Consider the following 119,469-nt stretch of genomic DNA (forward strand, 5'->3'; position numbering starts at 1 on the left):
CTTGCCAAAAGATTATATATGCTGATCATGATCCGCGTCACTGTATCAATGGTGCCGTGGATTTGCACTTTCGTGCATGGCTTCTTTTTATTCATGTGCTATATCTTAAATTATTAATTACCTTAAGAACTCATCAACTTTAAATATATATTTTCTAATTATTTTAAATCCCAATATTACTAGCTAGAGAAGCTAGAACGTACCGGTTGTTTTCTTTGGCTACTGGCGTTGCTACTTCAAAATTTAATTGGCTAAGGCTCTTCATTATATATATTTAAAACAAAAACTAAATAATTAGTAGAAAAGTATTGTACAACGGAAAAATGCCTACATTTCAGTTTCATGCAAAAAGTTTACGGCAATTCATATGATGGCTTACAACATGGCACGTGGTTGCATTGTCTCCCCGGCCTGCCCATATGCTGCTGCGATTTTCCCATGACGCCTCTAAAAGTTCACTTCAAATTCGAGAACCACCCAATTATAAAGTATATGGATTTTTTCTTTCCCCGCAGCTAGAAATAAAGCATCTGCAGAATATATATATATATATATATATGGAGAGGACATCCCGACCGGTTAGGCCCCAACATGGGTCTGAGCCCTTACTTAAGTCCAAAGCCTGCCTCATTATCGAAAAGCCCAGCTTAATACCAAGAGAACCTAGCACATAGCCAACACCGACTGGATAACTATCCAACGGTGACAAGGGATAAAAAGGACTATCATTCAAATTTATTAAGAAATGAACCCTCATCTTCAGGTTTGAATTCAAATGATAGATAACTATTATTAGATAAAGAACAAAGATAGTTCATGGAGTTCTATATAAGGGAAGAATCCAGGTATGTAAAATGATCGAACTCATTGGTATTATTAGAATTATTTTCAGTCACTGACTTAGACATCGGAAACGTTCCCTCAAACCCCCAAGCCCTCTACTCTTTAGTTGCAGGTGATCGTGAAGTGGTGGCGGTGAAACACGTCCATAACAATATATATATATATATATATATATATATATATATATATATAACATTGTGAGAACTGAGGGGCAGTACTTGGCGACAAAAACGATTATTTACGAAAAAATATACTCATTTTGATAAGAAATAATTACTTTCGTTGAAAATAACTGGTCACAAATAAACAATTTTCTTATATTGGCAACTAGGTTTCTCATAAAAATTTCCAAGCATCGATCATCTCTATTTTGTTCGAGCATATAACTCTTTCACACGATATTTATAATTTATCAACTCGAGAATTTTAGAAATACAATAATAAAGCACACCTCAGGTTTTATACTAATCAAGTGGATATACTCCATTTCGTTTTTATTTTACATGATCATACTCTGGGATCGAAGCTGCTAGCCTAGGGGTTCATGCTTCGTGTATTATTACTTAATGTTCAATGTGTGTGTGTGTGTGTGTGTATATATATATATATATATATATGCAACGATGCATCAAAGCGCGCGTGAGCCCACTAAAATAAATGTAAAGTGTGTGTATTAATGGTTGTTAAATATGACATATACCATCATCATTATAAACTATATATGCCAATATATACAAATTAAACTTTGAGAATATGTATTAATTATTTGGACTTATTTAGAAGGAGATTTGATACCCCCACAAAGATATCATATAAAAGTAAACTAAAAAATTGATATGATTGTTAATATTGTGTTTCGTACGCTTTTGAGTGAGATTCCAGTAACTCAGGCTTTCAGAATTGAGCCTGTGAAAATAGTGAATGAAGAAACTGGGAGAGGGCGGCCTTGGAGCCGGGAAGACTTCGATGTCAAAGTTAGTAAAGTATTTTGGGAAGTTTGTAAATAATGAGAGAGTCTAAGTATCAGAGAACCTTTCTTGTACCTGGAAATTACGATTTATATTGGGAATCTGGGGGATAGATTGTGCTTGCCCCATGGAGTCCATGTCCTTTTTGTTGTTCCTTTTGTAAGAGCTATTCAATGCGGTATATGCCTCTGCGACGATATCATTAATGTGGCATATAGCTCAGGTAGTGGTATCATTAATGTGGCGTGGTTTCCCGATTTGCCTTATTGATCTATTGGTATCTTTGGTGGTCAGTCGATATTCCCATGTCAGAAGATCAAAGGTCTTCTGTCTTTCCCACTCTGCCCTATAAGAGTCCTGATGAGCGGGGTGCGGTCGAGCTGCATCAGGCTTATCGGTTCCATTAGCCATTATTATTTATTTTTCCTTATAGGCGAGTTACTTCGTGGGCAAGTTTGAGTCCTAGGTCTAGGTATTAGGGCGAGACCCATTATTTTGGGCCGAGCACTCAGTGGGCTTATAAGTGAGGAAAAATTCCCTTACAATAATCACTTCATACGATATAAGAGATCAAAATTTATCAAATTTTTTTTTGTGGCTAACATCTTTTTCATCTTGAAAAAGCAAAAGTAATAAAACTGAAAGGAAAAAAAAAAAGAAAAAAAAAAAGAAGGGAAAAATGACTTCAAAGAGAAACCAGTGATTATAAACTGAGAGCAAAACCGGGATGGTTGATCTAACAAATTGTCATAACTCATAATAAAGTACTTATTGAAGATCGTATGTTGTTACAGGATAAGGTTACTTTACAAAAAAATTGTAGTATATGTATTTTTGTGATCGATGTTCGATCGTTATAATCGAACGATCATCTAATTAAAAACACGAAACGATCGAGTGCTTGGGCCTAGCTCAAAACAAGTTTATCCAAACGTACGTTAGCATTAATAATATGTGATGGCATGCGATCGAAAGTGGGATGCGGACGCTGCATGCTCAAAAGTAATGAGGTCGCTGACGTGCCCATGTCTGCATGTCAAAAACAGCAGAAAAATTTATTCGTGGTTTTAAGCGCCGATTGCTGATGTATGCGTCTAATTTTTCTTTTGGACCAAGCATGTTCTGAAGCGGAACATTTAATTTGGTTGGTTTCATCGTGCGTGCATGCACGATATGTATGCATAATATTACTTATATATATAAGCTTTGTAACATATCAACCTAATCTTATCCTAATTCGACAAACAGATTTTGTATGTGCAAAATGATTACCATATCATGATGACGTACGTCAAGTTGAAGGGAACCAACCGTACGTAAATATGTTGAAGCAAATTTTCTTTTCACCTTTGGACTTGAAGTAACATGACCTAATTGGATAATATTCTAATTAATTAAGCTACGTCGAATTAACGAGCTGGAAATTCTGGAAATAATTAAGAACGTCCAAGTCTTACGGCATATATATAAAAAGGTAATGAACAATCTTTACCACTTCTTTCAACATCAAGAATGCAAAGTGACATGTTATCCGTCGTGTAAAGAATCGTTCGGATAATTATTGCCCTTATCCATATTGTTTTTTACTCCCATCTTCTAGCTTTCTGCTTTATCTTTATTGAAGCTTTCACAGTACGTAACATGAGCAGACATGAAGATCTGGATATTACCTGATCTTTTACTTTGTTAATTAACTTTGATCAATAATTTCTATACTTCCCTACTTCCTAGTCAATGTCTGACCCATTAATGACTAGACATTGACGAGCCAGTCATCTTAAGGGTATCGATGATATCCTTCCAACGGATCGGGGGGCATGGAACATGCTGGCCGGGCTAACCTTGATGTTGATGGAGATAGAGGTCAATTGCATGTGAGTAATGCCCGGCCGATGTGAGCAATTAAAGAGGAACATATATACAGTACTAGCTAGGCGCGCAGTAGTAAATAATGATCAGTTATTCACGAAAAAAAACGAAAGAAAAGAAAATAATCATTATCATGAGTCGCTCATTATTCACAAAAAAAGAAAAAGAAAAGAATCATCATGATCATGAGTCGTCGCTCATTATCTATCATTATTAGATATTGAATGCGGCATTTTGCAGTTTATTTCTCACAGGGAGTAGCAGAAGGTGGCAGTCTACCTTCATGGCCAAGTATTCCAGAATAATATTAATTGTCTTTTACACAATTGATGACGTAAGTCTACAAGTACTAAATTTCCCAAGCGTGCATGTGGTGGTTCGAACTGGTGCCAACCAGTTGGAGAAGAAAGAAGGTAACCATTGGACTAAGTCCAACTCTTTTGTTTGAGTGACTTGTGTGCTAGTTTGACGCACAGAAGCAGCTCCTTAGTTAATTGCTCGATCGAATCATGATTTGATAGTCTTCTTAAAATAATTGAATTCTTTTACTCATCATCCATATACCATACATTTGATAAAAGTAAACAATTAAAAAAATAATAAAAAAGGTGATGTGTGGTGTACGAGGCTTATGGATAGAATTTTTCTTCAAATTATACTGTATCATATACCACATGCATGCAGCTCCTTCGTTCATACCGGATTTAGGTATTATATATTAAACGCGGGTTATTTGCTGGATATTGTTTGATTAGAGAATGGAATTGGGTTGGCTTGGGTTGGGCTCGATCGTAATGTTTTTGGGGCTTTCGGTAAGTGTACTATTCATAAAAACACGTTGTAGATGGGCGGACTTAATTGGGGCAAACTTTTCTTTGATAAGTACTTAATTGGGGCAAACTTTCAAGCCCTAAGAAGCTAATAAAATTTTGTTGTTTAAGATTGAATACAGAGATCAATGTGCATGTCGGCATACAAAAAATGTCCTTATTTCGAACTATCTAGTGAGGCTACGTGAAAGCGAAGTTTGAGTCACGTTGTCTTTTCTTCATGCCGGCAACCGGCGGGGCCGGTTTTTACTCTAGGTGAATTAGAAGGTGTCTGAGAGGGCGGTGCTACGTCCACCACTAGCTATCGCTAGGTATAATTGAGATTTTTTTTTACATGTATTTTTTAACACTTTTGAATATTTTTTTTAAAAAAATAATCACAATATTATTAAAAAAAAAATTTTAATCACTAAGTAAAAAGAAAAATAAAATAAAAAATTCTAATGGTAACACCAAACAGTAAGAACTAGTGGTGAGAGTATCATTTTCTTATTTGTAATTTAAGTTAAAATGATTATATTATTTATAATATATGTAGTTTCTTAAAAAAAAAAAAAAATCCCTCAGATAATAATTATAGTACGCACGTACTATAAGAAAAAACAGATTGAAAAAAAAAATAGTGCACTATTAATTCCATAAACATAAATGATTGTATAAAAAAAATGAATTATCTCTCTCGAACATCAACACTAATTCATAAAGGACGTTGCTATGTCCGCAGAGAATTTCTACCGAACACTCAAAACACTTTTTTTTTTTAATTTTTTTATTACTTTTTCTTTCACCATTTTCTAAACTATTTAGATATTTAAAAAAAAAATTACATATTCATTTAAAAATACTTACTATTCGGTAGAAAATTTGGGTAGAAATCTTATGTGAGAATAATATTTTCCATTCATAAAACGCAAGGAAATTATTGAGCAAACAGTGTTAATGTAGATGTTATGATATTGATTGATCATTGATCCTTGTACTTATTGACAAATGCGTGGGCCTTTTAAGATTCTATCAGATAAAGTGGTATCTTTTTAATTTATAGTCAGGCGGCCTGCATGATTCAGACCTAATAATACAGCCTCTATCTCGTTGATGACCATGACATGAATGAAAAGACCATGATCAATTGAGCATACAAGTAATATACATTTGGTTGAGTACTTCTTATAATGACATTAATATTCCTGTGCCAGCTAATTTCCCAAGCCCCAATTCATGACTTTCCTACAAAAACAAAAGCATTAAAGTTTCCGTGACGTACAAAATTTGCCATGCGCAACTAAGGAGTTGTGGCAACCGACGTCGTGCTTCATGCTACCAGTCTACCAATATTATTTCACTTTCGAGCAGTAATCCAATAAACAAGAAGTCTCCGTTTACACACTTGAGTAGTGACTGATCACGACTGATTAGCCATCAAGCAAAAATCATTCAGATTAGAAATTAGTATTTATATATATATATATATATATATATATTATAAGATGGGGGTGTGTCATGATCTACTACTATATACATGAGTTAATTATGTTGTCCGGCCACTCAAAAACTATGTTTGTGAATTGCGAGATTAATTGGATGGCATAATTAAAGATTTGAGTATGTTTTTCTTTAACACCAATTGATTTGAAGAGCTCATAATCGGATAAGTGGTATCAGAGTTACAGATTATAAGCTTGAGCTAGTACGTCAGCATTAATTGTTTGAGTGTGTTTACAATATGTAGATCATTTCCTACGACCACTCAAAAAAAAAAAAGGCCTAGCTACAAGATGCATGCGATGTAAAATGCCACAAAAGAATCGAATGCACTCTCTAAACGCTAGCTGATTTTAAGTGAAATGACAACTTATACTGTACAATGCATACATTAATATTAACCACAATGTTAAAATTTAAAGTTCTTACTCGATTTTTCTATATCTATTATATATATAAACGTAAATGTTGGATGAACAGTATTTTCGTCTAATTTTTTTTTTTAATTTTGCCCCTGCATGTATTTTTTTTCTTCTCTTGCTGACTACTTTTTTGGTCTTTATCCCTCATTTGTTTTCTTTTATTCCTGTTTTTACGTTTTTATCCCTCCGTTTTATTGGCATATTTACAAATTTGCCCTTAATTTTGTTACATTCTTTTTTATTTTTTTGATAAGTAAAAGAAAATCGATTATAGTTTTGTTACATTCTTCACATAACCAACTTATTTTTTGGTCTTCTTCTTTGCTATGCTTATCCTACTGTTTTATCTATTTACCAACCGTCTTTATATACAATTTTTGGTCTTCTTGAACCTACAGATGCACGATGGAAGAAAAAAAAAAGTTAAAAAACATAGAAAATAAAAGCGAAAAAAATTTACAAATGAATGAAAAAGTAAAAAAATAATAATAATTACACCACTCAGATTTGAACACGATGGCTTCAAATATATGAAGATCTGTTCAGATCTATAGAGGAAAAAAATCACAAATAAACTAACCTAAAAAAAATATACATGGACTCAAATATGTAAGAATAAAAAGATTTAAGATAAAAAAAAATATATGAGAAAGAAATGAACATCAACTCCGATCTGAAGATTTGTAGATCTGTAGGGAAATAAAAAAAATTCACCACTCAGATTCCAACACAATGTCTTCAAATATATGAAGATCTGTTCATATTTATAGAGAAAAAAATTTCAGAGATAGACCAACTTTCAAAAAAATCTCAGAGAAAAAAAAACTTCAGAAAAATCAAAGAAATAAAACCATTAAAAAAAATACACACCAATGACGTAAAAAAAAATGGAGACGAAAGAAATGGCTCCTATTATAGAGAGAGAGAGAGAGAGTGAGATGAAGTGAGGACTCCTTGAGAGAGGAAGTAACAATTTGTAGTCTAATGGTGAGGTAATGGTGAGGCTAGGACACATAGGAGAGAGAACGAAAAAAAAGATAGAACAGGGATGAAGACTTTGTTTTTTAAACTCATCTCAATTCATCATTATAATTTTTTTAATTTTAATATAAAATATAATAAAAAGTTTAACTTTTTCAAATTTTAAAATAATAATAATATTAAAAAATAATATTCTAATAAAATTTTATCATATCAATTCAATTCAACGTCTAAACACAACTAAAAGATTAAGTGAGAGAGAGCATTGTAAAAAAAAATGGAGGCGTCGGCATAGAGAACGAAATAAATAGAGGAGCAAAAAAAAACTTGGATTTTCTCTTTCTTCAAACGACGTCGTGCGGGGGGGGGGGGGGGGGGGGGGGGGGCTTTAAGTGTTAGGGACTCGGTTTTTCACGTAAGAATTTGGGCTTTTTTTTTTTTTTTTTTTTTTGGACTTTAGAAGAAAAAATACATAGGTGTTAAAAATAATTTTCAACCTAACTATTATCCTATAGTTTGATAAATGTTTTGCTAAATTAATATATCAACTGCCCATAAAATTGTTATAACAAAATAAAATCTTAAAAAAATAAATTTTATTTCTTTTCTGCATTTTTTCCCTTTAATTCGTACTTTAATAACTAATCCAAAATTAATAACAACATTTGAAAACTTTTAAAATTTATATGTATTATAATTTGTTTAAATTGTTTCTTGTAGTTATAACTGATGAAGATTTATATTATAATTATATGATGAAATTATTTAACACTTAGTAATATACTTTCTAAGTTTAAATTTAACACATTATATATTTATTTCCGAATTAATAAGTATACGATATATGCAATCGATTATAATTATTAATATAGATCTAATGTTTGTAATTTTTTAATTATTAATAAGCTTCTGTTCTTCATTTACCGTTCTTCAAATTGGCTATTGTCAATTTCCTCTATTTCCACTTTTCTTTTACTTATCCTCTACTTTCTGGTATATTCTTTTCTATATCATCCAAGAAAATGTTATTCAAATTTTTTATACTTACATAAATGTACTTGTAGCTAAAATAAATTGTTGACATTATATGTTTGTTATATGAATATTTCCTTTTCTCATTGTATTAATTTGTCTTAATAGATTTGTTCTATTCTAAAGTGTGCTATTTCATTTGGTTCATTTAATATAATTTATATGAAATTATTATTTGGAATTAATTGACTTCTTTTTCTGCTTTAGCTATAAATGCTTATAATATTTGTTATATATAATATCTCTTTGTATATACATATTTACTTACATCTTTGATATGTTTTCAAATCTTTTTTAGATTGCATTCCAAAATCAACACAGAATTTATAACCTTCCATAACTTTATGCCGATTGATAAGACAATATTATTAAAAATAGAAATAGATTTAAACATTATTAACACTAATTATTTTAATTTTTATCTAACTACTTCTATAAATAAATCTTGAAGAACGTGAAGAATATACACTAAGAAGTTTGTATGTTGTTCAATCAGATGAGAAAAAGGAAGACATCTGCCAAAAAAAAAAGAGAGATATGCTAAGTTCAAAAAAACTCCAAATATTAAAATTCAAACACAAACGCAGTCTCAGCATATTGTCTATTTTCATTCAAACAACGATGAAATCATTTGTATAAGATAGATTGGATCATCTTCGAATGTTAATTCTTCCTAAACTAAAGTTCACAATGATCCTTCCGCTTTAGCAAATATAACACTTTCTACTTCCAACAATATTGCCGAAACTTCAACACTTCGTCAAAAGAGATTTATGTTCTGACAACATAATTACATCTACTTCACTATTGAGCGATCAGGTTTATTCATAGCTATCGCTTACTAAAAAAATACTTTCTTCATTTTATTTCCTATTTATTTCAATATAAATTATTTATTTCTATTTAAATTTAATATACTGTTGCATTCATATTATACGTTTATTCCTGGCTTTTTAGTGTAGAAACCAACATTTTCAGTTAAAGGAAAATTTTCATTAATCGATTTGCATTAGCAATTCTACTACATGTCATATGCAAATTGTAATAAGGCCACTGGATATGATCACAATGAAAAATTTATGTGCTATAATTGCAAAAAAATGAACATCGCACAACCATGTGAAGTATTTTATCTAATCATTTAAAATGATTGTTTTTGACATGATAAATATATCATAATGATTATTAAATTAAGATAATATTAATATTCTCATTAATTTTAGTTGTTGAGTCTATCTGGAAGTAGAGGGCGATACTAGATCTATAATGGTTGTTGTCTTCTGATTGATGGCATAAGAAATATTGAATTCTACAACTGTTGATCTATTCGAATACACAAGCGACCGAGCGAGGTAAAATGCATATTCATAAATTTATTTAAAAAAAATTAATGCATTATGTTTTTATATTTTCTCATTACTACAGAAACACCTACCATATTTAAAAAATATCGTGAATACAGTTTCAGAAAAATAATGGATAATATACTTGCGTGCAAAAATGAATCAATATGAATTACTATGCCAGAATAAATTCAACGCGCTCTCCGCCCATCCTATGGGTCAAGCTATATCATAAACACCGAAAATCTCGACTTCTTAACGTTTTTACTGTTGTAATTATATACTTAAATATAAAGTTTATCTTTATTTCTTCACTTTTTTTAACGTTTTATTCAATTTTTCTTTAAATTCCATTTCTCACATTTACATTTACTATTTCTCAATATTTTTATTTACTCCTTATATTTTTCATCTGGGCATTCGTGCAGTGCATGTTTTTCTTACTAGTATATATATATTGGCATAATATATGCCAGCAGAATTAGTGTACCTGCCTGCCATATTAATAGTACGGTTTTGAAAGAATATGCTTAAAAGCATCGGTATTGATTGGTATTGGACTCATTAAACGAATGTCATCTTTAAAATTTGATAAATTTGTATTTAAAATTACTGCATTAGATTCAACATATACTAAAATCTTTAATTTTAAACTGCAGTACATTTAAGTCCATCTCCAAATTTAAAGACTAACTGTTCACACTCTATGACCATTATTTTATTTACTTAAATTATTATTTTTCAATTTTGAGCCACAATATATTTAAGTTGGAAAACAATATTAATTTAAGTATCAAATTAAATTATTAATTAACATATAGTTAGTGTAATTGTAAAATATGAAAAAAATAAATTAAAAATATTATTATTAAAAAAATAATATTATATTATTATTTTGACAAATCCAATATGGGTTAATGGCTAGGGAGGTTTTGGATATATGAAAAATAAATACTTTTCATCAAATTTTAAAGACAAATTTGATGCCATACAATGCTCTTCTAAGTCATGCGAACACATGCGCATACAAATAGGAAGTTTGACTTATATGGGAAATGATTTACATATAACACTTTATATAACAATATTTTAAATGAAAGATATTTTTGTAAAACATCTTATAAAAATAACATTATTTTACAAAAATATTCATATTTTGTAATATTATTGTGTAATGTATTATGTAATATATTGTATATATATCATTACTGGACTTATATTAAACAACACATTCTGTCAAAAAAAAAAACAACACACGATATGCTAAGATCTGCAAGGTTAGTCTCCATGGGAAGCTGATCCAATAAATTACTTCTTAGATATTCTCAATACCAAACGAAACCAAATCACGTTAAACTCGACGTTGAATGATTTGGTTTTTTCTTTTTTAGGACGTAGAGTGGACGGCCGATGCCAAGGTGAAAAATGTTTTGCTCACAAATGGCACTCTGTCGCCGGCGCGTAGAAGTTTAGAACTATATGAGGAATAAATTAATAGAAGATATATAAAATAAATCCAAATGACGAGATTAACTGGGGATGGAAGTTTTATTTGGGGTAGCACCGATCCTGCTGCCAATCTGTTATCTAGCTTGCTAATGATGCAACCGGTTGACTACTCTTTTATTATTTATATTATATTTAAATTATTTTAAATTTTTATTATATTTTAAGTATTTTTTTAATATCATTAATCATTAAAAAAATTAATTAATTTTACTAATAGTCAATTCCTTAATTAAAATAAAAAATTAAAAAGAAATTAAATATAAAAAGAATAATAAATAAGTAATAAAGATATCTTATCATTTTTCATATATTTTTGTGTGTATCCGTGTGAATGCGCTGCACGAGAAAAACACTCGGAGAAGACTATTTATCGTTGAATTTCAACTATGGTGAAGTTGGTTGGTTTTGACAACTATGATGAAAAGGTAGCCAAGTTTAATACATCATGTAATAGTTAGTACAAAAGTACGTCTCAATCCCACAACGAAGATAAAAAAAACATGGAAATCAAAATTAAGGGACATAAAATAGGGTCAACCTGGTTGAACTGGAACATATATTGGCTGCTGTTTCTGACCAACTCAATTCTTGTTTTGTTTTTATTTCTGGATAAGCTTCTCACCATCTCAAGGACTTGCTTTTACTATTAGTATTGAATTGATCATTTTATTTTTTAAATTTTAATTAATATATAACTTTTTCACTCTTAACTAATCATTCAAAACTTAAAGTTTACATTAGATTAATCATCACTCTCTTTATAATAATAAAATATTATTATTTTTTATTATTTATATTTCTAATTAATTTATATTATTTTTATAATCTTCAATAACTTCCAACAATCATATTTATTTTCATTTTTACAATCTAACAATTTATAATATAATAATCTCATATGTATATAGATGATAAAATCTCATATGAATAAAAATATCATATATATAATATAATAATCTCAAAAAATACTTTTAGATTTGTTATAGTTCTTTTCATATTTGAAAAGAATAATAGATTTACTGTACCTTATAGTTTGGATGAAAACAATTTAGCTAATTAAATATCTAACAAATATGGATGATATTTGTTAAATTTGAAGATGAAAATATATTTGACTAATTCAATACCAATGTTAAGGGTGGAAACATGATTTCTAGCTAAAGGTGCACCATTGGTCCGTTGACCATCCCATTTTCGTGGTCAAAAAATCTACACAACTTCTTACTATTTACACAATCTCCACATACCATACTTTTTTAAACTTTTATTATTTTTTGCTTTTATCAAATATTTAATATATGAATAATGAATAGAAAAATTAAATTAGTTTAAAAAGAATAAACTCAAAAAAAAACTTTTCAAAAAATATTAAAAAATTTTAAAATTTTAAAAAAATGTGGTGTGTAGAGGATGAGTGGTTTTATTTTTTAATTTCCGGATGTTTGAGTAATGATCCGGTGAAGGGAGAGATCTAGCTCGACTCATTTCTAATTTTCTACTTTATTTGCAAAGAAACACTTACACAAATATAATATGAAAACGAGGAGAGAGAGAGAGAGAGCATCACCATGCACTGTGCTTGAAAACTCCAAAAGCACCTTGAATGAAAAATACAGATAACCAACCGACAATTTCCAAACCAACATTAACAAATCATTAAAAATAATTAACCCAAAAATATTAGAAGACATATGTATATATATGCGGTGGGAGTAATATTATTTCATACCATATAATATAATTAGCTCATTCGTCACTTCAAACATCATCTTCCACGTCTCACATTCTTGGGCATTATTAATGTTATCCAATCTCTAATTTAATATATATTAAGCATGATATTTTATAGGTTCATGAATTCGTTGATGTATTTACATGTGGACACAACTAGCCTCTGCAATGCGATGTCAAACACAAAATACAAGTTGAGTGATTTTATTTTTGTCGTTTTTATTTTAAACTCATATATATTTGGCACCAAATGCGGTGGTGGTGACAAAAAAATAATCGACACTTAAAACAAATGAATCCCCCCCACCTTAATGATATATAACAGTGGATTCCAAACAATTTCTTAGCCTAACAAGATTAACGATGCACTTCTCTCGTCACCACCGCCACCAAAAATTAAAAAATAAAAGTCCCATCCCTGCACTACAGATATTTGCGTCGCTTCTTTTTCATCTTGACTCATATCCTCGTCACCAGGGCCAACCTATGGTCTCTATAAACGTCACATTGCATCACATCACATCACATAGCCCATGACGTTTCGGGAGGAGAAGGTAATGAACCGTTGCGCCCACTACGCCACCTATATTTTGGGCTAAAAGTGGCATGTGGCAAACTAACTCGGACTCTTATGGGCCTGCCTGTGGCAAAGTCAGCGAAGGAGTTAGAACTTAGAAGAGCTGCCACAGCTGCCAAATTGCCACCGTGATGCTGACCGCACCCGCAATGCCATAGGATCTCAACGCGTGGGCACGCGTGGACGGCGATGCACCGCTCTCGTCTAATGAGCCTTCGTAGATCATCGTGCCGTTGATGGACGGCAAGCCTGTAGTTGTCGTTGGTGTTGGCGTGGCCTGCCCTTGAGAAGATTTTTGGCTGCAAAAGAATAATATAATTATTAATTCTGCAACGGTAAAAAAAAAAAAAAAAATAGAAACGTTACTAATCATGTCACCACTCACAACGACATCTCGGTGAGTGTGTTGTCGAAACTTTACTGGGTTTTGGCCGTTAAGCATTAAAGAAAAAAATCAGGACCGCATCTAGGGTTTAGTTATTAGTTATAGAGATTCGTGTAACAGCCTGATTTTGGGTTTCGATTTTTTTCTTTTTTTTCTTTCTATATGGAATTGGGGGGCACACCAATAATAATAATAATAATTATTATTATTGGCATGGGGCTAAATCATGACTAATTTTGGACGCATACTCTCGAGAAATTATTTTCCCTAAATGTACCATTTCCACCGTTTTCTTATGACAAAAGAAAGTGACCCAAAACTTAACTGTGAAGTATTATTTGTTTGAGATATTGTTGTTGATTTGGATTAGAAAATTATTTTCATCAGTTATTATTCACTATAAAAATTATTTTAATCAATTATTACTATTCACTACTTCACATATCACATCTTATAAAAAATCTCACTATGAAAAAAAAATTATAAGTGTGAAATTTGAAAATAAATAGTAGTTGATGTATAGAATTTCTATTTGAATTATGAGAAATTCTATTTATCATTCCACAAATCATATTTTTTTTTCTTTTAACAAATGTGTGATATATGATAATGAGTAGAAAATTTAATTAATTTAAAAAGAATAAAATAAAAAATAATATGATGTGTGGTATGTAAAGATGATGAATAGCAAAACTCTTGAATTATTATGGATGTTGAAGAAATTGTCTAGTGCTAGGTAGGCTGTATATGACTTGTGACCAACTTTAGGTTTTGACATTTGAGCAGCCTCTAGGTGCAGCATTTGCCAACATAGCAGGCGGTGTAGATCATGGCTAGAAAAGATTTTTCTGGAAAATGACGTTACCACACGAAATATGATCCCATGCCATGCCGAATTTATTGACAGCATGAGCAAAACGAAGTTGGCACAGTTAGTGCTTTGGCAGACTCTATACTAATTACACACTATGCATCTTAAATGCCTCAACCAACAACTTACGATCTAAGAGCGCATATATCTGTATAAGTAAAATAATAATTTTTTTTTTTTTTGGCTCTAAATGAAATCATTTTAAACCACTGTGATTTAAAAATATTAATAGGTGAAGCTGTTTAAAACTTGTTATGTCAAAATGATATGATTTTAGAGCCAGTAACTTTCATTTTCATATTTATTTGTGAAAAGCTGCGCCGGAACGTGCAGGACATTAACGTTCATATTGACAGGCTTTGTAGAGATGGTTGCGGACAAAATTACCCTTTACCGTTAAGGTGTGAGAGAGAAAAATGTAGCCGGTATGATAGGGAGTTTCGTGCAAATTCGTTTACCTGGTGTTGGCGGTGGGGCAGAAGGTAATCGTATAATCCGCCGATGCGCACGTGAAAGTGCTGGTCCTGTCATCGTACGCATAGCTGTAAGCGTGCGGGCACGCGCTTTTGAAGATCTGGGAGTATGTCGATGGCTTGCAGGTGTCTGGTGTAGCATACGCGCCGCTGCAACAGTATTGCGGCTGGCCAAACGCCTCACAAGCGCTCTTGCAAGCCACGTTGCCGTCGGCCTCGGCGCTCGTGACCTTAAGCTCCGATGGGCAAGAATCGTTGAGATCGGAGATGCATCCGGTAGTCGTACAGTTCTGACCGGTGCCACCCTGAGGGACGACCTGCATAGGGAGGTTGTATCCATCGACCAAGCTGACATCGAAGAAATCGAGGCCACCGGAGCCATCGAGCGTGAACTCGGCCAAGGTAGCGGGTGGAGCGGCTCCATTGCCTGAGCATTCGATTTTCCCGGAGCCGCAATCACCTGTGACGCAGGAGAACTTGTCGGTAGAGTCTTTGGAGCAGAGGGTACGGCCCCAAAAGCGACCGCCCCAGGAGGTGGGCGCCGTGATGGTCTTGGACTCGCCCGTTTGGAGACTGAAACCAGTGGTGGACAGTGAGGGAACACCAGCGTTAGAGAGAATGCCAGGCCATACCGTTTGCTCGCACTTGTTTATTAAGGTGAAGGTGGTTGAAATTACTCCTGTACAATCGAAAGAGAGTTGCAATTACATAAATAAAAAAGAAATTCATTCGTAAGAATCTTAACGAGTAATGCTTTTTAATTATATATGTATTTTGTACTGTGATTGATATTCATGGGATCTTAGATGTCAATACCTTGTAATGATAATACAAGCGTTAATAGTGGCAGTAATAATGCTGTTAATTGAGCCATTTAAACTCAATAACGAGTAAAGGGAAACGAAAGAATAAGAGGCTGGCAGAGGAGGAAGAAAGAAGAAGAAGAATAATGGGAAGGGGGAGGAGGATGAAAAGAAGCTGGTGGGTTTGCGGGGATCCCTAAACTCTTCTTCTTCAGCGGCAGGAGAAATGAGAAACAGGAGTTGAAGCCTAGAAGGTGATAGAGATCTACAGAACAAGGAGCAATGCGGTTATTTATAGTGGGAGTGGCACAGCTGCGTCCTTGCGTTGGTTTTTGGATAGAGACGTTGTGCAAGATGATGATGGACCCCGAAGAAAAATAAACGTGCCGTAGCCTACGACTGCAACGGGGCATGGTAAGGGAGGTCGGTCGGTACCGGGTATCGTACTAAATTCAATTTTGTTTTAAAAATAAGAAAAAAAGAAATTGCTTGGTGTGAAAAACAGAATTTATAATAATAAATTTTTTTTTCATTAGTCATTATTTACTATCTCACACTTCACATCTTATAAAAAATAATAATACATTCTATAGAAAAAAAATTATAAATATAAGATGTGAGAATGAACAATAATTAATACATAGTATTCATCTTACAATGTCTCGTGAAAAGAGCTTACAAAATTGGGTGGTTTCAGAAGAAGTGGAGGCTCGTCTCAAGACAAATTTATGTCATAATTTGATGTCAAAGTTGAACAAGTGCATACTGTTATTCTATAGACAATAATAATGAGCATTAGTCTTAATTTTTAATATTCCATTATTATCTTTTAAAAAAATGAATATAATCATTGCCAGCGTGCCACTCAGATTGTGGATTCCTGCTGCTACAAATGGAAATGGAAAAAACTTGTTCATTTTTCTTTTCTTTTGTAGGCAAGTTTCTTTGATGAAATAGAAGCTGTTATAGAGTCCTGATAGTACTTATACAAATAATTATACAAATAAAGGGAGTCATTTCTATTATGAAAGTTCAGGAGATATTGTGCGATTGAAATGAGAGGAATGTTTCTAAATTTGAGTTTGGATGCTACCCATTGCGCTAAGTTGTGCGCACATCGATTTTAAGATCAATTAATTTTTTTCACCTTCCAGTCTTCAAAATTGCGTAAGCTGTAGTGAATATCCCTTGTTATGGCTTGCATTGTCCAGTCTAAGGCTGTATTTGGGTTTGAAATAGCTTGCACAACCTGTTTAGAATCTCCTTATATCACAATCTCTTTTATGCCCCTAATTGCAGGCTGTTGAATTGTCATAAGAGCCGCATATGCCTCTCTTATGTTTGGGTTGGTGCTGTGGATGTAATCTGTCTGAACAAATATTGGGATTCCACTTTTTGATCTGCATATTAAGGCTATGCTACTTCCTTGATCTCTAACTACTACATCAAATGTTAGTGAATGGTAACCTTCCGGTGGAGTTTTCCATTTCAATTCTTTTTGTAATTCTTCTATGATCCAGACTTTACTATGTTCCTTGTGGAGTTTCGTGACTCTAGAAACAAACCACTCAAGAGTTGGGCATTGAGTGTTATGGATAACTTGGTTTATGAGAAACCAGAGATTATCCATTGCAAGAGTTGCAAAGATTTGGAATGAATGGATTTCCTCTTCTGGGATTTTTGTGAGATGGGATGGATTAATGATTATTTGGATCCAATTAGAGATTGGTTGACCGGCAAAGGTGGAGATGTTGATTGGCCATTGGGATTGCCTCCACAAGATTCTTGAGAGGGGACACTTAAGAAAGAGGTGGCTGAGATTTTCTTCTTCTGTCTTATAGAGGGGGCAAAGAGTCTGATCTCCTTGTATGGTGGGAATAACTCTTTTGATGACTGCTTTGGTGGGTAGAATATTATGCATTATTTTCCAGAGTAAGAGTTTTAGCCTGTCCTGCATTTTGAGTTTCCAAAACTTTTTCCAGATTTCAGAGTTTTGGTTTTCTGGTGAGGGATTTTGAGTGTTTGTTATGCTGGCATATGCTAATTTAACAGAGAAGTTGCCACTGTTATGATCAAGTCATTTTATCTTATCTTCTTTGTTGATGTAATCTTTAGTGGAGAGTGAAATTTTCAGGATGCCATTAGCAGTTTTTGTGTTGAAGAAAGCTTGAAGTAGCAATGTGTTCCATCTTTTTGGTTCTTCCAAAATGAGTTATGAAACATTCATGTTTTGGTCTATATTGGTGTTGGTTGGATTTGGTTGTGTCTTAAGAGATGGTAAAGTATGAATCCAAGGATCTAACCATGCTCTAGTTGAGGCACCATTATTGATTTGGGCACAAACACTATTTTTGATGAAGTCTTTTTGTTTCAAAATGTTTTCCCAGAACTATGAATCTGATGGTTTGTGTCATTTATGATGTGCCAAGCAAATTTGGAGATGAGTGCTTTGTTAAACTAGGATATTTTTCTGATGCTGAGACCCCCTAGTTATTTGGGTGTGCAGATTGATTGCCATGATTTTTGGGTGAATTTGTGAATGTTTTAATCATCAATACCCCACCAGAATTTTCGAAAGGATTTTTCCATCTATTTTGTTGTAGAGTTTGGAATAACACAAGTTGACATGATGTAAGAAGGGAAAGTGTTGGCTACTTTTTTTATGAGAGTTGTTCTACTAGCTTGTGAAAGTATTTTTGTTTTCCAACCTTGAAGCCTATTTTCAATTTTTTCCATGACCTCTTTATAGAGAGGCAAACCAAGGTGTCTCAGTTTAGGGATGTTAACCTTAAAGTTCAGGTGGTCTTTAATATCCCTAATTGTGTTGTTTGAAATGTTTTTGCTAAAGTGCTTGGAAATTTTTTTGAAGTTAATTTTTTGACTAGACCAGATTGTGTATGTTTTAAGGTTTTGAGCAAAAGATTGAGTATTTTTGGAGGTAGCCTTTCTAAAGAGAATGAGGTCATCAGCAAAGAGAATGTGAGTTAAGGAAGGACCTCTAGGGGTTATATTTATCCCTTCAATATTGTTTCTTCATTCCTCTCTCGTAATCAGCCTGAGTAGAACCTCACTCCCCATTATAAAAATAAATCGGGAAAAATGGTCCCTTTGTCTAATACTACGAGAAGGCTAAATAAAACTTGAAGGAGTGCCATTAATGATGATGGAGAAAGTGACAATGGTTATGCACTCCTTTATCCAATTTATCCAGGTTTGGTTGAATCTAAAGGATTGGAAAATGGTGAGAATGAAGGGCCACTCCATGTAGTCAAAAGCCTTCTCCATGTCAATTTTTATGGCTATGAGACTGGTTTTTCCTCTCTTTTTCTTAAGATGATGAAAGACTTCTTCAGCTAGAATTGTGTTATCTTGAATGAGTCTACCAGGTAAAAAGACTACCTGGTGAGGTGAGATGATTTTTTAGAGGACCTTTTTTAGCATGTTGGCAATAATCTTTGCTATAAATTTGTAACACACATTGGCTAAACTGATGGGCCTGAATTGATGTTCAGTATTTGGGTTATCATTTTTAGGAACCAAGGAAATATTGGTGTGGTTGAGCTCTTTTAACAATTTTCCTTTGGGGAAAAAATTTTTAATAGCTGCCATGAGGTCATTTTTTATTATGTTCCTGTAAAACTTATAGAAAAGCCCAATGAATCCATCAGGGTTAAGAGCCTTTGTTGCAGGAGTTTGTTTAATAATGTTCAGAATCTCTTATTCAGTAGGCGAAGCATGGAGATAAGCATTATTAGCATCTGAAATTTTTTCAGGGAATAAGTTTTCAATGTCCTCCGATATCATTGGATTTTTGGTTTTGAAAATGTTTGTGAAATGATCCATGAATTTTTTTGTTATAATTGAGGGGTTTGAGGTCCATTGATTTGTTCCAATTTTTAGGCTCTCAATGTTGTTTCTTCTGTGCCTAATTGTAGTTGAAGCATGGAAAAAACTTGTTCGATTATGTGTTTTTAATTTTTGCATAATTTTACTTTGGTACTTTTTGGATTTTCCCGAATGTCATTAATATTGTATTCACTCGGTCACCTTCCTCTGTTGTCTGCCGCCTTGCCATTACATATGGCTACCTAATATCATGTATGTATTTCAATATTGACAGACAAAGAAAAAGAAGTTTTGCTTCAAAGAAGTCACTTCATGATCTATTATAACTTTTAAAAAGATCAATAAACCAAATATTTTTTAGTATTGTTAATGTGTAAAGTTTCCACATGCAATGTGCTGTGTGTGTTAAAAAGAAGACTTCTAAATAGATTTTCTCAATAAAAAAATTCATCTTCTTGGGAGCCCCAATTGGTAATTCTAAGTATAATTATTTTATTAAATTATGGAAAACTTTGAATATAGGCCTTTTTGCGCACCCCTTGTGCATGAAATGTGAACTGGAAAAAAAAAATTAAATGTTGCATTTTGGTGTGGGATTGCAGGAAATGTAAACTTTCAGCCAATTAAAGATTAGAAATTAATTTGACAAGGCTCATACTTCTTTAATCATAGTCTGATCATATGATTGGCTTTCATATAACACATCTTTACACTTCTTTAATTCAGACATCAAATCTACAATACTCATAGTCTATGTTGCATTAGGATTTTAAAATATTAAAAGTTATGCGTTGGATCCACACGGTGTTCATTAAACATTAGCTTTTGTTTGAAATTAAGCACATTTAACCAATGACTAGGAGATTATTAACATTATCATATAATTATCAAACATATAAAGCATTATCAAACAACCATGGGTCTGATCATATAATTATCAAACATATGGACATTATTAAACAGGGTATACCTGCAACAACCAGAGGCTCTTGACATGGCTTACGTTTCGGGGCTTTGCTCTGGGGGAGGACCGGATCCAAGATGTGGGTGGTGCTTGAGAGTAAACACAAAACTAAAACCATGAAAATGGGAGGTGGTTCATTAGAGCATGGTATGGATCTACAAAATGAGGGGAAGGAGAGTGAGAGCAGAGCAACTACCTAGTTGGTGGCGGCGCCGTGGTGGAGGAGATGAGCCCGACGCTAGAAGTCGAATGGGACAAAAATTTTTGGAATGTGCGGGGTTGGGCAGCGGCAAAAGGTTTTGTGTGAATTGCAATTCTGAAAGCATGCTAAAAGCAATTTGGTCATTTGGGAGACAAGGTCATTTTGGTCATTCAATAAAGTTGATATGGACAAGAGACAAAAAGTAGTGTACACGGGGACTGACTTTAGGGACTGTAGCTAGCACTTCTCTTATTTAATAGTGTGTAAGTTATGTGCATTTTTTAAAAGAAAAAGCAAGGTTTTGTTAATAAAATTTGGGATATCTACATGCTAATATATATATATAACATCGCATGTTGATTGGAATGACATATTTGTCTCTCGCCGGCTTGGGCCGGTCTGTTTCACCAAGGCCAAAAGCCTAGATGTTAAGAGTCTAGCGGATGGCGAGAAGAAGGCCCAAACCAGTACATGAAAGATGGGGCAACATCCACATGAGTGCGCCTCCAGCCATGCAGTATTAAATGACTCGATATAGGTCGAGATTCTGTCTTTGACAAGACTGTTGCATTAAATGCGATTGCATGTCACCCCTTAGGCATAAAGACCTAGTATGAGTTGAGACCTTGTTCTTGATAGTGGTTGTCGCATATAATGTGACAACATTCTACCCACAACATGGGTTGGTATCCCGAGAACAAAGGGAACATGAAGCCATCCTAAAAATGAGGGTATAAAAGTCTTGATATATGTATGATTTAGGCTCGTGTTTTATCACAAACTCTCTCTGAGAAAAACTTCATCGGAGGTATTTTCTAGTACTCTGGACCATTAAACTTCTTCCATACAGGTTAGACGTGGAGGCCGGCAGCATGGACACGTCATTAACATTGATATTTGATGAAAACCTAACAGTTGGTCGAAGTTAAGAGGTCACTTTGCATTCACACCAAAATTTAGATATTACAGAAAACAAAAACAAACAAGAAGGCCGGAAAGAAAGCTCTCCAAGTGCACATGATATTTTTCATTGAAGTTGGCATGCACGTTGCGTGCAACAGGCGAACTCGATAAAGCTTCAGTTAGCTGGAATTTTAAGATATTGCAGGTTGTGCCAATGAGGTATAGCGTCCGTAAATCCTGTATAAAGCAATGACAATTCCGAAACGTAAGAACAAGCTGGTGGTCACGCACGTTCAGATATCTACCGTACTCATGCTGAGCAGTGATTCAATGTAACGTTTCTGGACGAAATATATATGCATGATCATGAGAAGCTGACAAAAAAAATCATAGCAGAGACAAATGGAAATGGGCATGAAATATCTGGTATCTGTCATCTCCAACCGTAGCCCTGGGTTTCTGTACGTTGCGTGTTGGGAGATCGGTTTTAAAGGGATGGCAGTATCTGGCCATGCTGCTCAGCAATTGAAAGCAATACCCAACACGTACGACTCGAGTGCATGCGGCCTTGAGCTGTTAGTACTCATGTATTATTGCCATTTAATTAGCAGTAGTACTGACCCAAGTTCACCCAACACTTGACATTAATTTCTTTAACTATATGTTTAATTCGTCCCCAAGCCACACAGAGTTGGTCACGTAAATTTTGCATCAACAAATTGAAATCACTAGTGGGATAGAAATAGAAGAATTTTATGTAAATTTGGTTGGGTTTTTACTTTTTGTTTTTTAATTGTTCACCCAAGCCGTTAGCTTTTGTTTGAGTTGGCCGGGCAACGAGGTGTCCCTTGTCCATGACTCCACGACTGTGCATGCAGATATTATTACATGAGAAATTATATTTATAATCGTAAAATATATAAGCATTGCATAATTTTTTTGAAAAAAATTAATATATATAATATTCACATAAAAAAATTAATTTTTTAATAGTAAATTTCACTCTTTTTTAAAATAATTGTACGATACTTATGCATCCTATGACTGTATGTAACATTACTCATTTTATTCTGAGAAATTCTTTAATTACAAAAGAATTTTACAAAAGTAAATTGATGTATAGCTTGATGTACAGGTACACTAAGTTATAAAATCACTTTTAATATAAAATAGATCAAATATATTATATGAAGTTATTTTATTAAATTTATTTTTATAAAATTTCTTTATAATCGTAACACTTATCTTCTACTCTCTCTCTCAAATTCCTCAGCAACTGGAAGCCTAATATTGCATTAATGGTGTGGATATAATAATATTAAGCATATATATATATATATATATATATATATATCATTTAGTTTAACCTTGAAATCATCATCGCTTAGTATTACTAAGCTCTCATTTGGATACATAAATAGTCTTTTTTCATCTCATCTCACCTCATTTCTATAACTTTTTTAAATTCTCATACAAAATATAATAAATAATTTAATTTTTTTAAATTTCAAAACAATAATAATATTAAAAAATAATATTCTAATAATATTTTATTTAACTTTTAATTTTTATCTAAAATCATCTCATCTCACTACCTAAACAGAATCTAAATCCTATAAAGTTTGAAATATTGAAAAAAGTACTCATGATTTGTCAATGAATCGAGAGAGCGGAGGCCGCCCCGAAAAAGAAAAGAAAATCAGAAGTTAACTTGAACTGAGCGAAGGTGAACGAACCCAGTATTGGATTAGAAATTTTTTCAAAAAAAATAACCATACTAATTGGATAACATGTACAAATTATGGGAATTCAAATGAGTCAAGGTCTCAGGATGAAACCTCAATTTTTTTTCTGTGTCTGTTTTGTTTTTTTTAATAAGCAAGGTAAAACCTTGATCACTATCACAGTTATGGTGTACGAGTCTACTTTGGTTAGCATTTAAATAGGATACGTCTTGTTTTAATTGGTTATATATATTCGTAAAAAGTCAACCTTAAAACGATATTACTTCAGGTCTTTTTTTATTCTTCTGTCCCAGGCACTATCAGATTTTGTTTGGAAGCTCCCGTTTCATTTTATTTTATTTTTTTTATTTATAAATATTCTTTAAAAATAAATATATTTTAATTTCAAATCTTCAATTTTTTTCATTTAATCATTATCTAATTATTATAATATTTTCAAACTTCTAAAAAAAATATAAAAAATAATTCAACTTTTTTAAATCTTAAAATAAAGTTATATTCTAACAATAATATTTTAACTTTATAATATTTTTATTAATTTTCTCTCTCTTTTTCCAAAACCCTATAAAACATTACAATTTAAATTCTTTTACTACTATTCACAAACTATTTCACTATTATTCACAGATTTCTCATCTCATGATCTCATTCCCCAATCCCCTAAGCATGCTTGAAGAATGAGATGACTTGGAGGCTTGGAGAATGAGATGAGATGAGAATTTTATGAATAATTATAAGATGATTTGTGAATAGTAGTGAGATAGTTTGAGTTGAGTATTTTTTAGATTTTGAAAAATGAGATATTGAATAAAAAATATTATAAAATTAAAATATTGTTAGAATATAATTTTTGTTTTATGATTTGAATTATTTTTTGTTTTTTATTTAAAAATTTAATGATTAGTTTGAAAAAGTTGTAATGATTAGTTTAAAAGTATTTGTATTTGATTGATATTTGAAAAAAAAAAAGTGGAATGAGATGAGATTAGATATGATGAAAATTATTTCCAAACATTTACTTAATTAATAGATCCATTAATGTTAGGTATAAATCTAAGTTTTGTTAGTTTTGTTAGTTTTGTACATGCCCTTTGTAAAAATAGTGAGATCCCACTACAAAGTAATTTTTATTATATTTTTTTTCAATGACGTCCACTAATTTACAAAGAAACTATATAATATTTGAGATTTGTACGCATCATTGTTCTAATTAATTATGAAAAAATTTACACAACTTCTTACTATTCACACAACTTCCACACACCACACTTTTTTTAATTTTTATTATTACTTTCTTTTATCAAATATTTAATATATGAATATTGAATAGAAGAATTGAATTAATTTAAAAATAATAAATTCAAAAGAAAAATTAAAAAAATATTAAAAATTAAAAAAAATTGTGGTATGCAGAGGCTGTGGAAGTTATATAGCATTGCTCATTAATTATATGGCTGCGCAGCATCGGATTCCATGAGGGACAGTTTGAGGTTCAAACCAATTAGTTTGAACTTCCGACATGTCCGACAAACCACCTAATGGTTCAACCATTCAACTGCTCTCAGAATAACGATTTCAACGAATTAGGTTGTTCCCCGAGAATACAAGTCTTAACAGAAAACAACCACTCAGGCAATGGGCATTCTGGGTTTGAAGAAATCAAGATCATGCAGCCCATATGCAAATATCAGGTCGGATTGGTGGTTGTAACCTGAACAGTTACGTTGAATTTTCTACAAACGTGACAGGAAATATTAGTTTCTTTGAATACACGTATGATCATGTGTGTATATATATATATGCAGCCAACTGGTTAGACGAGACCGCAGGAGGTTTCCAACTTTTACAAGTTAGCTACGAAGGCACGCCAAATGCAGAAATTAATGTTTATACTCGCAGGTTTTAGTGGTCAGCTAGTGTTAATTGAGTCTACTAATATTTTGTTAGGAAATTGGGTTGATCATCATGATATGATCGCGCGCTATACATATATATGTTGTCGCCTTCATTACTTAAGGCAGCGAAGACTAATAAAGATTCATGCTGCAGTACTAAGATCCAGTCTTCAAAAGGAATGGAATGTCAAATCAAGTGATTTCCATTGAACAAGTTTTCTGTGTTCATGATTCGCGTTGGTCAAAGAAAATGCCGGCCCTGGATTATATATGCATGCATGCATGTTTATCTCAAAAGAAAATGGACTTGAATGGTCGTTCTCAGCTTTTAAGATATCATGTTTTCTTGGTGGACTGATGTTAATTAATCAGTAGGCCGGGGAGGAAGTTGTGGTTCTTGATATATATTAGTTCTGGCTGCTTTGGCATAATTAATTATCGGCGAAACCACGTGGTCTAGGTAGGTTCTATCCTTTGACCTAATGGCAGTTGATCTTCAGCTTCCAGGCCACCAAAATCCCGAGCTGGCCGAGTACTTTTGAAAGTAGCTGGTCGATAAGAATATTATTCTCAATGCACGTTTGATCTCAAATGTAGCGGACTAGACCTTCATTAGCAAGGGTGATTATATATTCACGGATGATCAATGAAGACGTAATACACAGAGAGATCGATTGAGAGCAGCGCGCAACAATAAATAAATTTTATATAGCTCTTGATAACGCATTATGCGAATTCACTTTACGCAGATTTTTTTTTAAAAAAAAAAAAAGAAAAAGAAAAAAGAAAGAAAACGTAAGCAACAAGCTGCTTGTTAATGTGTGCTGACAGTAATCCTAGCTAATTCATGACTAGACAATTGGATTTCTCGATTACCATATATGCAGGCGAATGCATAATTTCTTGAGTGGATAGTCCAAGGGGCTTATCTTATCTGGCTTGTCTTCCACCTACACTAGTCTCCACCAACACTCTCGTCTCATGTGTGTCAACTTGTTTCGAAGTTAATTAAGTTAAGCGGAACATGATGAGCTGCCTCCTCGACTTTGAGTTTCTCGACGATTTCGACGAAATCTTGTGCAATATTTCCTCGGCAACTAAAGGAATATGAAGAATGTTTAGGAAAGAGTAATTCTTAATTTTTTGTACTGTGAATTGATGAGAGTGGGTAGCTAAAATTGAAATGTTGTGTAAAGATAATTTATTTAGAGTATTTATTTATATTATATTGTTTTATTATTATTTTTTTTTTTACTTTGTATTGAAATTCATCAGGTAAATGATACGTTGAAAAGTTGAAATCAAAAATATTCTGAAATTAAAATTTGCTCGGACGAACTTTAAAAAAAAAAAAAAAGAATTCTACACATCAGTTACTATTAACTTTCACACTCTACACTTATAGTTTTTTTTTTCTATAAAATGTGGATGTATTTTTCAGAGTATGAAATAGTGAATATTAGCAAAGAAATTTCTTCCAGTAATATCAATTTTGGGAATGATTGGAACGGCTCTGTGTTGGATCTCCAAGAAGGGTTATATGGGTCGGGGTTCTATAGTCTATACTCTTCTGTCCTCCTAATTGCATCCACAAGTTACAGGCATTGGCCCATTACGGACCCTCCTTTGTCCCTCCTTCTCAAGATTGCTCCTGATGCAAACCACCTCTCTCTCTCTCGGATTGGAATGAATTTTAAGCAGCTCCCATATCTTGAATTTCGTTCGTCCTATCAAAATCTATGAGCATGACAATATTATGGTAGGAAATTTGAAGGGAGGAGAAGAAAATTGAACGGAAAATTGGAGCAAAATCAATGGAGGTGAGCCTGTCCCCAATCAAATAACTTTGATAAGTCATAAGGGTTCTCCTTAATAATGCCGGGACCACCATAAGATGATATGATATATAATTCGTTTTTGTCATAAAGCACTCACCCTTTTGATCAAATCATTTCATAATCATGATGGGAATAAAAAAAGGTTTTAAACAGCTGGACTCCTCATTCACAAGAAAACGAAATCATGGAGAATGCGTTAGCAGAGTGCAGTTTTTCTTTGCGCACGAAAATTTAGTAAGACTAAGGTGATACAATGACTCTTATCATCACTTGATCAAGGCGTTTTACGCATGAAACACAAGAAATATTCTTCAAAGAAAAGCTTGCTTCATTGTCTGCCATGTAAATTAACGCCACCTGGTTTTTTAGAAACGACACATAATCTTCGAGTGGTTCGCGGAAAATATCGAAACAGTGAGATGAAATTCAATAGGGTACTTGAAAATGAGATATCGGGCTTCCCAAGGAAGGGAATTTAGCTAAGAAAGATAACGTAATAGCTAGCAGGATTCTGAGGGTGACCATTTTGTGATTTCAAAAAGGTAAAACAGAAAATATTATATATATATATAGCAGCTATTGTGATCAGTGCATTCTCAACAACCGCCCACCCTTCTCAAAGACTATATTCGCATAAAAACCAAAATGAATAATAGAAAAACAACCAAAAATGAAATCACATCGTTCAGCAGTCTATGAACCCATTCGAAAGAAATGGCATCTTTTGCTTTGTATTCTTCCCTCGGACTGCAATCGATAACAATGTCTGAGCAACCTTGATGTGTTAATTGGCTGAATATTTAAAATCACATCAGCTGATGCAAATGGCGAGACAAACTGCCATTACCTAAACCTCATTATTGCCATACTAGATTGCTTTTTTTTAACAGCAGTTCTTTTGTAGTTATCTACACTGACATGTCAATTTTTGTCCGAGAACCGTCCACCGCCCACACTGTGCATGCAGCTAGCTTCTCCAATCGTCACCACGCCTACTACAAGTTGACATTATGTTCTTAAAATTGTTAAATTTTACACTTATGATTACATGAATAAATAATAATTAATAGATTCTTTTCAGATGCTAACCTCTTCACGAGCTGAAGAGCATATAGGAAAGGGTTTGGAACTTTATGATCCTAATAAGCTTGCATCTAAGAGCTAACGTGTCTTATGGTGTACTAAGGCTTCTTACAAAACAAACATCCCAACAATTGGTTTAAGTGGTAAAGGCATTGGTCTTGGGAGTATGCTCCCTAATTCCTCCAAGGCTAAGATTCAAATTTGCTTGGATGCAAACAATTTCTAGAGACCATCAGACTTCATGATTTTTTCCTTGAATTATCCGAAGTACACTTACAAAAAACTCTCTGTCGAGAATTGTGCACCCTCAGAATTAGTCAGGATGCTGTTCTTGACACCAGATGCCAATAAAAAAAATGTACAGCCAGGACAAAGTACTGAATGTATGGCCATGGACCTTTTCATTCTCTTGGCTCACAAGGATCATCATATAATTTTACAATCCTATCTTTGGACACACCCAACACACTATTAAAATAGATCCCACAATAATAATCCATATTAATATTTTAAATTTTTTTATATATAATTATAATGGTTTCATGAGTTGTACACTAAATTTGTAACTAACAAAACTCTTTAGAAAACTTGATCATATAACCAGAGATAGGAGAACAATTTCCCCTTTTCCTTGAATTAAGATTACAATTGGGGCTTCTAGGCTGTATGACCCAAACATCAACCTATGCGACCACGAGCCTAATTTTAGATGTCATATAACGGCCCAAACCTAGATTGGGGCCTGCCTCTAACATGGCACAAGTCCAGTCTGCATACAGCCAGCCCTAAAACCCGCCGTTATTCAATTCATTACGATAACGTTAGGGCAAAATAAATATTACTACGGTTATAATAGGACAACCCAAAGCCAAGGACTAATTATTAAATTTTCCCTGAAAAGATATATCTTGGTGATCAGAATAGCAGAGGTGGAATATTTCAACATACCTTGCGGTTAAATTCAAGAGAAATGATATTTACAGTCGTGAAATGGGTAAGCGCCGCATAATATTTTTTTAAAAAATAGATATATATGAAATCTACATAAAAAATAATAATTTTTAAATAATAGACCTTATTTTTTTTCAAAAAGATTACGTGGTGCTTGTTGACTCCACGAGTGTATGTGTAGTAGCATTACTCTAAATTCAACACTCTGAACTGAATAAACTTCATCGTTGATTATAATGTCCTTACCGAACAGACCTTCAAACCATCTGGTTGTTATGTTAATGTCTTTATGATCAGATCCCTGGAAACAATACCCAAGAATTAAGTTGGAACATGACTCGAAAAAACTAATTAATATCTCACGAAGCTCAGTAAGTTCGAAAAAAATATGATACTATAGCAACTATACTGACTTTCTTCTGCTTCTTCATGATCATCCTCTCCCCTAACCATTGAAACGGACAAAGCCTGCAGCCTCATCTGGTCACCATCTTTTGTCCTGAGTCAAGCCATCCATAATTCACGCTGCACATCCTGTCGTAGTTTATCTAACAAAAATGAAGCATCTCTATTAGCATTATATATCTGTGTGTGAACCAAAGATCATACAATCATATGAAACATCAAACTTGGCAGAAACCGCCAAAACCATGGAGCAGTACGCATATATACTATCATATCAAACATGGCACGAAATTCTCCAGCAAGTACACAAAAACAAAGGCATTGGAATGTACCATGTAAAATCCAGTCCACTAGTTTAGAAGCATGCCAAGATTTACAAAGCAAACAATGATTTGAGCCTTAAAACTAGCAATCTGAGAAAGTTGAAACTACAAATTATGAATACACATTATCAGGGGCAAGTACTGAGAACCGAAAAGGTTTATGTTTCCAAATGAATCATTCTGCTGGTCTCTCTCCACCCAACAATAAATAGACACTAGACACATATAATCAATTAAGATGGTCATGTACCGTGGTCGGGAACTTGGAACTCAGACGATTAGAAGTTCCAAACTCGGGAGGCACCATTCAGAAATAACATGACTTAGCACACTATTGAAGACAATATTGTCAAGTACTCATAATATGCGAAAGTAATTACTTAACTAACCAACTATTCAACTAACCATAACACAGAAAATTGAATATTAATTGCATAATGAGATTGTACTGCTCAGAAAGAATAGTAAGCAGTATTGTATGCCGATAGCACCTCTACCTCTATCACTTACCAAGTTATTTCTCCATACTCATCTTTATCGTTCTGGCATAATTACAGAATAGAATGTTCGCCTTGTACATGAACATATACATATATATATATATATATATATATGTATATATAAGTTTGTTTTCTGTGCCAATAAACAAGGAAATCAGTACAAGAAGCAAATCAACCAAACCCTCCAAGTACATGTGAGCCGACACTATAAAGGAATGAATTTTTATCTTATCTTCGATGACAAATACACAACCGAAACTTTTCAACTACGGGAAATAATACTGATTATAAACTTACCACAGAAAACAAGTCTACAACTACGGAAGCACCTTCACTGGCATTGGAGCTTCGAACGCCTCTTCGACAAGGGAAGCTACTCGGCATTTATCAACGTCAATTTGAGCTCAATTGAATTTGTAATTCGAAAGAAAACAATGCATACAGGGCTGTTTTCGCAGCAAGGGAATATTGGCGGGGGCACCTGAGAGTACGTTTGATTCAAGGAGTAAAAAAGGATGGAAGTTCAATGCTCCGACGGACGGCGAGCCGAGCCTCTCGCTTCATCTGGTTTCGGCTCTTCCTTGCATTGGTATCCAAGTTGCTGCCACCGCCTTCGTTGAGATCAGACCGTATTGGGGCATTGGACAATTTGAGGTCGCGTGGCAGATGATGGACGTTACGGTTAGCCGAAGGCACTGATTAGCGAGAGACGAAGATCGACGGTTTTTGTGGCCAGTAGCAAGACTGAGGAGACGAAATAATGCGGTGCTGCGTAAGGGCAGAACCAGTGGAGGAGGTGCAGTGTCGACCATCGGTTTAGAAGCCCAGATTGGCCATTTTCTCTAATCCCCTTGAGACGCAGCACCGTCTGGTGAAGACCTCCTGCCTCCCGAGTCCGGACCAGTGACCAGCGTGTTTCGATGCACACGGCCCAATCTTCAGTGGGCTACAGAAAATATATATAGAAAGTGAAGTCCATTCAGGCCCAGATAAAGAAGAAGGTCCAATAGGTTAAGTTTCCTGGACTGTCGTCTCGATTAAACTGTCATGAATGGAGTAATGGGCTCTTTTTTTTTTTTTTTTTGAAGAAAAATATGTATCTTCCCATAGATCAAAGTCTCTATAATAGAGACAGTATACAGTGAGGAGGATCCTCAATATCTACAATACATTCAGACAGTTATAAGGCATTCTTGCTTAACGTGTGTGCAATTACATTTGCTTCTCTTGGAACGTGTCTGATGGAGCTGCTTTCAAAGCATTGACGCTTGGTCCTTATATTGCTACTAGCATCCCAACAGAATTCAAATCTTCCATATTTCCTTGAATAGCCTGCACAACATTCTTTGAATTTCCCTCCAAAATAACTTTCCTAATTCTCAATTCATTACCAAAGATAACTGCTTGAACGGCAGCATAAGTCTTTGCCAAAGGATCAGGGAGTAAAACTTGCCTCTTCCTCATTGTTGCCAAAAAATTTCCTTCACTATCACACACCACTATCTCAATTCCTATCTTACAATTAACCATATTCACTGTTACATCCCAGTTAATTTTGGCAAAATCATTTGGGGGAGATACCCAATCTGAATTCCTAACAATAGAGTTTGAAAGTTGATTGATTACCATTACCTGAGATACTCTAAAGTCCTGCAGAAACTTATAGGCTTGTTTCACTAGAAGATTAGGATGAGCAAAAGTGTTTTTGAAAATAAAATCATTCATTCTCCATCATAGCTTCCATAGCACTACTGACAGTTTCTCCATCTCCTCTTTATTTAGCCATATGAACATGACTTTTAGAAGATCTTGAAAGCTCTTGAATAAACCAATGCTTTTTTGAATTTTCATAGAGCACTATCCCCATACGTCCTTTGCTGATATGTAGTCCCATAAATATATGTTCTATAGATTTTGGTTCCTACAAATATAAGGGACAAAGAGGGTCTACCAATATTTTCTTTTTACATAACTTGAGTTTGGTAGGTAATATGTTAAGACAAGCTCTCCACATAAAGGTTTTTGTTGCTAGAGGGTGTGACAATTTTCAAATTTTGGTCCATTCTTCTGCTTTATGCCTTTCTTGTGAGGTTTGGTCTTCTGTTCTGCTATGTATTTCACCTTGTAGATGGTATGCACTCCTTATATTGAATATTCTATTTGCTGAACATCTCCACATTAATATGTCTGGCCTGTTTGTGTGACTGATAGGTAGTTAGCTAATGAGTTCTGCTTCATCTTTTGTAAAGATTTCTTTGAGTAAATTGAGATTCCAGTCCATTGTATATGAGTTGATTAGTTCCTCAACATTAACTTATGCATCCAGAATGTTTATTGGGCTTTGAGTAATTGGTCAAGGCAGCCATTTGTCAGACCAAATTTTGACTAATGTACCATTTACAATCCTCCAAATGGTCCATTCTTCAAGCAAAGGCCTTGTTGAAATCAAGCTTCTCCGAGAGTTTCTCGTGTGTACAGATCAATTCTCTCTATAGTTTATTCGTGAACGTAAGTGATCACTCGGGAAAACTCTGCTTTTAAAAAAGGAATCATCTTTATTACAAAACTTGAAAAATATAATAATAAAAATGAATTTTATCGGTAAAAAATTAAATGAAAATAATTAAAACATGAAGAGAAGTGTTGTTCTTCAGTTAAATTTTATCTTGCTCAATTATATTTTTTTAGATTGCTAAAATTTTTGTTGAATCTTCAATTTAGGGTTTGGGTTTAAATTCTAGAATTTGAATTGGCAGACACCAAAATCAGTCCGATCACGAGGTTAGGGCATAGCCGGAGACGGGGTGAAAGAATTAGAAAGAGCCACCCAACTCCAACGGGGCCGAAAGCCAATGACTAGTATATCATAATTAATTAGCATAAAGATGATAAAATTTAAAATAAAAAAATATCACTACTTGGATCTTAATGCCCGGATCCCTCGTTGAAGTTGAAAAACCAAAGCATACGTTGAAACAACTTCTTCAGTCATAAAAGGAAAATAATAGTATTGTCTTATAGTTTTGTCCTGCTCACTTTTTTTTTTTTTTTAAATAGGTAATAAAGTAATTATTAGTGAATTAGTGTATTTTTTAAAAATATTTATAGACATTTAAAAAATATTTGAAAGAAAAAAAAGAGTATAATTTACACTAAGATGAGCATGCTAAATCTCGTACAACCAATATATTTCTTACTATATAATTGAACAACTTGTATGGTATAGCTTTAATATTAATATTATTATTCACTAAAGAGTAAAGTCTGAGTATCATCAAGAAATCTGTAAAATGCAGAATTTCATATATTAATCAGGCTATTAAAAGGCGCCTGTTCACACTTACAAAGGATTCATGTTACATTTATACACTGTAACATCGACTTGCTAAAATTGTGTCAGGCTTGAGCTCTCAATTCTGCCACAATATCCCTTAAATACCCTCAGTGTCATTCTTCAAGTCCTAATTAAGATCATCTCCATCTCTAATTTTAACCTAATGAATCTTCCTGCTTTCTTTTGGGGCTACCAGCATTGATCGGTCTCCCATCTCCGTCGTGAATATCCAGAAAATTGGGAATCCATCGTAGCCGCACGCGTTGCCATTACCGTAGAATAACTCGCCGTCCGCCGCCGACGGCCGTAAAGCACGCGATCGTAATCGGCGCGTCTCTCCGGATCCGACAGCGTCGTATACGCTTCATGGACCTTGATGAACTCGCCCGCAGAAGTCTGACCACCTCTTTGACCGTTACTTGAAACGTCGGGGTGTACCACTCTCGCTAATCTTCTGTAAGCTGCTTTGATCTCCTGACAGGAGGCACCCATGTGAATCCCGAGGACCTCGTAAAGTGACGCCGAAGAGGTGACGTGGGACCCGGTCCTCTCGGCGGTTGCGGTGCAAGAGGCGGAGATACGAGAGGCACGGAACTTGAGGGATTTTGGGAACGAACGTTGGCAGTCTATTACGGAGACTTTTGGACCGAAGAAATGGGAGGAGGAGCTTAAGGATGAGGATGCGGATAACATCGTTAAGATTTGGAAGCAGTTTGCTGAAGTGCAGTGGGTTTATGCTTATCCGTGTAGATAGAAAGGGAGTGGAAGACGGTTGGATGAGTTGGTATTTATGGTGATAAGGAGAATGGGCTTAACCATGGTTAGTGTGGCTGGGTTAACGAATCACAGGCTTATCCATTGGATGATTCGATCATGTCTTGTGCTGACTCGGCGAAACGTCGGTGTCCCCAGTTTCTGTCCGCCTACGTTTCCAATACAATGGTCTCTCTCTCTCTCTCTCTCTCTCTCTCTCTCTGTCCAGTTACTTTTATTTTTAATTTTACAGGTAAATCCTTTATTTTGAAAGTAGCAATTCCTGCAAATATCATGCATGATATGGTTTAATTTGGGATAAATTACTAAGAGTCCCAAGACACTTTCTCTTCTTCTTCTTCTGAATCTGTATTTTCTTTTCCCCAAACAGTACATCATACTGATCTTGATGAATTATGAGAATATTCATTGTGACGTTGAAACAAAAACCATTGTATATGCCCTTTATATTGCAATTCTTTTGAGGCACCGATGGAGATCGTTTTCATACGCTAGCTAGATTTCACTGAGAGTGCCCATATAATTTGTACGTAAGCGTGATCGTCATATTCCTGATTGGTATGTATTAGCAGACTTACCCAATAGAGAATATGCTAAAAACATTTAATATGTATAAAATCGTGCATCAAATTAAGGTATTATCTTCGACTCTCCTTTACTTTTATTTGATAAACTTCTCAAAGGCTCTTTGAAGGTCCTGTTTCTTTGTTAAGGAAAATGATTTTCGCGGCGGTTTGGAAGGCATCTTCTTAATTATGCAGGTTGATTATATTAATTAATTATTGTAAGAACAGCCCATAATACGAGATATATTAAAAAACAAAACCCATTGACTTCGGAACACTTAAGGTTAGATTCAATGATTCATCACGGTGTTGAACTTTTCTCCTCTGTTCTTATTTTTTTTCAATTGTTCCGGAGAGTTCTGGAAGAGGAAGAGTATATGGACTACCTTTAATTGCATATGGGTTCATGGTATGTGTTAATTAATATATGCTAATGTATATATACACAATATTCTAAAAAATGCCTTCATCCATATATACGTAGCTTCTCAAATATGTAAAAAAATTATCTTTTCTTTATTTATTTTTAAATAAAATTGTTATCAAATAGCAAATATATATATATATATATATATATATATTCTTGGTTTTTGAGGAAAAGCTAGGGCGAATGACCAAGCTGTTTGCAAGATCCAAATCTTTTAAATATATCATAATGTTGAAAAGAGGAACCCCGGCCACTTGTTTTCCAGAAAATATATATATATATATATATAGATATATACTAGATAGTATGCCAATTATCTTGCTTAATACTCTTGTCTCTTATGTCTTAAAAAAATAAAAAAATTACTTTTGTCTCTGAAAACGCGTTAATGTTATGTCATCGTCGCGGGTACCGACACCTTAATTGGACATGCAAGCTGTTGATAACTCCATATAGCTAAAAGATAAGGAACGAAGAATAATATAAACTCGGAAAGGAAACATCTGGGCCATGCATGAGAGGCTTTTTAACGTCTACTCCGGATAGGAAATTAATTGACTCTGGCTGTGGAATTAAATATGGCTTGTTTAGAAATATATTTCATCTCAAAATTCTTATATTATATTATTTAATTTCATTTTATCTCCTTCTCAAATATAATTTAAATATAAACATTTTTTAAATTAATCATTACAATTTTTTTTAATTAATTTTTCAAATTTCTAAACAAAAATAATATTATAAAACTATATTCTAACAATATTTTATTTTTAGAATATTTTTTTATTCAACTTTTTCTCTCTTATTTTTCAAAATCTAAAAAATACTCAATTCAAACTATTTCATTATTGTTCACAAGCTATCTTACTACTATTCACAAAATAATAATATCATCTCACTCCTCAAGCCAGGCTTGTTTGGAAATATATTTCATCCCAAAATTCTTATCACATCTCATCTCCTTCCAAAACATAATTCAAATACAAACATTTTCAAAATAATCATTACAATTTTCTTAAAATTTCAAATAAAAAAAATCAATTTTTTCAAATCATAAAATAAAAATATTATTATAAAATTATTTTCTACCTAAAGCTATATAGAATACTATGCCACCGACGCGAACTGACCAATCGAGTTAGGAACCAGACCAAACCGGTGGAGAACCGGTCGGCATGCAGTGGCAATTTGAAGAAACCGACGTTCAGCAATTCAGTCACAGTTTGAAATTGAATCGGACCGCTGAACCGACAGATATAATAAAACTTTTTTTTAAGATACCTTTATCGAAATAACTTTGTTCCATTTAAGTTTAAGTGGAACGGCGTCGTTTTATAACTATAAGTATTACAACAGATAATGGAAATGACGTCGTTTGACATTAAACCAAATAACATCGTTTTGATTAAGAACGTAAGAAAAAAAATAAGTCTGAAATAACGTCGTTTCACTTAAACTTAAGTAAAACAACATCATTTCGAGATGTGTCTTCTTCTTCCCCAGCCTCTTCTTCCCGTTGTACTCTCTCTCTCTCTCTCTCTCTCTCTCTCTCTCTCTCTCTCTCTCTCTCACTCTCTCTCCTATACAACTCGCTCTCTCTCTCATTATTCTCTCAGAAGATAATCGCCGTTAAGGGAATCGACGCTGATCGAGAACCGCTAGAGAATCGCCCCGATCGATTTCCTCCTTAGTCCTCCCCATTGACCGGTTACGATTGGTAGCTCCCCCATTTTTGTTGGTGTCGGTTTTGTCCAAAAATCGCGCCAATGCCGTCGGTTTTCACCCATAATTCTAACAATCTCTTAACTTTATACTATTTTTTATTCAAGTTTTTCTCTCGCTTTTTCCAAAATTTAAAAAATACTCAACTCAAACTATCTAATTATTATTCACAAATTATCTTATTAGTATTCATAAAACTTTCTTCTCATCTCACTCAAAACGAACCCAAGAGTACTGGCTTAAGGGATACTTAAATAAATGGGTACTTTTCTCTACTTAAAAAGTAAAAAATTATACTCATCATCTTCATACCACACTATACATAATTTTTTTTCATCTTACTGAATGTGTAGTATATAAATAATAAGTAGAATAAATCAATTAGTTTACAAATAATAAAACAAAAAATTAAAAATAAGTATGTTGTGTAGTGTGTAATATTTGAGGATAATGAATAGTAAATTTCTAAAAATTATATACTAAGAAGAATTTATTTACAGGCTTCCTTATCAATATATCTGACACTACATTCACTAATATGAAAGACTTACATCATTTATCATAAAAAAAATTATTGATATTTTGACTTATTTTAAAAATTATATCATGTCCCGCAATAAGTGATGTTTTTATCCACCGATTTATATATAAAAATATTTGATATGATTATAAAGTGATAATCATAATAGATTGTAACGAAATAGGACCTGGAAATATCAGGTCTTAAAAATGATACTCATTTTTCTATTGAATAATAGAAAAGGTGCGCAAGGCTACCTATCAAAACACCAAGAAAAGTGGCATATGGCCAAGCTGAAGCTGCCCTTATTTTGGCCATGTCATTGACAAGCCATGATAGCCCCATGACATTGTCGTTGACACACCAAGACAGTCCCATAACCAACTCACATGCATGTCATGGCCCATGCCTTGACACGTACAAGGTGCCCAACAAGGCTATTGGCTGCGTGCAGCCCAGTATCTACACGCTCATGCGCATGCCCAACAAGGTCAGCGAGTTTAGTGACCACGCACGCCCAGCAAGCAGCCCATGCGCCAGCCAATGCGCAACCCATGTGCACGCCCTTGCTTGGGCCACGCCACACAGCATGCGCATGCACAACCCCAGGCCATGTCAACGCCTAGGCCCCTACCTGGGCCATGCACTGCCAACAGCAGTAGCAGCCGCACAGTCTAGACCATGCCAACGCCCAGGCCCTACCTGGGCCATGTCAAGCTGCAGCAGGCCAACGCTTAGGCCCATGCCTAGGGCGTGTCATGACCAGCCCCCACTCCAACCAAGCCAACTAGACCATGGCTCATGTCGTGTGCCAATCTAGGCCACCATGGACCAATGCATACCAAGTGCCAACGTGGGGCCTACCTAAGGCCTTTTTGCATGAAACCACTTTAGGGTTTCATTTTATGTCTTTACTATAAATAAGGCACTTAGCCATTTCATTTGGACCTTTTTGACAATTTTCTTTTGTAAACACTTGTGATTGTTCTTGAGGTCTATTTCGGTGCCATTGCACATGAGCTCTTTTGGGTGCAGTTCGTGAATCCCAAAGAGAGATTCACACCTTGCAATTCGTGAATAGGTGTGATTCCATTTATCCAATCCTTGAGTATTTTCCATTCCATTTCTTATCTTCCATTGTTATTTTTGCTTGCATGTTCATATATTTTTTTGAATTTTTCCAACAAACAAACACAAGTTAATCCTCCTCTAGGCAAGACCAACTCTCCATAATTTCACTTTCCATAATTAGCATTCTTCCATTCCCACAAACATTAGCCGAAACCACCAAGAGTTCAATAAGGTAATTCCTACATTTTAGAAATCTTTAACTCATCTCCAACCCAATCTCTTGATTGAAGAAATTTCCATTTCATCTCCAATCTCTTAAATCTATCCATTCCTAAAATATTTTAAGTCAACCAAGGCCTTCTTAACTTACAAAAACCAAAACCTTATCTTACGTTAGTAGATTCCTACAATTTATGAATCTTCCCTCCATCTTCTCATCAATCTCAAACCATATCCAAACCATCAACCACGCCAACCCTAATTCCCCATTGCCCAAACACGTAATTTCCCAAGCCATCGAAACCCTAGCCTCACTTCCATCATCCAACCATAGCCCACTTCCGATTGGCGTCACTCTCAAGGACAAACCAAGCTACTCCACATTGTGTCACATTGTACCACATTTATCAAAACACTTAGATCAATCTTACTACATCATCATCAATACTTTCGTCCCTCAAATACTAAACCTTCATCAACTTAGGGATATTTCATTGCCACACAAGTTCAAGGCCAAGCAACTTGGCAATACACACTCGGTCATCACAAAAACAAGGCGAGCTCGTAGATATTAATGTTTAGAGACTAGACTGAGATCTTTAATATATACACCCGATTTAGGATGTGACAACGATTTTTGGGATTGTATAGCAAGAGGCCACCACCAACACTGGACCTCTCAATAAGTTTTTAATCTTTTTAATAAATTATGATAAATAATTTGGAGTGGTGTAGTTTTTATTTTTTGAATTGAAGAATCTTTAGAAAACTAATCAATTTATGATTTTTTATACTCCATCCTAATAGTAGCGACTCGCATACAAAGGAACCATGTTATACATCTATACATTATTTTTTTATATTTGTAATCAATATTCAGAAAAAAAAAAAAAGATTTCAATAAAAAAATATCTAGAAAAAATTATAGAGTCGTTATGAACCAAGGAAAATGGAATTGATAATGGATAAGGCTTGTTTGAACTTTGTTTGTGGCGGACCCTTAGCGTTGGCAGGGACCGAGGGGCATCTAATCAAGCAATGCCACGTGACGATTAACTGTCGTTTAGTAAAAAAAATTGTACCTGAGGACGTGGCAATTGGATAAAGCTTGCAGTCTCTTGGTAACCCCACACGGTCCAAACCTCGCTACTGAACTGACTCGAGTTTTCGACGACAGTTAAATAATCCAATGCAGCGAAACGTCCGAAGGGGCATTCGTGTCAGCCACCTGCCTCCCACGTGTAGACACGTCGGTTGGAGACGAAAAACAGTCTTACACATTCGACACGCGTTGAGCTCTCATAGAATGGACGGTGGAATTCTGTGGGTAAAGCCGACAGCGGTTGACGTGTTACTTTAATCTGGAGTCGGCACGGAATTATAGGACGAGGACTCACGTGACAGCATTCAATGTCGACTATTTCCGTACATGGACCACGACAACCGAAGCTCAATATGGATAAAGCCCAAAAATGTCGAGCCTCCTAGGGCAGCCCTCGCCCAACTACATGAGACGAAGCTTGAGCCCACAATCGAGCCTTTGACAATCACGTGGGGCTTTCAGTATGAGCTCGGCCCTTTACGTAACCTGTACGTATGTAACAGCCCACAGTGACAACACTAACAAGCAAGGAGCAAGCAACATGGGTTCGGAAGACAGCGGGTGGGAATGGTTGCGTGAGGAAGGCTTTGCATGGGCTGGCCATATGTATAGAGCAATGTTACACAGCATTTTCAACTTTCACACATTATATTTTTTTTAATTTTTAAATTTTTTTAATATTTTTTTAGTTTATTCTTTTTAAATTAATTTAATTCTTTTATTTATTTTTCATATATTAAATATTTGATAAAATAAAAATAATAATAAAAATTAAAAAAAAAATGTGGTATGGGAGATTGTGTGAATAGTAAGTTGTGTAGATTTTTTCGTATGTATAAGCATTGTGTGCTGCCTCGAAGGAATACTTGATATATAGTTATGGATGGTATAAATTTATTTTGAAAAAAAATAGAATTTATTGTTAAAAAATTAATTTTTTTAATATAAGTTTTATATTTTTTTATTTTTTCAAATAAGTTAGAGGCACTTGAGGCAAATATCATTTCTCAATTAGATGTGCAAGTAGAGTAAGTTGCTTTTGTCTTTGCATGATTTATTGGGCATGCATGCGGCCGTTTTTATTAGTTTCATAATATATATTTTTTTAAAAGTCAAAGTTCAATCCAAACAATTTTTAACACCATTTTTTTTTTTCTCAAAGATAAAAATCACATAATCATTTACCTATTTTTTCATAAAGAAAAAACACAAAAATTAAAGTAGTTTTCGCTAAAAACAAACAAAATCTATCATTGAAACAACTTATTACTTTTACGGTTTTACCTACCCACTTTCACAAAACTCAACGCAAAATATATTGAAAGAAATTCAAATAGCTTCTCATTTTACTTTATCAACTATCACAAAACGCAATATAAAGCATATCCCTTTTTTTTCCTATAATTATCATCAATTATGGAAGACGTCACTCATCAAAGATGCCCTTCACTCCTTCGAATTGTTGTCAACATATTTTCTATATGAGTAAAGCATGAAAAGGGAAAAAAACACTGCACCTTTCCAATTGAGGCTTTCCCGAATCTCATGGTCTTTTCTTTTTCTAGCTTTCATGGGCTCCCCAATATCGCATCACATTGACATGATCCATGATTGGGCTTTTCTTTTTCTTTTTTCGCACGGACTGAGAGAGGAAGAGAGGGATTTGGTGTTTAATCCCACATCGAGACGGAAGAATGAGAGGGGTTGGAATCGGCTCTATAAGGAGACAAATAGAGGCCACAACTAAACCATGATCCTTCAGGCAGTTAACGGGATGTGATGAGTGGTTGGTTCTCGCAATATTTATGCGAGAGGGGTGTCCGCCCCAGCCTGGTTACGACAATTGGGCACTCCCATTATCACCAATCTGATCCCTAGCTTGAAGATCTCCTCCCCCAAATCAAGTTCAAAATCTTCCTACCCAATCCTATGGTTCATGCTAAAGTTTTTTATTTTGAGCATCCGAAAGTTCTGCAGTTCTTGCTTACAATTCTGATGACAAATTGTCAAGAGGCTTTGGGCATTGCTAGCACAAATCTCCCTTTTTATTTTTTTTATTCATTTTTTTTGTTTTTATATTTTTTTTAACATATTTAAATATATTTAAAAAAAAAAAACATATCAATACACTAAAAATTATTGAGTAAAAAAAATTAAATTAAATAAATACCAAAATTCGAAACTGTTCTTTTATCCAATAAAGACCTAAAATTCCTAATAAACCAGTAATAGGAGACAAAATCAGTATTTTATATATCAAACCCCACCATTTACATTACACCCCGGAAGTACTACTCTGGGCATTCAAATTTGTTGAGGCCATAAAGAAAAAATAATAATTACATTACACTATAATATCCCGTATACTTGCACATATCCACCTGTGTACATGGGTATATACGCGATGAAACGTAAATATAACCACAAAAATTATAATGAAATGGAGAGAATGAATAAACTATTCTGGGAGCGAAGAACATGTCTGGAATGGTATACGTTCAAACGTGACATCTAGCCCATCCATGATATCCAAAACGTCAGACTTGCCCTGTCGTGCACTCGATTCTCTGCTTGGGGAACAACCTGTGCTCCTGCTCAAAACCGTGGTTCCTCCATTCTTGGCCATGGCAAAGTGCTGACTTTTGCTGATTCCAGGGGCCATCAAGCTACTAATCACCTCGTCTAACAATTTCTTATCTTCCTGAGAAAGTTGTATTCCATGGGTTTTAGAAGTAGAGTTCAAGGATATGAAATGCTTCATCTTGGAGTGAAAATCGACTGTCTTCCCAGTTGGAGATCGTAAACGCAGAGGCTTTAAAGCAGGATCTCTACGTCTTTTTAAGATGATCAAATGGTGTAGCAAGGTCACCAATTTAAGGATGTATTGATCCGTCTTCCCCTTGTCTGCATAATATAGCGTCTGGAGGCGGATCGGGTTACTGGATGCGGTTGAACTGTTGTCGAACTCGATACTGTTCAATAAGAAACAAACACTCTGAAGTATCATTCTAGTGACAGAGAAAGACAGAGAGCGAGAGTGAGACAAACCTAGCCTTTGCCCATTCTCCAACCCACCCGAAACCTTGATGTGCTCTGTCACCAAAAGCAACAGAAGGAAAATTGAGTGTTTGTGTAAAATGAAAGACTACCAAAAGATATTAGCTTATATTTGTACAAGAAAATAAATAGCAGTATGTAGAGATTAGGTATATAAAAAAAAAATCCCAGTGAAATAGTATAACCTACTTAAGAGTATTTGTGGCAAATGGAAGTAGCAACTTAAGAGTCCTTTCCATTTCAGCATTGACCTGAAAAATCGAAAGCTGTACAGAAACAGAAGGTGAAGCAATTAAGTATGTTAGAAAAAAGAAAGAAACGCTTGAGCTAAATATCCATGAAGAGAAATGAATAAGTAGGGAACAGAAGAAATGCCAAGGTTTCAACCATTCTTCAGAGGACATACCTGTTCATTGAGATCAAGCATTCGGGAATGTAGAACCGTCTTAACACTATTTGGCAATGCCCGATATAATCGGTCCCTCATATTTTGGGGAAGGGTGGTTGGGCAAGATGCCTGTCAACAAATAACCATCCATTCATGGACACATACTTGGAAAATCAATTAGCTGAAAATGAAATCCCTAAAAAGGGGAGATTTATACTTACAATTATACTTGTCAGGTTGATAATATTAGCATAGTGTAATGCAAGACCGGTTTCACCAAGTCTTTGAGGACCCTTGCTTTCCTCCTCACTAACCAATGTTATACCTGCCATGAATAAACAACTCTGTAAGAATTTATGATTCAATGATTTGAATCACATACTTCAAGGCCAACAACTTCAATCATGTCCAAATGACTTGTATTCGACCATATATAAATTAAAAGAATATATGGACATCGGCAAATCTAAAAATATTTCGAAAACTGCCTTGACATGATAAAACCATGCAGTAACAAAGGATCTACGTGCAGAAATTTTTGTCACAGATAATGTACTTCGACTTTCTGATCAATCTACATAGCAAGAAACAACTGACCGGTTAATTTGCTAGCTTAACTGTTCATAAATCAGGATGCCAAGCAGAAAAAGAAAAACACGGTTCAACCAAAACCAATGCCTCTGACATGACTAAGGGATAGTTGGCAATAGGCAGAGACTTCAATAAAACCAGGGCACATGTAGTTGTAAAAGATCAAAGCCGCAAAGAATATTCTATGCCATATTTTCTCATAACCAAGATTCTACATACTTTGGGACATTTCAAAACCAGGGCATGTGTAGCGTAAAAACCAAAGTCTGCAAAGAAGATTCTACGCAATATTTTCTCGTGACTTAGATTCTACATTTATGAGGCAATTTAAACATTTCTTTTTAGGATTAAATACTTAGATGAGCTTTGTGACTAGTCTCATTACGAGATGTACAACTCATACCATTGTTTCCAAAACCTTCCCAGATAGCTTTATGTATGTGGGTGACAACATTCAAAAGCTTCTTTACAATCTGCGATAAGCAAAATAATTGGAAAATATAAGTAAAACTACAGAGAATAATATTCCACTCTATTCTGTGGAACATAAGACTAATAATGTAGGCACCTTCCTCCTTGACCTATGACAGATTCTATATCAAATAAATGTGTTTATATTTGACTGCCATTTCCGCCAGGAGAGGTAGTATAAAGACTAACCAAAACTGGCAGTTTAAATGATAAATTGAAGCGCAAAGTACATAGAAGCAAATTCTAATAAAGTTTTCCAACTAGGTATTAAAATATCACAGTTTTATCTCTTCAGAAATAATGACACGTGCTCACAGTTATATACCTCTTCAAAACTTTTAGACCAAAGAGACTTCTTTTTCAATCTCTGTACAAGCTTTCTTTGTTCTTTTAGCTCGCTTTGAAAAACGGTGAGACTCTCTCCTACAATTACAAACGAAATGACCTGTTAATGAATTTAGTGCACTGCTGCCACTGAACAGACTTCTTGAAGAAACTGGACACATTTAACAAGCAGTGGTAACTTTGAGTACTTTTTCAAAATTTAGTCCATGGACAATATATTATCTTCTAAGTTTAGAGGTTGATAGAGTAGTAGCAAATGATGAGACAGAAGGCCACAAAGCACAACGGAAGGTAGAAAATGAAGAATACTGCTTACAGGACAGGAGCTTTTCCTGGGTTTAAAGAAAGAGATTATATCTTTTTTCCAAGGTAGAATTTGTATAGCATAATACGTGATTACTGATATGTTGAGATGGGCATCTTGGTCCCATAGAATATGAAACTATTACTTTGAATGAACTAGACAGATCCAAGTTTTCACAGTATTATAGATATATCAAAAGCAGTCTGTGGTAAGTGAATAAGAATTTTATGCCCAACCTCGTTGAGGGAGATTTAAGGACTCCATTTCCTCAAGCTGTCGTCGATAATCTTGTTCAAATCTTTCGAAAGCATTCAACTCGTGGTATAATTCCTACACAAATGAACAAGTTATAGCTTCTTAGAGTAATACATGCTAATCGTAACCCAAGGGATAAAATCCAAATTCAAGTGGAGATAGACGAAATGGAAAATTTATATAAAGCATGAAAAATTAGTATTATAGTAAAAAACTGCAGAGTATACACTTAACATGATTCAATAAGACATCTTCAGTATGTTTCAGAAGTGGAAACGTATTACGTGTTTCAATGCTAGTAGAAGCGAACTATATATACATGCATATTTACTTGTATTTTTATGAACTGCCAAAGATTAAGCAATAAAATGCATAAAGCAGATAGGAGGAACTACTAGCATCATGTAGCATTTGTAAAGGATGATCAAATGCTTCCCTATGAAATTACACAACAGTACTTCACCAACTAGTAGCACATATAAATGCAAAGCTTTAAATTAACTTACAGAAGTGTGCTGAGCCAGCATAGTCAACTCCTGAACTGTTGTTTCTGCATCAACTATAATTTTTTTGCGGTTTGGACCGTCAGTATCTAATCTGAAATATTTATTACAAACTGTTCAGATCTATATTCGCATGCTCAGCAAAATATAATGACCATACCATATTTTATAAAGTCAACTTACTTGGAAAAGTATTCACCCATATTGTGCCACTGTGGATCTTTGCACATATCTCCAAATCTAATTACTTCCCGCAAGAAAACTTCAAACTCCTGCCTAAAAATACCCCAAGGTCAAAAAAAGAAAAAAGAGAAGATAGAAATTATAAAGTATGAAAGGTAAAGAAAAGAGTTACAATTAAATCCTATCAAACTAGACATAAAAGACAGCCAAACTTCATATCAAAAGCAATTATTCTCTCTAACAAGAAACAACCTTTTGTCGGCAGCAGCAAAACTCAGCAATTCCTCCACATTGGTGGAAACTAATTGTTTTACGCTCGAATGTAAAATCTCTTTTTTCAGGGCCTGGATATTTTCTTTAGAAAGAGATTGCAACAAGTATATGCCTTTGGCTATTGTATTAGCTACTTCAAATGCAAATATGGATATTGTATTCCATCTTGAAGCCAAACCAAACCCACTATAGGCATTAAACTTTGGCATGTGAGTTCCAATTGAGTCCAGAACATCTCCTGCCCTCTCACCAGCTCTTCCTAGTCCCTTCTGAAGAATCTGCAAAAGCAGAAAACAAACTAAACCATAGTATATAAAAGTGACAGTGTATCGAACGCCAATAAAGGAACGTTATTCCCTTGAACGGAATTCTAAATCCTTGCATTCAACTTATTTGATAATCTAGTACTGCAAACCCAGACGGATACAGAATGATTATTGCATCCAGATTATATATGATAGAAACATTTTGGCCTGGAAGATTCAGTTTATCTAATGTTTTAGACTTGACAACAGAAATCATCCTAGGCACATAAAATTGTCATTAAATACATATCAGGGCCCTTTATATTTCGTTCTTGGCTATATCAAACCATTGAGTACGATGCATCTTATATTACCTGTTCAAACCATAGAACAATTCAGGATCAGTTTAAAGTTAGGATGCCTCAGGTGCTGTCATAATAATATTCAAACGAGATACAAGATTCATTTCCTTTCTTTGGGTGAGAATATAAGCTTCATGCACCGAATATTAAGCAGGCAAACGAATTCCATTATATATCCCCTAAACTGAGTAAAATTATCCTTTTCCAGGAATATGTGCGAGGATGAAGTAACCAATTCCAAAATCCAGAGATGGCATAATTTGTTGAGTCCTCCAGTTCATGCTAATTGAACCAACCATCCTGTTCCAATGAATACATTCTCAACTCACTAATGATGGGAAACATAAAGTTTCCATTAAGTTAATAACAGTAACTCCAGTCATGAGGATCACAAATACCTTGGTAGGAGAAAAAACTTGAACCAAAATGATAATGGGATGTCCCACAATGAAATTGGTCTTGTAGGTTCATTATTTTGCATCTTTAATTTTCTTTGCCGGCTTACATTTTCTTGAATTGTCAAAATACAATAGCTTTTCCTCCTATGCAGTTATCTTATAAGTATTTCTTTGCACGTGCAGTTCTATTAAACTTCTCTACTCATCAACAGCGCTATATCTATCAATTACTCCTGCGGAGAGTATCATCGTTGATGCATATGCCAATCTGATCATGAATTTTCCTCTAAAATAAACTGCTTATTAACTACCACGAAACGAATACACGCGCGCGCGCACACATACATACATATATACTAAAAAATATAACATTGAAATCAACAACCATAATCAAATTAACAGTCGTCGAACGCACCTTGCTTGTCCTGCTTGGAGTCGAAGGCTTCGACCGAGTCGGCGTGGCAGGCGACGACTTTGACCAAGTCGGCGTCGATGGCTTCGAGCCACTGGTCAACGACTTTCGCACCACGGGCGAATCAGTATTTCGCATCGTTTTGATGAAAGCATCCGAATCAGAATCCGAATAACCATCCCCTTTCAGCTTACTAACGCCCTCGAGCTTCTCAGAAATATTTTCTCTAACTTTGGCATTACCCTTCGCCACCCCACCGGAGCACACCGCTCCCATTGTTGTCCCAAACGGTACAAATTGAAAGAGTTTTCAACTTCTTGCGTGTAGCATAATTGTGAAGAAATTAATTTTTTTTTTCTCGAATGAAAATACGTAAGTTCAATCGGCTGAGACTAATATAACAGTTCACCCAAGCTGTATTCGGAATTTGTTGAAAAGAGTCAACATAACCAGACAGACTCAGAGTATCGATTCCTTCGTATTCTTAGTCCCTGAAATAACTAGAGACAGAAACCAAGTGATTTTGAACAACAAACCCGATGAAGTTCATATAACTGCAAGAGTGAAGGGAAGAAGAAGAAGAATATGAGAAGACGGATGAGGAGAAAGTTTCGGACTTGCTACACCGAACGAGAAAAGGGTATATACTCCACGGCTTTGACTGCGTGATGCAGACTATGGATTTTCTTCATGATTGCCAAACACCGCGTTGCAAAGAGACAGTTCAAAGCTCTCATGGGAAAATATTTCTGTACAGAATCAAACGTGAAAAATGCGCCGAAAACAAAGACTACCAAACAAACACCGTGAAGCGCGAGAGACAGAAGGGACAGATAATGGAAGTTCCCAGTCTGAGTCCCGCCCACCGCCTCTGAGTTTTTGAGGTGACTGTCCTAGTCAGACGTTGAATTTCACTATTACTATTATACCCCTCATTGTTCTGTTCTCTACGTCAAAGCCGTTCGGTGTACCTGCCTAAAATCTCCGGTCCAAGCGGCAGGTCAAACTCAAAGCTAAGTAAGAAACGGCACAACACTAGCCACGTTCATGAAACTATTGGCCTACAATTAAAGCAGTAATTATATTTAAAAAAAATTACACTTTCACGTACATGGTTTATTAGATAAATAATATTTATAATCGTAGAAATTACAAATGTCACATAATTCTTAAAAAAAAAAAAGTAAATATGAGAATGAAAAAAATTAATTATTTAATAATAGATCTCACACCTTTTTATATGGTATTTGTATACTCTACAACTGTACATAGTATTACTCTATTTATTATTATTATTACTTATATATACTTTTTTAGACTTGCGCTTAAATAAAACTTGGTATTTTTAATATTATTGAGAAAAAAATAGTAAATCAGGTGTTAACTAGTGAAAGACATCAGAAATACTTTGCAACACTTTGACAGTTGGGAAACAAAGAAAATACATCGAGACTTGAATCGATTCACGCATTCTATTGCAGAGTGGGCATCGTCTAAGAATTTGACAAGATGCATACCCCTCGGCCCTCAATCTCATTCCAACATGCCTTTTGGATTTCCATAGTGGGAAGGACCCTCCCATAATTTTCTAATTATTGTAATAAATTACCCATGACAATGTATTTTGGTAGTTTTTAAATGAAGCGTATATTGTTCAGAAAAACAAAAAAACTAGATTATACAGCGGGTTATGTGTTCAAGCAGGGGAGACATAACTGAATATGTAAATTATAATTTAGACAGTATTTATTTAAAATTATCCAAGGATTTTGGATAACATAAACCTCACATAAATATTTGGTATTGTGTAGATTATCAAACTGCTTAGATCGATCGATCAATCCATCGATCAGTTGTAAGTGTTGTGAAAAAATATGACAGCACATGAATGATTGAGACCAAATGCATTCGATGAAATGTGTAATCTTTTCTTAATAACTTGATTTTATTATTGCATATATCTTCCTTTATGTTCTTTAGGTTTCTTTTTATTTCCAACTGTACCTATATATATGCACAATCAATCAATTTCAAAACGGACTTCCATTTTAAATGAAAGCCAAAAAAGGGAATTAAATTTGCATGTTCCCATACTTATTATTAATTCGTCAAACGATGAAGAAATTATGCAACATCATATACTATGTTATTGTTATATATGTTGAGGAATAATCTCATATTATCTGTGGATAAAGTTTCGGGTATATTTATAAGGAATGAGCAATTCTCTCTTGTTAAACCGATTTTATCAAATGAGTTAGACCCATTAATTTTTTTAATATATATATATATGTGTGTGTGTGTGTGTTTCATGTGTGTGTGCATGTGTGTTAGAGAGGAAAGAGATATAAACGAAGAGTTATAATAGCGTGAAGTGGAAAAAATAATAATTGATACATAGAGTACGTATTGGACATTTTTTTTATTGGTTGACCAAACCTTTATTGGCCACAATCTATCTTCTTGAGTACTTCAGATATATAATCAATCGAAAAGGATATGTATATACATACGATCGATCTAGAAGATATGTACAATGGAAAATTTATAGAAAAAAAGGGAAGCCTAAGGGTCAAGATTATTGAGGCATCTAAAACTGGGAATAATGTACTTAATCGGTCAATAATCCAACTAGGGATGCACATATATATACACGTACAGCACATACTAGCTAATCTTTATTGTGTTATATATGGTAGTTAAGAAAAATAAGGGCTTTCGAAATAACGGTGTAAGAGGATATTTTACACTTCACAAGCCCAATGGGCCTCAGTCTGATACCCGGCCCTAGGGTTTAAGCTTACCAATGAAGAAATGCACCTACAAGGAAAAGCAATTGGGTGACTGATGAGACGAATATGCTTGACATATCTCGACCACACTCCGATTGTAAGGACTTGTATAGGGCATAGCAAAAAAGACGGAGAATATTTGATCCTCTGACATGGGAACATTGACTGACCACTAAAGATAAAGCAAGATCAAGAAACCACGCTACATTAATAGACTACTATCCGAATTACACACCACATTAATGATACTATTGTAGAGCCACACAGTATTAAATGACTCTAACAAAAGGAACAATACAAAAGATATGGAGTCCATAAGGACAAACACGATCTGTCCCATTCCTAGACCCTCAGTATAAATAGTAATTCTCAAGTATGAGAAATTTTCTTTGATCCTTAAACTCTCTTACGTATTTACAAACTTTCAATAGACTTTACTGACTTTAGTATCGAAGACTTCCTAACTCCAAAGTCATCCTCTCCTAATTATTTTTCTCTCTATTTTTATAAGTCTAATTTTAAATAATTGGGTTGTTAGAATCTGACTAAAAGCATATCAAACATAACGTTTACAAACGGTGTAAGGTTTAAAATTTCACAACATGATGGCATCCATGCAAGTGGCACGTGAATTATTTCCCCTTTTTCCAGGTCGGTGTACTTGACAGGTCTAGCATGCAGATTTTTTAGATTTCTTAAGGTAGCTAGACTAGGTAGCAATGTAGCATCAACAAATATTTTCTAAAATTCTAATTTCTATTGGAAAAGTAAGCGTTTCAAATTGTAATGTCAATATATATTGAATAATATTAAATACAGTTTTATGTATAAATCTATACTGCAAATATTATTATTATATATATATATATATTCGTATCCCAAAGACGTGCAGAATGTTCTTTTCAAGGAAGGTGGATTTTATTAGTTAAAGACTTTTTAAGTATCCGTTTTAAGTTACATTTAGATAGTGAAAATATCTTAAATATTTTATAAATAATAATAAAAAAATAATAAATAATAAATAATAATAATAATAATAGATAAAAATAAATAATAAATAATAATATAATAATCTCAAAATACTCTACTGCCTAAGCTAATCCAAACAATTTACAACTTTGATTTGATAGACGCAGTCCAATATGGATATTTTTGCAGGTTCTAATTAAAAGAAGGTGGCTCCGAGTTGACCTTGATGTTTGAACAACTTCGATTTTGCAATTAATTAAGGAAAATGATGGGGACCGATGAGAATTCCAAATCGACCGATACTATTTTTTTTTAATAATTAAGAAAATATTTATTAATAAATTAATAATTTTTTAAATATGAAAAAAATATCATTTTTATCAGTCCAGCTTTCGGTAATTTATTGGTACCGACGGCAGGACGCATTAATTAAATGACAATGTTTTTTTTTTTTTAAAAAAACAATGCTTCTTGCAATAGCGTGGAGGAGTTGGCGTGCAATCGTGGCCCTTCTAGAAAATGAAATAGTTTCATTTCTGTCAAACCATACCGTTTTGGCAAAATACATTGCGATCCTCTTTCCCTTTATCCTCTCTTTCATCGCACCTCTTTTTTCCATTATGCTTGTTTCTCCTTTTCTTTGAAGCTTTTTTTCTTTTTTTCCACAAAGAAAACTTCCTTCTCAATCATCATGGCCTTCATCATTACAACTTCAAAAATTTTATTCCCTTCTTCTTCATTCTTCGCAACCTAAATCTTTGCTATCATTTCAAGATGCAGGACTATAAGTACGATGCTTGAGTTTTGCGTTTTTCACTTGTAGCAAGCTTTCATACTTGCAAATCACAAGCAAAAATATTTAGATAACTCCCATAGTATTCAAATGTAAAAAGAATAAGATATAAACAACAAATCTTTTCTCGCTCTAAAACTAGCTCTACACTTTGTCTCTTCTAGCCTGTCGAGACCAGAGCTCGCTTGGAAATATCATTTTTAGTTCATAAGCGAATTCACATAAATGAATCCCTATAAATGTTAAACAATCAATAAAGAAAATTGGTAAACAAGAAAAAAGAAAATTTTTTACTACGATGTGTCAGAGTATGGGTTTACGAACCGAGTTAGAGAAAGAGAACAAATCATTTTGCATAGATCCTTCACAAATTTTGCAATCAACCATTTTATATCACAATTTTTCGCCATGCAGTTCTTTACTTGTGAAGAAGAGTCATAGAAAGCCATGGAATAGAAAAAGAGTTCAAATATTTTCCTTAATTTGCTCAAAACTAGTGAAAAATGGAGGGAATAAGAGAAAAATGGCAACGATGGTAGCGTCTGAATATGTAAGAAATCTTAGGAGCGACCAATTTTCACTCCTTCGTACTACTGCAGAGTTGGCAGAAATGGCAACGATAGTGGTGTCTGAATATGTAAGAAACTTTGGGAGCGACCATGAACAAGTGGTTTTGGTAACAATGTTCATGGTTGTTCTTTATTTTTTGCCTTTCAAGTCTATTTTCTCATTTGTTTTCGCTTTTTTTTTTAATATCAGCCGATGTGGCATGAAGCCGCGTCAATCGACTGCACGGCGTCTACATGAGACGACTGTGTATAGAAGAACTGTTTTTTTTTTTTAAAAATTAAAAGACAATGTTAGGAGCCGCCGAGAATTTATTTTATGTCTAGTTTATTTTTGCAAATAATACGAGATGAGTTAAGATTAAAATCAAAAGTTAAATAAAATATTTTTATAATATATATTTATAATATTATTTTTATTTTAAAACTTGAAAAAGTTAGATTATTTATTTTATTTTACGTGAAAATTTGAAAAAAAAATTGTAATAATTAGATGAAATAATTTGAGATGAGTTTTAAAAACAAACGAGCCCATAAATAATGCTTGGAACCGATAAACTGACCTATGGAACATACAAATGTTTTTTTGTTGTTATTTAATTATTAAGAGAGTGATTATTAGTAAATATATATATTTAAATATTTAAAAATATGTAAAAAATAATAACCTATAGTGATCAGTCCAAACTATATACCAATAGTAGCTGCAAGACCCACTTTGCATTTGAATTATTTTTTTCTTTTAATATTTTTAAAATATTTTTAATTTTTTTAAAAATACAGATATTCTCTTGTAATCACTTTACTAATTATTAAAAAATAAAATAAAATACATGAAGAATCAAATTAATAGAGGCAATATCAATAACTACTTAGAATTTTTTCTTTGAAAAATGATAAACATAAAAAAAAAAAAAAAATTACAATCTTTTATACATTTAGATTTTAAATGAGAGATATTTTTATAAAATAATTTATAAAAACAATACCAATTTTTATAAATATTTTATTTTAAAATATAGTTATATAAAAAGTTATAAAAAAAAAAAATTTGAATTGGTCTTTTTCTTTTTGGCCAGAACCTGATCATTTTTCAATGACTTGTTTAAATATTGTTTGGTCGATCCACGTGCACGGACCCAGATCAACTCAGATGATAAATATTGATTTCTAAGACGTCACTATTTTCGAGTCGAATGATAAATTATGGGGAAAATAGTCAACATCTAAAATAAAAAAGATTTCTAGCTTTTTCCAAGCATGGTGCAGGACGCAGCTTGCAGCTGATGGGGGAGTTCTCAAAGACTACGCCTTAAGAAGCGTTTACTTGCAAAATGAATATATATATATAAAAAAAAACTGTATAATATTATGTATCTTAGGAGATCAGTAATATTATTCATGACAAAGATGATATTTATTTATTATTTATTAGATTTATAAGAGAAGATTGGAGTTCTTTATTATATTTAATAGCTTAGTATTATTATTGGGCAATTAGTTGCCGATGAAAGTGTACCATCAATGATTTTGGAGGCAGGAGGTTATACTAACCAGACCACGTATCTTTAATGTACCAGCAATGCTTTTAGTTGATGGTGTTAGGGCTTGAAAGGTGAACGTAGGTACAACGAATAATAAATTTATGAGAATGATCATCAAAACGATGTCGGAATTGGAGAATTACGAGGGTGGTTGCGATGTTAAAATGAGTTGAGTTGAATTGAGTTAAGATGATAAAATATTATTAGAATATTATTTTTTAATATTATTATTATTTTGAGATTTGAAAAAATTGATTTGATTATTATATTTTATGTTAGAATTTAAAAAAATTATAATGATAAATTAAGATGAGTTGAGAGGAGTTTAACTTCCAAATGAAGCCTAATCGCTCAATCGGAAACGAGAGTATGGCTGCATGCCATTATTCTGACAGAACCAAAACCCATGATCTTCTACACATCTGTACATGAGACATACACACACATACTGCTATATTTGCTTTCTCCCAGAAATTACAATGGATGCAGGTATTGGTTCAAGCCAACCACGTCCATATACGATCTTTTAGTGAGATATAAGAACAGCCGCACTTTGTAATTATATTGCAGACACAATAATATTACTGTATTTAACGACAACCTTTTAGCTAGGGAAATACATCAAACGACTTGACATGCGTGTTTCAACTGTTACGTGATAGTTTAGGCCGGGCCTAATTTTACGGGCTAGCTCAATCAAATTACGGGCATTACCAAATGAACTGGACCATCAGTCAATATGGCACATGGGTCGAATGAAAAAAAAAAAAAAAAAAAAAAATTAGTGCTTATGAAAAATATTTTAATTACACGGGATCTTATAATAAGATTAAAGTAGTAATATTTCATCAATATTAGGAAACTACTAAATAATTAGCAAAATATGATCATGAGAAATGTTGTTAATTTTAGGTATGGCCACCAACCGCAGAAAAAAAGAGTGATAGAAAATCAAGACCATTTTTCGTCCTTGTGTAACACGATCACAGTTCTGTTATTTTAATGCAATATGGTTACAGTTAGATTTGATCTGTTCTTGTGTTTGTTATAGAAACGTACAAGGCCGAGGAAAAAATAAATAAATAAAAGAAACGTCCAATAGGCCAAAAGGGCAGTGCTTCTTCGTTGTCTATTTTATTTTTGGGTAAAGATGCTCTCTTGTCATTTACCAAACGACTCTTCAAATCCGATTTTTTTTTTTATTCGTATAATATACCTTTTTTTTTAATTATTAAATTTTGATATGAATTGGTATTCAATACTGGCCGATGCAAATATCAATAGACTATAGTGAACTGGTAATATATTAAATTTGTCCACCATTTACTTGGAACATCACACAGCAAGCTAAGGCCGGCACTGCTTACACCATCTCCAATAGCCGGCTCTCTCTCTCTCTCTCTCTCTCTCTCTCTCTCTCTCTCAAAAGTGACGAAACTAGTTTCCTCGAGAAAAATGGGCCATTGATCACCTCCATAGCAGAGTACCAGTGTTACTTCTTCAACAAGTAAGTACTCTTCTCCATCTGTGAATTTTTTTCCTTGTTCGTTTGCCTTTTCTACCATGGTAACGAGTCTATTTGCTGTTGTTGATATCAATATACACTTATCCCTCTTGGTGGTAGTCACAGGATTGATAATGGGTAGTCAGTTTTATGCACTTCTTTCTGTCTTTCTATTTAGATGCTAGAATTGCATGTTGAGATTGTGCGTGTGATGGTGTCGAATTATGGACGTAAATTGTTGAGTTACTCAAAAAAGATGTGGCAAAGAGAAGGATGTGAAATAGTGAAGTTCTCATTTTTCCTTTCATATATTTCCTAATAGCAATCAGAGAAAGACCAGTTGAAAACTGTTAATCCATGCTCTAGCTGTTAAGGTTAACCTTGGAATTTGTTCCCTTAGATTGTCTCGACAAGACAGAAAAATGAATGCTAGGTATGGCTCTACGATGGACCAAAAGGATATGGTTAGGTTGTTGATTGCTACCGTCGATAACTTCAGCCGAGATCGGTTGATTAGTAAAGAACAGAGAACCCAACAAAAAGAACAGTGCGCAGAGAGGTTGGCAGCTGAAGATGGAAGCTGTGACAAAGACACAGAGGTTCGGTACTCGGATCAAGCAGTGTTGGCAAATTTGGACTGGGGTATCGAAGCCCTTGAAGAAGCAATCAACACCTCTAATATGGAAACTAAACTTGCACGATTGGACTATGCAGAGAAGATGCTGCAAGTGTGTGCCATGCTCAACTCCACCCAGGAAACTGCTGGGGTTCCCAACTTCTATCTCTCTGCTTGGGCTCACCTCAACCTTTCATACCTGTGGAAATTAAGGGGCAACGTTCACGATTCAGTTCTTCACGTTCTCGAGATGTTTATAGTAGACCCTTTCTTCTCGCGGATCGATTTTGCTCCTGAACTTTGGAAAGACCTGTTTCTTCCACAGATGAGCTCGATCGTAGGGTGGTATTCGGAGGAGAGGCACAGACTTATGATGGAAGCAATTCCTGACTGTTCTGATTTGTCCTTGACTGCTGATTTGGATCAGTTTTTCAACGAGTCTGTGATTTTCTCATTGAGGCCAGATCAGATGGAGAAACTGCAAAAGCTGGAAAAGCTTTACGGGGAAGCATTTGATGACAATACACGGCTTTTTGCTAAATATTATAAGGATCTCATGAACTCTGATTTGTCCTCGAACAAGAGGGTGATTCCGATGTTGCCAATTGCTGAGCCTCCAATGACTCCTTTGCATGAGGTCAGCCGTTCGATTCCAGATTATGTAAAATTCGGTCCTATCTTGCCCAAGAGTGCTGGATTTTCTGCAGTTCTTAAATCTAAGTATGGTGCAAGAGAAGCAAGCAGGTTAGTGCATTTTGAAACGTGTAATTAGTTCTCGTTTGGACATTTGAGATTATCTCAAAATTCTGTAAATAGTAATGAATGAGTTTAGTTAAGATATTTTATTGAGTTTTAAAAATAAAAAAAAAAATTAAATAAAAATATTATAAAATTAAAAAAATTATTTAAATATAATTTTTTATATTAATTATATTTTGAAGCTTGAAAAAATTGTATTGGTTTTTGTATTTGGTTAATGTTTAGATAATATTTAAATAAAAAAAATTCAAAATTCAAAATTGAGAAGCATTTTATATTTGAGCTGTATTTGAGAATAAAATTATAAAAAAATTTGAGAATTTTGAAAATTTCATGTCTTGTCTTAAACTTCCTTTAAATTCTTTTTACATGAAAACTCCCTATTTATGATAGATATAATGGTTCTGAATTTTATGGAGAAGAATGTGATCTTTGAACTTCTCATTTAATTGGAGGCTCTTATGTACGTATTACTTTTTCAGTAACTTGGCTTCTAGCAGAAAGAATGCAAGTTCCATTACCTCTCAGATTCGTGAGGAGTCTGCTAGATGGGAACCTCAGGTAAAGAAAAATTAGAGCAGTGCATTTATATTTCCACAACAAAAGCTTGATTATAGTTGTACATCTTTCTTTCATTTTCTTTTTCTTTTATTTTTTCTGGGTTTTACATACAGGTTTTGTAAATTTTGAATACTGTAAGCTCTATTCTTGTAAACGATTCCAGGACGGGTCACTCGATGAGAATGAAGACGAGTCTGAATATGAGCCTGATGATGGTTATGCGGATTGCGAGGATACATCAACCAGAAGATTACATCTTAGGGGCGTGAAGATGGTTGATGACAAGGAAGCTAGGCCTAAAGGACTTCCATCTGAAATAAGGAATCAAGTACATTCTTCCTCAATCTTCTCTCCTCTGGATTCCCCTGGAACTACTTCTCCAAAGAATCTATCTCCAAACGGAGATGAGTATTGTGAAAAGGAACCCATTTCTATGTTGCGCCTTTTTTCCAACCGGATCACGGATTCCACTGTAGCCACCCCGTTGCCTGAATCTCCACACACGAGGAACGATTACAGTATCAGCTCAGCAGAGTCTGATGGTGAAGTGATGGTGTGTTTCCAGATTTAAGATCTTCTTACAATTTTTTTACTACCACTCATCTACTCTAGCTCTTTTCTTGTATAATTTAGTTTGTGTTATCCAAACTCCCATTTGGATGCTGGATTCTAAATGAAAATACAGAACATTTGCAGGAAAATCTATGGCCACACACGGACAACTAGTCATGACAGTGTGAATAGGCAAGTATTAGTAAATAGGTAATCAGCACTTTGTTTCTTTTAGATTATTGTTTTTTGGGAGTTTGCAACTAATCTGATTTTGCTTGTCTTGCAAATAGATTACCAGCATGTCACCCATAATTTTTATTAGAAACATTGAAGTTCCTTTCCACTTACACTCAAACTTCTGTGGATTCTTCAGTTCCATTCATGAAGGGGAGGAGGGAAACCAGCACTTCATTTCTCTCCCAATTTCTGAGAAGTTGACTACTCGAACAAGACCGCCTAAGGATTTTGTTTGCCCCATCACAAGCCACATCTTTTGTGATCCTGTTACCCTTGAAACAGGTCAGACATATGAGAGAAAAGCAATTCAAGAATGGCTGGAAAGAGGAAATGAGACATGCCCTATTACACGGCAACCTCTTTCTGCCAATACACTGCCCAAAACAAACTATGTTTTGAAGAGGCTAATAACATCTTGGAAAGAACAGTATCCTGATCTCGCTCAGGAGTATTCATATTCCGAAACACCAATGAACTCACTTAGTTTACCCTTCACAAAAGAAATACGCTTGGTCTCCACCCTAACTAGAGCAAGTGATTTCTCCGGCCACAAGAGCATAGGTGAGCATCTTCACTATAGGAGCAAAAGATTTACGCGAGCAGCAGTATCTACATCACCAACCAGTGTGATATCTCAAGCTGCAGTGGAAACTATTATCAATGGTTTAAAACCCTACATTTCGTGTCTCTGTGATTCTGACAACTTGCAAGAGTGTGAATCAGCTGTGTTAGAAATAGGCAGATTATGGAAGGACTCAAAGGGTGATTCTGGGGTTCATTCTTATTTATCCAATCCGGCAATTGTAAATGGGTTTGCGGAAATACTTTCAGCTTCTACGACAAGAGAAGTTCTCAGAACATCAGTTTGCATTCTCTCAGAGCTAGTATTTGCTGATGAAACTGTAGGGGAAGCTCTTACCAGTGTAGACTCCGATTTTGATTGCCTGGCTGCTCTGCTAAAGCATGGCCTAGCTGAAGCTGCTGTTCTTATATACCAGCTGAGGCCAGCATTTGCTCAGCTTTCAGCTCATGACTTTATACCCTCTCTTGTCCAGATCATTATAAACAAAAAAGAAGATTTGGATGATCTTCAGTTAGTAATTATGCCCCAGGATGCTGCTTTGGCAATACTTGAGCAGATTTTGCTGGGAGGGGATGAATGCAGCAGGTCTCTCAATGCCTTGAGTGTCATTTCTGCAAATGGAATTCCTGCTTTAGTCAAGTGTTTGGATAAGTTGGAGAGAAGAAGATCTAGCGTTTCCATACTTTTATGTTGCATGCAAGCTGAAAAAAGTTGTCGGAACTTGATAGCAAATATAATTGAATTGTCCCCTTTGCTCGAATTATTTCATGCTGGAAATGATAGCGTGAAAGGAATATGTGTAGATTTTATCTCGGATCTAGTTCGGTTGAACAGGTATTCTTTACCTGAAATCTTCACTTCTCATTTGTGATAAATTCTAAAGCACGTTACTTCTATTATAAATTTAGCAAATAAATTGCACTGGCACACCAATGAAACTATAGTTGTGACAATACCTCATCTAGTCATCCCCTCTGAGAATGAGGGTGAAGGGAGAGTTGTGGGTTTAAGATCACTGGTTTGCATAACTTACCAACCTTGGTATGATATGTTCACCGGGAGTGCTTTGGAGTAGGATCTCAAATGCTTTGATCGTTCTCCTAATAATTTTTATTCGTATCAGACAACACTCACAACTTTACATGTGTGCTTCTTTGTATGGAATACAAGCACCTAATGATTTATTTTCACCTTTTCTCAATCACCCTTCCAACACCCATGTTGAAGATTCTAGTTGTTAGATGACCACTTTGTTCCAAAATTAAGCTGGTGGGATAAAGGGTGGAGTTAGGTTAAAACTCAGGATCATTTTTGCTACGATACCATGTTAAATCTCCAATTTTTCTAAAAGTTTAAGTTGGTGGGAAAAGAGAATTCAATCATTTAATTTAAATTTCAATACTTTTCTTTCCTATGTTGTCACAGGAGGACATTCTGCAACCACATCTTGCAGATAATTAAAGATGAAGGAGCATTTAGCACCATGCATGCATTTCTTGTGTATCTTCAAATGGCTCCTGTGAAGCAGCAACCTGCAGTTGCTGCTCTTCTTCTACAGCTTGATCTCCTGGTTTGCCTTGATTCTCTGAAATCAACCATTAAAATCTAAAGTTTTTAATAATACCTTTAGACTCTGCGCCACTAAAGGATCTTACGGTTTACCACAGATTCCTAAGATTATCAATTTTCCAGGTTGAGCCACGCAGGATGAGCATATACAAGGAAGAAGCAATAGATGCATTAATCGAAGCACTCAGGAGAAAGGACTTCTCTAATTCTCAGATGGTGGCTATAGATACTTTATTATCTCTTTCTGGGCGTCTGACCATCTCAGGGGAATCCTATATTGAAGCCTGGTTACTCAAGATTGCAGGATTTGATCAGCCTTACAATGCTTTGATGAAGGCAGAGCAGCTGAGAAAACAGGACAATGATTTGGTGGAAACAACGGTTTGCATTCGTCTGGTATTAGTTTGTTATGGAGCTAGTTACTCATTATATTCAATCATGCATCAATCCTGAATCTTATATACTTACATATAGGAAGAGGAAGAGAAAGCTACAAGCTCTTGGGAGAGAAGGGTAGCTTTTGAACTTTGCAACCACGAAAAGGGCTCTATTTTCAAGGCCTTGAAGGAATGCCTTAAGAGCAATTCGTTAGAGTTGGCAAAGTCATGCCTTGTCCTTGCCGCATGGCTCACGTACATGCTTTCTACCCTTCCTCATACTGGTGTTAGAGGTGCTGCTCGCAAGTTCTTGCTTGATGAATTCATCAATGTCCTCCAATCCTCTAAGAACATGGAGGAGAAGATTCTAGCGACCCTTGCTATTAAAACATTTATTAGTGATCCAAGTAAGTGCAGTCTAAAGCTAAAATTTGCACACAAAAAATTTCAATGTCTCTTCAAATAAAATTAACTCAAACCCTCAATTTAGCTGCACTTGAAACACTGGGAGAATATGCTAAACACATCTACAGAACCTTGAGAGAGCTTAAGAGGACTTCAGTGGTGGTCACAGATATAATGAAAGCGTTGATGAATTTGTCATCTGTAGATGCAGTAAGTTGGGTGCAATATAGATAGATTCGATATAAAAATAGGTATTGTAGATAGATGACTAGATACTACTAACATTCTGTTTTTTAGACAGAGTTGTGGAGTTGTACTGAAATGGCTGAGTTAGATTCATCATCAAATGGTGAGGTTCTTTCTTTGCTTCACCTAAATGGTCGGCTTATAAGCAGCCACTCCGATGGAACCATAAAGGTTTGCTCCTAAACAGAACATATTCAATTGTTTATGCCTGCTGAAGGTCGCAGACTACTGCATGAACACAAATCATTCCATTCATATAAATATACATACACCTACACCTACACTTGCAAACACACACTAGGCAAATATTGGGCTGTCTATTTCTTATCCAACAGCTAAGGCTATAGCATCTTTGCTTCTAGGTGTGGGAAATCGGGAAGAGGGTGATAAGGTTAATTCAAGAAGTTCATGAACACACGAAGGCTGTCACATGTCTCTGTGTCCCATCTTCAGGTGACAAACTATATAGCGGTTCCCATGACAAAACAATTCGGGTAAGCCACCTCATGTTTGCTATTTAAAGAAAAATCAGAGTCTTTGCTTCACTTGCTCTTTTTGTTGTTTGGCTTGACATGTGAATGCAGTGGAGAAATATTCTCTTCTCTGATAGAACAAGCTATAGAAGAGCTTATTCTTTTTTTTGTTCTCTCTCTCTCTCTCTCTCTCTCTCTACCGCAATTCTTCCATGATAAACGACATGTCCCACGTTTAACGTTTGAGATAAAGCTAAAACACAAATTCCTGGAAAAAAGTAACTACTTGTTCCCAAATATTTTGTTTTACTAAATCTCACTAAGGAGTTGCTGTATGCATTTCTTGACTAAAGGTATGGGCAATCAAACATGAAGAAATTCACTGTATTCAAGTCCATGACATGAAAGAGGCAGTAAACGACTTGATAGCCAATGCTAATGTGGCATGCTATATTTCTCAAACAACTGGAGTTAAGGTAAGTGCTCAAGAGTTTTATTTGAACAGCTAGGATAAATATACAGCCCACAGCAGAAAGAGCTTTTGCTGAAATTTGGATTATCAACAGGTGTATGACTGGTCTGGGCCTCCAAAGCATGTAAATTTCAACAAGAACGTGAAATGCCTTGCCCTATCGGGGGATAAACTTTACTGCGGTTGTAATGGTTACAGTATCCAGGTAAACATTCTTTGCAATAAATCTGGTGATTTGGACCTTCCTTTTCAGGTAGCAGTTATATATAAAAGCTTATTGATCGTTTGAATTACAAAAAAAAAAATGACAGGAAGTTAATTTGTGCAATTACACATCAAACACAATCTACTCTGGAACGAGAAAATTGTTAGGAAAACAAACCATATATTCCCTGCATGTTCATGATGACCTCCTGTTTGCTGGTGGTTCTTCAGTGGATGCTACAGCTGGAAAGGTACGCAACTCTCAATGTTGGTCTTTGTTTGCAAACCCAAAATTAAAATCCCTTTCAATTTGGTAGCTGATCGATTTTGGCCCCTTTTTGCATATATGGAAGGTAATTTCCCTTTCCACCAAGACAGTAATTGGATCATTCTCAACTGGACTTGATATCCAACGCATAGCCGTCAACAATGACTACGTTTTCACTGCCACAAAATGTGGAATCATTGAAGTTTGGTTAAAAGGAGGAGTTGCAAAAGTTGGTTCCATCAAAATGGCTGGTGGGGGACATTCAAAGATTACCTCATTGACATCTGATATGGATGACTTCAAGCTTTTTGCCGGTTCCTCTGACGGCAAGATTTATGTTAGTGACAAATTAAGAAAATAAATCACTCTTCATCTAACCTAAACTATCATTAACAGGAATCCTATCTATCCAAAATTCACAAATTAATGTCTTTTCTTTGAATTGTTTTGCAGGTTTGGGCACTAGACTAAACGTGGCCAACCATGGATATGGATTTAAACCGTGTACATCAAAGTGTTCAAAGCTTCTCTTTTTTTTTTTTTGTCAGACCCAGCCGGATTGAAGATTCATTACCCTCAATTGAAGAGCAAAGTTAAATGGATTTTAATCAGCTACAAGCATGTAGAGACAGCTTTGTGCATGTTGCATATATAATACTCGGGACATGAATCGCCCATATTTGGATAATATGGTACTCCTATTCGATTTTAGCTTATATGACATCCCATATAATAGGATACGAGTACGATATATCCTTAAAGATTAGCAAATAGTTACCCACTCAACATACTTCCTTTCTTCTCTTTTGGTATTTTTTCTATTTACCATCAGAATTTTTAGGTCGAACAACAGTTAGGCCTGTTTATGTAAATAGCGTTTAGATTAAAGTTAAAAAATTGAATAAAATATTATTAAAATATATATTTTTAATATTATTTTTATTTTAAAATTTAAAAAATTGAATTATTTACATTATTTTATAAAAAAAATATAATAATTAGATAAGATGAAATAAATTGAGATAACTGCGAAAACAAGTTGCTTGGTTACGTTTGAGTACCAAAAGTACCTCAAATACTCTCACTACTATTCTTTACTTTATTATTACTTTTCACCTATTTTTTTACTATTCATTACTTTTTATCTATTATTCATTATTCTATTATTACTTTTTTATTACTATTCACAAATATTCTCACTACCTAAACGTATCTTAGCATAAGATTGCTATTATCATTTTGGCCCCACATTTATAATTTTCCTAATATCAACCCTAGAATTTTAGATTCATTGTCAATTTGATCACTTTTTAAGTTTTTCTTCCCCTTAATATTACCTTGCATGATTAATTCTCACTGAGCGTGAAGTCAGTTCTCGTTGAGCCCGCTGCTCTCTCCATAAAGATCCAAAGTTCTACGAGCCGAACTAATAAGGGAGGCCCTCGAAATGAAATGAACTTCATGATTTTCAAGAGTTTTATACCTCTTTCTGGATCTCGTACATAATTTTCTAAATTGGAAAACGAGATAGGCAACAAAAATAAAAAGTTCAATTTTTTCTTTTCAAATCATAAACAAAATCTTGCAAGAAAAAATAGTTGATGAAGCAAAAATCAATGGTGAGTAAGTAAGCGTTCAGAATGAGTAGGAGGTATTATCTTCCTGTCTTGAACTTAATCGGACTGATGTCAAATTCATCATCACTAGGCCTGCCCAACCACGGTCTCCATAATCCCAATAAACCCTAATATGTATCATGCGCAATAACAAAGAAAAGCTTTTGTGAATAAAAAAACTCATAAAACCACAGTTGAAACCATCAGAAGCATTGGATCATTGCATCAGCAACGACACTAAACGTGTCTCAGACGACCGTCGTGAGAAATTTTAATCCAAATTCATCATCTGATTTCACTGTATTTCACATAAAACAAAGAGAGAGAGAGAGAGAGAGAGAGAGAGAGAGAGAGGAGGGGGGGCGGGCGCTGCCGCGCTAGGGTTATTAGCGTGGAGGATTTCGCAGCCTCATTCCTCGACTGGCTATGGATTTTTTCCCAGCAACAGCATTGCTTTGGAAACAGAAAGGGCGATTGATGATTTTAAAGGGCATGGGCTTCGTCATTAGGGTTTCCACCAGATCATATATGACGATTGTGCCCCTATATGGGCTTCATATTCAGCCCAATTCAATTAAAAGCCCGGCTCATAGTCCTCTTGAAAGATTTCCTTGGAAAGAGCGTATATGTTATGGAGAACGGTGCCGTTTGAGTTTTACCCCGTGTTCACCAGTCCATATCCGATTTTAATGAACGCCGCCGTGTCAAACGGGGGCTAGCATATCACTTCTATTAGTAGATAGCCAAACTCTACGGCGGTGATCACCCATGGCTTCCGGTGGTCTTCCTCCTTTGATCGCTGCTCAGCTCAATTACCTTCTCAATCACCATTCCCTCGACGTTAAGGTAACTCTTGGAAAATCGTACTCCTCATTTTTCCAAGAAATTATAATAATCTCGAAAAGTTGAACCTAGAGTCTCGTTTTGTATACCTTTCCCTTCCATTTCTCCGAACCGAAACAAACAAAGAAAAACAAAACCTAGATTCAAATATTTGCTTTGCAGGTTGAGCAGATGTGGTCCGGGAACAAATACGACCCTGGAGTCCTTGACCGGTTCACGATAGCCATCCCCTTCTGCCTTGACGTTGTAAAATGTCTGTGAGATCTATTGCACCCTGCATTTAGTTCTTCTTGGATTCTATCTGTGGCTAAACTTTTTGGTCTGTTTGATTTGTTGTAGGGGATGTCATGTACAACGCGGATTCGCCAATGTCCGCGCCGGATATTATATTTGGACCCGAAGATGAAAGCTTTCATCCATTTAGCGCAAAGTCACCCAAGAATTGTAGTTTACTTGATGATTGGAATAGCAGAGACCCTACGCGTCTAATGGCTCTAATTCAAGAACTCAGGTCGAAGCTTTCTAAATCTTACTCGGAGTCGTTTTACTTAAAAAGAGCTAGTATGAAATGCAATTTTTTTGTTTTATAGGGATCGATACGTGGACTACCAGAGAAAGCGTGTTGGGGATGTCGATGATGCTAGGTTGAACTTCGAAATTAGCACTATTGTGTTTAGGGAGGTAATAGTTCGGCTTGATTATAAACCTATCGATATGATTGTAGACTTTTGTTATTGAGGTATCTGTATTGTACTTAAAGGACAGATATTAGCAGCATTTCACTACTAATCTTTCTTAGCCTGTAATATTTGAAGTTTATATTAGAGATTGAACATTTAGTTCTCTTCTTGTGTTTCTGATGAAAACATTGAAGATATTCACGCTATGTTTTTATAGGCAATTTAAGGGGGGAAACAAGATGGAAAATGTGCAGCTAAAACTAGCCATCTCAGTTGACTAGCTTAGTGAAAGATGGTTTTTTTTAGGTCATTCGAATAGGAAATGGAATAGTACATGAGATGGTGTGGAAAATATTGAGTTATGTTTTCCATTTGCAAAGTTTTGTATGGCAGTGATGGGAGAGGTCAAGAACAGCAGCAAGGGCTAACTCTTTTCTGTAGTCCTGATGCTGGAAGTACGCAAGGAGTCGGCTTTTGAGTACTTGAAGTAAATAGTTGGATTATATTATAATATATTCTTTTCTTTCTCTAAGACTCTCTCCATGTATGCTTATCCCTTTCCGTGTTTCAGAATATGAAGAGGGAAGAAAAGTGTGTTTGTGAGGAAACATGAGATCATCATGTGTGTTTGGCATGCAACGCATGTAGCGCTTATAAGCAAGGAGTATCTTTTTCAGTTTCATTTTTGGAAATAAATGAAACAAATAGAAAGAGCGGGGGGATTTTTGGGTATGACTTGATTTGTGCATGTGTGAAGCAGAATGAGTGAACTGTGCCCTGATGACATTACTTTTCTGTTCGCAGAACGGGGTCAGCTTATGAACATTTTAGTGAACTTGTGGTTTGGATCTTATTCTTCATATTCTGATAACTAACGATGTTTTTTTGTTTATTTCTTTTATACTTCTGGGATGATTCTTGAGTAATCTCTGTATTAATTATGTTAAAGTGCTTTGTATGGTCTACATTCATTATTATTAATTTTCAGTGTCGTTTTCTCACCATAAAATTTGATTTTCTTTTGGTTAATTTTTTGTTCTCTTAATTCGCATCCTAGGTATGTGTCTTTAATTCCATTTCATTGTCTTTAATCACCCAAAATTTAGAAGCTTAACTGGCTGGGTTAAGTAGTCATAGTTTATGCACTCCCTTCATACAGTTACCAATTTTTACTGTTTATACCCTGAAGTTCTATATTATATGGCAAGTGGCCAATTCAGCAATTGGATTTTTTGTCTTAATTTCCTTCTTTGTCCTGCAGGGAATTGAAATGGCTTTGAGTTCAGGTGCTGAGAAGGTATCACTTTAAAATAACATGTCGACATTTCTCTAATTGATCCTATGAGCTGAGCAATAATGATTGAAACTTCTTTATGTAGCTTTTTATTGTATTTGTGGTTTTTGTGCCTATGAATTCTAGCGCAGCCAGAGGAGGTCAAATTTGCAGTACCTATAACAGACATGAAGATTGATAGGATGGTGCCTGGTTGCCCTTGGAGAGGTCCACCAAAGATATACTTGCAGGTTCTATTGCCCTTCTTTTATTTTTCTTCTCTCTTTCTTTCTTTTTTCAATATTCCTCTGCTTTTTCCCCTTCAGCAGCATGAGTTTGAAATTCCTGGTTGATGAAGGTTATATACCCTGTTGGGAAAAAACACGTCACTGCTCCTTCTGCGCCTCGTCTAAAATTGGTATCTAGCTCTGAATTGAAGTCTTTCTTTTCCATTGAAGATGTCAAGCTTCCACCATGGTCAGATGGAATGTATGTCATTGTATCACTCTGACTTCATAGGATGACATCTTTCGCCATATCATGTTCATAGTTCTTTTTCTCCTTCATAGGTGCATGGCTGAATATCTTCCCCATCTGGAAGAATCTCTTGAGAAACAGGTCAGCTGTATTTCCTTCATCTAGTGATGCGTTTAGTCTATAGTTTGCATGTTAAGTATGAGTGCTTTCCAACATCATATAGTTCTTTTTTATTGAAGATCTTGGAGGCAGTTTCACTAATTGATGTTAGAAGGCGCTTTATTGAGGCATTAGTCCCTCAGTTTGGATGGCCATTAGAAGCTGATCCGGTATGCATCACAGAAATTATAATTCATTGTATAATTGTTTGAACCATCTGAACTTACTGTTTGTTCTTTTCACTATTCTTGCCAGGTTTTTTGCCGAAAGGCAACATTTCTAGCTGGCTCTGGGGTGTTCACATTCCTGGTATTTTTTTATTTTCTCAAAAAATCAATGCCAGTGTTGTCCCTTTAAGGCCAAACTGAGATTAGGAGTTGAGAAATTAATCTTAACATAATGATCTCAAACTTCGTGTCCGGTTGCAATAGGTTCAGTGGATTTTGATTCACAGTAGATCTGTATTTGAGTAAAGATGAAGATCTACTGAACCAAGTTCAGCCTTACTTTTGGCTGAAGGGGGAACTGTTGAAAGTTAAGTTATTTGTGCTCATAAGGTAACTTAAAAATTGATTTTATAACACAAATGACACAGCTGACAACAAAAATATCACTGGCTGGAAGACCTAGTTTAAATTTCATTATTCATAACTTTTTCTTTACATGAAACATACACGATACAAACTTTCCGATATGAAAAGAGAGAGAACAATTGTTTATCAGAATAATTTTTGTAATGTTCATTCCCTAATGAATATCTCTTTTCCTAAACATCCTTGATGAACTGCCTATAGTATGTGTTTTTAACTAGATTGAGTAATAAACCTTGTAAGTGATATTTTTAACGAGATAATAAATGGTCAAACTGATGAATTTACTTTTTGTGTCATATCTAAAATTCCACTCCCATGGTGGTTTTTTTTTTTTCCCTTTTAATGCTTATAAAATATCCTGCTTATGTCTTGTATATTTGGGGTGCCATATTCTAGCTTCTAATATTGATATGGGAGCTAAGAGGTTTGATTTTATTGCGTGCTTTTGGAAAAGGGTGTATGTGTGAATGTGGTAGCTTCTGATTTATAAGTTTATGTGGATGTCGGGCCTATGCATGTAGGTCTTGATTGACAGCCATGGACTAGCTTTGTATCTTTCATTCCTAGTTGCTTGCTGACATTCTGTGTCAGTAGAGTAGATGGTACGGCAAATAAAGGGTATTGTAATAAGTTTAGATTTCTCTATGGTTAAGATATCATCTAGTTTAAGCGTAACTTGCATTGTTTGATTCTGAGATCAACTTTCTTGTTTGCAAGTGAGCATGCTCTTAAGACTCCTCTTACTGTAGGTGCACTTTATGATTTCAACTCAGTTTCCAAAGCAGCAACCAGCTTTGATACTTCACAGTTGTCAGGTATAAGTTTTTCTCAAGTCTAAAGATTTATGATGTGTGTGCATGTGTGTAAAGATAGATAGATATAGATCATTGCCATTGGTGTATGCAATGCAGCCATACATGAACAATTGCATTGCCTTGGATGAAATTGCTAAACCCATGTGCTGGATTACTTCATTTGTGTTATTTTACAGAATGTTTTAGTGGTTCTTGTATGGTTTGGTTTTGGTTGTATTTTCACTGGTCCTGGTTTTAGGAGGTGGTGGGATCAAGTTCGATTAACTCCCACCAGTCTTGTTTGACAATAGTCGGCAATTCATATTTATTTCCTACATATCTTGTGTGTGCTTTTGACCAGAGAAAAGGTACTGCTTAGTAATAGTTTGAAATGACTTTTAGCTTTTTTGCTGTTGAGCACAACGCAGATGTCATTTGGTACGTTGAGAATGTTTATTATTTTATTCTTGATTTAAGTTCTTCAAAAGTGAAAGGGGAAATTATATTTTGCACTCTCGAATTATAAACTACCAAATTTTGGTAATTCGCGTACTCAGTTAATATTTTGTCGTTAAGTTTGAGCTCAGTGTCCTGATCTTCATCGATTTAACAGTCAGATCTTAGCCAGGGTTGTAAATTGCTAAACTTTGGTAGACTAAGGTGCAAATTGACAGTTTTGATAGTTTATGATACAAATTGGGAAAAATGGCAATACTTGGCAAAAGATGGTATCCCAAGCCAAGGACATTTTAGGACTTTTCTAATCCGATTGAAGTGGTAACCAAGTTGTGATAATCCAGTTAATCAAATAGAACAAATAAGATACAAGCCTTTATGAGGTATTAGAGAATTTGAATTTACGAATAGACCAGAAAATATTGAGACCTTCAAACCAATGTACACCCCAATGTCTGATATCCTTATATGTCAAAATCCTACGAGTGCTTTATGTAATGAAAGCCTCTGGTAAGAGGCATCATCAACTAATTTAAATGGCACTATCACCATCTTGCTTAGGAAAAAGAAAAATCAAATGGGATCTCTATGCAAATAATATCAATAAGCAATAAAAGGAACCACTGGCCTTGAAAGCTTGATCAAGAAAACATTTAGGCTAATGTGTATCTTTAAGAACAAAATTCTTTCATCATTGTAAGAGGTCTGCAAAATCACTTGCTAATCAGATCATATTAATTTAATTTGTAGCATTTGACCTCCCAAGGTGTACCAATCAAATCATCTCTGATGACCGATTATCCATGGAGTCCGAGATGGGAAACACCACAAATGGCTGAGCGTATTTGGTGAGTTATTTTGAATATATTTGGCTCTTGCAATAATGTTTTCATGCATAATTATTCAAACATGGTTAAATATTCAGCGAGTTTTTGGTGGATGAGGCTTTGAACTTCAAAAGGCACTGCAACGAGTCTCAACTTCAACACTAGCGTGTTGTTAAGGTTCCTTCAGTTCAGTTCATATTAATGAAAGTGTGTAAATTTCCTTCAGCGAAATGCTTGCTTCGCTTCTTTGATATTACTGTATATTAAAAATGGGTATGTAAGAATTGCCTCCCAGTGCATGACAACCTTCTTTGGTTCGTTCTTCTGCTTGATATGGACCTTCAATTGAATATACCTTGCACAATGATGCAATGCCTGTGAAAGTGAATTCCAGTGATTGACCTCAGAATATCTGTCTTCCCTTGTGGTGATAGATTTGTTAAGATTCATTGTTAAGCAAATTCTCTGTTCTCAATGGAGTGCTATGCAGTGACCCCTATGCTGGGTGCGTTTTGAGACTTCATAACACATCTAAGCTAGAAGGAAAGAGGAGAATGGCCAGCGTCGATTAAAAATCTGCAATGACAAGATCTGAAACTTAATTTATTCATATTTTTCTAGGATTCTGAGCATCCTTGATGAGCTCTTGCGTTAAGGAATTAGCTATTATTCCTCTCGATTTACATCTGTACAAAAATTAGTTGCGTGGTTCTATTTTCTACGTTGCTTCCGTTTGAGGATAAAATTGATACCTTTGCAGTTTTATTGTTTTCTGGCGCGGGGATGTCCCATAAAATATGAGAAGAAAAATGATGGAGGCAGTCGGTTAGTGCAAGCGCTGGGTAAACGGCGCTGACGTGGAAAAAAGAAAAACGACGCCGTTTTTATTTTATTAAGTCTGTCCCATTTCCCCATCCCTCCTCCCTCCTCTCCAGTTTCGACCCCTCTTCTGTGTTTCTCCTTTCCCGAGACTTTTCTATGTTTTTTCAATCCCTCTCCCCCTTTCTCTCCTTAGCTGCCTCTTCCGTCCATCCGGCCGAAAAACAACTTGAAGATTCATTTGAGACACTATTCCACCCTCTTGCCGCACTTAAAATTAGAAAGTCAAAATTTTCAAAATGCTTTCTCAAAGAGAAATAAGTGCCCAAATGCAGTAGGTTGCAAGCTTTACCACGCAGAAAATAATTTCAAAATGACAACAAAATCACGCTTCAAAAAAACAGACATTTAAGAGAGAAAAGATGTGGAAAAAAAAAATCTATATCAAAAACTCACTCTAAGATCAAATATTAAAGGTAAAGCATCTCACCAAATAAAAGTACCATCATTCATAAACACCATTCATATCCAAACTTGTCTTTCGAAAACGTTAGACTGAGATAAGGAAACCCATCGAGGCCAAACGTCAAAACAAGCTTCAATAGTAAAGACCCTACCTCTTTGGAACAAAAGAAAAAGAAGAAGAAGAAGAAGAAGAAGATCAACACGAAAACTTCAAGCAGAGAGGCTTCTCACACGGTAGAAAGACCTACCAGAAAATAAACATTTTTTTCCTCTCTTTTATAGATTTTCAATGCTGCATTTTAAGTGGGAAAAGTATTATCATTTTACCTGGAAAAGCAGTTCCCTGTACTATACTTCACTGCAGTAGCTGACTAAACAAAATGGGTTTTCATCTCTGTTTTCTAATTTAATTCATCTTCGTTTTTGTTTTTTTGTTTTTTTTAATAAATATCAGTTGACGTGGCGTCATGCTATGTAGCCGACTGTACAGCGTTTACACGAGATGACTGTGTATAGAAGAACTGATATAAGAAATGATAGTTGTAGTCATAGAGTACGCAAGAGTCGCGTTTTTTTTTTTTAAGTAAGTAAATATAAGTTTACATAAATAAATAAATTTTTTAATAGTGAATTTTACTTCTTTTTTTTAAATGAGTATACAACATTTGCATAGATGATTGTATTTAATAATATTTGTAAAATATAAACTGCTTATGAAGTTGGCAGGACGGCGTATGGGACTTATATATAACATATGCACACACGTCATCATAATTTAAAAGATGCAAAAGATAGATCGGGATTGGGAAAGATGGCCAATTGGCAATGCCACGCCGATTTAGATCCACATGCAAATGTTGATACATAAAAGAATCACGGGCAATGGATCCACATGGATTTCCTTTCCATCGAAATGCCAGCTTAAGTCAAATATTAGATCTATAAAAATACAACGTTTATAAATTATTGAAGTAATCTGATGTGATATACTATATAGTAACTTTAAAATAAAAAGTTCTACAATTTTGCGCATAAATGTATTACGTGATACATATAGTGACAAATAGCAATATAACCTAAATTTATTGATTAATGTTTATGAAAGGGATAAAAAATACCCGGACTCAATATGCCATCCTAAGCCTTGCTCAAATGAGAGGTCTCAACAAAAAGGAAGAGATAGAAGGAAATGAGGGACAAAAGTTTAGAGAAAAGGTATTAGGAGAAAATAAATGAAGTGATAGCAAAAAGAGAGTGAGAGGGGGTCAGGCACGTAGGAGATGATATTGAAGTGATATAAATTTGAACTCTTCAACAACCACTGATAGAAGCCAATAAAAGGGGATATGAGATCAAAGATGCGGGGCCTTTTGGGCGACTTGAGGAGAGAACTTCTTCGACCTCCAGACGAAAGCTCTAGGCAGTAAGGGTCATCGATTTATTTGTACAATAAGCTATGAGAGATTATAAGAGACTGTAAAATACTCTAATTTATAATAGATTTTCCCTCCAAACGATCCACAGACGTAAGCCTTGTGCTGACCCATGTAAATATGTGTATTTCATTCTCTATTTATATTTGATATATTTATTTTTTATTTATTGAAATGAACATATGTACCAATACTATATTATTGCTTTGGACCACAATTGATGACTCCAAACGATACTGATCAAGGCCTGAATTGTTACTATGGATCGGAATGACTTCTTCTCTATTTCCAACCTGCTCTTGTTTCCATTTCTCTTATATTCTTGTCTCTAGTTCTCTTATCTTAGGCCTTCTCTCACTCAAGACCTCAAAATTCGAGGAAGATAATTTTTTTTTTTTTTTACATATGGGGTGCGGCTACTATGTCGCCCCATCTTGACCTCCCACCTAGCGTAAATTTTTTTTTCTCTTTTTTCTTTTTACATTTTTAACATATTTAAATACATTTAAAAAATAAAAAAAATATACCAATATACTTAAAATCACTTCTTTAATTACTAAGTAAAAAAAATTGACTAGCGGTCAAATAGAAGTGTCAAGTTGAAATGGTAAAGTAGACTTATCCTTTACATATATAGGTATTACGTGTCATTATTTTTTAATTTTTCACATTGAAAATCCTTTGAGTTTGAGGCCACATTGCCCTGCCAAATGAAATTAATTGATGACTAAACTAATCTTGTCCAATCATAATATGTCATGTTATCAGTGTTTATATATATAGTTTTTGGTATCATAATGTATCATAATAAAATAAATATAGCACTTCATCCACCTTCTGAAATAGCAAATAAATTTCTATAATTGACATAATCCTTACCAATTTGGGTAGATACTTTCGATTCGAGTAGCCACAATAACCAAACCACAACATTTGATACAAATTGGAAAATTAGAAAAATATAAAAGTAAAAGAGGAGTGCTAAATTTATACATAGATATTATATAAAAATAAGCATAAAAACTTAATACAAAACATCAATTAAAAAACGTCAAATCATGTTAACTTACTAGATATCTAAATAAATCGCAAAGTGAAAACAGAAGCACTGAATCAATGGTAGAAAGTTCAAGAAGGGTGGAGGCCCACTGCCTCAGCGTGAACACACAAAGCGAGAAGACGGTGAGTTTGGGTGTCGTACAGTCTGGCTGTCACCGCATGCAATTATAGTGTATAACACATGAAAATATCCTATCCTATCCTGCACCCCCGTTATTTACCATCCTGTCCCCCAACATCCCTAAAGCCAACATCCGAATCTCCCTCTCCCCCTCTCCCTCGCCCTTCATATATACCTCCGCCTCGTGTCTCTCCCTCTCTCTATCTCCCTTCTTCGGTAAAACCTCCGTCAAATTCATCGACGCCCATAGCCACCAACCTCCAAAACACAATGAGGGAGATCCTGCACATTCAAGGTGGCCAGTGCGGGAACCAGATCGGTTCCAAGTTCTGGGAGGTGATTTGCGACGAGCATGGGGTCGACCCCACGGGGAGGTACCAGGGCGACGGTTCCTCTTCCGATCTTCAATTGGAGAGGATCAATGTCTACTACAACGAGGCTTCTGGTGGTAGGTACGTTCCCAGGGCGGTGCTCATGGACCTTGAACCGGGCACCATGGACAGCATCCGATCCGGCCCTACGGCCAGATCTTTCGCCCCGATAACTTCGTGTTCGGCCAATCTGGTGCGGGCAACAATTGGGCCAAAGGACATTACACTGAGGGAGCGGAGCTGATCGATGCAGTTCTCGATGTTGTTCGCAAGGAGGCTGAGAACTGTGATTGCCTGCAAGGTATTCTGGCATTGAATTTCGATTTCTTTTCATTCTACTTCTCTTTTTTCTAATTATACGTTTGAATTATTTTAATTTTATCGCAAATTTAACTACATCATTCCATTCATTTGAAAAGCGTGTGGATTATTTTACAAGAACTCAAAAATTCTCATTGCGGCGGTGATCTCTAAATACTGAACAAGATACGCTGTAATTGCAATGTTACATTCTTGTCATTGTGTACCAAATTGACACAGTAAAACGCAGATCCATGAACCTGATGGTACTAGAAACGATATTCAACAAAATTAAAACCATGAATCTTGTGACGGGCGTGATGTAGTTGTAGTTTAAAGTATTTTTATTTTGTATACTATATTAATTCAATTTATAGATTTATTTCTATCAGATCTGTTTTAAAGCATTTCTATTTTCATTATTGTGACTAATGAGTGGTTTGGATTCAGAGAGATTAGTTGAGATGATTTGTAAATAGTAGAATAAAAGTTAAATTGTTTATTATATTTTGTGTGAGAATTTAGAAAAGTTGTTTTGAGATTTGAAAAAATTGAATTGTTTATTATATTTTGTGTGAGAATTTGAAAAAGTTGTAATGATTAGATAAGATGAATTGAGATGAGTTGAGGTGAGTTTTGAATTCAAAAGAGTTGATGTTCTTCATTTTATAATATATGTTTTTTTAAGTATAAATTTATCATGAGAATAGGGTTGATTGTTCGCCGGCCCCTTCTTTGTCTGCTGTGGAGACAAGAATCTTTATCACATCTTAAAAATATCTATAAATAACTGTATTGGTCATGACATGATTACGATGGCCCGATTAAAGATTACATGTTTAAGCAAACTTACAGAAGCAGTAAATCTTATGGCATCCATTAATTTGGCCGTCTCGTGGGCCCTCCGTCTACAGTGAAGAGGAATCCTAGATTTAGAACTATTTGGTATCAGTTGTGATAAAAGCAATCATGAAGGGAATCATTGCATATGACGTTAGTTACTACGGCCCCCAACTTTATTGGTTTAACCTTATCCCCAGCATCTGGATCTGCATCTGAGTTAGAAACGGAAAAAGGATTTTTGGACAACAAAAGTGATCATTGTGTGAGACGTGCTATAGTGAACGCCAGTAATAAGTAACCTGTGATAATGCTGGACTGCTAAAATATTACTTCTAGGTTTATTGTTAATTGAGATTCTTGTCGGTAAATGATATCCTCTTATAGGGTGTATTTTACAAGATGCCATGTGTAGTGAACACTCTGTAATCAAGACGACACTATCCACCATGTATTTTTTAGTGTAATTTCTGCTTTGGCGGCAATCTGTAATTCGTTCTGTATCTTGTAGCAGAATCAAAACTTTATGTCCTTTCTTTGGCCTTTGGGTATGAGGTATCCTTCCAGTTATTCTGGTTCTACTAGTTTCTTGTGTAATGAACTGATTCCGCTCTTCTATGAGTTGTGACCGTTAAATTCTCTTTTCCTTCAAGTGACTTCTAACTTTATAAATCATGAGAACTTTTTGCTTAGACCAGACAACGTTATTTCCGCTCTTCTATGGAGTAATGAACTTTTTGCTGATAATTGTAAATTCCATGCTAAATATTCTGGTTGAACTTTCCTGTTGATCCTATTTTGGACAGGTTTTCAGGTATGTCACTCACTTGGAGGAGGCACAGGGTCAGGCATGGGAACCCTGCTGATATCGAAGATTAGAGAGGAGTACCCTGACAGGATGATGCTCACGTTCTCTGTTTTCCCTTCTCCAAAGGTGTCTGACACGGTTGTGGAGCCATACAATGCCACCCTCTCAGTTCACCAGTTGGTGGAGAATGCTGATGAATGCATGGTTCTTGACAATGAAGCACTTTATGACATTTGCTTCAGGACCCTAAAGCTCAGCACTCCAAGCTGTGAGTATCAAATCATTTTTATATTCATTTTCAACTTGAAGAACTGCAGGGTATTTAAAGCTTGCCTTTTTGTACCTTTCATTTTGCAGTTGGTGACCTTAACCATTTGATCTCTGCAACTATGAGTGGGGTAACATGTTGCCTGAGGTTCCCTGGCCAGCTGAATTCCGACCTCCGGAAATTGGCTGTCAATCTAATTCCCTTCCCACGTCTTCATTTCTTCATGGTGGGCTTTGCACCACTCACCTCTCGTGGGTCCCAGCAATACATTTCCCTCACTGTCCCGGAGCTGACTCAGCAAATGTGGGATGCCAAGAACATGATGTGTGCTGCTGACCCTCGCCATGGCCGCTACCTGACAGTCTCTGCAATGTTCAGGGGAAAGATGAGTACCAAAGAGGTGGATGAGCAGATGATAAATGTGCAGAACAAGAATTCATCATACTTTGTCGAGTGGATTCCTAACAACGTAAAGTCAAGTGTGTGTGATATCCCACCTAAGGGTCTGAAGATGGCATCCACTTTTGTTGGGAACTCTACATCAATCCAGGAGATGTTTAGGAGGGTGAGCGAACAGTTCACAGCCATGTTCCGTCGCAAGGCCTTCTTGCACTGGTATACCGGGGAAGGTATGGATGAGATGGAGTTCACTGAGGCGGAGAGCAACATGAATGATCTGGTGGCTGAGTACCAGCAGTACCAGGATGCAACAGCTGATGATGAGGGCGAGTATGAGGAAGGGGAAGAAGAAGCTTATGAAAGTTAGAATCTGAAACAACTCCTGCTGACAGCCGAATGAGGTTTTCCAGCTCCGTATCTACTACTACGTGGCTATCAATATTTCTTCTGTTTGTTCATTGTCTATTTGTTTGGTTATTATAGTTCAATCTTCAGCTTATACCATTCCAGAGTGTTTGATATTTGGTATTGTATGATGATGTTTGTTGTTCTATTTGAATGTATCAATAAAAAAAAGTCATTTTTGTCAGAAATCCCATTTAAAGAGTCTAGATAATGGTTCATGTTCCATCAGTTTATCTATTTTTTCTCTATATCATTTAAATATTCTTTTTATTCTTTTTAAATATTTCATTTCTATCAATAAATTTACAATATCTATATATATATATATATTTTATATTTGCAATTTTTTTTTATATATACAATGTAAAATAATTCAGTCCTATACACATAAAACAAAAATATATAAGTCAAATAGAAATTAAAAATAAAATCTAAATATGAAAAAATTGGTTCGAAAATATTTTCAAGATATTTTTTAGAAAAAAATGAAATATGTGTTTTAAATGATAAACAATAAAAAGAATTTGCTTACACAATAAAAATCAAAGTAAAAGAAAATGAGAGAGTAAATGAAATATTAATAATAATAAAAAATTTATTGTATGAACACTACATTTAGCAAGTTATATAGTTAATTGTATTTTACAAATCCTTTTACATAATTGGATGGAATTCATTTTTAGAGCAATTCTTCAAATAATTTAAATTTTTGTATAATACAAAAGCATTGAGAGCGCTCAAAGCATTGGCATTGGATTGGCAATCTTATTCTTCAAATTTTTTCCTTTTAGCTAATCATTCAAAACTTAAAGTCTATATTGGATTAACCATTACACTTTTTATAATAATAAAATATTTTTATTTTTATTTTTATATTTTTATAATTAATTTTTATTTTATAATTAATTTTTTTTTCATAATCTTCTATAATCTCCAACAATTATATTCATTTTCATTTTCACAATCCAATAAACAAAGTTTCATCCAATAAACAATTTAATACCATGTCAATATCCAAATATAAAAGTTTCATAACTGCCCACAGTACAACAATCATATATAGTTGCTGTCCACATTCTCAAACACCCATATTTATGGGCAGTGATTCACCAATGAGCATTCCTAACCATATAAAACTTACAAAAATAACGAAGTTTTTTGTAATAGATGAGCCTGCTCCCAAAGATTTCTTGTAAAAGTTCTCAAGAAAAACATCAATCTCGCCATATTATGTTCTAACAATATGAATGAGCCCTGCCCAAGGTGTGACCCTTTTCATCACATAAGGCCAGGCTATTCACAAGTTCGTTCTATGCATTCTTCTACAACAGACAGGGAATGTCATCAATTAGGTAACAGAGCAAAAGTTCTATGCATTGACTAAAAATAGGAATTTGAAGCTTGACATTGGAGATCATAATACCCTGCAAATCACATACACACTCAATACCCTTCAAATCATATACAAATATGTTCTCCATTTCCAATCGTTAAGAACAATAACGAAAGCTTGCTTTGTAGTCATTAATTAAATCAAAATAGAGAAGTTACTTGTGAAATCAAACATCAGGAAATCGTACAAATAATATTTGTAGTAATAATTATAAATTAGTTTGGAGATTTCTGATAACTAGTGAGATTCCAATTCCAAGTTCTCTTTTCTTTTTGTTTCATTTTTTTCAGTTTCATCCAGTGCTCGATAAATCTTTTTGTAGTAATACGACCCCATGCATCTTTTTTGTTTTTGTTAGAATCTCTGTTGGTCCGAGCTCATGATAAATAAATAAATAAAAACAAAATCTGTGGATATAAATGGCAGTGTTCAAAGTTTCAAACCTCGATTTGAAATCGCAACTTCCCCAACCCTTACGTCTTCAAGGATGAAATCAACTCTAGTCAGAATTTTAACTTCGCCTTGGTTAATCCCTTTTCTCTAATTTTTTTCCTACACAAGCCAACAGTCGGTTCAGATCTGGAGAAGAAAGTGAGAAGAGGGTCTACCAACGGTTGCCTCTTCTCGCGTTGCAATCCCTCTGAATATCTCCAGCTGTTTCTTCTTCTCTTCTTCTCCTTCGTGTTTTCTCTAGAGGATATACAAAATGCCCAGACTATTTTTTTTATGATTGTACAAAATGCCCAGGTGATGCGAGAGAGGGAAGAAGAAGAGAGGAAAAAAAATTGCGGGAGAGAAAGTGAGGAGAAGAAGGCAGAGACGTGAGAGAGGGAAAAAGAAGAGAAAGAAGAGAGAAAAAAAAAAAGAGAGAAAGAAATCGCAAGAGAGAAAGAGGGAAGAAGAAGGCAGAGACGCGAGAGACAGAGGGAAGAAGAGAAGAAATAAGAGATGCGGGAGAGAGAGAAAAGAAGAAGAAAGAAAGAAATCGGAGGAAAGGGAGCCCAAACCAATAAATAATTCGTTTAGACTTGATACAGTTCTTTTCTTTACAAAGAAAGATGAAAATACTGTAGATCAAAGTTTAGATGAAAAGAGTTTAGTTAATTCAATGTGAGCCAACTATTTATAAAATTAGTTAAATTTGAAGATGAAATAAATTTTGAAGAAGCCGATGCTGATGCTCACACAATAGGATATTTCAAACTCTACAGTCATTCAAATGGGCTTTAGCTGAGAGTAGGTCTGATGTTGTAATGTTTATCACGGTAGCAGTTCGGTTAGGGCATGCTTATTACACGGGGGCTAAAATGTTTGTCTATATAATTCCAGATGGGAATTGAATTGATGGACTCCAACTGAACCTAGTTCTACTAGTAATGGCATTCTTTTAGGCAGGTTGTCATTTGTGATTAGCGTCGGAATGTTTTACCTGCTATTGGACTTTGAAGTCCATTATCAAAGTCAGAAAGTCATGGCAACGATCTGAGTTCTGGACCACGAGTATCCGGTGTTAACCGGTCGAATGTTCGGCTTCTGGCAACCCAAAACACCGAGACGGCGACCGATAAGAACTAGGCGACATTTTGATGGCCATGGTTTCATTACAAATTCATAGTTTTTCCTATTGTTTCAACGGATAGATGCTTTCCCTATAACTCCGGCATTTAATTCCCCATTTTGCAAGTTTTATAAACTCTGCATTCCAATATATCATAATCAAAGGTTTCTCTTAATTTATGTGCTCATTGTCGATACAGACCGCCTGATCAACGTCCTACTACGCCAACCTTCTTCCAGTCCAATTCCTTGGGACTTGGGAGTGAAAAGGGCACTGCTTATGGAATTGGAAGAAAAAACATTACAAAAATTAGAAAACAAAAAAAAAAAGGAAAAAACACTATCCTCTAGATAGACTGAACGTGTGAACAAAATTCTCGCCCAGAAAAAATAATCGTCGTCTTACAAAATCCGAGAACGGTCGTCTCGGTTTTTGTTTTAAGAATGGCTGAAAATGGCGATCACATTTGTATGATCTGGAGAGTGGAGGCCAGAATATTCGTTCATGAATCATCCTCACTTCTCCTTCCAAACATTCAACCATCCCCTGATTCAAAGCCTGAGATTTTAAAACATTAAAAAAAAAGTAACAGCGAAATAATGATCTCAAATTGACAACGCATGCCAGATACGATGAAAATCCCAATCGGCTTAAGTTTTAAAACGAAAGTCAAGTTCGAAGAATTGAATACCTTCTGACAGAAATCATAATTCGTACGAATTTATTCAAAATCTGATTTATTTTCCGGCAAAATACACGGTTAACGATGACGAAAGAAGAAAAAAAACACTAGAACAAGAAACAACTAAAGAAATAAGAGGCAGTGCATCAGAGTCATGGAAGTATGAGGTGGAACACCGCTCACATTTTTTTCCAAAATGTAAAGCTTCTACAAAAATAAATTCCTCATCATCTGCACGCCCTTCATTCCTCCCACACACACAAAACGCACGCTCACACAGAGGAATAGAATATGGTGTTTAGTTGACTCTGGAATGCGGCAGAGTTTTGAAGTGGAGGAGGCAGCATGCTTCCGCTTCTTTATATACAAAACTCTTTTAAAGTACAGAACTCTAGGGTTAGAGAGATTGTGGACTCTTGCGTGGAGGCTCTGAGCCTGTGTACTGGGCTCACTTTATATGTTGTTAAGGTCCAGTCCAGCTATACCCTTTTATGGGTCTCATATTTCTGCTACTGCTGTGATATGGGCAAGGCCCGTTCACATAATTGGTAGTCAAATTGTTCAAACTTTCAAACCCCACACACATTTGTCTCGTTGATATAGCCAAGATCATCAAAACTTAAAAATCCTCTTCCACTAATTACATTTTTGGAGAAATTATAGTTATATGTACATGAGGTTATCAATTTCTTTTCTTTTTTTTTTTAATTTCATAATAAATTATCTAACTTGATAATCACAAGCTATTTAAGATGTCATAAATTTGATCATCATGCCTTTTTTCAATGGATTCTATAATTTGATAATTTAATATATCAATTATTGTTTATTACCCTGAAAATATCTCCGTGTGATTAGAATATATCAATAGGACGTATTAACACACAAAAAACATAATTTGCTTATTGTGATTTTTAGAAAGAAAAATGTTCCAACTATAAAGAGACATCACAAAAATAAACTCATAAACTGACATGATTTCATATGATACATTAGATTTACTTTACAATAAAACTAACTTTACAATCTAACGTAACACATTGAGAATCTCATTCTTCGTTCATGTTCTTATGAATCTCATTTCTGGAAAGCTTTAAAACTGTTAGTGAGGCCGGTTCTTAGAAGAGCAAGTTGGATCATTAATGAAGGCAAGATGTTTTTTTGGTTTGAGAATTAGTCCTCATTAGGAATTCTGGGAGAAATTTTGGATATTACTAATCCCTCGTTAATTGTGGCGGATTTATATTCAGATATGAGAGCAGTTTGGAGAGAGAGAATTCAGGAGCTTGTTGGGAATTCTCTGTCAAAAGCTGAAACTTCAAAAGATCAACATTTCCTCTAGTGACGATATTCCTATTTGGAGAGCTGAAACAAATGGTAAATTTTCTACTTCGTCAGCTTGGCAAGACATTTATTTTCAAAGTTTCAAAGTACCATGGGCTAAATGGATATGGCATAAGACTACTTCCCAGTAAAATTTCTATGTTTGTGGAAAGATATGCATAAAGGTTTACCTTTTGACTAGAATATTATGAGTTTGAATATAGTTGTGGCCTCTAAGTGTGAATGTTGTAAAGTGGTCACCTATGAGACTTTGGATCACTTGCTTCTTTTGAGTGAACTTCCCGCTCCTATCTGGGGATTTTTTGAGCCAGTTTTGGGTATGAATTGTTGACCAAATCATACTTGGGGTGGAAAAATACAACAATAGTTCTCCAAAGCCCAGGCGGTATCCCAACTCAATGTGGTGATTGGTCTTCTTCCTTCTTTGATCAGTTGGTTCCTGCGGCTAGACAAATGTAAAGCTCGCATGGGGAAGGTTTTTGAAACCAGGGAGCAGGTGTGTTTTAAAATAAAAAATCTCTTATCTCAAATCTTTCAAAACAGAATGAATAAACTTTTTATCAGGTGCTCCAAAGATGTGATTTTGAAACAACTTGGCATAATGAAAATGCCTGTCAAGCAGAAGACTTTTCAGATTTTGAAATGGATGCGGCCAGCTCAAGGTTATGCCAAACTTAATGTTGATGGAAGCAATCTTGGGAGTCCTGGAAGGAGTGGGGGCAGATGTATTCTTAGAGATGCAAAAGGGCACATGATTTTTGTTTTTATCAGATACTATGGCATCAGTTCTAATACTAATGTTGAGATCAGAGCTCTCTTGGATGGTCTTAATTTCTACGTACAGATGAATATTACGCATATCGAAGTTGAAACTAACTCTAAATTGGTGGTCAAGTGGTGGGATCAGAATGACCAAGTCCCTTGGAAGAGTACGTACTGGCATGAGGCTAAGTTGAAGGCTAGTTCGCTGGTGGTGAGGATCTCCCATATTTTTAGGGAAAATAATCACATAGTTGGGATTTAATGGGAATGATATTTTCTTTGCTAATAAACATGGTCTTCCGAAAGACATTTTGGACGCTCTTCCAATGATCAGGCTGGATTACACGTTATTCGACACAGATAGCAGCTTCGTACATGTTTGCTTTCTTTTATGTTTTGTCTTTAATTTAACCATTTTGATTGTTTTTATGCAGGTAGTTTTGTCAGTTTTTCTTAATTTGTCGTTAATATCTTCTTAATTTGTCGTTAATATCGATAGTTCAACTCTGTGTAATAATTAGTGATTATAATAATGCTTTTTATATCTGGATTTGAATTTGAAAAATACTATTTTGCCCACCCATTGTGACAGTTCCATTTGACTGCTTGACAATTTTTTTATTTATTTAGTGATTAACGAAGTGATTTTAAATGTATTGATATATATATATATATTTTTTAAATATTTAAATATATTTAAAAAATATGTAAAGAAAAAAAAAATTTATACTGGACAATACGTCCAACGGTTAATATGGGGCGGCATAGTAGCCCACCCTTTGAATTTTATGATTATAGGTAACCCTTAAGTATTATGATTGTAACTATGGTATTCTCTTATCATAAATGAAAGTTATTAATAAAATTAAGATACTGTCATCTTTTTTGAAAAAAAAAATCTAACGTAATACATTAAAATTATATTAATTTATAGATTTAACTTTATAAAATCTTTTTATAGTTAAAAAAAAAAAATTTATAGTTAAAGACAACCAATATAGGCGCGGAACTAAATGGTTCCCACCAAAGGCTGGATTCCCACGTTGCCTAAAACGGTAGCAACCAACCATCAACCAATACATTTATTCCCGCATCGGGTAATCGGACGTTTTCTACACAATATCTGAGGCGTCATTGAGGGCAATGAAGAAAAACCCCCGACAAATTATATATCATAGAAACTTTCCTCAGCAGACCAAACAAAAATCACGGGGCTCTTCCAAACTTACATCTAGACATCACCCACCTTAACAATATATTCCTTAAAAAAAAAAAAAAAAAAAAAAAAAAAAAAAACCCCGATTAACAACATATTAATATCCTAAAACGGTGAGTAAAGCCTCACCATTAAAAATAAAAAATAAAAAATCTTTCGGCTCTTCGTGTAGCTTGCTTGCTTTTTATGATTAGCGGCAACTGAGTTTCTTGGCCCTGTAGATCTGCATCCTTCTGTGTCTAGCTTGAGCCGCCATTACCCTACTCATCATGCTCTTGTTGTTCACGTTGAGATCAAACGGTCCTGAAAAGCCCATCCCCTCTGCAGAGACGTTGAGATCAAGGAGACCAGATGGGACCGCCTTGTCATTGACCGCACCAATTTCGCCAAATCCTCTGTTAGTGCTAGATGGCAACGAGGACTTCATTTGAACCGTCCGATCTGTGTCTTGTTTTCCACCACCGTGAGGATCGACGGTCTTCAAAACGGGTCCTAGACTCAACTGTAAAGAATTTTTTTAAAATTATATATAACTATTTTAAGGATAAAAAAACCCAAAAAAAAGAAAAAAAATTTGGTAAAATCTTCATCAGAAAAAAAAATACCCTTTCTTTCATCTCCAAATTGGAAGCTCTCAAATAGGTGCAATAACTCCTCATACATTCAATCTCCTGTTTGGGTTTTAGAAGGATTGTTAGAGAGTAATTATAGCTCCAAATTTTCTTGTAGTTGAAACGAAAGTAAGAAGAAAAAATACCCCAACACACGTACTTCGAGGGTAAAATTCTATGAAACTGATAAAGTAAAAGCAACCAAAAAAAAAAGAAAAAAAAAAACTCACCCCTTTTAGCGAATCCCTACGCCGATTTAACTCATCTATGATCTCCAACCAATCCTCTCTCTTCTACAACATCAACAACAGCCAAGAAGTACAAATCAGTTAACAGAAAACCATAAATAAAAATTAAAAAAAGGAAAAAGAAGCCATCGGAATCATATATACCAAACACCAAGAAACATGGACGTAGTCAAAACCTCAAGAAAATCAAATTTTAGCAAGAAATTTTGAAAAGAAATGAAAAACCAGCAGTCAACACTTTCAAGAAAATTGAAACACCATGAAGAGAAACTGCGAAAGACTGGAAAGGCAAGAGAGAGATACCCTTTTAAGAGGGGGTTTTCTTTTCGACAACTGCTTGGGCTTCTCGTCAGATTCGCTTCCGGGCGAGAACGCAAGAGGGGTCGCAGGGCTTGGAGCCTCGGCTTTGACCGCCGGTGCACCTTCTCTCTCACATACAGGACCCACACCGCCAACATCAGTCCCACCACGCAACTCTGATGAGGACGAGTACCCGAGACGAAAACAATCGAAAGATTGCACCGAACGCCACGAAGATCTCCTTCTTTTGGCGGACCATGACCAAAATCTACAGCGACTCTCTGATTCAAACACCAATTGAGGCAGGTGGAGCAAGATGTCGGCCAACTCAATCTCAGCCGTAGTGAACTCGCGGAACGGAGCGCTAGCGTCCATCATTGTTTTATGTCTATGTTTCTCTCTCTACATATAGATATCCATGAGAAAGCTTTCTGTCGCTGTCAAATGTCCTTACACAGAGGAAAAGTTGCAGAGAAAGAAGAGAGAAAGAGAGAGGGAAGGAGCCGGCAAAGGATTGGGTGAGGATTGAAGGCAGAGCAAGATTGTGTTGTGTTGCTTGGTGACGGGGCTAATGAACATAAAAGCAAATAGAAAGCCATAGTAAGGTTGTGGCTGAGGACACGTGTAACGTAGATGGGAGATTGAGGTCAGTCTAGGGTTCATGGTCTCTGTTTACTACGACCAGTGAGGAGGCGCGTGCGTACTTCGCACGTGCTCACCCTCTAGTTTGCTTTTGTGCTACAGGTCGTTTATCTAAAAAGATTTTACACTAGCTACTGATTGGCAGGAAAAATTGTGCTACAACTAATGTAAGATGAAGTCGTTTCCTGTACATACAAGTGCCACCAATCAGGGCTGTGATGCAACTTGTGAATTCAATACGAATACGATTCAATACGAATACGATATAAAATTAATGAGTTTTAGTTTGATATAAATGGGATCGGGTAAAAAAAAATGATTGACCCATTAAGACACGATTATTAAATAGGTCAATAATTGGTCAACCTGTTAATTCGAAATCAATCCTCAACAACACGTTTAAATTTTATTTTAAAATTATAATTTTATTATTGTTGGGTTGTAATATTAATATTTCTTAATATACTTATATTTTTATGTTAAAATTGTAATTTTGAACCTATGTTCATATTTGTTATTGTTGAGTTTGTAATATTGATTTTATTTATAGGTTAACATCTGAAAAATATTGATATTTTTTGTTAGTATGTAGTCTTTACTTTCTTTTTTTGAGATATTGTGGTTATTAATAAATATAGATTTTAATATTTATTTGAAATTATTTTAATTAGATCAAATGTATTATGCGGGCTAACTCATTTTATTTACATGAAATTGGTTGAAATGAGTCGAATTGTATTGACACATTTTTAATTAATTATTAAATTGGTCAAAATATGTGACATAACATGACTCGTTATTTAAACGAGTCGTATTATGGTTTAAAAGTCTTTACCGTTTAGTTTAATGATTCAGGTTTGGATCGATCTATATAATTAAATGTCCATGACTTGACACGATATTTATACTAATTGCGAACACGAATTACCATCCCCACCAACAAAAGCTTAAAAAAGAGGTGGTACATGTAATTCTTAACAACTACAAGTAGCTTAATGAATGCCTGCAGCCTGCCACAATATCATTCAGCTTCATGTTTTTCTATCAATTTTTTCTTTAAAAGTACCTTCATTTTTCTCCAAAGTATATTCAAAACCTAACTTTTTTTTTTCTCTCTCTCTCTCTTATTTTTTTTTTTTTTTTTCCCGCCAAGATTTTATGTTGGCCCCGACAAAAGTCCAAACGGTGCAAAATGATAAAATAAATAATGAGCAATGAATCCAATATATAGAGGCCCATGTTTCTTGGCTCGACCAAGCTAGAGGATCGCTAAAAAAGTGGTTTGTGTCATTAGTATGCAGCCTAAAGCAACATTTGGTGGAGACTGGAGAATCATTACATGCTATTAATGTTCTAGTGTCGTTGATGGAGATCTCCAAATATTTTTCCTCTGGATCCAAATATTAGTTAGATAAAACTATAACATAATTCGATCGATAACATCAAACAGCGAAGAATAATGGTGGCTGATCATCAAGAACAATTGCAACAATGTCGACATGTGGAGCTTAAACACAAAAGAGATTGGTCAGATCAACAAGGCAAATCTAACAAATCCTGATATGAATAGTCAATTCATGTTGCATGCGTGGCATTTGGAGGTTTAAATATATGACAGTGTGCGAAACTCTTGCATTGGCTGAGCGACACGTGAGCTTCATACGCTGATTGTTTTACAAAACTTTCACGTTCGTTGATTTTAAATACCAATGACAAACAACAAAATGACATGATGTTTCCACACCAAGAGGACAATAGATCATATATATTCTAACTTAGTGGAGAGGAAATGAAAGAAATCTTATAAATAGCCACGAAATACAATTTGTGGGAGGAAGTATATAAGAAGAGAAGATTGGAGGAGCCAACTTCTCCTTGGCCTTGAATTGGAATAAGGGAGGAGTTGTTAATATTTTATAGAGAGGGGAGGGAATATCTTAGAGAATCTGTATCACAATACATGTTAAATATCTTCGTGTATTTTTTTACTTAGTCTGTTATTTTGTTACTTAGCTTGTTAGCTTGTTAGCTTAATTTGGTACTTAAGTCAGTCACTTGGCTGAGCTTGTATATATATACTTTTTTGTACAATTTATTCCTTAGAGGAAAATAACGAGAACCTTCTCAACTTCTTCTCATTTGTTATGGTATTAAATTTTTTCAAGTCTGTCTAAATAGAATTCTCTCAGGCCCGCATCTCGTCTTCCATGGCGCTGCCTTCATTTATCTGTCTGGCGTTATCCTTGTCACGCAGCCCTTGATCGGTGACAACTATCATACATGGTCCAGATCTATGGCCATGGCGTTGTGTGCGAAAAATAAGCTAGTGTTTGTCAACGATGCGATTCTCAAACCTGTCAATACTGCTAATCTTTTGTTTTCTTCTTAGACACGTTGTAACAACATGGTGATTTTTTGGATTCTCAACTTCGTTTCCAACAAAATCTCTGCTAGTGTTCTATAGATAACCACTGCATATGAAATCTGAATAAATCTCAAAGAGAGATTTTCTCAAAAAAATGTTTTGCATATTTTTCAATTACAAAAGAGTATTTCCACACTCTCTCAAGGCCAACTCTTTGTGAGTGCCTATTTTACTAAGTTGAAAGCCCTCTGAGATGAGTTAATCAATTACAAGCCACCCCCGTCTTGTTCTTGTGATGCAATTCACACTTTGAACCAATATGTTCAACAGGAACATGTTCTTCAATTTTTGATGGGCCTCAATGAGTCATCTTCATCTGCAAGGGCTCAGATTCTGTTAATGGAGCCTTTGCCTCCCTTTAATAAAGTGTTTTAGCTGGTTTTACAAGAGGAGCAACAACGTGATATCTCTGTTGGATCTTTGGCTTCTACTGAGGCACATGCATTTGCTGTTAAGTCTGACATTTCCATATCTACAAAGCCTCCATTTAAAAAGGAACAGCCGGTTTGTAGACATTGTGGACTTACCGGTCATGTGATCGAGAAGTGTTATGAACTTCACGGATTTCCGCCAGGATACAAACCTAAATTTCGACAACAGTCCATGCCCAATCAAGTTGTTCTTAGCAACAACTCTCCCACACCGGCATCTCCTTTTTCATTAACTCAGACTCAATATCAGCAACTCTTGGATATGCTTCACTCTCATACATCCTTTAAATCTGTTCCTGCTATTAATACCATAGCTTCTACTTCATCTCCAATATCTGGTATATCTTCTCATACTAGTCATTCCATATTTTCATCTACCAAAAATGCCTTTTCTATTTTTGATTGTTCTTCCTGAGTTATTGACACGGGAGCAACAAACCACATGGTTCCATTTATTGCATTTTTTTTTCTTCTATCACCTTTGCTATTAACATTACTTTCCAACTTCCTAATGGCCATTGTGTTTCAGTTACACATGTTGGTACATTTGAAGTTTCTAAACATCTTATCCTTCAAGATGTTTTATGTGTTCCTTCTTTTACATTCAAGTTAATTTCTATTAGCAAATTAACTAAATCGCTCACATGTTGTTTTCTTTTTTCTTCTGATGTATGCCTTATCCAAAGGCCTAATCCATTGGAAGCTGATTGGAGTGAGTAGACAAAGATGAGGCCTTTACATACTGCAAGAGTTAGGCTCCTCTTTTTCTTTTTCATCAAGTTTACCTTATATCTCTAGTTCTAATAATACACTGCAGCCATATACTTGTTCTGCATTTTTTAAATGTTTTGTGTTTGAACTCTGGCATAATAGATTGGGACATCCTTCTGTTTCGAGAATGCATTTTCTGCATAATTTTGTTCCTAGTTTTGTTGTATCTAGGGGTGTAACCGGTCCGGTTCGGTCCGATTTTGGACAAAATCTAGGGCCGAACCAGTATGTACCGGTTTTGTATTTTTTAAAACCGATTACGCACCGGTTACCCTTATAAATCGGTACTTTCAATTTTACCGATTTCCGGTCCGGTCCGGTCCGGTCTGTTTTTCAGTTTTTTTTAAATGTAAGTTTCACAATTTGTCATTAAAAATTTGTTAAAAAAAAAACTGATTTAAAAATATCTGTTTTATACTTTTATTAAAATATTAGACTATATAATAGTATTAATATTAGACTATTGGTATAGTTATAAGTTATATATTAGTATTAGTTATAAACTTTTAGTGATTTAGTATTAACATTTTATGTAATAATTTATAAATTATAATAAGAAATTATTTCATATATGAATATATATAATTATATATATTATATATAAAAATTTATAATTATACATAATATATAAAACTTATATATATTAATATATATAATATTTTGTATAAAACTTATATATACAATAATACAAATATTATTTTTTATATATATTTTTTTATCAACCGGTCTGGTCCGATCCGATCCGAAAAATCCTAAAACTGGAATCGAACCGGAACCGGCCGGTTTTCACATTCTAAGAACCGATCCCGGACCGGACCGATTCAAAACCGGTAAAATCGGTTCAGTCCGGTTCTGTCCGATTTTCCGGTTTGAATTTACACCCCTAGTTGTATCTGACTTACCATGTTCAGTTTGCCCACTAGCTAAGCAAAAAAGGCTTCCATTCCCTAATAATAATAATGTCTTTGAATTGCCTTTTGAATTTATTCATTGGGATGTTTGGAGACCATTCTCCATTCTCACTTTTGAAGGCTATAGATTTTTTTAACTATTGTTGATGATTACACACGTGCTACTTGGGTTTATCTTTTAAAGAGCAAATCTTAAGTTGCATTTCTTATTCAGAATTTTTTTCCTATGATCAAAACACAATTCCATACTAAAATCACAAAAATTCATATTGATCATGGTACTAGATTTTTTCTGTCCTTTTTCTGACTTCTAAAGGTGTCATTCATAAAAAAAGTTATGTTAAAACTCCACAACAGAATTATGTTATGGAGAGAAAGCATCAACATATTCTGAATGCAGCTGGAGCTTTAATGTTTCAGTCTCATTTGCCTCTTCATTTTTGGGGTAATGCTGTCCTTATAGCCACTCACATCATAAACAGACTTCCAGCCCTTGTTCTGAAACAAAAATCTCCTTTTGATCTTCTATTTCAAACCTCTCATTCTTATTCTCATTTAAGGACTTTTGAATGTTTGTGTTTTGCTTTCACACTACATCGATCTTGAACCAGATTTGATCCTAAAGCTCGTAAGTGTATATTTCTTGGTTACTTTCTGGTATCAAAGGCTATAAGCTCTTAAACATTACCAATAATCAGACTTTTATCTCTCGACATGTTGTTTTTCATGAATATGTTTTTCCTTATAAATCTGTCATTCTCTCATCTTCAACTTCTGTTATTACTTTACCTCTACTCGATGCGTCTTCAACAATAGATTCTTTAACTATGCCTTCAACAATATCTTCTCCAACTCTTGGGGAACCTTCTCCTACTTCTACCATTCCTAATTCCATAGCAGATTATTCACACAACCCTACTATTCAATATCATACTTTTCCATATGTTTCTCCTCAGAGATCCAATAGAATTAGAGGTGCCCCTGGTTACTTGCAGAACTTTTATTGCAACTCCTTTATTGCACACTCTACATCAGATTCTGGAGAAGGTTCTACTTCTTCAAGGACACAGTATGATCTTTCTAACTTTCTCTCTTATCATTGCTTGTCTTCTAGTCATAAATCCTTTGCATTAGCCATTACTGTTGATATTGAACATGAATTTTATCAACAAGTAGTCAAGCACTCTCATTGGAGAGATGATATGACTGCTGAAATTGTAGATTTGGAAGCTAACAATACCTGTACTGTTACCACTTTATCCTCTGAAAAACAACCCATATGATGTAAATGGGCTTATAAAATCAAATATTGTGCTGATGGCTCCATAAAATGGTATAAAACTATGCTTATTACCAAGGGTTACACCCAAAAAGAAGAACTAGATTATTTTGAAACTTTTTCCCCAGTGACTAAAGTGGTTACTGTTAGAACTTTACTTGTTATAGTTGCTATCCAGAATTGGCATTTAGTTCAAGTTGATGTGAATAATGCATTTTTACATGAGGATTTGTTGGAAGAAGTTTATATGAAAATGACATTTGGTTTCCACATTAAGGGGGAGTCCAAAGTTTGTAAACTGACCAAATCTCTCTATGGTCTAAAAGAGGCTTCACGTCAATGGTTCTCAAGATTTTCTAAAACCCATATTGACATGGGTTTTGTGCAGTCCAAAGATAATTACTCACTTTTTACAAAATCCCAAGGCTCTTCCTTTATTGCCATTTTTGTTTACGTTAATAATATTGTGATAGCAAGTAATGACATCAAATTTGTGGAGTGTTTGAACTTAAGGATCTTGGGCAGCTTAAATATTTCCTTGATTTGGACGTAACTAGATCTCCACAAGAAATTTCCTAGTGTCAAAGAAAATATACTCTTGAGATTCTACAAGATGTTGGTTTCCTTGGGGCCAAACCAGCCTTATTTCCTATGGAGCATAATCTTAGACTTGCTAAAAATGAAGGGGAGTTATTGACAAATCCAACAATTTACAGAGGTTGATTGTAGACAACCTATTTAGTTCTGATTGGCAGGCTCTTGTAGACAACCTGTTCAATTAAGCTCTTTTAGACATCTTAAACTTACAAGGCTTGATCTTTCCTATTCAGCTCATCGTCTCAGTCAGTACACGGACAAGCCTAGATATTTGGCAGCAGTTTATCGTATTTTATAGTACATTAAAAACACTCTTGCACATGATCTTTTCTTTCCTATTGACAACTCATTAACCATTAAAGCTTTTACGGATTCGAATTGGGCATCTTGTCATGACAGTCATAGATCCACAACTGGTTTCTTGGTATTTCTTGGTGACTCTTTGGTTTCTTGGAAATAAAATAAGAAAACAATCTATTGTTTCTCGCTCATCTGCTGAAATTGAATACAGATCAATGACATCCACTATTTGCGAGATTGTTTGGCTTATTACCCTTCTTTCTGATTTTCATATATCCCATACTCAAAGTGATCAATTGTTTTGTGACAATCAAGCTACCTTACACATTGCTGCCAACCCGGTGATTCACAAACGCACCAAACACATTGAGCTGGATTGTCATTTCATACGGAAGAAGATACAAAATGGAGTAATCAAGACTTTTCATCTGGCATCACAACACCAACTAGCAGATGTGCTCACTAATGCCCTTGGACATCAACAGTTTCTGCAGTTAATCACCAAGATGGGAGTTCATTCCATTTACTCTCCTTCTTGAGGGGAGTATCACAGCACATGTTAAATATCTTCATGCATTTTTTACTTAGTCTGTTATTTACTTAGCTTGTTAATTTAATTTGGCACTTAAGTCAGTCCCTTGGCTGAGCTGGACATGTATATATAGATACACATACGTTTTTGTACAGTTTATTCGTTGGAGGAAAATAACGAGAACCTTCCGGCCAGACTTCTTCTCATTTGTTAATCTGATCATGTGTTTGCTTTCAAACTCAACTTAAATACGAATGAATTAACATCATATTTTACCCACGTATTTGCATGCGTCGTTATCAAAATCCAACACATTTCCATTATTTTGATTCGAGTAGCAAATATCATGTAAATCTTAATGCAAGATTTTGCACATGCATCGGCCTTTCACATCTCATTAGTTCTCATGAGAGGCTATGCTGCTAATTTTAACATTTGCCTCCGAAATCTTTCCCAACAAAAAAATAAATAAACACATTTGCCTCTAAAATAAATGTACTTGCACTAAAGATATGCTACATTTTTCAATATCCAGTTTTATTTGTCTCTCTATTAATAACCATTCGTTTTTAAAAAATAATAAAATAATAAACATTCGGCCCAAAGAAGATGGTCTCTTGAAACATTTAGCGTGAAAAATTAATTCTTTTGATAATTATACTTTTGAAAATGATGAATTTGACAAATAAAATGATGAGCGTGTCTCATAATCATCTCATGTTTTGTTTTTTGTGCATTGTTAGTCGCTGGATTCTAAAAGCAATGCATGGAAAGCGAGGGAATAAAAAACTATACCGACCATGCATATACATATCTCGTGCCTTGGGAAGTTCCCTAACGCTCGATCTCTCACTGAAGAAGGAAAATAAAAAAAGGATTAACAAGAGGAAATGTCATATATATTATATATATATATATATGTATTATAGGGCTGAATATCTTTATCGTAGATTTTTTCAGTTTTTTTTACTTGAAGGGATTGGTTCTTCAATATTGAGTTTGGATCTGATAATTTGACTTTACATCACAATTTGAGTATTTAATTATTATGATCTCGAGAGTTAAAAGTTTAACCAAATCAGTATCTATTAACTCTAGAATTTTTGGATCAATGATTGGATCTTTATTGATTGGTATTAGAACAGGCATCATGTCACGAGTTTGTCACAAAAGGTGTTACCTATTATAAGCTAGATTAAAATATTTTAATAATATGTATATGCACAATGTTAAGTCATTGATTATTGAAAAATAAGTGAAGCCAGTTAAAAGCTTAACAAATCAGTATCCAGCAATTCTAAAACTTTTAGATCAATAGTTAAGTCTTTTAACATATATTAAAGTGGATGATTGAGTATAATAATATTTGGTTGACCTTTCTTAAGTGTATTTGATCGATACAACACATTTAAGAGAGTCGTTTAAAGTTTTAAACTAGTTAGATGAAACAAGAATTTCAACGTATATTAATACATTAATGCAATTCGTAAAATATTTATTTGATTTTTAGATAAGAGTAGTGCTACACCCTTGGACACTCATCAAATATGTAGCCTGAGGATGGGTCTTTAGAAGGCCAAATCTTTTTTTTTTTTTCCATAGATTTTTTTTATATCCTTAATCATTTAAAAAAAATCACAATATCATTAAAAAATACATCCTTAATAATTACTAAGTAAAAAAAAAAAGTATTGAGACCCATGTCGGGACCCAATTCTCGATAGCCCTATCATTTTCCTTTAGATAAATATTCTAAACATGTGTGGCACACAAAAATATTAAAAAGGTTCTAACGCTTGAGAGAAGGGCCCAAGACTCCTCAGCAATGCCAAACGGGATCTTCATCTACTCCACTAAATTCAAACAAAAAGAATATGATAAGAGAAAACATTAGGTCCATTTAGATTGAGAGATGAAATGAATTAAAATAATTTATAAATAGTAGTAAAACTTGTGAATAGTAATGAATAATAACTCTCAATCTAAACCGGCTCTTAAGTAGATTGCCGAGTACTCGCTAATGTTCACAAACTTGAAACTACTATCATTTGTCAACATTCAGTTTCATGCTCTCAGTAGGATTGCCAAGAACTAGAATTTTGACCGGATGATTTAAATCAGAGAACATTTGTCAGGTTTAATGAAGCCAATTAATGTATCCCAGAAATAAATAAATAAAAAGGTCCAAGACTAGACAATATATTTAAACCAGCCAGCCTGCTTAAAAAGAAGTATCCAATCCAGAAGCTGTAATATAACACGTCTACTACAAATGCTTAACAGCATAGAACGACGTCAATTTTGTATCGAAGAATTAGCTCAGAATGGGCTGGCCTAACGTAGAAGTCAAAATTACAGTTGAATCTTCTATAACATCAATGCGCAATAAGGACATTGACAATATTAGCGTTAATAGTAGTTAATTGGAAAATAGATATTATCCAACATAGTTAAGCTGCTCGCTGCTTCTTAAAAACTCTGCGCGAATCAATTTCAAAGTCATCATCTGATTCATTCTCGGAGCTTTCATCTTCAAACTGTTTCCGCTTCTTAGACTGCTTTGATGAAACTTTGGACACTGTTGTCTTCTGTTTATTAGAAGAAAGTAGGGGGGATGATTTTTTCTTTCTAGCTAAAACAATGTCATCATCAGATTCATCCTCAGAGCTTCCACCTTTAATCTTCTGCTTATTCGATGCAACAATTGAGTCTGTCGTCCTCTTTTTGTTTGAAGATGGTAGTTTTCTTTTAACACTAACAGACTGAGTACTCCGCTTCACAGTAGCTACAGCTTGGGCTGGGGAACTAATCTTCTGCTGATTATTTTTCTTCTGCTTCTTCTCATAAACCTTCTTTGACTCCTCTTTGGAAAGCAAACCAGATTCCATCATCCTGCAGTCAAATTGAATTCATAAATAATTTTGCGTGATAACCCTACCGGTAATTATATTACATAGAATAGACTAAAAAAAAAACATAAATACCAAATCATCCAAGAGCAATAGTCAAATCAAACACAAGATATGACAAAGTAGCCACTTATCAAGTGAGCCAAACTTACTAAATCAGATCATATTATCCATCACATTCTAATAAGCATTAAAACATTCTGGAAGTTCAACACAAAATTATGAAGGAAAAAAGGAAAGCTCACACAAATATTCCAAAAGATGGGGATGTGTAATATGCATATAGCTATACATTAAACCTATCCAATCCATTCGTGAGTGTGCTCAACAGACCAAAGTTATTGGTGCGCTCCATATATATCTCTTCTTGTTCTTTTTTCTTTTAGAGGAGAGAGGACTAAATAGGAGAGTGGACCAGAGGCAAAAGATGGCAATCTTCAATATCCATCCACCAACCAGAGGAGGGGATGTCATCTTCTTACAGAAAAAATATGGTGACTATGATAGCTAACTATGAGCACTTCAACATAAGCTAAAACTTAGTTCTTCAATCCAGTTTAAAAATAAAATGATCCAACCTGAAAGGTTAAATCATTAATGATTTAATGAAGATAAACCGCCAGCACCAAATTAATGCAAAAACTCATTTCATTCGTCCATCTATGTGGAGATTATTTAAATCTTGAACTAGGAATAGCCAAATTTCTGATTAAGGACAGAGAAGCAGCTCAACCATCAATGTCCAACAAGAAAATTGCAAAATGCAACCTGTAAAGTGTGACTAAACGCTAAATATATATACTGCAATCCTTGAACTTGATTGATCAATATTAACACCAAAATAATGGCACACACTACAGGTTAGTATGACGTCAACTTAAAGCCCAAAATAGATGTCTAAAATTACATGATGCCATTTTAATGTATTAAAAAAACAAAATGACTTGCGTAGTAAATAAAAAAAATCCTGAAAGCCAAAAATTTTTTTGTTGCCAAATAAACAAGTGCATATATAGCATTACAAAGATTTTTTGATAAGTAGCATTACAAAGATTGTAGGGAAGGCATTAAGAATTCTCCATAATCTCTACTAATGTAAGAATCTAAACCAAAAACATTAGTAAAATTCTCACCCAAAAACTAAATCAGTTCTTGGCCTATCAATAAAATCAAACATGCATGCCTTGAAAAATATGTTTTGTTGGATATGAAATCAAATATCCAAGTCATTAACAATGACAACAGACAAACAAAAATGAATGAGCAGAAAAAGAACAGAAACTGAACTAGAAAACAGGGAGATCAAACAAAAGACATGAAGTCCAAAATCCTTATTTACATATATAATATTCGTGTGTATCTGGTATATTTAATGCCCCAGAATGCGACGTAATGCATTCCATGATGTGGTTGGTAATTACTGAGATACATACAACCCACAAATATATACTATGCGTAATATAATGAGTCTGTGAAGGTCAATATCGCTTCAGACGCCACTCAATGAATCTTTCAAATCAAATGGATTGCAGTATCAGCTTTTGTACCAGTATTTTTTTTTTTGTTTTCCTCACTTCTCAGTTACACACACACTCAAGGTTATCCTTCTTAACAAGTAGTAAGCAGGTAAATGACTAAAATCCACATGCTGTGACTAATCTAAAGAGAGGTGAGAAGGAAAGGGGAACGTCGCAAATGCATTCCTTTATTTTAGGGATGCAGTTTTCTTTTCTTTTCTACATCCTAAAACAAAAATTAATCTATTCAATATCAAAACAGGGTTTACGGCACCGGCACCAAAAGGATTACACAACTGGGGCAAAAATGACTCACCAGAACTGTGCCATTTCGCTATTTGGATTGTGCTGATAAAGAGTTTCGTAAAAAATCCTGAGGGGATCTCTCTGAAATTCCAGAATGCAACAATTAATCCCAAGACTCAAAAACCCTCGAATAAAACATCTTTAGGTAAGTAAATAGAGACGACAGAATAAGACCTCATCAGGAGGGTCTCGCCTCTGACCAGGCAAATCATAAACCTTCTTCTCCCTCTTCTTCTTCTCTGCTGCCGCATCTACATTCTTCTTTTTCTTCCCCTCCTCCTTTATCTTTGCCTTCTTCAGTTCCTTCCACAAAAGAAAACAAAATCGCACCCGTTAATCAACAATAGTCACCTCCGGTTACTAAACCAGAAAATACGAAGAACAAATATATTAATGTTCAAGCAACAGTCCACTGCATTGTTTTGTTCGCTAGGCCAAAACTCCACCCCCCCCCCCCCCCTTTTCCGGGAAGAAAGCCATTGTGTGCCCTTATTCCAGAAAGCATAGGCCTTTTAAAGTTGGAAAAAAAAAAGAAAAAAAAAAGATTCGAACCTTGTCAGGCTTGGTGTTAGAGCTCCGTTTTGCGAGGGGCTTGTCATCGTCATCATCATTATCTTCCTTCTTAACTTTGGAGCGTGAAACGGAGGAAAGAGAAGCCTTAATGGGTTTGCCATTATCATCATCGTTATCGCCTAGGGGCTCTTCTTTCTTCACTTTGGCTTCTTTGGGCCGAGGTTTGGCCGAACCATCACTTATATTAGAGGGTTTCTTCTTGCGCCCTTCGAGAATAGAACCCAGGCTCTGCTCGTCGTCGGCTTCTTCCTCGTCCTCCACCTCCACCCTCACGGGCTTCGAATCCTCGGAGGGCATCTTCTTCGTAAGGTTAAAACCCGCAGGAAATAGTAGATTTTGTGAGAAGTAAAGGACGATTAGGGTTTTTCCTTTTGAAGTAGAGATATTCCGGTACCTTTCGGAATTTTATTTTGCTGAATAAACTTGCAAGAACTAATAGCCCCTCTGTTTTTCGGGTTTCGAATAACATCTTCCGTATCCCTCCGTGCACTTATCATTTCACTTGTTTTTTTTTTTTTTTTTAAAGAATTTGACTTGTTAATCTACAATCTACAATTATATTGATCGATTTCAAATAAATTATATAAAAAAATTGTAGGTATATTCGCTGTAGCGAGTCAGCGACCAAACGAAATCTTGTTTCTAAGTTTTTCCTTTTTACAATGGTTGATGATAGGTGTGGCTGGATTTAGATATTGAATTAAATTAAATTAAATTAAATTGAGATAATAAAATATTATTTTTTAATATTATTATTATTTAAAAATTTAAAAAAATTAAATTATTTAATATATTTTATATTAAAATTTAAAAAAATTATAATATAAATTAAAATAAGTGGTGAGTAATTTAGTTATCAAACGAAATCTAAATGTTTACGCTAGTGCAAATGATTTTTTTTTCTTTAAATATTTTTTAAACATTCTTAACTATTAAAAAAAAATATATATATATATATATATATGAGTGAGCATATTTGATGAGCATATTTAATAATCATACTATCGTTTTAGTTTTATAATTCGTGACCCCATCATTTTAGATTGTAAACATTGGAGGAGTTTTTATGTTTGCCACCGTGTAATGCTAGAGTTGTAAGGGCCACGAATATTAGACTACGTTTATATATTAAGATGAGTTGAGTTAAGTTGTAAATAATAATATTTTATAAATCTCAATGAGATAAGTTTAACTTTTTTAGATTGAGATGAATTTAACTTTTTAGACTAAAATATATGAAATATGTTGAGATGAATTTAACTTTTTAAGCTAAAATATATGAAATATATTGAGATGAATTTAACTTTTTATAAAAAATTAAAAAAATAGTAAATCTCATTAATGATTAGTTTAAGATAAATTAAATTTGATTTAACAAACAAACACAGCCTTAACAATTGAAAGAATTACTTGCTATATACAATAATTCTACCAAAATAGTTTTAAACGACATTAAAGGCAAATTCAAGCTCGGTCAACATGTTGTGCTATATTTTTGGGCCTGAACTACTTTTAAGTTACGGATGCTCTTCGAGTCGAGTACAATAACCGGAGCTCGTCAAACCATGACATGACTTTGGACCCAAGTTGAGCATCATAATTCATAAACCTATTCCGCTCATAGCATTCTCATCCGGTACCTCCTTAAATTACTGTTGTCCTCAAATTATAGAAAAAAATTTCGGAGGAGCTAAAAATCTCCCTCTTATCTCATTCCATATTTTTAGAGTTTTGATTTAGGGGACTTATAGTGATTTCTCATATATGGAGAACCACTATACATCCCCAAAAGCTCTCTCTCATCTCTTTCATCTGTTGATCCCGCGTGTTCTCCTCTCTCTCTCTCTCTCTCTCTCTGTTGCCCTGTTCAACATTTTCCTTTGTCGCACTGTAGCCACCATTGATAGTGGTTGCTTTTTATCGGCCCAAATATATGCAAGTATTTCTCACTCTCTCATTGCTATTTTACTCATTGAAACCCCCCTTCCATGGTTGAATTTCATCATCTCTACCGCACGATTTGCATCTCCCATGGTTGAATTCGATGCATATGACAACCGTGTTTTATCTCATTACCTTTGGCTTTCGAAATATTTTATTTTTGAGACTTGGGCTTACGACAGTGCTCTAGGGTTTGGCATTTCAATTCGATCTGTTGTGAATAATGATCTCGAAAGGCCATGGCTTATGATCTATTTACTTTCAACTTGTTGGAGCTATGCATTTTGTGGGGCTTTTCTTTTTGAATCTGAGTGCTTGGCATTTCGACTGATTGTTTGTAATTCGAGGGGCTATTGGTTATTTATTGTGCTTGACATTTCGAAATCTTCTTTGTGATTTTGAGATTGTTCTTTATTCACAGTGTTGGGCATTTCGAATAACCAAGTTTGTGATTTGGGGTGTTGGTTATGCATTGTACTTAGCATTTCGAAATCTAGTTTGTGATTACGGGGCTGTTGGTTATGATCTGTGCTTGACATTTCGAAATCTTGTATGTGATATTAGAGTTGTTGGTTATGATCTGTTCTGAAAATTTTGAAATCTAGTTTGTGATTTTGAGATTGTTGGTTATGATTTGTGCTTGATATTTTGAAATCTTGTTTGTAGTTGATGATGTTGTTGGTTACGATCTGTGCTTAGTTATGCCGAATAAACTTACGACGTTGGCGATTGCCACGATGTTTCGATGACTCTTCATCGACCTTGGCATTAAGAACATCATCCAACTCATCATCAGATGACAAGTATGTGAGCAATTTGCGAAAGAAAGAACGAGCCATTTGATGAAGGGAGTTGGATATGAGACTTGAGTTTTTGAGAATGTGAATACAAGCAGAAGGTGTATTTATAGAGGAAAAAGTTACCGTTACATATAAGACATAAAATATTACCGTTAGAGAAAAGACAAAAAAAGTTAAAAGTTACCATTATAGAAATGACAAAGTATGTTATCGTTGGAGGTAGGAATTCAAAATGTTACTATTGTACTATTTTGCAAAAAAAATTATCATTAATACGCGAATATGTATTAACGTTAGAGAAACTGAGAAAAATATTACCGTTATATAAAAATGAAAAAAATGTTACCGCTAGACAAATACAAATTAAATATTACTCAAGTATATACGGACAAAATCATATTAAAAAATATCATCGTGTTGGAAAATGCACATAATAAAAAAAATTATTATTTTTAATATCGATGTTGGATTGAAAAATAATATTGTATTATGTAAAAAAAAATCGTATAAGTATTTATAATAATTTATAAATTATAAAAGGATAGGAAATGAGATATAGAAGGTTTTTTGAAGATGAGTAAAATTTAAGATAAAATTATAGAGAGTGTCCTTTTTAGTTAAAATTTAAGAAAAAATTTAGAAACCGGATGGGATTCATGGGAATGCTCTTAGTCAATTGGTTAAGGATTCATGGGAATGCTCTTAGTCAATTGGTTTAGTCCCTATGACGAGGACCAGAAAAGGATCAAACTCAGGCCCTTAAACCTTTTGAGTTTTTAACCCTTCCAATTAGCATCACTTTCTGCATCTAATTGAAAGAATAATTTCACTTTTTCGTTGTTCACTATTTCAACGAAAAAGAACCCCAAAAAAAAGCGATATATATCAAATCAAGATAGGCATGCAGATGATTTATTCATAATCATCCTTTACATTAACTTGGTATCGACGCCAACTTGGCGGGAATCACTCCAAAATAAAGGTCGGTTGGGATAGAATCGAAACCCCAGAATTTATGCTAAAGCAAACACAATTCACAACCATCCATTTCAAAATCGTCCTTTTTATAACTGGCACCGTATATATAAACTCATCTCATAATAAGAGAGGTACGTAGAGCATAAAGCTTAGAGAGGAGAAGAAACAAAAACATTGAGATGGGTTGGTTTTTGAGGGAAAGAAGGGGTCCAGCATGGAAGCATGGCTGGACGGAGCAAACCTTAGCCTCAATCTCTCCACCGCCTCTGCCGCTAGTTGCCATAGCCGGCATCATGGTCCTTTTACTGTTGCTCAATTCATATGCGACGTACAGGTCACAGATTCGGCAAACAGTCATCACCTTCAAGTTGTTTCTTTTCCTACTGCCCGTGCTGCTGATCTTTCTCATGCACTCCATCACCAAGTACGGCAGGATTGTTATTGCTGCTCCCGTAACGAAGAATGACACAGTTCATCAAGCCGAGAGCTTGGGGCTTTTACCTTGGGGCCTGGCTTTGCTGGTGCTTGTGCTTGTGCTTATGCTCTCTTACCAGCCTTATTTTCATTCCATGTGGTGGCCACAAATTTGGGGCTTTTACTAGTTCATCATCTCCAGTTTAGTCGTTCTGCTGGGGGACTTGGGTGACCTAAAAGTTAGTAAAGTTTTTACCAGTTAAATCTTGCTCTTAATTTTATAGGGTATTAGTTAATGCTAGTCTTGACGAGTAGTTTTTTGTAATAATAATTTGTGAAAATTAATGGAGTGATTAGATTTTTATTTAACCATAAATCATTGAGACAAAAGATTAGCCCAGACACATAATAAATTAACGGAACCAGAGGCCAAGTCAAAAACGAAACACACCAATGGGAGTATTTCGACTAAAAGGTTAGATGGGCACCAAAACATGACAGGAATCCAACCCTTTCAGTGCCACAACCCTATGCAGGTCAATTGGGAGTCTATATCAAGGGGTGACGTACAGGAAGCCTCAATCCAGCCCAGACCTTGCTCAGAGAGGATGTTGAATTTCATCCGAATCTCCGTTTAATGACTTCAATAGCAACAGGAGTAGAGCCCTAATGAGAGTCTAACCAGGCCACCATTTTCACAAAATCCCATAGAATCCACTCTATGAAAGTGTCATTTCTAATTTCAGACATTTCAAAATAATCTTATATCTCAACATACCCTTAGCCCAGGACGCCAGGACCCCAGTCTCAGTCGCTGTGCCTAACTACTGTGCTTCAACGGATTTGACAGTTTGGCCACGCAAATAATAATAACAAAAAGTTGAGTGGGGGACCAGTTCTTAAACAAGATTGGGAAGCAGAGAAGAAGCGAAGATTATAAGCCTAGTTTGGGTAGTGAGGAGAATACATCACTACTATTCAATATTTTATTAAGACTTTTGAATTTATATCCAAGTCCTGGGTATTCACTACTAGTGAGGTAAATCTACACGAAACAATAATTCTTGAACTTGTGAACAAAATTACAGTAGTATATGAATTTATATTACGCTCATTAAAAGTTACGAACAGAAAAATATGTGTCAAGACTATGACTAAGAAATGGTTACATACACAAAAGAATATTCATATATAACAACACCAGCCATAAGTAAAGCCAAAAAACAAATACATGGATGACCTAGCTAACCTCTCCAAATTGAAAGACTCGAAAACGTTGTCCAAGAGTCATCTTATATGCGTCTTCAGCTTTGGAACCTTGAAGTTGGATGAGAACAATTTTGGGTCTCTAAAATGGTAACATTGACTCCCTTTCTCTTAAAGCCTCTGCTTCGCTGGCCAATAAAGAAGAAAAAAGCTTGACATATTAGCCTTTCATGTTATACAAAGTACAAACAAGGGGAACAAAAAATATCCTTCTTCACTTCTAGGTATTTGTGTGCATCTGCATACATCCAAGTACATACTGAGCACCGTCTTACAAATACAACATTACAAAAACGATGGAAGTTCAACTTTGACTATGTATAGTGTATAGAAAATTCACGAAAGCAAAACCGATGGGTTTCTGCATGAATTGGAGACTAAAAAGGGTGCATGTCCATTCTCCATCACGAACACTAAGAATTAGTCAGTATAGGAGAGTGGGTTGTCACAGTAAAGATGAAAGCTTCCTAAACAAAGTGTTTAACTTCTTCAAGTAACAGAAAGACGACTACCATTTTTCTCTCTCTTTTTATAACCGTCTCTCTCAGCCATTTGTGTCATGTACTCAGCTGATACTAAGTTGTATCATTAATTGCAATTTTATTTAGGATATTACACACTTCGTCAAATTGTTTCAAATTTAATTTTTTTTTTATAAGTAATATGTAATTTTATTGATGAAGAATTTATAAGCGAAACCCATGTACACAAGAAGTATACAAAAGAAATCACCTAAATACATTCTAGAAAACTGAAAAAGACATCAGAAAGTCATGATCCGAAAGACCATTAGACCTAAAACTGAAAACCAAGACAGAAAGGAAAATACAAAAAAAAAATCCAGATCTGTTCTAAAGGGCGCTCTTTATCATTGAAACATTGCTCATTCATTTTTATCCAAATACACCACATCAGACACAAGGGGATCATCTTTCATGCTGCACCCATTTGAGGACAACCAATAATCCCATTCCAACAAGCAAGGAGCTCAACCATTATCAACGGCATTACCCATTCCAAACCTATTTTACAGAAGACACCATACCACAAAGCCCTCGCCACCTCACAATGCAAAAGAAGATGGTCAACTATTTCCCCATTCTTTTTACACCTGCAGCATCATTCTATAACAATAATGTCTCGCTTCCTATGCAAAATTGAATTTTTTCATAGTAAAACTCCCAATCATGCACCAAAACCTCTTCTTGCTCATGAGAGCCATTTAACTAAACATTTTTCCAAGACCTTCGAAAGCAGAAGTAGCATTAAAAGATTATCTATGACATTTGCAGTGAAAGAATCCTGTATACATGGAACATATGGAAACGTCCTAGGAACTTCCATTGGGTCAAATACAATCTATCAAAAGCATCAGGAGATAGTAATCACAGCTACATTATGGAAAAGAAAAATAATTGACAAATACCTGTTCATTGTCCTTCACAGAATCAGGGCCTCGTGCAGCAGATGATTCTTTTTTGGCATTCATGTTACTTCTATCCCTGCCACTATTCTTGGCTCCCAAACAAGGTTTAGCTCCTGCCATACAACGATTTAAAACAGGTGTGACTGCAGCAGCGCTTCTAGACGTCCTTAAAAAATCCAACTCCTGTGAGAGTTTGGAAGTTTCTTCATTTAATTTATTCATGTCAGCCTCCATTTTAGCCACTTTATTTGTTAATCTTGCAATCATCTCATCCTTTTTATCATTCAGTGACTGCAGTTGCTCCATATTTCCAAGAAGGTTCTTTATCGTCTCATTTGCTTGCGTAACTTCGGAATAATTACTCATTAATTTACTGTTGTAATCATTTTCCATTATCTGATACTGATTCCATACAAAGTTCTTCTCCGCCAACAGCGCAGAAACCTCTGAACTCTTTTCTGAGGCAAGCTTCTCATATTCGTGCGTTAGTCTCCTTATTTCACCTTCCAATAGCTTAGAGCACTGCTCTTCTCCCTCCAAATCACCAACTTTTCTCAGAGAAAGATCCTGTGAAAAGTGGAAGCTCTCAACAACACTAAAAATAAAAAAATAAAATCTATTTCAACAAAACGTGGTGGAACATACTTTTGGGTCAGGGGATTTATGAGAAAGGTAGTCAAGCAATGCTTTGAAATCTGACAAGTCACTCTCTGCATGTTCTGCAACAATGGAAAATCAGATCGCCTTGTAGCATACTTACAGAGTTCAAATATGAAGCCCAAACCCACATATAGTACATTATCCAAAACCTTAAATTTTTATCAAAATTCACTACCTACGACTGTAAATATATTGAAGGAAGGTCATTCCAAAATAAATATTTCCAATCGTTATTAGAAAAAGAAATAACATATCAGATCCAATAAAATAAGACATGAAAATGTGGGGTGAATAAGTGACTCGTTGGGGAAGCAAAGTTTCATAGAAACCTTTACAAAATTAAATGAAAATGCTCCAGGACTTCTGCCCCTCACAACTTAGAATAATATACTCCTTTGCACGTTGTGCTGCATTCTTCTAACGTCCATGTCAATTTGGGCACGCAGCGAACGGCAAAAAGTTCCTAGTCGATGTTGCAACACGGGGGCAAAACCCTAGAGGGCCAGCCTTAGAGAATGTTACTATTATTATTTTATTCTCCAATTGAAAATTATTTCTTGAAAGAAAACAATGATGCACTGAATTGCTGAGGAATCACAGGTAGAGATAATACAATCCGTAGTTCTTAAATACAATTTAATCCCCAAATTTCTTATCTTTTACGACAACTCTTCGGAATTCTGACGAAGCTAGGGCTTTTTGTTCAACCCATGTGTGTGTGTGCGAGTGTGAAATGATTGGGAAAACTCTATCACATTAAATAGAAATACCAACCTAATTTCAGGTTATCGAGAAAAGCCTCCCTTCGCTTCAAACTCATGGCAAAATCTGACTTAGTCGCCTCGAGCGAGCTTGACATTTCTTGAACTACTAAAACCCCTTTAATCTGCGCAAGAAATTAAAAGAGCAGTGCTTAGCAAATTTAAGAGACCCTAGACCCCCAACATTCTCAAAACCCTAAATTTCAACATCTTTCGAAGAAAAGCGAGAATACCTGAGAAATTCGGTCTTCGTAGAGGCTTAAATCGGAGACCCACCGTTCGTGTTGCGCTCTGATACGTTCTTCCAGAAGTTTCCTTTCTTTGGCGAGGGTCTCGACCTGTGCCTGTTGACTTTGCAACATATGCACCAAACCGTCGAAAATCTTGTCCCATTTCTGACGGTAGGAGAAGATCTCGGGGCCTTTATTCGTGCCCATGGAAAGTCACGTAAAAAATAAGAAGAAGCAGAAGCAAAAAGATACAGATCTCTTTCAGTAGCAGAGCAAGAGCAAAATAAGACCGTCGAAGCGGGAGAAGGAATGCAACGGTCGACTAGCCGATCTTATAAAACCTGCGGTATTCAATTTGAAATTTACATTTATATTTCGCCAAAAAATTATTAAATATTTACGAAAAATCTCCATGCAACACATTTTACATTTTACAATATGGAGATATTTTTATAAAATAATGTTATTTTTATAAAATATTTTATAAAAACAAATATCTTAAATTTTAAAATATAGTTGTGTAAAATATTATGAAAAGTAATGTATGTTTATTTTTTTTCAAATTTAAAATCTACATGATTATAATTCTTTTTAAAAAAAGTATATGAGACTTTTACATTTTAAAATTATATCTAGAATTGGATAGTGTTATATATACTTATATTTTTACTTATTAGATTTATTTTATTAGTTTTCTTTTAAAATTTCAATTTAAAATTTTATTATTTTCAGATGTCAATAATTAACACATGGATAAATAAGTTTTTTATAATTTTTCTTGAATACATTTTAATATTTTTCTTTAGAATTACTCTTTACTCCATAAGTTGAATCTTGTCCGTCCATTCACTTGGCAGAATATACGTAGTTACCTCATTTTTACTTACGCTTTTTTTTTTTTTTTTAGGCTTTAGTTATGGTCTTGTATTTGACAAGTTGGGCTTCAATTGTGTTCTCTAAAGTTACGTTTGTATGTTGAATTAAGTTGAGTTAAATTGAGTTAAGTTAAGATAATAAAATATTATTAAAATATTATTTTTTAATATTATTATTATTTTAAAATTTGAAAAAATTAAATTATTTATTATATTTTGTGTTGAGATTTAAAAAAATTATAATAATGAGTTGAGTTGAGTGGAGTGGAGTGGAGTGTAAATTCCAAACGTACCCAGGTTCTGATTCCTCTATTCCATGAGACTTCACTTGCCACGTTTGATACTCTCGTAAAATTATGACCGAATAAAAAAAAATAGATTTTAAAAATTTTTTTTTTAATATCAATGATTTGTATAACCAATTTTTCATTTTAAAAAAAAAAGTGAAAAAATAAATAAATAAAAATAATGTAAATGCCAGATTCTGATTCCTCTATTCCATGAGACTTCAGTTGCCACGTTTGATACTTTCTCGCGTGAAATTATGACCGAATAAAAAAAATAGATTTTTAAAAATTCGGTTTGAATATCAATGATTTGTATAACCAATTTTTCATTTAAAAAAACAAAAAGTGAAAAAAGAAATAAATAAAAATAAAAAATTGATTCGTTAAACTTTCGGTTATTCTTTTTTCTGAAAAATGATAGTTGTAGTCATGAGTGCGCAAGCACTGTACAGTCACTTTGAAAAAAATAAATAAATACGAGATCCACAAGAAAAAATAATAATTTTTTAATAATTAATTCTACTCTTTTTCAAAATGACTACACAATATTATATACTCTACGACTGCATGTAGCGTCACTCTTATAGAATTTGATGTCTCCATTCGTCTATAAAGTCTTGCTTTGTTGGTCCCGTATTGCTTGGCATAAAACATGCAGTAGTCATTTTCTTTTGAAGATAAACGCTAGCAGATGTCAAGGATTTTTAGGCCACATAGCAAAAGGCCTGGTTCATTTATATATAAATATACATATATATATATATATATATATATATATATATATATATATATATACTAGTTATGGAGTGACGTGCAATTCACGTTTTTTCAGTATCTAATATCCATAAAATGTAAAAATAATATGTTTTTTAAATAAAATTAATTAGTCAATAATTTAATACACATGAGCAGAAAAATAAATTTTAACAAGGATCATAATGACAACAAAATGTTACAATAATATGAGTAATATAAAAATTAAAAGATTTTGAATATTCTATCAATAGTTTTCTTAGAAAAATATATGAATTGTAGAATTCAACCACACTACAAAACGTTACACAGTAATACGAGTAATATGAAAACTAAAAGATTTTATATATTCTAGCAATAGTTTTTTTAGCAAAATCTATGAATTGTAGAATTCAACCATACAACTCAATGACTCGGGAAGCACTAAAAAAATTATTTTATCTAAATGATTTTAGTTAATTAAGAATATTATGAGATTTAAATTATATTAAAAATTCTAATTATTTATATGATTTTATTCTCTTAAAAATATTTAACAAAACTCTATCATTTATTTAATGATAAAATATTAATACTTTATAAATTAAAGTTGAATTTATATTTTAATTATCTATTTTAAGTTAGTTTATTTTTAATGTTTTAACCTTCACTGTTGAATCAATTTTGAAAATTCAAGATAAAAGGTTGACATTTAAAATCTCAAATCCTAAATTTTCTCCTCATTTTTCCCTCTTCCCTCTCTCTCCTCCCTCCCTCCAGCCGCACGCCCCTCTCCCTCTCGATCTCTCTTCTCCTCGGCTCCTCCCAACGCCACCACCAAGCCCAGTCACCGACGACCTTCCCCACGCGGATCTCGTCCCCACGAACCCCTCTCTCTCTCCCCCTGCAATAGGCCGAAGCCCATAGCCCTCTTTCTTCCTCTACACGCACGGGTTTCTTCCCATAGCGCCGCCGTTAGCCACCTCTACCGCACTGCACCACTACTAGCAGCCCTCCAATCTCGTCCCCATAGACCTCTCTCTCTCCCCCCGCAACAGGCTGAAGCCCGTAGCCCTCTCTCTTCCTCTACGCGCATGAGTTTCTCTCCGTAACGCGGCCGTTAGCCACTCCTATGGAACCGCACCACCACCACCAGCCTTGTCCTTCACTGACGACCCCTCCACTTTCTCATTTTCTCCAGTCGACGACTCTTGATTTGTGATTTGTGTAAAAATTTGTATAGTAATTTTATAGTGATTTTACTGTGATTTTATGAAGATTTTGCTGTGAGAATATAGAGAATGACACGGATGCAGAGAAGGATGTAAGGGAAAGAAGAAAAGCGTAAAACAAATATATTGTTCATTACTTTTCACGTATCACTGTTTATTATTGTTCACGTTTATAGTCTCTTTTAAGTATAAGGGGATATATATATATATATATATATATATATATATATATATATAAAAGATAAACCTTAACAAGAAAAAAAAAAGCTACATAAGAAAATGAAAGCACGTACTTCATTTACCATGTTTTGTCCGAAATAAATATTTTCTAATCATTTTACTTTTAAAGATTTTTTTATTAGCCATTAACATATGGAAATTGTTATTTTACTCTTAAAATATTAAGTATGCTTATTATATCTAAATTGATGTTTTAAAGCGTAAAATAAAGTGGTAATTTTAATAATTTAAGTCGTGTTCTAAAACAAATGAAAGAAATCAATTGTGAGTCGAAGCCACGCGTGCACTCGACCTCATGCCGTCATGCGTGACGGCGTGAATGGACCCTTGTTACCAAACTACTAATAAATTTAATGAATAAAACTAATAACGGTTATAACGGTTATAGTGATGGCATGCCTCGTTCTATTATTATTATTTTTTTCAAACAACTACTCGTTCTGTTATAAGACAATGATCTGATATTTTAATCGAAAATGATACTATGATACTTGATTTTGCCTTTTCAATTTGGCTATTCATCTATTTTATTTTATTTTTTAAAATTATTTTTATTTAATAATTAAGAAAATGACTATTAATATATTGATATTTTTAAAAAATATTTAAACATGTTTAAAAATTTATTTTAAAAAAAATCACAATTTGCATGAGCACAACGAGTGGGCAAACTTAGGCAGCGTAGCAGCACTATCTTATTTTAATATTCTCTCAAAAGAAAGGGATCTAACCTATCTAATATTTAAGCAAAACCAGAGTTTATAATATTATATCAAAACTCATAACATCACCACGACGTTCTGCTAAATTAATAATTAACTCAAAATTTAGATAAAATTGAGGACGATTTTTAAAATTATGATATTTTTTAAGGAAATAATACCGGCATCACAATGTTCGTTATAAAATAATCGTATAAATATCTTTTTATTCATCCAGTATTTACCATTGCCTTCCGACACAAGGTTTAAGGGATGTTTGGAGACAGTTTCTATATAATTCTCATATTATTTTATCTCATTTAATTTTACTTCTAAATATCATTCTAATACAAATACTTTCAAACCAATTATTACAAAATTTTCAAATTAATTATTACAATTTTTTCAAATTTTCAAACAAAAAATAATTTAACTTTTTTAAATTTCGAAATAAAAATTATATTATAACAATATTATAATTTTGAGCTTTGCTATTCATAATCTCCACACATCACAATTTTTTTTTATTTTTTTAATTTATTTTTGGTTTTTATTATTCTTAAAATAATTAAATTCTTTTACTTATTATCCATATACCACATATTTGATAAGAGAAAAAAATTAAAAAAATAACAAAAAGGCGGTGTGTGGTATGTGAGGCTTATAAATAGAATTTTTCTTTAACTTTATAATACTTGTTATTCAATTTTTACCCACTCATTTTCTAAAACTCAACAAATACTTAATTCAAATTATTTTACTATTATTCACGAACTATCTTATTACTATTTACAAAACTCTCATCTCATTTCATTCTTCAAGCATCTCTTTAGATTGAAGTTGGATTGACCTTGGGAGGAATATTTTTAAAAACTGAGAGATTTTGCATCCAATTTCAATTAAATTAGAGAAATGCTATAATTATAAAGAGATCTTATAAAAGTAAATTTACAAATTTACATAACTTATATAATATATTATATTTATTTTACAATAAAAATAATTTTACAATATAATAAAATTATGTCAATTAATAAATTTATTTTTATCAAATAAAAAGATTAAAACATTTATTTTAATATTAATTTATTAAATGAAAAGTACCTATATCATAATAGTCAAATTAATAATTACCCAGCCATGCCCTTCGGAAAATATAGAACTTACTGGTACAAATCATGCCACCAAAACAAGTAACGGCACATGCCACCAACTAGTTGTCGTTTACAACAAGAGGTCTCCTATCAAGAGTTAGAAAGACAAGTTCGTGGGAGAGTATCCCAATCCAGCATCGGACTTCCCAAGATGTTCACCTCTACAACCTTTTACAGGTTTTATCGGTTAATATGCATTTTCGAACCGGCGATATCAGGTCGTGCCCCAGCTAACCTCACCTACCATGCCGGTATATTTCGCTTATAAAATAATTATGTAATGCTTGCCCGAAACGTGGTTCTTTCCATTCTTTCTCGTTAACGTGCACAAAGTCGGTGTGTGCGCGCTCCTCCTCATCCCCACGGCGCTTCCAAGACCTCTCTCCAGTTTCCACCAAGTTAGGGTTTCTTCCTTGGTTTAAAGCTCGTAAACTGGTCTGGTTCTGTAAGAATCGGCTGTTATCTTCTCTCATGCTAGTATCGTGTAAGAAATTAAGGCTTACAGCAAAAAATAGCTGAATGTTTTACTTCTGTCATTTCGATTTTCCGTAGTTTCTACTTTCTAGACATGTTTATATAAATTCATGTCAAATTAAACATGCTGCTTATTTGTAAATTATGAATTTCTGAATTACAAGCTACCCTCGTAGTGTAAGAATCTTCATTGCTCCTTGTAGGTTGACTTTGGAAGTATATGACTTGATTGCAAATAAGCTTCTTTTTCACCAAACAAGTTCAGATTTTTTTAACATTTAAATTGTGACTGTATTTCTATAGCGGGTATTTGAGAATTGAGATACGAGAATGCCACCAGGAATCACAGATGTGTCCCAAAATGGGACTAAGAAAAGTCTTGAGGCGTCAGGCTCTATATTTGAAAATGAAGAATTGGATATTTTGAGGTCGTTGGACCAACCACGGCCGATTCATATAGAGAGGAATAGATCCTTTGACGAAAGGTCAATCAGTGAATTATCGAGCTGTCTTTCGCCTCGTGCATTTGGAAGAAATGCGGACAATAACGCTCACATCATGGACCATTTTGAGTATGGATATTCTCCAAGTAGAAGGTCTGGTTATAATACACCCAGATCAAACAGTTATTTTGAGTCACATCCCATGGTAGCTGAGGCATGGGAAGCATTGAGGCGTTCCTTGGTTTACTTCCGCGGGCAACCTGTTGGGACAATTGCTGCAGTCGACCAGTCTGTTGAAGATCTTAACTATGATCAGGTAAATACCACTTTCCAATTTATGTTCTATTTAGTAACCGATTACTACATTTACTACATCTTAAAGTCAATCGTTAAACTTTTCTTTTTCGATTGGGATATGGAAAAGCACATTTGAAATTTATAGGAGGTGGCAGGGTTGGTATATGATATGCCTGTTAATTGCTAGTCACAACTGAGTTATAACATAGTGAAAAGAGAGCTACTCTTCCTCGTTTGATGTCATTTTTCTTGTATCATTCATAATTCCAGATTCATGATAGGAGTGTAAATGGGACTTTTCAAGAAAAATGGTGCTGCCTCTTCTCTAATCTATTGGGTTATCTCGCTGATTCAGGGTACCTGATCAATGTTTTATTTCTATATACATACGTTTCTTCGTGTTATCACTTTCAGGGTGTGTAAAATTGCTGGATGATTGCAGTCGTTAAATAATTGTTGAACTTATTTGAACTGCAGTTATCTGGCGTGGGTTGTTATTCAGCTAATAGATATAGCAAGTTAGGAATTCTGACATGGCCGAGTGAGCCTAGTAAGCAGTTCCACCTGCTATACTGTAATATTTGTTAGAAACCTAGCTGTTTGATGTATTTAGAACTTATTGAATTGCTAATTATTGTTCCTTTACTATTTTGTGCAAATTTTTTGCAGAAGTTCTTTGCACTTCCATCTTTTTTCAGCACCGGGAATAATTGAATTTACTCTACCTTGCAGGTCTTTGTTAGAGATTTTGTCCCAAGTGCCCTGGCTCTTTTGATGAATGGAGAGGATGAAATAGTAAAAAATTTTCTTTTGAAAACTCTTCGCCTTCAATCAAGGGAGAAGATGATAGATCGGTTCAAACTAGGAGATGGAGTTATGCCTGCAAGTTTTAAAGTGCTCCACGACCCAGTAAGAAACCATGAAACTTTGATTGCAGACTTTGGTGAGAGTGCAATAGGTAGAGTGGCTCCTGTTGATTCTGGATTTTGGTGGATCATATTACTCCGTGCATATACAAAACATACAGGGGACTCTTCCTTGGCAGACTTGCCTGAATGCCAAAAGGGTATGCGTCTTATTTTGAGTCTATGTCTCTCAGAAGGCTTTGATACATTCCCGACTCTACTGTGCGCTGATGGATGCTGTATGATTGACCGCAGAATGGTTAGTTTATTTTCTTAATTTTGTGACACAAGCGACAAATAACCTTCAAAACAAAATTATTATGTTCTCAACTAGACAAATTTGACATCTATTTATGTCAGTTCCTACTCATGAGCCCAAAAAATAGGTTGATCTTCTCAGATCTTGTGTATGAACTATATATATATATATCCAACACATGGTCGAGAAACCTTTCAGGATCAGTCATAATGTTGTGGCTCGCTGTTTAAACCTTGTGTTTCCCATATCTGTGCCATGTTATTTTGTGGACAACAGTATAGTTAGGGTGCGTGTATTTTCCTAAGATTTATCAGTATTTTTAATTGTCTAATTCTGGATCATTCAGGGAGTATATGGGTATCCTATTGAAATCCAATCACTCTTCTTTATGGCTTTAAGATGTGCTTTGCTCTTACTTAAGCAAGATGATGCGGGAAAGGATTTTGTGGACTTAATAACTAATCGTCTCCATGCTCTGAGTTATCACATGCGTAGCTATTTTTGGCTGGACTTGAAGCAGCTCAATGACATTTATCGGTATAAAACAGAGGAGTACTCTCATACTGCTGTTAACAAGTTCAATGTCATGCCTGATTCTCTTCCGGATTGGGTTTTTGATTTCATGCCAAGTCGTGGAGGTTACTTCGTTGGCAATGTTAGTCCTGCCAAAATGGATTTCCGTTGGTTCTGCCTGGGTAACTGTATGGCAATTTTGTCATCTTTGGCAACCCCAGAGCAATCTGCAGCTATAATGGATCTCATTGAATCACGTTGGGAAGAGTTGGTAGGAGAAATGCCATTGAAAATTTGTTATCCAGCAATAGAAAGTCATGAATGGCAGATTGTAACCGGCTGTGACCCAAAAAACACTAGGTGGAGTTACCATAATGGAGGCTCTTGGCCAGGTGAGCTTCTGCCGAGATTTTCTTAAAGCCAATGTAGGATATCGTGCAAAATCTTTTGTGCCTGACAAAGTTTCCAAATCGTTACTTGTTATTGGTTTTGGCTATGATTTTCACTGTCGTTTGTTCAATGATAGAAGTGCCTTCATGGAAAGATCAATCATCTACCCCCCTTCCCCCCCCCCCCCCCAAAAAAAAAAAAAAAAACTCCCAGTTACCATCCTCCTCAGAACACATACATAGTCGTTCAAGAGGCATTCAAGACTGAAGAACGTGATTTCTAATTATATGATATGCTTTGTAGAATAGCTTAAGCTTGACTATAACCACGCAACTAGAATTCAACATGTAGTTTCGTGTGTGCGTGTGTGTGTGTGTATTTCATAGAAAACGCTTAGAGGTATGCTTCATGTAAACGTTTTTGCTGCAGTACTATTATGGCTGCTCACAGCTGCATGTATCAAGACTGGACGCCCACAAATGGCAAGGCGTGCCATTGAACTTGCTGAAAGTCGGTTGTCCAAAGACACCTGGCCGGAATATTATGATGGAAAGCTTGGCAGGTATGTAGGAAAGCAGGCTCGCAAGTTTCAAACCTGGTCTATTTCGGGATACTTGGTGGCTAAGATGATGCTTGAAGACCCTTCTCATTTGGGTATGATATCACTTGGGGAAGATAAGCAGACGAAACCCCTTTTAAAAAGATCTGCCTCGTGGACTGTTTGATACTTGATACACACTACATATCGATCTACATTCTCCAATATCTCTTTATTTTTCCTCTTTAAAATGTAGCCAATATTTTTTAACACGTTAAATTCTATACGAAACATTGAAATTCATGCAGTCCTCGCATTGATTGGTGGTTATATTTATTTATCTCTCTCGATGGTGTCAACTTAAGCTCTCTTATACCATATTTCTGTTCTAGAAGCACTTACAGGGGGAGCCACTGAAACTTAAGTGGTAGATTCGAAATTTCCACTGTTCATGCTTGGACAGATATCAAGCTTGTGACTAAGCAGAATCAGCTTGCAGTAGGGTCTTAAAGAATCAACAATTTGCGGAAGAGAAATAATATATACAATCTTAAAATGTTAAAGTCTTGCATTTTTCTTTTAAAAAAATAGATAAATATGATATCTATATAAAAAAATTATTTTTTAATAATAGATTTTATTTTTTTTAATTAAAGTGTGCAGATCTTGCATACTCTAATTATATGGCGACATTACTTTTTGTAAAATTAGATACATGTTATGGTTTTTTATCTGTCCCATGCTACATAAATGGAGTGCCTGTTATGGATTTATGTACTTGATTTTCTTCTCTTCTTCTTCTTCTCTATTACTAGTTTCAATTGTGTTGGTTTCTTAGCTATAAATCCCGGTAATAGTGCATAAATTGTGGGATCAGATCCTACAATTATCTGAAGTTGACACTTCTTTGACTAGGAGAGAGATGATGGAATCATACGTGAATGCTACGATACGATATGTCTATCTCTTTTAATTATAAAAATTAATACAAGATCGCGAATAGGTGGCCGCAGATCTTTCACGGGGAGAAACTGATGACTTGCGCAGGAAGGGCAGCCCTGTCGTTGGCAGCAATTCCAGAACATTTATTAGGTAGTTGCAACTTGCATTTATGGCCGCGACCGCACATCAACGGTTTTTTTTTTTTTTTCCTAACCAAGCAAATACATGGTTCCATAAAGAAGACAAGATACACGAGGGTGTAATTTTCTAACATATACTCTATTACAATAACTACAGCGAAAGAATAAAAAATAAGCTAGTTTTAGGATAAAAAATTGGTTTCTACTCATATCTTACAAAGAAGATACCGTATTAAATAATAATTTTTTACAATTCCTATAGTTGTGCAAACTGTGTAGTCATTATCGAAGGCGATAGAAGTTGAAGGTACATTGCAGTTTGTTGTCTTAAGATATTTTTTTTAAGAGACCTGTATTCCATTTCTTAAGATTATCGGTTAGGAAAAATGAAAACATAGTAAAAAGATTAGCATCAGATGAACTAGACTACGACAGACCAAGTTTCTTCACGCGCTGATGATTGTGAGATGTGGTGGGATGGATGTGGAAGATATTGAGGTGGAGAGTTTACCGGTGTAGTGCGTGTAGTTGACAGATGCATTATGACGCGGCGGCACGTGACAGCCACGGATGAAACAAGCCGTCAAGTGTCGAGATTTTTTCTGCGATTCTACTTCGTCTCGATAGATCGGTGGCTGGGGAGTTGCGTGGTGGGGTGAGTGTCGATAGTTGGTTGTCGCAGTACGGTAGATTTGACCAAAACTAAATAGGAGGAAATGAGAGATAAAAAAACTAACATGAAAACATATACACAGATCGAAACTGAAAAATG

At 34.7% G+C, this 119,469-nt stretch overlaps 10 protein-coding genes, 1 long non-coding RNA gene, 2 other non-coding genes and 1 pseudogene across 18 annotated transcripts; 6 read left to right on the forward strand and 8 right to left on the reverse strand.

Annotated features, from left to right (window-relative positions):
* Positions 1–13,209: 13,209 nt before the first annotated feature.
* LOC121260642 (thaumatin-like protein 1b) lies at positions 13,210–16,401 on the reverse strand. Its single transcript, XM_041162587.1, has 3 exons — positions 16,133–16,401; positions 15,302–15,995; positions 13,210–13,886 (listed from the first exon to the last, which is right to left on the reverse strand). The coding sequence occupies exons 1-3, from the start codon at positions 16,188–16,190 to the stop codon at positions 13,682–13,684; spliced, it is 957 nt and encodes a 318-aa protein (XP_041018521.1). The 5' UTR covers positions 16,191–16,401; the 3' UTR covers positions 13,210–13,681.
* Positions 16,402–28,140: 11,739 nt separating this feature from the next.
* LOC121258991 lies at positions 28,141–31,666 on the reverse strand. The gene is made up of 3 exons (XR_005939495.1): positions 31,072–31,666; positions 29,960–30,094; positions 28,141–29,847 (listed from the first exon to the last, which is right to left on the reverse strand). It is a non-coding gene; the product is annotated as an uncharacterized LOC121258991 (long non-coding RNA).
* A 2,393-nt stretch (positions 31,667–34,059) lies between these two features.
* Positions 34,060–34,880, reverse strand: LOC121260803 (chaperone protein dnaJ 11, chloroplastic-like). Its single transcript, XM_041162834.1, has one exon. It carries the CDS (start codon positions 34,799–34,801, stop codon positions 34,298–34,300), a length of 504 nt encoding a protein of 167 aa, XP_041018768.1. The 5' UTR covers positions 34,802–34,880; the 3' UTR covers positions 34,060–34,297.
* A 7,400-nt stretch (positions 34,881–42,280) lies between these two features.
* Positions 42,281–42,384, forward strand: LOC121261781. The gene has a single exon (XR_005940001.1). It is a non-coding gene; the product is annotated as a small nucleolar RNA Z279/snoR105/snoR108 (small nucleolar RNA).
* Positions 42,385–42,835: 451 nt separating this feature from the next.
* LOC121261591 (protein PSK SIMULATOR 2-like) lies at positions 42,836–49,123 on the reverse strand. Of its 2 annotated transcripts, XM_041164031.1 has the most exons (13): positions 48,914–49,123; positions 48,300–48,796; positions 46,859–47,157; positions 46,607–46,699; positions 46,427–46,517; positions 45,902–45,995; positions 45,342–45,439; positions 44,949–45,018; positions 44,176–44,279; positions 43,973–44,083; positions 43,756–43,832; positions 43,558–43,602; positions 42,836–43,481 (listed from the first exon to the last, which is right to left on the reverse strand). In XM_041164031.1, the coding sequence occupies exons 2-13, from the start codon at positions 48,570–48,572 to the stop codon at positions 42,968–42,970; spliced, it is 1,869 nt and encodes a 622-aa protein (XP_041019965.1). In that variant the 5' UTR covers positions 48,573–48,796; positions 48,914–49,123; the 3' UTR covers positions 42,836–42,967. The 2 variants fall into 2 exon arrangements, with proteins under 2 accessions (XP_041019965.1, XP_041019964.1); XM_041164030.1 differs by having other exon boundaries at positions 48,300–49,123.
* A 7,170-nt stretch (positions 49,124–56,293) lies between these two features.
* Positions 56,294–64,572, forward strand: LOC121259885 (putative E3 ubiquitin-protein ligase LIN-1). The gene is made up of 17 exons (XM_041161688.1): positions 56,294–56,467; positions 56,865–57,824; positions 58,322–58,400; positions 58,564–58,953; positions 59,086–59,162; positions 59,326–60,606; positions 61,198–61,342; positions 61,465–61,737; positions 61,816–62,125; positions 62,209–62,333; positions 62,421–62,540; positions 62,732–62,863; positions 63,196–63,318; positions 63,409–63,519; positions 63,626–63,769; positions 63,872–64,123; positions 64,240–64,572. The coding sequence occupies exons 2-17, from the start codon at positions 56,887–56,889 to the stop codon at positions 64,255–64,257; spliced, it is 4,518 nt and encodes a 1,505-aa protein (XP_041017622.1). The 5' UTR covers positions 56,294–56,467; positions 56,865–56,886; the 3' UTR covers positions 64,258–64,572.
* A 1,028-nt stretch (positions 64,573–65,600) lies between these two features.
* Positions 65,601–65,698, reverse strand: LOC121261788. The gene has a single exon (XR_005940008.1). It is a non-coding gene; the product is annotated as a small nucleolar RNA Z161/Z228 (small nucleolar RNA).
* Positions 65,699–66,060: 362 nt separating this feature from the next.
* Positions 66,061–71,910, forward strand: LOC121259886 (BRISC and BRCA1-A complex member 2). The gene is made up of 13 exons (XM_041161689.1): positions 66,061–66,248; positions 66,408–66,498; positions 66,585–66,756; positions 66,836–66,926; positions 68,187–68,222; positions 68,351–68,449; positions 68,557–68,687; positions 68,768–68,816; positions 68,915–69,004; positions 69,090–69,143; positions 70,177–70,242; positions 71,428–71,525; positions 71,603–71,910. Exons 1-13 carry the CDS (start codon positions 66,171–66,173, stop codon positions 71,667–71,669), a joined length of 1,122 nt encoding a protein of 373 aa, XP_041017623.1. The 5' UTR covers positions 66,061–66,170; the 3' UTR covers positions 71,670–71,910.
* Positions 71,911–75,505: 3,595 nt separating this feature from the next.
* On the forward strand, positions 75,506–78,980 carry LOC121259633 (annotated as a pseudogene).
* A 6,776-nt stretch (positions 78,981–85,756) lies between these two features.
* LOC121261563 lies at positions 85,757–87,485 on the reverse strand. 2 transcript variants are annotated; one of them, XM_041163989.1, is made up of 4 exons: positions 86,910–87,485; positions 86,589–86,648; positions 86,353–86,418; positions 85,757–86,249 (listed from the first exon to the last, which is right to left on the reverse strand). In XM_041163989.1, the coding sequence occupies exons 1-4, from the start codon at positions 87,282–87,284 to the stop codon at positions 85,938–85,940; spliced, it is 813 nt and encodes a 270-aa protein (XP_041019923.1). In that variant the 5' UTR covers positions 87,285–87,485; the 3' UTR covers positions 85,757–85,937. The 2 variants fall into 2 exon arrangements, with proteins under 2 accessions (XP_041019923.1, XP_041019922.1); XM_041163988.1 differs by having other exon boundaries at positions 86,589–86,651; positions 86,910–87,484.
* Positions 87,486–97,134: 9,649 nt separating this feature from the next.
* On the reverse strand, positions 97,135–100,578 carry LOC121260572 (triadin). Of its 2 annotated transcripts, none has more exons than XM_041162509.1 (4): positions 100,079–100,578; positions 99,701–99,820; positions 99,537–99,607; positions 97,135–97,686 (listed from the first exon to the last, which is right to left on the reverse strand). In XM_041162509.1, exons 1-4 carry the CDS (start codon positions 100,394–100,396, stop codon positions 97,245–97,247), a joined length of 951 nt encoding a protein of 316 aa, XP_041018443.1. In that variant the 5' UTR covers positions 100,397–100,578; the 3' UTR covers positions 97,135–97,244. The 2 variants fall into 2 exon arrangements, with proteins under 2 accessions (XP_041018443.1, XP_041018442.1); XM_041162508.1 differs by having other exon boundaries at positions 99,701–99,829; positions 100,079–100,577.
* A 3,362-nt stretch (positions 100,579–103,940) lies between these two features.
* Positions 103,941–104,601, forward strand: LOC121260573. The gene has a single exon (XM_041162510.1). It carries the CDS (start codon positions 103,998–104,000, stop codon positions 104,418–104,420), a length of 423 nt encoding a protein of 140 aa, XP_041018444.1. The 5' UTR covers positions 103,941–103,997; the 3' UTR covers positions 104,421–104,601.
* Positions 104,602–105,272: 671 nt separating this feature from the next.
* Positions 105,273–108,913, reverse strand: LOC121260571. Its single transcript, XM_041162507.1, has 5 exons — positions 108,579–108,913; positions 108,359–108,470; positions 107,570–107,643; positions 106,925–107,491; positions 105,273–105,626 (listed from the first exon to the last, which is right to left on the reverse strand). The coding sequence occupies exons 1-5, from the start codon at positions 108,780–108,782 to the stop codon at positions 105,537–105,539; spliced, it is 1,047 nt and encodes a 348-aa protein (XP_041018441.1). The 5' UTR covers positions 108,783–108,913; the 3' UTR covers positions 105,273–105,536.
* Positions 108,914–113,947: 5,034 nt separating this feature from the next.
* Positions 113,948–117,916, forward strand: LOC121260854 (probable alkaline/neutral invertase B). 3 transcript variants are annotated; one of them, XM_041162905.1, is made up of 5 exons: positions 113,948–114,280; positions 114,474–115,029; positions 115,743–116,174; positions 116,521–117,079; positions 117,507–117,916. In XM_041162905.1, exons 2-5 carry the CDS (start codon positions 114,601–114,603, stop codon positions 117,800–117,802), a joined length of 1,716 nt encoding a protein of 571 aa, XP_041018839.1. In that variant the 5' UTR covers positions 113,948–114,280; positions 114,474–114,600; the 3' UTR covers positions 117,803–117,916. The 3 variants fall into 3 exon arrangements, with proteins under 3 accessions (XP_041018839.1, XP_041018837.1, XP_041018838.1); XM_041162903.1 differs by having other exon boundaries at positions 113,949–114,241; XM_041162904.1 differs by having other exon boundaries at positions 113,949–114,194.
* The last annotated feature ends 1,553 nt before the right edge of the window (positions 117,917–119,469 follow it).

Source organism: Juglans microcarpa x Juglans regia, chromosome 4D, assembly GCF_004785595.1.
Source record: "Juglans microcarpa x Juglans regia isolate MS1-56 chromosome 4D, Jm3101_v1.0, whole genome shotgun sequence".
NCBI classification, from domain to species: Eukaryota; Viridiplantae; Streptophyta; class Magnoliopsida; order Fagales; family Juglandaceae; genus Juglans; species Juglans microcarpa x Juglans regia.

Excerpts from the sequence above, each read along its gene's own strand:
- LOC121260642 (XM_041162587.1), bottom strand. The coding sequence starts at position 16,190 with ATGGCTCAATTAACAGCATTATTACTGCCACTATTAACGCTTGTATTA. Across the intron at positions 15,996-16,132 it reads GCTTGTATTATCATTACAAG|GAGTAATTTCAACCACCTTC; the intron begins GTATTGACATCT and ends TCGATTGTACAG. Across the intron at positions 13,887-15,301 it reads TGCCCCACCGCCAACACCAG|CCAAAAATCTTCTCAAGGGC; the intron begins GTAAACGAATTT and ends ATTCTTTTGCAG.
- LOC121260803 (XM_041162834.1), bottom strand. The coding sequence starts at position 34,801 with ATGTTATCCGCATCCTCATCCTTAAGCTCCTCCTCCCATTTCTTCGGT.
- LOC121261591 (XM_041164031.1), bottom strand. The coding sequence starts at position 48,572 with ATGGGAGCGGTGTGCTCCGGTGGGGTGGCGAAGGGTAATGCCAAAGTT. Across the intron at positions 47,158-48,299 it reads CTCCAAGCAGGACAAGCAAG|ATTCTTCAGAAGGGACTAGG; the intron begins GTGCGTTCGACG and ends CTGCTTTTGCAG. Across the intron at positions 46,700-46,858 it reads TTTGCTGCTGCCGACAAAAG|GCAGGAGTTTGAAGTTTTCT; the intron begins GTTGTTTCTTGT and ends GGGTATTTTTAG.
- LOC121259885 (XM_041161688.1), top strand. The coding sequence starts at position 56,887 with ATGAATGCTAGGTATGGCTCTACGATGGACCAAAAGGATATGGTTAGG. Across the intron at positions 61,738-61,815 it reads CAACGGTTTGCATTCGTCTG|GAAGAGGAAGAGAAAGCTAC; the intron begins GTATTAGTTTGT and ends ACTTACATATAG. Across the intron at positions 63,520-63,625 it reads GTAATGGTTACAGTATCCAG|GAAGTTAATTTGTGCAATTA; the intron begins GTAAACATTCTT and ends AAAAAATGACAG.
- LOC121259886 (XM_041161689.1), top strand. The coding sequence starts at position 66,171 with ATGGCTTCCGGTGGTCTTCCTCCTTTGATCGCTGCTCAGCTCAATTAC. Across the intron at positions 66,249-66,407 it reads ACCATTCCCTCGACGTTAAG|GTTGAGCAGATGTGGTCCGG; the intron begins GTAACTCTTGGA and ends TTTGCTTTGCAG. Across the intron at positions 66,499-66,584 it reads CTGCCTTGACGTTGTAAAAT|GGGATGTCATGTACAACGCG; the intron begins GTCTGTGAGATC and ends GATTTGTTGTAG.
- LOC121261563 (XM_041163988.1), bottom strand. The coding sequence starts at position 87,284 with ATGATGGACGCTAGCGCTCCGTTCCGCGAGTTCACTACGGCTGAGATT. Across the intron at positions 86,652-86,909 it reads GAAAACCCCCTCTTAAAAGG|AAGAGAGAGGATTGGTTGGA; the intron begins GTATCTCTCTCT and ends TTGATGTTGTAG. Across the intron at positions 86,250-86,352 it reads ATTTGGAGATGAAAGAAAGG|TTGAGTCTAGGACCCGTTTT; the intron begins GTATTTTTTTTT and ends AATTCTTTACAG.
- LOC121260572 (XM_041162508.1), bottom strand. The coding sequence starts at position 100,396 with ATGCCCTCCGAGGATTCGAAGCCCGTGAGGGTGGAGGTGGAGGACGAG. Across the intron at positions 99,608-99,700 it reads GGCGAGACCCTCCTGATGAG|AGAGATCCCCTCAGGATTTT; the intron begins GTCTTATTCTGT and ends CTGGAATTTCAG. Across the intron at positions 97,687-99,536 it reads AGCGAAATGGCACAGTTCTG|GATGATGGAATCTGGTTTGC; the intron begins GTGAGTCATTTT and ends ATTTGACTGCAG.
- LOC121260573 (XM_041162510.1), top strand. The coding sequence starts at position 103,998 with ATGGGTTGGTTTTTGAGGGAAAGAAGGGGTCCAGCATGGAAGCATGGC.
- LOC121260571 (XM_041162507.1), bottom strand. The coding sequence starts at position 108,782 with ATGGGCACGAATAAAGGCCCCGAGATCTTCTCCTACCGTCAGAAATGG. Across the intron at positions 107,644-108,358 it reads TCTCGATAACCTGAAATTAG|AACATGCAGAGAGTGACTTG; the intron begins GTTGGTATTTCT and ends CCATTGTTGCAG. Across the intron at positions 107,492-107,569 it reads ATAAATCCCCTGACCCAAAA|GATCTTTCTCTGAGAAAAGT; the intron begins GTATGTTCCACC and ends CACTTTTCACAG.
- LOC121260854 (XM_041162905.1), top strand. The coding sequence starts at position 114,601 with ATGCCACCAGGAATCACAGATGTGTCCCAAAATGGGACTAAGAAAAGT. Across the intron at positions 115,030-115,742 it reads AAGATCTTAACTATGATCAG|GTCTTTGTTAGAGATTTTGT; the intron begins GTAAATACCACT and ends TCTACCTTGCAG. Across the intron at positions 116,175-116,520 it reads GTATGATTGACCGCAGAATG|GGAGTATATGGGTATCCTAT; the intron begins GTTAGTTTATTT and ends TGGATCATTCAG.